Raw genomic sequence first — 144,179 nt, forward strand, 5'->3', positions numbered from 1 at the left:
GAAATTATCATAGTTGCAACTCCCATAAGCCCCACATGATCCATATGTGTCACAAACATCCGTTGGTGCATTGCGGAGTATTTTCCACTCATCTGTTTCATCTGCCCACTCATAAAGCAGTATACTCCCAGAGCTTGTGAGGACCATCCTCACCAAACCTGAGCTATTATGAACCTTAAAACTGGTAGAAACCTCATTTGTGTTAATGATTACAGACGTGTCGATAACGTAGCTCTTTTTTTCTATTCCTCGCGTTCCACCCCAACGCACACCATTCCATGATCCTGCTCGATACACTTTCTTCCCACCTTTTCTCATGATAGATTGTGGGTATCCTGTAGGATCAATGGAAAGCTCATATTCCCCCCTTTGTGGATTGTTTTCTGCTTTCCATGCTGATAGAACAATCTCAAGACCAGTAATGAAATTCTTGCCACGTTTCATGCCTGGCAATTGAGTATCTGTAGGATGATCAAAACTTTGCCACACCAAATTCTCTGGGCTATCATCATTTGCATCAGTCACCACCAGATTCCCTGAATCCAATAGTTTTGCAACCGGATTTGAGACTAGTCTGGAAGTGTTAGTATGCCATATACTAGCATTATTATTGTCACCATCAACTAGAGCTAGCCAGCCTGGATTGATGATCTTCAAGACGACTGACGATGTATTCGTTAGGGGAGTATCTCTATTGGCAACCCAAACTATAGTGGAAACGGGTATTTGCTTGTACCATATGCCAACATAGCAATTCTGTGAATTGGTTGGGCTAAAAAATCCCATCTCAAAGATTCCGCCAGAAGAAACAATGGTGTCGCCATCCTTAAGGAATTGAGTGAGGCTAATGGTATCACGAGCAAAGGAAACCTCCTGAACTGAAAATAGGAGCATTAAAGAAATGAGCAATGGAAGAGTTGCCATTGATAAAAGCTTTAGTTTCTGTAATCTGGCTTTTCTTTTGTTTCAATGTGATGGAATGTATTTCTTTAGTACAGCATAAAGACTTTTCTGTGAATAATTTTCCTAACTGGCAACTGGTATTATCACCATTTGTCTTCATAGACTAATTGCTAATCAAATCTTGGCTAAGTAGGCTCTACCTCATATCATAGACTATTCAGAGTCAATGAAATTAATGAAGAAAATTATTCCAAGAAATTAATAATTTAAAATATGGGTTCCAGTTACAGACCCACCAAACAAATTACCTTGTCCAAACACTTATCGCAAGGAATTGGCTCGCTATAGGCTCTTTCTTTGCTCATTTTCCGATCAAAGTCGGATCTTCTTAATCTGTTGATTAAATAAGTGAAACAAAAAGATTAAATTGAGGGGAAAGTAGATTGAAGTTGTGACCTCCCACTAATTGCAATCAACTACTCACTCCTTCACAATTCATAATCACCTGAATTTCTCAATTAATTGGAGGAGAAATGGAGAAGGAAGTGAAGTGACACTGACCGCGAAGGATCCCCGGCCCTCCATTGCATAGGCACCCAAACTCCCCTTTTCTCAAGTTCCGTGTTGCGTCCAAGAATGAGCTGCGCCTGCAAATTTTACCATGGGCAAGGCTCCAACATTCAGATTACGCATTTGTTATAACCCTGTAAGTTTGACAAAAGAAGAGGAGAAAGAAAGCGGATAGCTTAGCAGCTGACGACGTCGTTTTGGGGAGTAGTCTGTTGGGAATGGTTGTTGCCGTTGTTGGGAATGGTTGTTGCCGTTGTTGGGAATGTTTGTTATTTGGAGTAAATTTCAGTAGATAGGAGAGCTATAAATTAGAGTATGTTTGGTAATTAGGACATGCTTGCAATGAATAGAATTTCTCATTCTCTATCTCTCTTTTCTCTAAAATTTTTTCCCTTTCTGTCATTCCTTTCCTCTCTTTTTTGCAATTGTCATTCTTTACTCCTATCTAGCTGTTTTTTTGTCTTCTTTAGTATTGCAAATTACCAGGTTCATTACATTTGGTATCAGAGCCTTCCATGGGAACTCAATCTACTGCTTCAATGGAGGACAAGATGAGTCGATTAGAGGCTCGAGTGATGGAGCAAGGGAACCGGCATGCTACATGACTACAAACTGTGAAAGATTCTGTCCAAGAGCTTAAGAACCACATAGAAGCCTACAAAAATGAGATCATTGAGCTGTTGAGATTGAATATACCACCCCCACCTGTCATAAACCCATCTTCAATTCAGGGTCAAGCCCACATGCCACAACCAAGCCCTGGTGAAGTGGTCTCTGGACTTGGGAGGGGGCCAAGAAAAGAACCAGCTGTGGATGACAATGTTGAAGTCTAGGAAGTTTCTAAGGGTGATGAAGATCAAGCTAATAACTTGCATGCCTTCCAAGAGGATCCTAGAGGTGAAGAGAGACCTTAGGTTCCATGGAAAGCCAATCCAGATGTCAGAAACTTGCACCACAACCAAGGAGGTGATCCACTCATGAGGTATAACACAAATTTCCCCTTTTTTATTATGACCATCCCAGATTATGGGTAGTGAGGTGTGAAAGATTTTTTATGCTGACTAGAATTCCTATGGATGAGGTTATGAATATTCTGTGTGTGAACTTAACTGGTAAAGTTGGGGTTCGGTTTGAAGATTACCTTAATGGCTTAAGAGTAGGCTTCTAGGGGGTTGTGTTTGCAAGAGCTGTATGCAAAAGGTTTTGTGAAAACAATATGGATGTGATAGAGGAGTTCTCTAATTTCAAACAAATGGGAAGTGTGACTGAATTTGCTGATGAATTTGAGGAGTTTAAAGGCCTTTTGCTACAAATCTATCCTTATTTAACTTATCAATATTTCTTAGTCAGTTTCATAGTTAGATTAAAGCAGCAACTAAGGTGTTTTGTAAGGACATCAAAGCCTAGGAACCTTGAGGATGCTATGTGGACAGCCAAACAATTTGAGAAGGGACTTAGAACAAATGAGCCTCAGAAAACTTCCTATACTATCCAAAAATCCATAGATACTAGCCAAAAATTCAGCCATTATACCAACCCTTATAACCTCAGGACTCCAGAACCATACAAGCCTCAAAATACCCCTAATCCACCCAAATCTTTAGCCTCAAACACCTTAAACTCCACTGACTAGTTCCCTGAAATTAACAAGCTCAAAAATCAATTAAGAGAGCAAAATAGGCGCTTTAAGTGTTTTGAGCCCTGAAATCCTAACCATAAGTGTAGAGGTCCAACCTTTAATATTATTGAAGAAGCTGGGCCATGGGATCTTGAAGAGGAGGCCAGTAAGGATCATTAAGGAGAAGAAGAAGTTAAAGTAACCTTGTGTGCTGTTATTAATAGTGAGGGAATGAATACTATTAAATTGATTGGGTCTATTAACCAACATCCTATTGTGATTCTGGTGGATAGTGGGAGTACACACAGTTTTTTGGACCCTAGATTGCTTAACCAACTGAAAATTACCCCTGAAAAGGCAAAGCTTCTCACTGTGACAGTAGCTAATGGTGATAAAATGATGTGTGATTCTATATGTTGTGGGCTAAAGTGGCAGGTCCAGGATGAAGTCTTTGAACAAGATTTCAGGTTGCTAAGGCTGGGAGGTTGTGACACGGTTCTAGGGATGGACTGGATTGATACTTTTGCACCAATTCAGTTACACACCAGACCACCTGGGATCTCTTTCCACAAGGATGGGAAAACAATAATATTGAAAGGTTTGGCCAAGAAGGTAGTGTTACAGCAAGATCATTACAACAGGAAGGAGAAATTACTAGTGTAAGCTCTAGAGGTACAGAAGGATGAAATTGTTAAGGACCATGATGGTGACTTAAATCGTTATGATGAACACATACACGGGCTAGAAAGATGTTGATGATAAAATAGAAAAATTGCATATCCTTAAGGTGTCTTATGAACTGTCTGTGAAACAAGATGAATTGATCACACTGATTGAGTGTTATCCTACTGGATTTGGAGTTTTGAATTATCTAGGAAATTATGGTGAAACTAAGGGAGTGGATATGTGGTGTATTCTTGGAAATTAAAGCAGAATTTTCCTTGAATACTCAGACTAGTCACCTTGTGTTTCTGATGATATACAACGGTATGGTAGAATTCAGAAGACAAGCTGACGGTAATAACGTTACCGGTAAATAATAATATAACAATGCTATAAGAAAATAACGATAGTTGTATTGCCTTTTGTCTCAGTATAGAAAGTACAGTGTGTCCATTGCTAGCTGAGGGGAGCCCCATTTATACTTAGAGTCCTAACGGTAACAACATGGGATATAAATGGGGAGCCTAGCCTTTAACTCTCTCTCATCAATGGGGACTTCAATGATGGCTTCAATGGTAGTAAAGTGGCACCTGTTGGAATTCCTGACCGTTGGAGTTCTGCCCGTTGGGTTCCCATGTGATGCTGAGTCAATGCCCATTTGTGATCCGGGTCGGGTGCCAGCCCTATTATCCTGTCACAAGCAAAAATGGTGAGGGAAGCTACAAGTATAGTTGTTTTTGAACTGGAAAAGGAAGTTCAAGCAGTTTTCCTTCATGAAAGGATTATCTTTGATCCAGGGGGAATTAAAACAGAATTTTCTTTGAATGTTACAACATGCGCGAATGGCATTTTTTTGTACTAGTGGTAGATCCTAATTCATGGTATAAAAATTGCAATCGTTATATCGTGCGCCCCGCCCTGCCCACAACGACGTCGTTTTGTTAAGTTGTGTGGAGAGTTGATGCGACGGACACCGTTTTATGTGTATTACGTTAAGAGTTTATGTGTATTATGTTAAAAGTAAAGAGTTTATGTGTTCGTTTATGCTAAGAGTTTATATGTTAAGAGTTTATGTATATTATGTATTATGTTAGATTATGTGTATTATCCTTTCAAAAAATATTATGTGTATTATGTTATGAGTTTATGTGTATTCTATTATACAATTATTATGTACATTCGAAACATGAGATTTTTTTTTTAAGAGTTAAGAGTTTATGTGTATTACGTTAAGAGTTTATGTGTATTATGTATTATGTTAGATTATATGTATTATCCTTTCAAAAAAGATTATGTGTATTATGTTAGGGGTTTATGTGTATTATATTATACAATTATGTACATTCTATTATACAATTATGTACATTTAAAACATGAGAAATTTTTTTAAGAAGTTAACAATAGAAAAGAGAAACAGAATTTCCAAAAAAAAAAAAAAAATACAAAATGATGTCATTTTAGATCAGGGCGCACAATGCATTGTGCACCCTTGTGCACGATATAATTTGCCTAAAAATTGGCAAGTCTGCAACTCCTCTCTGGTGAGTAGTTATGTTGTGCATCCGTATGCACCATGCATGGTGGATACGGATGCAAAAACGACGTCGTTTTATTAAAAACGCGCGTCTCCCCTTAAAAAAAAATCAGGTTCGATTCCCAACAACAACATTATGTTGTTCATTCATTCTGGAATTTTAGTTCATAGATTATGGAATTATAGTTCATCGATTCTGGAATTGTAGTTCATCGATTATGGAATTGTAGTTCATTGATTCTAAAATTTTAGTTCATAGATTATGGAATTTTAGTTCATAGATTATGAAATTTTAGTTCATTCATTCTGGAATTTTTAGTTCATAGATTAGATTCTGGAATTATAGTTCATAGATTATGGAATTATAGTTCATCGATTATGGAATTATAGTTCATCAATTTTGAAATTTTTGTTCATATGTTATTGCTGAGAATCGAACCTGATTTTTTTTTTTTTAAGGGGAGATGCGTTTTTAATAAAACGTCATCGTTTTTGCATCCGTATGCACCACGTGGATGCACAGCATAATTTGCCCTCTCTGGTCCTCTGGGCTCTGTAGAATCGCCAGGAAATAACTTTTAAGTGGGCTTCACCTTTTCAATCTTGTACGATTTCTCACAGAAAAAGTTCAAAGTAAAGGAAGCCCATATAGTTAAGCCCGTTAAGCAAAAGGTAGGCTTAGCCGGCAAATTATGCATGGTGCATCCGGATGCAAAAACGACGTTGTTTTGCATCAAAACGCGAGTCCTACTTAAAAAAAAAAAATCAGTTTCGATTTCCTGCAACAACATTATGTTATTCATTTTTTAGTTCATTCATTCTGGATTTTTAGTTATAAAATTTTGGATGTATAGTTATGTAATTCTGGATGTATAGTTATGCAATTCTAGATGCGTAGTTATGAAGTTATGGATGTGTAGTTATGCAATTCTCGATTTATAGTTATGAAGTTATGGATGTATAGTTATGCAATTCTGGATGTATAGTTATGAAGTTATGGATGTGTAGTTATGCAATTCTGGATTTATAGTTATGAAATTATGGATGTGTAGTTATGTAATATGTATAATTATGATATTATGGATGTGATGAAATTATGGATGTGTAGTTATGCAAAATTTTTTATTTATTTTTTGTTAAGTTAGACGTCAAAACGACGTCGTTTTTGCATCCGGATGCACAACATAACGATTGGGCTTAGCCCGGGATGTATTTTTTGGCAAATTATGCTATGGACCCGTGTCTACTATGTGCATGGTGGACACGCTGTACATTCATAATTTCTATACTGTAGATTCATAATTTCTAAACTGTAGATTCATAAAATTTATAATGTAAATTCATAATTTCTATATTGTACATTCATAATTTATGTACTGTAGATTCATAATTTCTGTAAGGTAGATTCATAATTTCTAAACTGTATAGTTATCAAATTATCAACACATAATTATCAAATTATGAATCTACAGTACAAAAATTATGAATGTGCAGTATAAATATTATGAATCTAAATTATAAATTTTATGAATCTACAGTATAAAAATTATGAATCTACAGTATAGAAATTATGAATCTACAGAAATTATGAATGTACAGTATTAAAATTATGAATCTACAGTACAGAAATTATGAATGTGCAATATAGAAATTATGAATCTACATTATAAATTTTATGAATCTACAGTATAGAAATGATGACTTTACAGTATAGAAATTATGAATGTACAGCGTGTCCACCATGCACATGGTGGACACGGGTCTAGGACATAACGCTCAGTATTCTTTTCTTAAAAAGTGGTCTTGTGTGACTGTGGGGGCAAATTATGCGGTGCAACTGTGTGCATCATGCATGGTGCACACTGTTCTATGTTCATAATTACTGAACTATATGTTCATAATTATAAAGCTATATATTCATAATTATTGAACTCAATATTCACAATTACAGAACTCTATGCTCATAATTTTCGATGTTCATATTTCCAATTGTTGAAATCTATATTCACAAATCACAGAACTATATGTTCATAATTTGATAACTATACAATTTAGAAATTATGAATCTAAAGTACATAAATTATGAATCTACAGTATATATATTATGAATCTGCAGTATAGAAATTATGAGTCTACTGTATTTAAATTATGAATCTACGTTTTAGAAATTATGAATCTACGGTTTAGAAATTATGAATCTACAGTATAGATTTTATGAATCTACAGTATAAAATTATGAATCTATAGTATAAAAATTATGAATCTATAGTATAGAAATTATGGAATAGAACCGTGTGCACCTTGGATGGTGCACACGGTTGCACAATATAACGTTCCGAATGTGGGCAAATTATGGAGTGGAACCGTGTCCACCTTGCAAGATGAACACAGTTCCATAACTGTCATAATTGTGAATATAGAGTTCAAAATTTATGAACATAGAGTTTTATAATTATAAACATAGAGTTCTGTAATTGTGAATATAGAGTTCATAATTGTGAATATGAAGTTCAGAAATTATGAACATAGAGTTTTATAATTATGAACATAGAGTTTAGTAATTATGAACATAGAGTTTTGTAATTGTGAATATAGAGTTCAATAATTGTGATTATGAAGTTCAAAAATTATGGGCATTATATTTTTATAATTATAAACATAGAATTCAGTAATTATGAACATAAAACTGTGTCAACCTTGCAAAGTGGACACGGTTCCACGACATAACAATTGGTGACTGTGTGAGACCCTAACATTTGAGATGTGTAATACATGAAAAATATTAAGAGCCAATGATATTATTCGTGTTGTTTCGTTGCATTTTTTCAATTTTACCTTTCACATTTCTTCTTTTGACATTTATTTTAACATTAGTCCTTAATTGAAAAAAAAAATTTATTAGTGATATAAGTGACACTAAATGCTTTTATTTGATGCCCTTTGTGTTGTACATTTATCATTTATTACCAAGTTCACCCTTAATATTTTTTTTCTTTTGTCACCGTACTCTCACTATATAAGATACAGACACATGCATACATGTCTTTATATGTATAGTAGTTTCTAGTCTTTTTATAAATATAGTTTTTTTTTTTTTTTTGAAAGTTACTGGCTCTATTACATTGTAGTATCTGTTCATATACTTTCTCAACCTATTGAAACACAAGGAACCAATAACGCCTCCACTGAGGCTCGAACTTATAATCTTCCAAATGGAAGTCCAACCCGGATACCATTGGACCACATAGTCCTGGTAAATATAGTTTAATTTAATAATAATTTTTAATTAATGAATAATGTGTATCTATTTTCATATGATTTTCTTATTTGAAAATTTAACTTCTATTTATTTAAACTCCTTTAAAAAGAAATAAATTATCACTTTTTTGTTTTGTTTTGTTTGTTTTTAATTTGTTTTTGTTTTTGTTTTTTGTTTTTTTTCGGTTTTTTTTTTTTTTTTGTTTTTGTTTGTTTGTTTGTTGTTTGTTTGTTTGTTTAAACCAACCAATCAATGATTGTATTAATAAATCAAAGCTGCAATAGAGTCAAGGGGGAATTGAATCCCAATACATAAACTGGTCATGTGTAAAAGCTAAAGAAGCTAAAGTATGAGCATGTGAATTAAAGAACCTAGATACGTAACTTAATGAGCAATAATTAAACGAAGCCATGGCCACCCTACATTGGTCCACTACAACCCCAACATAGGATAGAATATTCGCTGATTCCTGGCGTAGAACGTTCCGTAGCTCCATACAATCCGTGAGAAGATCCACCGATGTTACATCTCTCTCCAACAACCAAGATAGGGTTTCTTTACATGCTAAGGCCTCTGCCATAAGTGGCGAAAAACAAGCCGGTAACCTTCCACTTCATGCTGCCGTAAACTCGCCGTTCGATGAGAGAAGGACAATATCGAAGGTAGCCTCCCCGGTTGCGTGTCGGAACCCTGCATCCACGAAGCATCTCCGCTTGCCGTGACCACCGCCCGGTGCTGCTGGAGCCGTCACGGGATGAGGAGGACGCTGGTTGGCCTTCTGGAATGCACTCAAAGCCACAGCCGCCTTCTTCCATGCGCCGACGGGTGGAGGGAGGGCGCCGTCCCACACTGCGGTATTGCGGCATCGCCACATATTGATAAAGGATTGCCACCATAAGAGCACTCTGATCTGTTCTTCTGTTAACATTGCATGCAAGTGCACTAGTTAGCCATGCTGGGAATAAAGGGGTAAATGAGTTTTTCGAAAGTGGGGTAAATGAGTTTAATTTTTCATTTGTATCTTATTATTTGATTTGGAATATATGCATCATTAGCTTATTGACAACAAAAAATTATGTTTCATATATTCTGATATTAATATTAAAATATAATTACAAATAGAAGAAATTATAAGAAAAACTAATTGCATTTATTAAATTTTTAATTTGTTGTTGGTTGGATATTATTCAATAATACATATATCAATTTACAACTAGTAAAATGGATAAGAATTGAAGGAATATATGAAGTTGTTGGTAGGTGAAGGTTTCACACACGGCACATTCTCTTACACCATATATGAAGTCAATCCGCGGTTCGCCAACTTCCATCATTTTCTTATTGTACTTATGGAGTGAACGATCCCAACTTGCATGAATTTTTTAGTGTACTTATGAAGTGAACGGTCCCAACTTGCATGATTTAGTTTCCATATTGTACGCCTAAAATATATCCTCCCCAACAAACAAACACTGAAACACGTACATAGTAATCCACAAACGACAGCGTAGAATTTTCAAGTTTACATGTTTGAAATAGTGACACAAGTTGTATTATTTTGATTTGCCAAAATTATTGCCACTATGACCTGCAATTCCGCGTAGTCTTAGCTCTTTGTAATCATATAAGGAATGCCAAAATCTCCATCTCAAAGTATAAACATCAAATTAAACAACAATTCTTTCAAGAAACTGCAGGTAGGGTGTCAAAATGAGAGATCTTTTCCTGCATTTTCTGTTCTCCTTCTTCTTGCTTTCCCATGCAAGGGATACACTCACTCCCACTCAATTCCTCAAAGATGGCGACACCATTGTTTCATCTGATGGGAGCTTTGAGATGGGGTTTTTCAGCAGCCCTGCTGGTTCTATAAACCGATACGTCGGTATATGGTACAAACAACTTCCTGTTCAAACAGTAGTATGGATTGCCAACAGAGAAACTGCACTAACCAACACAACATCGGCTGCCTTGAAGATGGTCGAGCCGGGGCGGTTAGTTCTTGTTGATGGCAAGAATGAGGTTATATGGTCAGCTAATACATCAACATCAGCTCAGAATCCTATTGCAGAGCTGTTGGATTCAGGGAATCTTGTGGTTAGAGATGCAAAGGATGAAAACCCGGAGAATTTCCTCTGGCAGAGCTTTGATCACCCAACAGATACCTTCCTTCCAGGCATGAAGCTTGGGAGGAATCTAGAGACAGGCAAGGAGGTATATATCACTGCAAGGAAGAGTGAAGATGACCCAGCTTCTGGGCAATTCACATTTGCTTTTGATCCATCCGGGTACCCACAAGGCGTAATCAAGAACGGCCCGGCAAAAACGTACATAACAGGGCCCTGGAATGGTCTACGGTGGAGTGGAACCCCTTCAATATCACCGGACAATACTGGTTACAAGTTCCAAGCGCACATCAATCCCAGGGACTTCTATTTCCAATACGAAATCGTCAACAACTCGTACTGGGCAAGGTTTGTTCTATCCAGTTCTGGGGATTTTGATTGCTTCGCATGGATGAACGAGACCCAAACTTGGGACACTTTCATCAAAGCCCCAATGGATATCTGCGACAGCTATGATAAATGCGGCGCAAATGCGTTCTGTAACGTGGCTAACTCCCCAGTGTGTGGGTGTCTGGAAAATTTTGTGAATAATACTAGAGGGGGGTGGGATTACTGGTCCGACGGTTGCCATAGAAGGATACCTCTGAAATGCAAGAATGGAACAGATGGGTTCAAGAAGTATTCTGGTATGAAATTGCCAGACACTACACATTCTTGGTTTAACACGACCATGAACCTTAAGCAGTGTGAGCAGACATGTTTGAAGAATTGCTCCTGCACCGCTTATTCGAGCTTAGATATAAGCAATGGAGGAAGGGGTTGTCTTCTTTGGTTTAACGACTTGATTGACATGCGATTGCTGTCTCAGAACGGGCAAGACATTTACATCAGACTCGATTCTTCTGAGATACCAGGTAACATCTATAGAATACATACAATTTTCTATGTTTTGTTGGATATAGTGACTAAAATTTTTATGATACTACAGAACCAGTTACAGAGGAATCTCATGCCAAATCGAAGGGGAAGAAAGTCAAAATCATTGTAGGTTGTTTGTCAGTGCTAACTACAATGATCTTGCTAGGTCTGTATGTTGGTTTGTACATCTACAGAAAGAATAAGAAGAAAATGATGAAGATGAAAGAATGGTTAGAATTACCGATATTTGACCTATCTATAATATCGAAGGCAACGAATAACTTTTCAGAAAATAACAAGCTTGGAGAGGGTGGATTTGGAGCTGTTTACAAGGTATGTTGAAATCTCATTATTTCCAAAACTTCTGTATGTTAAATTGATAACATAAATATAAATGTTATTTACTTCAAATTTTCAGGGTGTTTTGGATGATGAACAAAAAATTGCTGTGAAGCGGCTCTCAAAGACTTCCACGCAAGGTATAGAAGAGTTCAAGAATGAAGTCATTTGTATTGCCAAGCTTCAACATCGGAATCTAGTAAAGATTCTAGGGTGTTGTATACAAGGAGAAGAAAAGCTTTTGATCTATGAATACATGGCAAATAAGAGCCTGGATACCTTCATATTTGGTTTGCCTTTCTAATCTCCCTTATGTCAATGCACAATAATTACTTCAGTTTATATTTTGTGAAACCTTAGTTGATTAAGATCCTTTTGAATCTTTTGATAGATGAAGCAAAGAGCAAATTGCTTGATTGGCCAAAGCGCCATTTCATTATTAATGGGATTGCACGAGGACTAATGTATCTCCACCAAGATTCTCGACTAAGGGTCATTCATAGAGATCTTAAAGCTAGTAACATTTTACTAGATCACAATATGAATCCCAAAATTTCAGACTTTGGATTGGCAAGAAGTGTTGGAGGTGATGCAACAGAAGCAAATGCAAGCCGTATTATGGGGACACAGTAAGTGTATACCTTAATAATATTGTGTCATTTATGTTGGAGCATTATCCATTTTTTTTAACTCTCTTAATACAAATGTTTTCTTTTTTATGCAGTGGATACATATCACCAGAATACCTTAATAATATTGTGTCATTTATGTTGGAGCATTATCCATTTTTTTTTAACTCTCTTAATACAAATGTTTTCTTTTTTATGCAGTGGATACATATCACCAGAATATGCTGCTAAGGGAATATTTTCAATAAAATCAGATACATTTAGCTTTGGGGTTTTAGCATTGGAGATTGTGACCGGAAAAAGAAACAGAGGATTTTCTGATGATCCAGACGATTGTCTCAACCTTATCGGTCATGTAGGTCTAATAAACAACTTGTGTGTGTGAGCGCATATATATAATTTTGTTTTGGTGAATTACTTTTATTACTTCTTGTTGATCTAATAAATTAATTTTTTTAGGTATGGAGGTTGTATAAAGAAAACAGGGCGTTGGAATTAATTGATGTACATCTTCTAGATCCATCATGCGTATTATCCCAAGTTCAAAGGTGTATACATATTGCACTATTATGTGTGCAGCAACATCCAGATGATAGACCAACCATGTCTTCTGTGGTAACAATGTTGTCCAATGATAATAGCTTACCCGAAGCAAAACAGCCAGGATTTTTCATAGAACAACAAAAAGTGAACGAAAGCGATTACTCTTCAAGTACTCAAGGAACGATTTCAAGAAATGAATGCAGCATCACTATCTTGAATCCTCGGTAGAGTGCAAGCAATGATTTCCCTTTTAAGTTGCTTTTATTTCCTTAATACGTTATTGAAATGATTGATATTTTATATAAGGGAGTGTTCTACTGTTCTATAAGGTAAGTTAGGAAGCATTGGATAGTTGTCTTACTAGGTGTTTGATTTATTTCCTTTTACTTTCATCCGATCAATGTAAATCATTTTGAAAATGTATATATGATCTTTTGTACAAATATTTTTTTTTATTTGTATATATAATCTTACCTAGAAAAGAATCACAAGGAGGGTAATCAGTTTAGATTGGAATATAGTTGATTGGCTCTAACAAAAAATGTTAATAAACAAATCTCATAGGTGTAGGGGCGGATCTACAGTGGGGCTACCCCTCTCCTCCCACCCCATCCCCATATATAATATCCTTGTGTATATATAGTATGCATGTTTAGATTTAAATAAAATATACATATATATATATATATATATATATATATATATATAAATAATTAAAATATGTGCTAGGTAAGATGGTAAGTTATGCCTTTAACATAGGAAAGATCATGGATGGGGTCAAATCTCATTAGTATTTTCATTTTTATGCTATTTAGAATATAAAATGTGCAAGCCTTCTTTTATATTATGTTTCATATTTTGTTATGAATATTTTTTTAAATAAAGTTTTAGTTTTTCACTCATATCAAACAATATTTATTGCTATACTCAGCTCCTAAGACCTACTTATAGGGAGTCAAAATTTGAACTATATGACTAACAAATCAACTGTCTGACTAACTTGGTCGGAATGGTCAGAGTTGCTCCAATTGGCTTATTTCCTGATCTATAATGTGTGGGTGTGCAATTTTTGGGTTAAATTTTCTTACAAATTAAACTAAGAAAAAACTCTTTATCATATAACTGTCGGAAATTATGGAATTTCCGACCACCTGAAAGTGATATTACATCAAGTCGAAAGCAAAAAGTGGTCGGAAATAACAACAAAGGTTTTTCCAAATACCAAAAGTGGTCGGAACAAGACTTTTAACTTGATTTAATATCACTTTCAGGTGGTCGGAAATTCTATAATTTTCAGAAGTGTACAGCTGCCAACTTGGGTTGCTCTGAGCCTTTGATGGATGATGTTTTGACTCTTTAGAGACATATAGCTTGTTTTGTGAAGTATTAGAAAGGAATTGACAAGGAAGTTGGGAAAACAAATCAAAAACTATTGAGGTCAAGACTAGAGAGTCTTCTCCGTATAATCCCAGGACACATGTTAGCTAGACCACCTGAAAGAGTATAAGATGATCGGTACCTTACCCTCTAACGAGGTCGAGGTCGGGTTGATAAAGAGGCGAGTCCTCACCTACGGACCTACACGCTCCAAGGAGAAATGATATATAAAAGATCGTACAACGAAATCTTGCTACGATGCCTATATCCCGATGAGACGAGGTCGGCCATAGATGCCGATACTGAGATACACAAAGGAGTTGACTCGGCACATCAACTCATCAAGGGGCCTATAGCATGGCCCATAGGGCAATCATGCATGGTTATCTTTGGCCGAACATGGCCAAGAAGTGCGTTGATTATGCACGAGGTTGTTCGACTTGCCAAGAATTTCAGATCGGCCTGGGCCGACCAGCCACCAACTACACCCCCATTAACCGGCCATCCTATTCTCAAGATGAGGGGTTGACAATTAACATAGTTGGGGCCTTATCCATGGGGTCGAGAAAAAGAAAGTAATGTACTTGATTATAGCAATATACTACCTTACAAAGTGTGTAGAGGCGCAACCGCTAACACGTATATTATATGGGGGCCGGGCTAGAAGCAAACAATTTGTGTACAAAAATATTCTATGTCGGACTCAGCCCTCCAAGCTTGTTGCAAAGGTGAAACTTTATTATTACTATTTTTTGAAGTAACTTTATTTCTTTTTTGCTTACATAATAATCAACATCATATTTCAATGTTAAAATGTTGAGCTCAGTCCTCCAAGCTTCTGCTCAATATTTGCATTTTAGAGGTTTCCGCCTAGGGCAACCATCAAACCAGTAATCCCACCCCTCTCTAGTATTACTCACAAAAATTTCTAACCATTTCACCAATTGAACTAGTCTTTTTAAAATGAGTTCGACCTTTAGGTTAAGCATTTTGACAATTGAAGGGTGTTCTCCATTTATCTATTTCATCTACCCATATACGGAGACACGGAGTATATAATAAGTGTAAGTCTTGTGTGAGATAGATAATACTTTTCTATGAATCTATAACGCGTATTATATTTTAACTATAAATATTACCCATCAAAACTTACTCTTACAATAGTTGTACACATAGGGAGCGTTTGGTTCACAGAATGTCAAATTATCTTAAGGAATGTTATATTGTTACGAATGTTAGATTTCTGTATTTGGTGAAATATGTAAATAAAGCCACGGTAATAAGACAAATTGATTAAAATGTCAAAAGTCCAAAATTACTAATAAGATCAGAGAATGTGAGATCAGATTACCTAAGAAATTATAGGGTATCTCACATTCCCTTCCAATAGTAAAAACTTCATCCAGATATTATGTTACATCCCATGAGAAAATTACATAAACTGAACAAAACATAAAAATCTTATATTCCTAAACAAATATAATCTTAGTTATCTTATATAACTTGAACCAAACACCCCTTACAACCATCATGAATAAATTCGTTCTAAATTCTAACAATAAACCCGTAGCCTACATTCATGGATTGTGCAGGAGAGCATCGCGAGATTAATTAAATACAGACCAATCAACGGCTGTTCTTCCCCATAATTTGTAGCTGCAAATCAAAACAACAATTTAGTTACACAGCTAGATGAAATAAGTAAGCTCTAAATATTAAATACATATATATTGAATATATATATTTACCCTTACCGTTTCTTCTTAATAGGTCGAAATATATACAACAACGTGTGTATGTATTCTCTCCGAATTGATTGTTTCACCATTATTTATAACCAAAATGGCAAGAGGTTGTGATATATTTCGGCAAAATGGAAAGGGGTTATATTTATAGCCAAAATATGAAGAGGTTGCAATATTTATAGGCGAAAGATATGGGTGATGATGGATAATCACTATGACTATGAACATTAACACGCAAGTCTCACTTGCGTTCAACTTTTGGTACTTTCACGAGACCCATTGATGGGTCTAGTCAATCAGGAGACAGCCTTCTCGTCTTGCGAGCTGACAGCCCATGTGGGTTGTGTCGGCTAACATTTGTATAGTGTGTGATTTTGTTTTAAATATGAAAATTAAAATAAATAAATTGTTCAAATTGAGATGTTTTTTGGTTAATATTTAGTATTTTAGTATTAATTATTAAATAATTAAATAGTTTATAATGATTGAGTCTTAAAATTTTTTAAATAATTTATTTTAATCACGAAAAAATAAAATGTGAAAATAGCGATGGACAATTTTCGTTGCTAATTTAGCGATGAAATAGCGACAAATTAGTAACAGATTTTAATTTTCTTGTTAAATAAATATTTAGCGACGGAGTATTTTCATCGTTAATTACGTAACTAATTTTAGCGATCAATTACATTATTCTGTTTTAACTTTTAAGATCAAAATGACTTTGTTTTAGAATGTAGTTCACACAAGTGTATGGACCGTACCGTTAGTGCCTCACCATCAAGAATTTGATCCTATGACCTCTCTCAAAGAGAGAGACAAACATTAGGGTTCGAACCTAAGAGCTATGCGGCTCGAGCAAAAAGTGTTTTGCACACGTCAAAACTTATTCTTACAGTAGTTGTACACTTAGGACCATCCTGAGTAAATTCGATCTATCTACCCATATATACAATTGTGCATCTATTAAAAACCTGACAACTTGCCATTACCTCACTCGTATTTATGATGACAGAAATTTCAGCAAACAGGCCTATTTTTCCGGCAAATTATGATGTGCATCCGTATGCACCATGCATGGTGTATACGGATGCAAAAACGACGTCGTTTTATTAAAAACGCGTGTCTCACTTAAAAAAAAAAAATTCAGTTTCGATTCTCAGCAACAACATATGAACTAAAATTCCAGAATCGATGAACTAAAATTTCATAATCTATGAATTAAAATTCCAGAATCTATGAACTAAAATTCTATAATCTAATCTATGAACTAAAAATTTCAAAATGAGTGAACTAAAATTCCAAAATCGATGAACTAAAATTCCAGAATCGATGAACTAAAATTCCAGAATCAATGAACTAAAATTTCAGAATCTTTGAACTAAAATTCCAGAATGAATGAACAACATAATGCTGTTGAGGGAAATCGAACTTGATTTTTTTTTTTAAAATGGGATGCGCGTTTTTAATAAAACGACGTTGTTTTTGCATCCGTATGCACCATGCATGGTGCATACGGATGGTGCATACGGATGCACAGCATAACTATCCCATTTTTCCAATCCTCTTAAATGGACATTTTTAGAGTTGTTGTGCACTTGTGCTTGTAGAGTTGTAGTGTTGAATTTTCAAAGTAGATAAACAAATAGCTCACCCTCAAAAAAGTAAAGGGCTTGTTTGGTTAATGACGGATCCGCTAAATTTTGACGAATTTGCCATTTTCAGCGTTTTGACTAAGTCAAAACACTGAAAATATTGTTTGGCAAATGGCAGTTTGGAGCAGCGGATTTGCTCCAAACCACCAAGTTCCAATACGCTGCTATTAGCAGCGTGTTGTTATGGCGTTTTGGGGAAAGAAAAGTCTTTCCCCAAAACGCCCCCAAAGTTTTTCGCCCCTAGGACTCTATATTCGACCCAATATGATTATGGAAGATTTTTTTTTTTTTTTTTTGAAAACAAATATGATTATGGAAGATAAATTACGACAATTCAATGGTCTTTTAATTTGGAGAATTAAAGCGATAAACAAATAATTAGTGGGAAGAATTTGTCTCATTCATTCAAGGGAGGTTGGAGCAATCCCATCAAGGCTTTGTTTGAAATATTTATTCACACATGGAGGAGAGAGGGTATGAATTAGAGGAGATAGGAGGGAGGAATGATACTACATGTACTCTCACTTTCTACTCTATTTTATACTCCCTGCTGAAGTGTCGTTATTTGATTGGTTTAAATAACAAAGTGGACCATTGTTTTTCTTCATTCACTTAAATACCAAAACCGGCCTATTGCATGATGTGGCCATCACCATACAATAGTCTATACAAAGTCCACTTCCAACAATGCAAAAATCAAGTCAATACATAAAGTCACTTCCTAATTGCAATAAAAACATTCTAGCATCCTAACAAGTAAATCTAATCCTAATTCCCTAAGAATTAGCTAGACATTGTCACAATTGAATAGCTAAGATGAAGAATCAATGGAAGCATTTGAAATGAATAGTAAATTACAATTTAAATGAATACTTAGCTTTGAAAACACAATCTTCAATCTCCAAGAAAATCTTCAATCAATTGTAGTTGAAATCCCCCTAAGAATTCTTAGATCAAGGTGTCAAATTATTCTAAGAATCCTCATGAGGATTCTCTCTCTAAAATCTAAAGTACAAGATTGAAAAAACTGTAAAAAACTATCTCCTAACAAATAAGAGCAAAGCCTTATTTATAGCTGCAGATTTTCCTTCAGCCGCACTCAGCTCACCACTCAGTAGTGCCCGAGTGTCACGCAGGCCACCACATGGTAATGGCCTGCATGACGAGGCAAAACTAGCGCGTAGAAGTTCATGTCACGACCTCTTTTACTGCGTGATGTGCTGCGTGGCTAGCAGATCAAGCTCGCAGAAGTTTGTGTCACGAGGTCGGTCACGTGGTACTGGTAATGCGTCGGGTGATGATCCAATCCCACATTCTTCCTATTTTGGCTCATCCCTTGATCATTTTGTCCTTGTTTTGGTCCTTTGTACCTAACAAATACAAAAGTGTCTCAACATTAGCACTTCAACTCAATTTATAGCAATTAGGCCATTCTAAGGACAAAAATTAAAGCACAAAACTCCTCCAAAACACCCCAAAAACATAGTGTATTTGGCGATTATCAAAATATCTTTCCAATGCCATTAGAATCACTTGATTTGGACATTCCTACGATGGGATATGTTTAAAATAATGAGACATCTCCAAATAGAGAAAAATGCAGAGCAAAATGAAGTAACGCTGACACTCACGGCCCGAGTGTTAGCGTGAGCCCTGATCTTTTGTTCCTTTGGGTCTCGGGTTATGTCATGATACTTCCAACTTGGTCTTTTTCACTTTCTTGATCTCTCATGACTCCCCAGAACACGCCTTTGATGCCAAGATGACTTCAAAACACATCCAATTGAGCTCCAATTTACACGATGTTACAATAGATGCCTCCAAATCACCTAAATGACACAAAGGAATCAAATAATTAAGCATATACTTAGCTTCCAATTAACATGAAATCATATGAATTTGATTGTGTACATAAAAGTAGTAAGAGTTAATGCTTGTCAAAGAGCTTTCATTTTTCACCCTTTTTCTGGAATGAAATGTTAGCTGTTTATAGATTTTTTTTCTTTTCTTTTCTAGACAAAAATTTATTGTTTATAGATTGAGACCAAGACTCCGTGCAAAGATACAAGTTATGTCACTATCTCATTGTGGATTACCCCTTTGTTGGGGAAAGTATTATACACGTTGAACTCGAGAGCGACAGATCAGTGACGTTTATGATTTCATATGTACAATGAGAAATTGTGTATGTGTAAACATTCAACAACATTAAATATCAGTTTTCAAAAAAAAAAAAAAAAAAAACATTAAATATCACTTACTGCAACACACATGCAATGGAGTTGCCCGCCCTAGCACGCATGGCAACAATTACCTAATGATTCTGTTTAGTTGGATATGATGCATAGTAGTATTGCAAGAGAGCCTTAGTATAAATAATATGGAGTTTTTTTTTTTTTTTTTTTTTTTTTTTTTCTTTTTCTTTTGAAAGGAAAAGATTTCATTAATCAATGGAAATTAACTATTCAATACAAAAAGGAATAGAAGAAAATTAAATAGAGTAACTAGACTGGGAACTAACGGCTCTAGCAGCTAAGGCATGAGCAAGCTTATTCGCTATTCGAAATCCAAATATAAATACGGAGTAAGTTTTTATATTGTACCCAAATATAATTTCCACTATTCATATTATTATTATTATGCTATTTTAGTTATTAATAATTGTACTTGATGATCAACTAAGCACATAAGTATATAATATTTAATAGTCATATACATATGCATTATTTGAGTGATAAAAATTTATTCGACCTTTTTATGTACTTACCATAGCACATTGCGTGAACTAAATGTTGGAAAATTAGCTTAAAAATGACATAAAATGGCATTATAAGTGGCTACCTTGTGGTACAATTATCAGTGGGGTCCACTTCCGATTTGGGTCGGGTCAAAGTGGATTCGTGTTCTTCGTAGTGAGACGAAGAGATTGATATATTGTACGCTCAAAACGGATAATGGGTGAATGAGATATTGATTCTCAAAGTAGACCCATTTGAATTGGGAAATGAAGGGAAAATGTAGGACTTTGTCCCACATTGGTTTGGAAACAAGATTTGCCCCCCTTATATACATGAGCTCATTTCAAGCTTGTAGAATTGTATAGCATAGAGGCTCTCTCGCGGGTGCAAATCAAAATCCAACTAGAAGAGCTCAAAAGGCTTGAATCAAGCCTGAGCTCGCGTGCGCCGGCACCTGCGGGCACGAATGTCGTTCGGAAATTGGCTGGCCGTGCGGGTTAGGTTATGCCAAACTTCGGTATCATTTTCCATCTGTTATAGTCACTTGGTTCGGCCACAACCGAACCGAGAGCACCTACTCTCGTGTGTAGCATGAGAGGTTGTGGTGCACGGAGAGCTGTACTACTCTCGTGTGTAGCATGAGAGGTTGTGGTGCACGGAGAGTGAGAAAAACGAAGGAATTCCAGTATAGTTTTCAGCTTCAAAACTTCTTCTTCTACTCTCTTCTTTCCCTAGCTGTGTTCCAGCTTTGTTTTGTTCACCGGGCTCTTTGTTTAGGTGCTTAAACAAAGAGTCGTAGCACGTTTTATCCTGGGAAACCTAGGCTACAACGCTCCTAGCACTTGTGGGAGGTAGCAAATAAGGTTTTAAGGAAAACAACCTTGTGTTCGAACTCGTGCTAAAGCCTTCACCCAAACACTCAACTCTTTTCCTTCCCGGTTTTCTGTTTTCCCTAAGTTATAATAATTTTCTGTAGAATTATTATATTTGGGGATTTTTCACCTTTTTACCCAACAATCTTAAAACCTTATTTACGTTTCCCGTTGGTTGTGTGTCTCTAATTTCCTAAGAGAAATGGAGAATCCAGTTTTGTCAGCTCTCGGGGAGGAGAATGTTGTTGAGAACAACAATGGTGGGAATGGCAATAATGTTGCTAATTCCCAAGCTACACCAGTGAACGTTGGTTCACAAGATGGTGGGAGCACCGAGGGATATATTCCCATGACTCGGGTACCTACGGTACCGAGTGGTTCGGCCGAAAGACCGGAGAAATTCATCGGTATTGGATCGAATTTCAAGAGGTGGCAGCAAAAGATGCTGTTTTACCTGGCAACTCTCGGCTTGGCGAGATTTTTGACCGAGAAGGTTCCCGAACTAAGGGAACAGGATGCCCAATCCGTGATGGCAGTTGGCTATTGGAAGGATTCGGACTTCCTATGCCGAAACTACATCCTAAATGGATTGTGTGACGCGTTATACGATGTATATCGCAAGATTGGCACAGCGAAAGCGCTGTGGGAAGCTTTGGATCATAAATACCGAAGTGAGGATGCCGGCGCAAAGAAATTTGTGGTTGGCCGATTCCTTGACTTCAAAATGGTTGATTCCAAAACCGTGCTAAGTCAGGTTGAAGATTTACAACTAATCTTTGATGAAATCCGTGACGAAGGCATGACGTTGAGTGAAGCCTTCCTAGTGGGACCTGTTATCCACTTGCTGCCTCCATGGTGGAAGGACTTCAAGAATTACCTTAAGCATAAGCGAAAGGAAATGAACCTGGAGGACCTGATCCAGCGACTCCGAATTGAGGAGGGGAACAGGACGAATGATGGCAGAAATTCTGTCACTGTTGGCGCTAAAGCCAATGTTGTGGAGCATGCTAAAAACTCCAAAAAGAACAAGAAGGACAAGCAAAAGCTAGGACCGAAAGGAGGCATTACCAAGAAGAAATTTCATGGAAAATGCTTCAATTATGGCAAGACTGGCCACAAGTCCTCTGAGTGCAAAGTTCCAAAGAAGAAGAACAAGAGTTCTGAAGCCAACATGGTTGAGGAAAGCAATCAGAAGGAGGTTGAGATTAGCCTTTCGGCTATGGTGACCGAGGTGAACCTCGTGGACTCGAACCCACGAGAGTGGTTCATTGACACTGGTGCAACAAGGCACTTGTGTTGCAACCGAGAAATGTTCAACACCTTTGAGACCGTTGAGGGCGAGAAGGTTTGGATGGGAAACTCTGCTCAGTCTGCTGTGGAAGGCGTGGGCAAGGTGGTTCTGAAGATGACTTCCGGGAAGGAACTGACGTTGAACAACGTGCTGTATGTTCCAGAGCTGAGGAAGAATCTGGTGTCTGGCTCACTGTTGAACAAGCATGGCTTTCGCATGGTGTTCGAGTCAGACAAGGTTGTTTTGTCTAAGTTAGGAATGTTTGTAGGCAAAGGTTATGTAACTGATGGGCTTTTTAAGCTCAATGTAATGCCTATTATCATGAATAAGAGCAAAGTTAATTCCGTTTACTTGCTTGAGTCTTCCAATTTGTGGCATGGTAGACTAGGTCACGTTAATTATAATTCTATACGTAGATTAATTAACATGGACCATATTCCTAATTTTCAAATTAACACAAATAACAAATGTGAAATTTGTGTTGAGGCAAAATTAACGAAAGTACCTTTCAAATCGGTTGAAGGGGAAACTGAACCACTAGAATTAATCCATAGTGATTTGTGCGATTTTAGATCGATACAAACGAGAGGTGGTAATAAATATTTTATCACGTTTATCGACGATAGCACACGTTATTGCTATGTGTATTTGCTTAAAAGCAAAGACGAAGCCTTGGAAAAATTCATTCTTTATAAGAATGAAGTTGAAAACCAACTTAATTGTAAGATTAAGAAAGTTAAAAGTGATCGAGGTGGTGAGTACGAAGCACCTATTGGTGACTTCTGTGCGAGTGTAGGTATAATACACGAGCGTACTGCACCTTACTCACCTCAATCGAACGGTGTTGCCGAACGAATGAATCGTACATTGAAAGATATGATGAATGCGATGCTTATAAGTTCGGGCCTACCTCAAGACGCGTGGGGTGAGGCTATTTTGACAAGTAATTACCTTTTAAATAAGGTACCCCACAAGAAGCTCGATAAGACTCCTTATGAGCTGTGGAACGATAGGAAACCTTCCTACCAGTACCTGAAAGTGTGGGGGTGTCTTGCCAAAGTTTTGGTGCCAACACCTAAGAAAGTAAAGATAGGTCCTAAGACGTTGGACTGTATCTTTATTGGGTATGCACATAATAGTAGTGCTTATCGGTTCTTAGTACACGAGTCCAATAATCCGGATGTACACGAGAACACGATAATAGAATCAAGGAATGCATATTTTTTCGAAAATATATTTCCTTGTAGGTCCAACGAGGGACCAAGTACGTCAAAACGAACGTTTGACGAAACTATGGATAATGATAGTGGGGAATCCGAGAGAGAACCCAAGCTCGAGCCGAGACGCAGTAAGCGGGCGAGAGTTGGAAAATCATTCGGTCCTGATTTTCTAACTTATTTGTTAGAGTACGATTCGGGTACTCTAACTTGTTTATTAGAAAATGAACCCGATTTTCTATCTTGTTTGATAGAGAACGAGCCTCGAACGTATGTAGAAGCCGTGACTTCTACGGAAGGACCAATGTGGAAAGAGGCTATAAAAAGTGAAGTGGATTCTATTCTACAGAATCACACTTGGGAACTGGTTGATCTTCCTCCGGGTAGTAAACCCTTAGGATCCAAGTGGGTCTTTAAAAGGAAGATGAAACCGGACGGTTCCATCGAGAAGTATAAAGCTAGGCTTGTAATCAAGGGTTACAGGCAACGCGAGGGCCTCGATTACTTCGACACGTATTCTCCCGTGACGAGAATAAACTCCATAAGGATGATACTTGCCATAGCTGCACTGCGGAACTTGGAAGTCCATCAAATGAATGTGAAAACCGCTTTCCTAAATGGCGAATTAGATGAGGAAATCTATATGGAACAACCCGAAGGGTTCGTGGTTCCGGGCCAAGAGAGGAAAGTGTGTAAGTTGGTTAAATCGCTCTATGGTTTAAAACAAGCGCCTAAGCAGTGGCACGAGAAGTTTGACCATGCGATGTTAACGAACGGGTTTAAAATAAACGAAAGTGACAAATGCGTCTACGTTAAGGAAACGATAGACGGCTACGTCATCCTTTGTTTATATGTCGATGATATTCTCATCGTTGGTAGTAATGATCGAATGATCAAGTCTACCAAAAACATGTTAAATACGAGATTTGACATGAAGGATATGGGTTTGGCTGATTTAATCCTCGGGATTAGAATCATTAGAAGACCTGATGGTCTCGTGTTGAGCCAATCACATTATATTGACAAAATCCTTGAGAGATTTAACAAGGATGATAGTCAAGTGGCTAGGACACCATTTGATACAAAGCGTTCATCTAACCAAGAACCACGGGGAGTGTATTTCTCAAGTAGAATATGCTCGGGTTATTGGTAGTTTGATGTATCTAATGAGCTGTACTAGGCCGGATGTTGCCTTTGCGGTTAGTAAACTCAGTAGATATACGAGTAACCCCGGTGCCATGCACTGGACGGCAATAGTGAAGGTTCTGAAATACTTAAGGTATACTCGAGACCTTGGACTACACTATGGGAGATATCCTACTGTACTTGAAGGCTATAGCGACGCTAGCTGGATATCTGATATTAAGGACTCTAAGTCCACGAGTGGCTACGTGTTTACACTAGCTGGTGCAGCCGTTGCATGGAAATCCTCTAAACAGACCGTGATAGCTAGATCCACGATGGAATCTGAGCTGATAGCCTTGGACAAATGTTGTGAAGAGGCTGAATGGCTACGCCATTTTTTAGAGGATATTCCTAATTGGGAAAGACCTGTACCTCCAATGTGTGTGCATTGCGATAGTCAAGCTGCAATTGGACGAGTACAGAATCATATGTATAATGGTAAGTCTAGACATGTGCGTCGTAGACACAATACCATTAGACAACTTCTCACAACTGGTGTTGTCTCGATTGACTACGTAAAGTCAGAAGACAACATAGCGGATCCGCTAACCAAAGGGTTATGTAGAGTAGCTGTGGAGAAGTTGAGACGAGGAATGGGTCTAAAGCCCTTGGTATAAAGTTCTATAGTGGACACCCAACCTAGCTGGCACCTAGGTTCAATGGGACAACTAAATTATGGAACGGAGCGTGTCACTGTGGGGGTCTCGGATTCCCTACCACTCCTCGTTAGAAACAGTGGCTCCCGCACAAGGTTAGCATGTTAAATGCTTTAGTGATTCGAATGTCGGTTGACATATGTGAGTATGCGGGATACTCGGGAAAGAATCACCTATGTGAGAGAGAAGTGAGGGTCGCTTCCAAGGAGAATTGACGGGCACAATTCTTCACAAACTCTTGCAGAACCAGGAATGGTGACCCACGACCAAAATGGGCACAATCATGAGAACAAAGCATGGTTGGGAGGTTCCTGTGTGAGATATGTCATCGTCTACACAAACGGCAGTCGGTTCAAAGACATCGCGTTCTACCGTACAGCCAGTAGAGTAAATGTATCTTCACGAGGGAAGGTTCAAAGGGTGTGACCCTACCTATCCTATGCAGGGATCGATCGTTGAACACAGTTGTTTCCGATTTTAAAATACCCCGAAAATCAATTTTTCATTCATGTGGGGGATTGTTGGAAAATTAGCTTAAAAATGACATAAAATGGCATTATAAGTGGCTACCTTGTGGTACAATTATCAGTGGGGTCCACTTCCGATTTGGGTCGGGTCAAAGTGGATTCGTGTTCTTCGTAGTGAGACGAAGAGATTGATATATTGTACGCTCAAAACGGATAATGGGTGAATGAGATATTGATTCTCAAAGTAGACCCATTTGAATTGGGAAATGAAGGGAAAATGTAGGACTTTGTCCCACATTGGTTTGGAAACAAGATTTGCCCCCCTTATATACATGAGCTCATTTCAAGCTTGTAGAATTGTATAGCATAGAGGCTCTCTCGCAGGTGCAAATCAAAATCTAACTAGAAGAGCTCAAAAGGCTTGAATCAAGCTCGAGCTTGCGTGCGCCGGCACCTGCGGGCACGAATGTCGTCCGGAAATTGGTTGGTCGTGCGGGCATAAGTTATGCCAAACTTCGGTATCATTTTCCATCTGTTATAGTCACTTGGTTCGGCCAAAACCGAACCGAGAGCACCTACTCTCGTGTGTAGCATGAGAGGTTGTGGTGCACGGAGAGCAAAACTCTCGTGCAACGGTGAATACGAGAGTTGTACTTTCGTGTAGCACCACAGCACGAGAGCTGTACTTTTGTGTTGTGTCACAACACGAAAGTGGGTACTCTCGTGCACCCCAACGGTCAGAAGATTAAACTCATCTGTTACGGAATTAATACTGTTTAATTCCAATTGTTTAAACTCAGAGTTTAATCCTACTTAGTGCTGACCGTTACAGGTGTTACACAATTGGTTTTAATCCCAATTTACTGCCATGTTGAATGCTATCCCTTCCAACGAGCCCTATATAAAGAAGAGGTTGGGCAGAAGCATTTTACACACACAGTGAGAAAAACGAAGGAATTCCAGTATAGTTTTCAGCTTCAAAACTTCTTCTTCTACTCTCTTCTTTCCCCAGCTGTGTTCCAGCTTTGTTTTGTTCACCGGGCTCTTTGTTTAGGTGCTTAAACAAAGAGTCGTAGCACGTTTTATCCTGGGAAACCTAGGCTACAACGCTCCTAGCACTTGTGGGAGGTAGCAAATAAGGTTTTAAGGAAAACAACCTTGTGTTCGAACTCGTGCTAAAGCCTTCACCCAAACACTCAACTCTTTTCCTTCCCGGTTTTCTGTTTTCCCTAAGTTATAATAATTTTCTGTAGAATTATTATATTTGGGGATTTTTCACCTTTTTACCCAACACTAAACTTGTAGTTTTAGCTGTGTTTGTCCATGGAACGATATCTTAACTCTATACTATAATTTGATACTTATTATAAAATAAAATAAAAAATAAAAAATAATAATCAGATATGTAAAATATTTTTGAAATTCTCCAACAATAATCATTGCCATTTAAATTTTGTTTTCCTATTCACCCTGTTGGGGATAGAGACTAAGCTTGTCGTTGGCGTATGCAAGAAGGCATGCGCACATGCATCCTCAACTGAGAGGGGAAAGAGAGACACCATTAATGGTACAACATATTATGAAAATGAGAAAAAAAAAAGTGGTACAACAACAATACTTAATTTACCAAATTAAAAGGGAAACTACTTTGCTAGGATTTTATTGTTTGTGCCCTACCGAGGATCCAAGGCAGTGATGGTGCATTCATTTTTTGAACTAATTCCTTGAGTGCTTGAAGAGTAATCACCTTCGTTCACTCTTCGTTCTGTGAAAAATCCTGGCTCTTTTGCTTCAGGTAAGGTACTATCATTAGACAACATTGTTACTACAGAAGACATGGTTGGTCTATCATCTGAACGTTGTTGCACACATAATAGTCCTACATGGATACACCTTTGAACTTGAGATAGATCACAAGATGGAGCTAGGTGTACATCAATTAGTTCCAACGACATGTTTTCCTTATACAGCTTCCATGCCTGCAATGTTAATTTTGATCAATAATGAGTGATAGAAGTAATTCACAAAAAAAAAATAAAAAATTAGTGTGACCTACATGACCAATAAGGTTAAGACAGTGGTCTGGGTGGGAAAATCCTCTATTTCTTTTCCCAGCCACAATCTCCAACAATAACACTCCAAAGCTAAATGTATCTGATTTTATAGAAAATATTCCGTCAGCAGCATATTCTGGGGATATGTATCCACTGCATCAATTGAGAATATTTGCATTAATTAAAGTAATTAACCGAAAACAATTGGATGCTCTAACATAAATAACACAGGTTCTTACTGTGTCCCCATAATACGACTCGCATTTGCTTGTGTTGCATCCCCTCCAACACTCCTTGCTAGCCCAAAGTCTGAAATCTTTGGATTCATATTGCTATCTAACAAAACGTTACTGGCTTTGAGATCTCTATGAATGACTCTTAGTCGAGAATCTTGGTGAAGATACATCAATCCTCGTGCAATTCCGTTGATAATGGAATGGCGCTTTGGCCAATCAAGTAATTTTCCCTTTGCTTCATCTACCAAAAGGATTTGAATCAACTATGCTTTCAGAACATATAAAATTAGATATTATGATGTACAAGAGATTAGAAAACAAACCAAATATGAAGGTGTCTAGGCTTTTATTTGCCATGTATTCGTAGACTAAAAGCTTTTCTTCTCCTTGTATACAACACCCTAAAAGCTTTACTAGATTCCGGTGTTGAAGCTTGGCAATACAAATTACTTCATTCTTGAACTCTTGTACTCCTTGTGTTGAAGTCTTTGAGAGCCGCTTCACGGCAACTTCCTGTTTATCTTCCATAACACCCTGAAATTTTGAAGTAAACAACATGTATATGTTATTATGTTATGAATCGAATGTATAGACGTTTCGGAAATAGTGAGATTTCAACATTATATTCATACCTTGTAAACAGCTCCAAATCCACCCTCTCCAAGCTTGTTATTTTCTGAAAAGTTATTTGTAGCTCTTGATATAGTAGATAAATCATACATCGGCAGCTCTAACCATTCTTTTAGCTTCATCATTTTCTTCTTACTCTTTTTGTGAAAGTACAAACCAAGGCATAGACCTAGCAGGATCAGTATAGTTAGGGGTAACAAACATCCTAAGATGATTTTTACTTTCTTCCCCTTCCGGCTAACGTGAGATCCCTGTGTAATTGGCTCTGCAGTATCAAGAAAATTTTGTCACATTAACCTTTTATCTAACAAGATATAGAAAATTGTATGTATTCAATTATTCATCCTTAATATTGGCCTATTTGATAAAATAGTTAGCCTATCAACTAATTTTGTCTTATTTGACCACTATTAGTTGTTTGAATTGATTAAACTTCATTAATTAGTTTTTTGTAACAACTTATTGCTCCAAAATGCTAACATTTAAAAAGCTGTTCAAAGTAGTTTTTTGAGAAAATCATTTTGCATGTAATCATCTATTAGCTAACAGCTAATTTACCACTTTTCTACAATCAACTAATGTTTTCAACTACTCACACACACTAACACAATCAACTAGCAGCAATTTACCAAACACAGAATTGAATCAAGTATAACATAAATTAAAATTGTATGTATTCTTACTTGGCACCTCGGAAGAATCAAGTCTGATGTAAATGTCTTGCGCGTTCTGAGACAGTAATCGAATGTCAATCAAGTCATTAAACCAAAGCAAACAACCTGTTGTTTCTCCCTTGCTCAAATCTAGACTTGAATAAGCGGTGCAGGAGCAATTGTTCAAGCACTTGTGCTCACACTCTTTAAGGTTCATAGTTTTGTTAAACCAAGAATGTGTAGTGTCTGGCAATTTTATCCCAGAATACTTCTTGAATCCATCTGTTCCGTTCTTGCATTTCAGAGGTATCCTCCTATGGCAACCGTCGGACCAGTAATCCCATCCCCCTTTAGTATTGTTCACAAAATTTTCCATACATCCACAGATTGGGGAGTTTTCAACGTTACAGATTCCATTTGCGCCGCATTTATCATAGTTGTCACAAACATCCATTGGAGCTTTGATGAAACTGATCCAACTTTGAGTCTCATTTGACCATGTGAAGCACTGCAAATCACCAGAACTGGTTATCACAAACCTTCCTATAGTCGACTTGTTAATGATGTCGTATCGGGCATAAACCTCCCTGGGATTCATTTGTACTTGGTACTTGTAATGAGGATTATCTGGCCTTATTTCTGGTGTTCCACTCCACCTTAGACCATTCCAGGGCCCGGTTCCATACGTCTTTTCCAGGCCGTTCTTGATTACGCCTTGTGGGTAGCCTGTTGGATCAATATGGAATGTGAATTGCCCAGAAGCTGGGTCATCTTCATTCTTCCTTGCAGTGACATAAACCTCCTGGCCTGTCACTAAGTTCCACCCGAGCTTCATGCCTGGAAGAAAGGTATCTGTTGGGTGCTCAAAGCTCTGCCAGAGGAAATTCTCCGGGTTTTCATCTTCTGTGTCTCTCACCACAAGATTCCCTGAATCCAGCAGCTGTGCAATGGGATTCTGAGCTGATCTTGATGTGTTAGATGACCATAGAATGCCATTCTTGCCATCAGTAAGAACTAATCGGCCCGGCTTGATGATCTTCAAGACAGCTGATGTTGTGTTAGTTAGTGGAGTTTCTCTATTGGCAATCCATACTACTGTTGGAATAGGGATTTGTTTGTACCATATACCGACATATCGGTTTATGGAACCAGCAGGGCTGCTGAGAAACCCCATCTCAAAGCTCCCATCAGATGAAATGATGGTGTCTCCATCTTTGAGGGATTGGGTGGAAGTGATTGTATCTCTTGCCTGGATAATGTTGTGCATGGAATGCAAGAAGATGGAGAACAGAAAATGCAGGAAAAGTGCTTTCATTTTGACGCCCTGTTTCTTGAATGAAGTGTTTACATATTTGCTTTTTCTAATTTGTAACTTATAAATAGATTGGTTCTTTGTGTTTCAGTAGGTTGAGAAAGTATATAAACAGATACTACATTGTATTAGAGTCAATAGCATTCAAAAAAAAAAAAAAAAACTTATAGATAGATTGAGAGACACAAAGACCAAGTCTCCGTGTAATAACTGGCACTAGTCCTTATGTCACTATCTTGCATTATGGATAACGTCTTCGTTGGGGTAGGGGAACCTTGAACTACATTGACGAGAATAATTACTTATGTCCTAGGTCAACTAGTCATAGGGTTGAAATTTTGTAACACAAGGATCGAGTTTCATCAGTCACAGACTGTCGGAACAATCTCTTAAAATAAGAAATGCAACCTCCTTGTGTGCAGTAAACAAAAGTCTAGTCTACCCTCAAATTTTTTAATAAAAATGTATGTATATATTATTATATTAATATAGTACGTAGGCCCCCCTCCAAATTTTTTTTTTTAAATCTATTATGTTTATATTAAATGAACTCAAAAATATATATAGGGGTGGTTTACGTGCAAAGCTTCTTCTAGGTAAAAAATGTGGTGAGATCTGAGCGGTTAATCTAATCTAAAGTAATGGCTCAAATTGAATATATATATATTTTTTAAACGTGCTTCCTGACAACATGGATATGATATCGAACTGATGCACCTTAATCTTCGAGCTTATGCACCTTAAGCTTTCATATGTACCTTAAGAGTTAAACTGATGCACCTTAAACTAGAAAGTGACGCACCTTAAACTTTAAACATACTAAGCTATAACTTACGCACCTTAAGTTATAAACTTACGCACTTTAAACTTTAAACTTAGACACCTAAAGCTACGCACCTTAAGCTTCGAACTTATGCAGCTGAAAAATAATACACCTTAAGCTATAAACTTACGTACCATAAGCTATAAACTTACACACCTTAAATTTTAGACTTAACTCCTTAAACTTTAAACTTACACACCTAACGCTATAAACTAACGCACCTTAAGTTGTGCCCTTACACAAAATGACCATAATGTCACCGCATTTTTCTAATTGTTCTTCAATCTTCATTCTAGGCTGTTAATTTTGACAAGATCAAAGATTGTGATTAATCCGCACATTTCACCTGGGAGAAGCTTCGCACCTGATCCATTGTCTATAAATATATATATTGGGCCTAGAGCCCTACAGTAATAACAATCCTAAACTGTCTCATATTGGAAGGGCAATTTATATCGTGCACCACGGCGCACATAGCAATGTGCGCCCAGGCACAAAACGCGCGCATTTCATGCTGTTGTCATACTGACGTCACTCTGTCCATCCGAATAGACCAAACCCCATTATGTGTATTCAGTTAAAAATTTATGTGTATTGTGTTATGAGTTTGTGTATTCAGTTAAGAGTTTGTGTATTATGTTAACCAAACCTTATTATGTGTATTCAGTCAAAAGTTTATGTGTATTGTGTAATGAGTTTATGTGTATTCAGTAAGAGTTTATGTGCATTATGTTAACCAAACCACATTATGTGTATTCAGTTAAAAGTTTATGTGTATTATGTATTATGTAGATTATGTGTATTATGTTATGAGTTTATGTGTTCTGTTATGAGTTTATGTGCATTCGAAATAGGGAATTTTTTTTTAACAACTTAACAAAATGACGTCGTTTTGGGAGGCGCGAAGCGCACAGTGCTATATGCGCCCTGGTACACGATATAACGATTGTATTGGAAGTCTTAATTATATTAAGAGTGATGGGCCCAATATAAAATAGGCCCAATCCTTGATACATTAGAAATAATAATCCGGCAAATTATGCTATGCAACCGTGTGCACCATGCATGGTGCACACGGAATTGGATCCATAATTTCTATACTATAGATTCATAATTTTTATACTATAAATTCATAATTATTGAACTCTATATTCACAATTACAAAACTCTATGTTCATAATTTTCAATGTTCATATTCCCAATTGTTGAACTCTGTATTCACAAATCAGTGAACATATGTTTATAATTTGATAACTATACAGTATAGAAATTATTAATCTACAGTATAGAAATTATGGATCTACAGTATAAAAATTATGGATATATAGTATAGAAATTATGGATCCAATTCCGTGTGCACCTTGCATGGTGCACACGGTCGCAACGCTCCTAATAATCTAAATCCTATCTAAACTCCTTTCACTGTCTCGTACTGAGCCTCCATTTATTTCCTTGGACTGGTCCGTTCAGTACTTCAGTCAGGCTGGTAGACTATCCATCATATATAATTATCCAACACATACTACACCATCATAAACAAATATTTAGTTTCTTTGGTCTATTGGTCCTATAAAATTTAAAAAAGCAAATGCATACCTCAGGTAAATTAAAGGAATAATCCAATTATAAAAGTGTTGTTTTTAACGGGGATTGAGCATTGAGATGGTGACTTCATTTATGGAATACGATTTTTCTTTGTCTGAAAGAGAATTGGGCTCAATTGCTCTTCTTTCTGTGAAGAAACCTGGCTCTTTAGCAATGGGCAATTGAACATCATTAGCCAACATATGAACTATGGAACACATGCTCGGCCTATCTTCAGGACAATGTTGAACGCATAACAAGCCAATTTGGATTGATCTTAGAACTTGAGACAAATCATGTAGTTCATCCATATGCTCTTCTACAAGTTCAATTGATCTACCATCTCTATAAAGTTTCCATGCCTGTCATAAAAATGAATTAGTATAGCAAGACATCAATTCAAACATTAATACATAAATAAATATGCTTAGCTTTAAAATGAGACATACATGGGCAGGAAGGTTCTCATAGTGATCTTGATGATCAGAAAATCCCCTATTTCTTTTCCCACTAACAATTTCTAACACCAAGACACCAAAGCTAAACACGTCTGATTTAATAGAAAAGATCCCGTGTCCGGCGTACTCCGGAGACATAACCGCTGTGTTTAATATTTTAATATGTCATGTTCAATGATAAAAAATGGAAACTAATATAATGAATGCAAAATGAAAATGATATCTTACAGTGTTCCAACAACACGATTTGTATTTGCTCCAGTCTCGTTTAATCCAATGTTCCTTGCCAAGCCAAAGTCTGATATTTTTGGGTTCATGTCATTATCTAACATGAATCTAGCTTTGAGATCTCTATGAATGATTTTTAGCCGAGAATCTTGATGCAAATACAAAAGCCCTCTAGCAATTCCTTTGATAATGTTGAAGCGTTTTGGCCAATCAAGTAATGATTTTCTTCTATTATCTGTTCAAGATAAAAATCATCCAAGAAAGGTAGTTTCAATTCCAAGAACAAATTTTCTTGGTAAAAAGAATGCAATCAAGGAAAATAGTCCAAATTGACATTGATAAAGTGATCAAATGTAACAATGGATCGGAGTTGATTAAAATTTAGATAGAAATATCATACCAAATATATATGAGTCAAGACTTTTGTTTGGCATATATTCATAGATCAACATCTTTTCATCTTCTTGAATGCACCATCCTAGAAGCTTCACAAGATTTCTATGTTGAAGTTTGGCAATAGAATTGACTTCATTTTTAAATTCTACAAGCCCTTGCTTAGATGTCTTTGAAAGTCGTTTCACAGCTATTTCCTTTCCATCATCTAGAACGCCCTATAAATGAAATTTATAGATGGTAGTAGAAAATGATGAATATAATTTTGTATAATAAAATATTATTACCTTGTAAACAGGTCCATATCCTCCCTCTCCAATCTTGTTGTTGAGTGAAAAGTTATGAGTAGCTCTTGTTATTGTAGATACTTCAAATAGTGTTTGATCTTCTTCCCACTGTAACTTTAAATGAATCTCCTTCATTTTCCGTTTGTACAATATTATGACCATAGTCAGGCTCAAGCTCAGAACCAGAATTCCAGCCAATATTGATGAAGTCAATTTGATTATTTTTGATTTCTTGCCCTTTGAACTTGAAGGATAATCTAGCCCCATCCAAGAAAAAAACAAACAATAAAAGTGGATGCATTATTGTATTATTAACCTTATAGGAATTATGGTCAGGGGTGGCATACCTAAATCAGAGGAAGCCATCCTTATGTAAAGATCCTGCCCATCCACAGGTGACTCAATGGCTCAGCAGACAGGGCCAAAAGTCGGTGCATACAAGGGATCTGTTCACTTTGGACATAATCTCCACACTATCGCTACCGAAATTTGAACCTTGATTTCTTCCTCCAAATACAGTCTACTGAACCATTGAGTTAACCCCGTGCGGGCAATAATAAATTATATTCTTACCTAACTCGGAGGAAGCCATCCTTATGTAAAGATCTTGCCCATCCATAGGTAGAACTCTAATGTCAACCAAGTCTCCAAACCAAAGCAAGCACCCATTTTCTCCATTGTTTATATCTAAACTTGAATAAGCCATACAAGAACAATTGTTGAAGCAAACTTTCTCACACTCTTGAAGGTTCATAGTAGTGTTGAAGGTTGAGAACCTTGTATCTGGCAATTTAACCCCAGAGTATTTCAAGAATCCATCTGAGGAGGATCCATTTTGACAATTCTTCGTCAGAGGTGTCCTCCGAACACACCCTCCAGAAAAATCTACCCTGCCCCAAGCTCCTGGATCTTTAGGCAAAAATTTATCCAAGCATCCACAAGCAGGGCTTTTATTATAGTCACAACTCCCATATGCCCCACATAGTCTATATTCGTCGCAAACATCTGTTGGTAATCTACGGAAACTGTTCCATTCCCCTCCTCTTCCATCTGACCACATATAGATCTCTAAATTCCCAGCATTTGATAGGACCGACCTGACTATCGAGCTGTTATAATACTTATAACTGAAGGAAACCTCAGTCCTATTAAAGATTACCAAAATTTCGCCAAGCTGGGTCTTTTTAATTCCAGGTAATCCACCCCATCCCAAACCATTCCATGGCCCTGATCGAAGCACTTCCTTTCTACCTTTTGTCAAGATGAGCTGTGGATATCCTGCAGGATCAAGGGAAAGCATGTATTCCCCCATCCCTGGATTGCTTTCTGACTTCCATGCCGATAGAGTTGTGTTAAGACCGGTAACGAAATTCGTCCCGAGTTTCATGCCTTGCAATAGAGTATCTGTAGGATGATCAAAACTTTGCCACAGGAAATTCTCTGGGCTATCATCACTTGCATCCATTACCACCAGATTCCCAGAATCCAATAACTTTGCAACTGGATTTGGGACTAGTCTGGAAGTGTTAGTTTGCCAGTAGATATTAGGATTGTTGTTGCCATCATCAACTAGAGCTAGCCGGCCTGGATTATTGACAATCTTCAAGACTACTGATGAGGTATTAGTGAGAGGAGTATCTCTGTTGGCAACCCAAACTACTGTGCGATTGGGTATTTGGTTGTACCATATACCAACATAGCGATTCTGTGAATCGGTTGGGCTAAAAAAACCCATCTTAAAGATTCCACCAGAAGAAACAATGGTATCGCCATCTTTGAGGACTTGAGTGGAAGTGATTGTATCCCTTGCATAGGAAATATTATGCATGGAAAGCAAGAAGAGGGAGAACACAAAATGCAGGAGAAAAGCTCTCATCATCTTGAAACCCTGTTTTGTGAATAAAATTTTTGCTGTTTACAGATTTTGTTTTCCTTCTTTTCTTGAAGAAAATGTATTGCTTATAAATCTAGAGGCTAATTGCTCAACCACAGACATAGACTATTCAAAGGCAACGAAATTCAACATAAAATATCTTGTTGAATTGATGCAGGTTCATATCCTATTCTTTGATTTAAGGGACCGAGCCTGTCTTGTGAACCTAACTGACAAAGGATCACAAAGAAATAAACTCATAGCTAACTAGCTTAAATAAAAAAGATCAATAGACAATACAATTTCTCGGAAGTCAAACTTTGAACATTATAATTATCATGCTAAATGTCTGATCAACTTGGTTTCACAATGATTTGTAGTCAACTCTAAGAGAAGAGGCAATTCCAAACGAGTATGTAGTCCAATTAATCAACATCTTCTCTTCTTTTTAAATGCAACATCGCAGAAGCTTCACAAAATTTCCATGTTGAAGTTTAGGAATAAAATATTAAAATTGACTCATTTTTAAACTCTTCAACATAGGCGGCTTCACAAATCACAACTATTTACTTACCATCATATGACTAAGGATAGTAGGATATATACCACATAAATTAAATGGATTCTTGAGAATATTAGAAAGGAATGAAGATTCATTGCATTTGAGATGAACCTAGGATTATTTATAAAATTCAACTAGTTTAGTTTGGCCGAACAGTGTTCAGATATTTTTGTATTACAAATACACTAAGGCTTGAAATCTAGACCTCCCACATAAGGGAGTCATCCAATACCAATGAACCACAAGCCACTTGAGTGTTTGGATATTTTAAGAATTATTTAACTAAATATTATTTATTTATTAAATTGTTCACTTTGTCCCATTTTATAAGAGATTGTAGACAACAAAATTTTGAAAACGATAAATGGGCTGATATGGGTCAATTTAATTAATTGGCCTGGCTATGTAATAATTGAATTAATTTAATCCGTTCAAATAAATTGATCTTGGGTTATTGAATTAATTAATTAATTAATCAAAGCTCAATTTAAGTTTGATTTAGTCTTGTTATATTTGAATTTAATAATGGTAATTAAATTTAAATATAGTTTTATTATATTTAAATTTAATAATTATAAATTTAAATGTAGTGATAGGATCTTGAATTTAGACATGATTATGTCAAGATTAATTTTGTATTAACTCTTAGTATTTATTCTAAATAATCATTTATTTATTGGATAAATATTAAGGGAGTTTGCTATGGGGTGGTTAGTTACATTTTCTCCCCTATAAATAGAGTCATCCTCTCATTCCTTGAAACACACGAAGATCTTGAAGACACTTGAGGAAATGAAGGCACTTGAATGCACTGAAGACACTTGAAGATCCTTGAAGACATTGAAGACGGTTTGAAGCTTGCAAAGTTTTCTCTTTGACACTATCTTGACTTGTGAGGATCAAGCCGTAACCCAGAGGCTCTTCGACGAAGAACATGCCCTTCTTCGAGGATCACGCCACTTGATTTCTGAAGGCACTGCAGTAGAACGTCAGTGAAGAATCAGAAGACTACACAACAATCTCGGCACGCCTAGTGGGACAACTCTGCCTTTCATCTCTTCACTATTAACTTAATTCAATATGATGGAGTCTAGCCGCTTGTGCCAGTTCCAAGTCTTCATCCACAACTGGTTCTAACACTAGCTGGGAGACTCGTTGACTAGGAGCTGCCTAAGTAGCCTAGGGATGCAATTTTCCCGAGCTAGCCCCAATCAATTGTTCGAAGAATGATCCAAAGGCTCGAGATAGCCACAACCATCCCAAGAAAGGTCACTCACGTTGCGTGCCCACCGTCCTCAAAAAGAGCGGACGATAGCGGGAAATCAACTTCTTCGAAATGAGTGGCTGATCCTCGACATCTCCAACATCCCCATGCGAAAGAACATGCTAGAATGAATACTTTTTTATTTCTACCATTTTTCTCCAACAATGACATAGCATAACATTATGGGCTCACTTAGATTAAAATGACAAGGTACATAATTTATACTTATAAGTTACAGGTCGAATTTCATAAAACAAGACATAAAAAATCATAACACAACACATATATATGTTATATATTTACTTATTTTTTAAATTTGATTTAAGTACATAATTTGTGTTCATAGGCACAAAATTTCACAACATAAAATACAATTACTAATTTATTACATGTACATTGACGGAGTAATGGGTCAAGCACCAGACCCGGACCACCAACAAAGACCTGACCCGTAACACTCAAGAGCCCAACGGACAAAATGATTACTACAGATCATTTACTACGCTCATTCAAGACATAGAACATGCCTCACGGTAAGTAACAGCAATTATTTCTCCATCTGTTTAACGGTCCAGGTCCCCACGAAGAGAGCTCATTTACCATCTGAGCTACCACCCCGAATCAGCTCCCAGCCTCTCGAAGCGAACTGAGATTAATCATGTCGCCTTGTTATGCGTTGAACACTACCCTAAAGATAGGCCAAACATGTCTAGGCCAAACATGTCTTCCGTAGTTCATATGCTGGTTAACGATGTTGAGTTACCCATTGCCAAAGAGCCTGGTTTCTTCACAAACACAAGGGTAATTGAGTCCAAGTCTTCTTTAAGCACAGAAATATCATGTTCCATAAATGAAGTCACCAACTCATTTCTCGATCCCCGCTAAAAAGAGTACAAATATAATTGGGGTATTACTTTTTATATTTACCCCAAGTTTGTATTGTTCTTTAAAAAAAATGAATTTCATAGAGATAACTTCAAGTGTATTTGCCTAAAATTCATCTATTAGACAAGTTTAGTTCACGCAATGTACTATAGTAATTACATAAAAAGGTCAAATAAATTTTTAGGACACTACTGGAAATTATGGAATTTCCGACCACCTGAAAGTGATCTTAAATCAAGTCGAAAGTCTTGTTCCGACCACTTTTAGTATCCGGAAAAACCTTTGTTGCTATTTCCGGCCACTTTTTGGTATCAACTTGATTTAAGATCACTTTCAGGTGATCGGAAATTCCATAATTTCTAGTAGTGGGACTCAAATAATATGTAGTAGTTAATTTCACTTTTGGTTCTATTACAATTGTGGTCTTGTTAATTTCAAATTTTCAAAACTGTCAATTTAATACCTTAATTATTCATTTTTTTTAATCAATTTTGGTCACTCCGATCAAATTGCTGGTCAAATCTCACCGGAAAATATTAATAAGTTAAATAATGAGGATATTTTAGTCTTTTTACTTATATTTTCTTTTTTCTCCATTGGCTAGCACAGCTGCAGTGGCTTTCTCACCTTTTTTCTCTTTTTTTTTTTGAAGGGTGACAGTATTTAGCTGTTCCTCCAGTTCTGCAACCTTAACACGGATGGATGTTATGGTTAAAATAAAAATATTTATGAATTGAAGAAAAGATGGAAAGGATATAAAATAACTTGGTAATTCTCCCACACAGGAGTAATCCTTTTTGCAAAGGGGGGAATAAGGAATATACAAATCATGTGTGAGTTTAGAAAAATGGGAGTTACCTTCTTGGTCAGTTCATCTACTCTCCCCTGCTTTGCTGTCTCTGAGACTGATCTTTCAGACAGAAATTCAATTCTCATTTAAGGTGAATCTTCCATGACTGGAGTATTCCTGATGAAACGTTTCCATGATTTGGGTGATTTGTAGGCATCGGTTGTAATATCATGTAAATTGGAGCTCAATTGGATGTGTTTTGAAGCCATCTTGGTACAAAAGCGTGTTCCGGGAGTCATGAGAGATCAAGAAAGTGAAAAAGAGTTGTAAGTCTCATGACATGACCCGGGGACCCAAAGGAACAAAGGAGATGAAGAAATATGGATTTTGGAATGAAAATCAAGGCTCACGCTGACATAGTGTCACCGTAACTTCATTCTGCTTTGTATTTTTCTCTATCTTGAGATGTCTCAGTATTTTAAACATATCTCGTCGTAGGAATGTCCAAATCAAGTGATTCTAACGGCATTGAAAAGATATTTTAATAATTGCCAAATACACTATGTTTTTGGGGTGTTTTGGAGGAGTTTTGTGCTTTAATTGTTGTCCTTGGAATGGTCTAATTGTTATAAATTGAGTTAAAGTGCTAATGTTGAGACACTTTAACCCAACAGGGTAGCTCAAGTGGCAAATGAGCTCTCTTTGTGGGGGAATTCCGGGATAACCCGGATTCGATTCTCACAATTGACGATTTTCTTTGGGCCAGCCCCTGTGCCTCTCAGAGCGAACGGGGTGGACCTGGACCCTGGACCGTTAAACGGACAGAGAAAGACCTAGACCACATTGTTTACACAAAAAAAAAAAAATGTTGAGACACTTTTGTATTTCTTAAGTACAAAAGACCAAAACAAGGGCAAAATGATCCGGGATGCAATAGGTCTTGGAGGTGTGTAATTACCAAGAGATTAGGACTACACTATAACCTACTCCACTTGCAATTCCCACTTTGCACCAAAAGGTAGAGCTCGAAAAAATATCACACTCCATAACGTGTTATTCTTCTCAAATATAGTACTATACAAAGTTTAACACACCCTGCCCCCACGAATTGAAGACGCTATCCACAATAGACAGTGGCGGGCCAAATAATGCAAGATAGCGACATAAGGTTGACTAGCACCATGTATTACACGAAGTCTTGGTCTTTGTCATCATCCAATTAATGTATTTTTAATCAATAAAAGAACAAACATATCTACAAACATTAATCAAGAAAACAAAAGAAACATATATTTTAAACATTTCATTCCAGAAACAGGCCGGAGGTCAAAATGAGAGCTCTTTTCCTGCATTTTCTGTTCTCCTTCTTCTTGCTTTCCCATGCAAGGGATACACTCACTCCCACTCAATTCCTCAAAGATGGCGACACCATTGTTTCATCTGATGGGAGCTTTGAGATGGGGTTTCTCAGCAGCCCTGCTGGTTCCATAAACCGATACGTCGGTATATGGTACAAACAACTTCCAGTTCGAACAGTGGTATGGATTGCCAACAGAGAAACTGCCTTAACTAACACAACCTCGGCTGTCTTGATGATCGTTAAGCCAGGCCGATTAGTTCTTAGTGATGGCAACAATGACATTGTATGGTACAGTAATACATCAAGATCAGCTAAGAATCCGATTGCACAACTGTTGGATTCAGGGAATCTTGTGGTTCGAAATGCAAATGATGAAAACCCGGAGAATTTCCTCTGGCAGAGCTTTGATTACCCAACAGATACCTTCCTTCCAGGCATGAAGCTTGGGAGGAATCTAGAGACAGGCAAGGAGGTATATATCACTGCAAGGAAGAGTGAAGATGACCCAGCTTCTGGGCAATTCACATTTGCTTTTGATCCAACCGGGTACCCACAAGGCGTAATAAAGAATGGCCAGAAAAAGACGTATATAACAGGGCCCTGGAATGGTCTACGGTGGAGTGGAACCCCTTCAATATCACCGGACAATACTGGTTACAAGTTCCAAGCGCACATCAATCCCAGGGAATTCTATTTCCAATACGAAATCGTCAACAACTCCTACTGGGCAAGGTTTGTTCTATCCAGTTCTGGGGATTTTGAATGCTTCGCGTGGATGAACGAGACCCAAACTTGGGACACTTTCATTAAAGCCCCAATGGATATTTGCGACAGCTATGATAAATGCGGCGCAAATGCGTTCTGTAACGTGGCTAACTCCCCAGTGTGTGGGTGTCTGGAAAATTTTGTGAATAATACTAGAGGGGGGTGGGATTACTGGTCCGACGGTTGCCATAGAAGGATACCTCTGAAATGCAAGAATGGAACAGATGGGTTCAAGAAATATTCTGGTATGAAATTGCCAGACACTACTCATTCTTGGTTTAACACAACTATGAACCTTAAAGAGTGTGAGCACAAGTGTTTGAGCAATTGTTCATGCTCTGCTTATTCAAGTTTAGATATAAGCAATGGAGGAAGTGGTTGTTTGCTTTGGTTTAAGGACTTGATTGATATTCGGCTATTGTCTGAGAATGGACAAGACATTTACATCAGACTCGATTCTTCTGAGATACCAGGTAAGTTCTATCGAATACGTACAATTTTCTATGTTTTGTTGGATATATGAAGGTTGAATTGAAGTGACTAAAAGTTTTATGATACTACAGAACCAGTTACCGAGGAATCTCATGCCAACTCGAAGGGGAAGAAAGTAAAAATCATTGTAGGTTGTTTGTCAGTGCTAACTACAATGATCTTGCTAGGTCTGTATATTGGTTTGTACATCTACAAAAAGAATAAGAAGAAGATGATGAAGATGAAAGAGTGGTTAGAACTACCGATATTTGACCTATCTATAATATCAAGAGCTACGAATAACTTTTCAGAAAATAACAAGCTTGGAGAGGGTGGATTTGGAGCTGTTTACAAGGTATGTATGTCAAAATCTAATTATTTAGAAAACTTCTATACATTCGATTCGTAACATATACATGTTGTTTACTTCAAATTTGCAGGGCATTTTGGATGATAAACAGGAAGTTGCTGTAAAGCGGCTCTCAAAGACTTCAACACAAGGAGTCCAAGAGTTCAAGAATGAAGTAATTTGTATTGCAAAGCTTCAACATCGAAATCTAGTAAAGCTTCTAGGATGTTGTATACAAGGAGAAGAAAAGCTTTTGGTTTACGAATACATGGCAAATAAAAGCCTGGATACCTTCATATTTGGTTTTGTTTTCTAATCTCCCTTACATCACAACAATTGCTTCATTATATATATTTTGTGAAACCATAGTTGATTAAAATCCTTTTTGGTGTGTAGATGAATCAAAGGGCAAATTACTTGATTGGTCAAAGCGTTGTTCCATTATCAACGGAATTGCACGAGGATTGCTGTATCTTCACCAAGATTCTCGATTAAGGGTCATCCATAGAGATCTCAAAGCCAGTAATGTTTTGTTGGATAACAATATGAATCCTAAGATTTCAGACTTTGGGCTGGCAAGAAGTGTTGGAGGGGATGCAACAGAAGCAAATGCAAGTCGTATCATGGGGACACAGTAATAAGAACCTTGATATTGTGTTATTTATGTTGTAGCACCCAAATGTTTTTCATTGCTTTTATTAATGCAAGTATCTTCCTTGGATGCAGTGGATACATATCCCCAGAATATGCTGCTAATGGAATATTTTCCATAAAATCAGATACATATAGCTTTGGGGTGCTATTGTTGGAGATTGTAGCTGGGAAACGAAATAGAGGATTTTCTCACCCAGACCACTGTCTCAACCTTATTGGCCATGTAGGTCAAAATAAACTACTTTTTATATTTATTTGTTCTAATTACTTCTTTCACCCGATAGTGATCTAAAATAACTTTGCAGGCTTGGAAGCTGTATAAGCAAAACTTGTCGTTGGAATTAATTGATGTACATCTAGCTCCATCATGTGATCTATCTCAAGTTCAAAGATGTATCCATGTTGGACTTTTATGTGTGCAGCAACGCCCAGATGATAGACCAACCATGTCTTATGTTGTAACGATGTTGTCTAATGATAGCAACCTACCTGAAGCAAATGAGCCAGGATTTTTCACCGAATCAAAAGTGATCGAAGCAGATTACTCTTCAAGCACTCAAGGAACAGCTTCAAGAAATGAATGCACCATCACTGCTTTGGATCCTCGGTAGAGAACAGACAATAAATAAACCGTAGCAAATTAGTTTCCCTTTTAATTTGGTAATGACGTAATGTCACTGCTGAAAATTATGAAATTTTCGATCAACTGAAAGTGATCTTAAATCAATTCAAAAGTGAATGCGCTCTTCTGATTGCTTAGTCAGGCTTATGACCCCTCTCACTATTTAGTCTATATGCTCCTTAATTTTTTTTTATTTTTTTTTTGGTGTAATTTTTATAAGTTGTATTGTCTTTATGTATATTATAAAGATGTTTCAAGTTCAACTATTGACTACTTAAATTACAAGGAAATATCAGTAGAGTAAAAATAGAGACGTACTGTCGGTACGGATACATATATTTGATCTTAAAAATGAAAATTATTAGCATTAACTCCATTATTGAATGATCATGTGAACCACATATAGTTGACTAGATGATCTAAGACCACAAGACATCATAGTCTCAGCTTGCATGACTTTTGGGACATCACTTATCAGTAGTTGCTCTAGAGTTCAACTTGTATAAAACCTTATCCAACAACGAGGTAATCCACAATGGACAAATCAGAATTCTGCAGTGGCATGTCAAGTGGTGTGAGATAGTGATATTTTTTACTAAATCTTTCTCCACTATTGCCAGCAATTCCTCTCAGGCAATTTATAATATCATTGACCAGGGTCGACATAACATTATATACATGGACCCTAGATCAAAACGACGACATACAAAATTTATATTCGTGAAGTACAGAATTTCATAACACAAGACACATACACTTGTTATATATTTACTTATTTTTTAAAATCTGATTTAGGTACATAAGTTGTGTTCATAAGCACCGAATTTCACAACACAAACACAAATTCATAAGACACAATTACTAATTTATTTCAAATACAGAATTCATATTTTTTTAAGGTACCAACTTTATAATAATAATAATAATAATAATAATAATAATAGTTTACGCGGTCGCTGGGCGTAGCTGGTGTGTAAAAATGTATCAGCGAGATTGTTATTTTTTTATTTTCATGGGGCCACAAAAAAACCTTATATGTTGCAAATGCAATTTTTTCTCTTTCCTCCCTCCTATCTCCTCCAATTCATGCCCTCTCTCCTTCACATATGCATAAAAATTTCAAACAAAGTCTTGATGGGGTTACTCTAACCTCCCTTTGAATGAATGAGACAAATTCTTCCACTAATTATTTGTATATCGGATTAATTCTCCAATTTAAAAGAATCATCATAATTTATCTCTCTATAATTATATGTTGGGTTGGATGTAGAGTTTTAGGGGCGAAGAACTTTGCTTTTTTGAGGGTGAGCTATTTGTTTATCTACTTTGAAAATTCAACACTACATGCACAACAACTCTAAAAAGGTCCATTTAATGTGGTGTGCAGGATCGGATTGGAAAAATGGGCCCGTTTGCTGAAATTTCTGTAATCATAATCATAAATACGAGTGAGGTAATGACAAATTGTCAGGTTTTTAATGGATGCACAATTGTAAATATATGGGTAGATATATCGAATTTACTCAAGATGGAACTAAGAATAATTGGTGATGGGCAAATGATTCTGTGGACCAAGGTCCACACAGTGTTGTGTGGATCATAACAAAAAATACATTTTTAATATACTAAATATATATTATTTTTGTACTGTATGTACGTTATACAATATAATGTACACTCAATACAAAAATAATGTACATCCCCTGAATACAATGTACATTATTTTTGTACTGAATGTACATTATTTTTGTATACAGAATATGGTCCACATAACTTGTATGGACCATGGTCAACACAATAATGATTGGTTTTGATGTGTGCCAAGTATGACTTTGTGCTCATTTAATATTTTTGTGGCTCTTTTTTAGAGAAGGTCATAGGATCGAATCTTTAGTGGTGAGGTATTGACGGCATGGTCCACACAGCTATGTGGACTACGGTCCAAAACGACGTCATTTTGATATTAAAAAAGAATAAAGTACTGTATAGGGGCGGATCCAGAAAATTATGTGAGTGAGGCGTACTTCAAATGACTTTAGAATTGTCAATGACAAAATATCAAACACATATAATATGATTCAAATACATTATAAATTATAGGAATAAGGTTCAAATTAGCCACTGAACATAACCTGAAAATGCAATTAGGCCACTGAACGAAAAAAAGTGCAATTAAGCCATTGAACACTCCAAATATATGCAATTTCACCTAATAGCTGGTTACCATCAATTTTAGCAAGTTACTTGCTTACGTGGTAGTTGAGTTGGCATTTTAAATAATTTTTAATAAATTTTAATAATAGATTTTTTTTAAAAAAAAAATTTAAACAAAAAACAAAAACAATAACAAAAAACGACGGGGTGGCCGGCCATCCCATCATTTTTTTAATTTAATTTTTTTAAAATTTATTATTAAAATTTATTTAAAAATTATTAAAAATATCAACTCAACTGCCACGTAAGTAAGTAATCTATTAAAATTGATGATAACCTGCTATCCGGTGAAATGGTATACATTTAGAGTGTTTAGTGGCCTAATTGCACGTTTTTGGAGTGTTCAGTGGCGTAATTGCACTTTTTTTTTTTTTTTTTTTCGTTCAATGACCTAATTGCATTTTTAGTTTATGTTTAGTGGCCAATTTGATCCTTATTCCTAAATTATAATACAATGTTTATGATAGATATTTAAGGGCGAAGCCAAAACTATACTTGGGTAGGGTGAAATTTTAAAACACTTTGAAATGTTATAAAAATATTTATGACAAAATATAAAACATAATCAATTTGATAAAATAGTTTTTTTTTTTTTTTTTTTGAAAGGAAAAGCACAATTGCATTAATAATCAACATAATCAATCATTCCTTGCATTCCAAACAACCCACATGCAAACCGTCACCTTCACCGCCTCCCATACACTAGGACCACCGCGTATCATTACTCTGAAAATGATAAGAGCATCTATAGTAGTTGATCTCGGTGCGGTATTTGATGGATTTTTGTAAGTGTGATTAAGAAACAGAAAAAAATGTGGGTGAAAAAGAAAAAGTAAAAATGGAATAAATTCTTACTTAAAAAAAAAAGTAAAAATTAATCAAGTCGCTAACTTTAGCATCACATAAATTATCCACAATCAGAGTTACAAGAGTTAAGTCTTCAGGATAGACTAGCCACGCCCAGCCCCAGATTTTAGTATCAGCACCATCACCTATTCTTCTTTTAACTCCCTCACGAAGTAATGACTGTGCAGCTAACATGCTTCTCCATATATAACTCGGGTTGGGACCAAGTTGGGCATCTAAGAAATCACATGTGGGGAAGTAACGGGCCTTCATAATTCTACCCATCAGAGAATCCGGGTAGAGCAATAACCGCCAACCTTGCTTTAAACTCATGCAGGCTACTGAACCCTAAGCCACTATAACACTCCGGTCGGCACATACGGTTCCAACTTAGCCAAGAGATACCTTTACTATTAGCACTGCCAGTCTCCCACCATACATACGGCACATAATTTTAACTAGGTATAACCTATCAAGTTCTCCTGGAATGCTAGATCACATGCCACTATTAAATCCAAACTTCTTGGAACCAAGAATCCAAGATGCCACAACTTCTACCAAATTGTCCTATAATATAGGTTTAGGGACCATGACAAATGAATGACAAAAAAAAAAAAAAATTGTACAAAAGATCATATATACATTTTCAAAATGATTTACATTGATTGGAGGAAAGTAAAAAGAAAAAAAAAATCTCTAAAATCAATAATAAATCAACACCTAGTAAGACAACTATCCAATGCTTCCTAACTTACCTTATACTCCGTAGAACAGAACACTCCCTTGTATAAAATATCAATCATTTCAATAACATATTAAGGAAATAAAAAGCAACTTAAAAGGGAAATTATTGCTTGCGCTCTACCGAGGATTCAAGATAGTGATGCTGCATTCATTTCTTGAAATCGTTTCTTGAGTACTTGAAGAGTAATCGCTTTCGACTTTCACTTTTTGTTCAATAAAAAATCCTGGCTGTTTTGCTTCAGGTAAGCTATTATCATTGGACAACATTGTTACCACAGAAGGCATGGTTGGTCTATCATCTGGATGTTGCTGCACACATAGTAGTGCAACATGTATACACCTTTGAACTTGGGATAATTCGCATGATGGATCTAGTAGATGTACATCAATTAGTTCCAACGCCCTGTTTTCTTTATACAACTTCCATACCTAAAAAAAATTAATTTATTAGATCAACAAGAAGTAATAGAAGTTATTCACCAAAACAAAAATTATATATATACACACGCGCACACAAGTAGTTTATTAGACCTACATGACCGACAAGGTTGAGACAGTCGTCTGGATCATCAGAAAATCCTCTGTTTCTTTTTCCAGTCACAATCTCCAATACTAAAACCCCAAAGCTAAATGTATCTGATTTTATTGAAAATATTCCGTTAGCAGCATATTCTGGTGATATGTATCCACTGCATAAAAAAGAAGACAATTTTATTAATAAAGTTTTTAAAAAAATGGATGATCCAACATAAATGACACAATATTAAGGTACTTACTGCGTCCCCATAATACGGCTTGCATTTGCTTCTGTTGCATCACCCCCAACACTTCTTGCCAATCCAAAGTCTGAAATCTTGGGATTCATATTGTGATCTAGCAAAACATTACTAGCTTTAAGATCTCTATGAATGACCCTTAGTCGAGAATCCTGGTGGAGATACATTAGTCCTCGTGCAATCCCGTTAATAATGAAATGACGCTTTGGCCAGTCAAGCAATTTGCTCTTTGCTTCATCTATCAAAAGGTTCTTAATCAACTAAGGTTTCACAAAATACATAATGAAGTAATTATTGTGCATTGATGTAAGGGAGAGTAGAGAGGCAAACCAAATATGAAGGTATCCAGGCTCTTATTCGCCATGTATTCGTAGATCAAAAGCTTTTCTTCTCCTTGTATACAACATCCTAGAAGCTTTACTAGATTTCGATGTTGAAGCTTGGCAATACAAATGACTTCATTCTTGAACTCTTCTATACCTTGAGTGGAAGTCTTTGAGAGCCGCTTCACAGCAATTTTTTGTTCATCCTCCAAAACACCCTGAAAATTTGAAGTAAATAACATATATATTTGTGTTATGAATTGAACATACAGAAGTTTTGGAAATAATGAGATTTCAACATACATACCTTGTAAACAGCTCCAAATCCACCCTCTCCAAGCTTGTTATTTTCTGAAAAGTTATTCGTAGCCCTCGATATTATAGATAGGTCGAATATGGGTAGTTCTAACCATTCTTTCATCTTCATCATTTTCTTCTTATTCTTTCTGTAGATGTACAAACCAACATACAGACCTAGCAAGATCATTGCAGTTAGCACTGACAAACAACCTACAATGATTTTTACTTTCTTCCCCTTCGAGTTGGCATGAGATTCCTCTGTAACTGGTTCTGTAGTATCATAAAAATTTTAGTCACTATATCCAACAAAACATAGAAAAATGTTTGTATTCGATAGATGTTACCTGGTATCTCAGAAGAATCGAGTCTGATGTAAATGTCTTGCCCGTTCTGAGACAGCAATCGCATGTCAATCAAGTCGTTAAACCAAAGAAGACAACCCCTTCCTCCATTGCTTATATCTAAACTCGAATAAGCGGTGCAGGAGCAATTCTTCAAACACGTCTGCTCACACTGTTTAAGGTTCATGGTCGTGTTAAACCAAGAATGTGTAGTGTCTGGCAATTTCATATCAGAATACTTCTTGAACCCATCTGTTCCATTCTTGCATTTCAGAGGTATCCTTCTATGGCAGCCGTCGGACCAGTAATCCCACCCTCCTCTAGTATTATTCACAAAATTTTCCAGACACCCACACACTGGGGAGTTAGCCACGTTACAGAAGGCATTTGCGCCGCATTTATCATAGCTGTCGCAAATATCCATTGGGGCTTTAATGAAAATGTCCCAAGTTTGGGTCTCGTTCATCCACGCGAAGCATTCAAAATCCCCAGAACTGGATAGAACAAACCTTGCCCAGTACGAGTTGTTGACGATTTCGTATTGGAAATAGAACTCCCTGGGATTGATGTGCGCTTGGAACTTGTACCCAGTATTGTCCGGTGATATTGAAGGGGTTCCACTCCACCGTAGACCATTCCAGGGCCCTGTTATATACGTCTTTTTCTGGCCATTCTTTATTACGCCTTGTGGGTACCCGGTTGGATCAAAAGCAAATGTGAATTGCCCAGAAGCTGGGTCATCTTCACTCTTCCTTGCAGTGATATATACCTCCTTGCCTGTCTCTAGATTCCTCCCAAGCTTCATGCCTGGAAGGAAGGTATCTGTTGGGTAATCAAAGCTCTGCCAGAGGAAATTCTCCGGGTTTTCATCCTTTGCATCTCTCACCACAAGATTCCCTGAATCCAACAGCTCTGCAATAGGATTCTGAGCTGATAATCTTGATGTATTAGCTGACCATATAACCTCATTCTTGCCATCCATAACAACTAACCGCCCCGGCTCGACGATCTTCAAGGCAGCCGATGTTGTGTTAGTTAGTGCAGTTTCTCTGTTGGCAATCCACACCACTGTTTGAACAGGAAGTTGTTTGTACCATATACCGACGTATCGGTTTATGGAACCAGCAGGGCTGCTGAAAAACCCCATCTCAAAGCTCCCATCAGATGAAACAATGGTGTCGCCATCTTTGAGGAATTGAGTGGGAGTGAGTGTATCCCTTGCATGGGAAAGCAAGAAGAAGGAGAACAGAAAATGCAGGAAAAGATCTCTCATTTTGACACCCTACCTGCAGTTTCTTGAAAGAATTGTTGTTTAATTTGATGTTTATACTTTGAGATGGAGATTTTGGCATTCCTTATATGATTACAAAGAGCTAAGACTACGCGGAATTGCAGGTCATAGTGGCAATAATTTTTGGCAAATTAAAATAATACAACTTGTGTCACTATTTCAAACGCCCTGACATGTAAACTTGAAAATTCTACGCTGTCGTTTGTGGATTACTATGTACGTGTTTCAGTGTTTGTTTGTTGGAGAGGATATATTTTAGGCGTACAATATGGAAACTAAATCATGCAAGTTGGGACCGTTCACTTCATAAGTACAATAAAAAATTCATGCAAGTTGGGATCGTTCACTCCATAAGTACAATAAGAAAATGATGGAAGTTGGCGAACCGCGGATTGACTTCATATAGAGAATGTGCCGTGTGTGAAACCTTCACCTACCAACTCCTTCATATATTCCTTCAATTCTTATCCATTTTACTAGTTGTAAATTGACATATGTATTATTGAATAATATCCAATCAACAACAAATTAAAAATTTAATAAAATTAAATTATCAAAATAAATAAATAAATATTATATATATTAGAAAATAGAATTTTAATTTTTTATAATAAGAAATATTATTATCTAGTAATTTTTTTTTTAAATGTGCTTTGGACGACATAGTAGGTATTGTAGGTGTTTAAAAAATTAGCTTTTAGCAAATGCAATTAGTTTTTCTTATAATTTCTTCTATTGTAATTAGATTCTAATATCAATATCATAATAAATGAAACAGAATTGTTTGTTGTCAATAAGCTAATGATGCATATATTCCAAATCAAATAATAAGATACAAATGAAAAACTAAACTCTTTTACCAAAAAAAGTGAAAATTTATTTCTTTTTAAAGAAGTTAAAATAAATAGAAGTTAAATTTTAAAATAAAAATATCATATAAAATAGATACAAATTATTCATTAATTAAAAATTATTATTAAATTAAACTATATTTATAGAAACTACATATATATAAATACATGTATGCATGTGTCTATATTTTATATAGTGAGATAAAACTAACAAAATAAAAATATATTAAGGGTGAACTTGGTAATAAATGATAAATGTACAACACAAAGGGCATCAAATTAAATAAAAGCATTTAGTGTCACTTATATCACTAATAAATTTTTAATTTCACTTAAGGACTTTTTTTTTTTTGAATGCTACTAACTCTATTACATTGTAGTATCTGTTCATATACTTTCTCAACCTACTGAAACACAAAGAGCTAATAACGCCTCCACTAAGGCTCGAACTCACAACCTTCCAAATGGAAGTCCAACCCGGATACCATTAGACCACATAATCCTGGTAATTTCACTTAAGGACTAATGTTAAAATAAATGTCAAAAGAAAAAATATGAAGGGTAAAGTTGGAAGAAGTGCAACGAAACAACACAAATAACATCGTTGGCTCTTATTAAATAAAATACTAGTTTTACACGCGCATTGCGCGAATGAGTTAATGCCCCATGTTTATAATTAAATAAATATTTGAAAATATATCAATGCGATTATATATGAAAAGTTCATACATAAGTAATTTAATGTTGAATTTGTTTATTTAAATATGTAACTCATAGTATATGAATACAATGTAATATAGGAGATTCATTATAATTGTTACTAAACTTTTTTAAAATAGTAATCAAGTATTTTTGTTGCAAAGGGTTCTAATATATTTAATGAATGCACATATATACAAGATTAATGAATGAATCAAGCTAATGTATCAAGCTACTGATTTTAAAATTATTTTTTTAAAATAATGTTTAATAAATAAATAATTAAAATATTTAAAACAAAAAACAGAAACTGCCGCTCGGAGACGATTCGGCCGGCTTCGTCTCCATGGTTGGAGACGAACCTCCGTCTCCAGCAATGGAGACAAGGTCCCTTCGTCTCCTTGGCCATGGAGACGAAGGGACCTCGTCTCCATAGCCATGGAGACGAAGGGACTTCGTTTCCATGGCTGTGGAGACGAAGATCTTTGTCTCCATAGCTGGAGACGAAGCCGGCCGAATCGTCTCCGGGCGGTAGTTTCTGTTTTTTTTTTTTAATATTTTAATTATTTATTTATTAAAAATTATTTTAAAAAATGAATTTTAAAATCGGTAACTTGCAACATCAGGTAAACAAGTCATTTTGGGCTAAATTGTATGTTTTTGTGTTGTTTAATGGCTCGATTGCATTCTTTTTTACTTCAATGGCCTAATTGCAATGTTGTGCGCAGTTGAGTGGCCTATTTGACCCTTATTCCTATTTATAATATAATATGAAAGTGGGATCACTTTTGAAAGTAAGAGAGTATTGTAGGGATGTAGAGAAAATAGTTGAAGAATTGCAAATTTGATAATGTGGAAGTGGGACCCATTTTTAAAAGTGAGCTGAGAGAGTATTGTAGGGATAATGATAGTCTTAAAACGAAGTGTAAAATTGAAAATTTAGGTTTTGCACTCCAATTTAAAGCAATATGTGATTCCTAGCTTTCAGCAGTCTGCGCACATATTTTTTCAAATTGAGTTTTTACTCTCCTAAATCTGCAATCAAAATGTGGAATAATCAACTAGAAGGCAAAAAAAGTTCATCTTCAACTTCATCCACAAACTTCCCAAGGCAAAGATTTATGGCTTTCTAGTTGATTATCCCACATTTTGATTGCAGATTTAGGAGAACAAAAACCTAATTTGAAGAAATATGTGCGCAGACTGCAAAAAGGAATCACAAATTGCTTTAAATTAGTGTGTAAAACCTAAATTTCCAGTTTTATCCTTCATTTTAACCCCAACTTAACGTCAAAGCTAACGGAGGACCATTTTGGCTTAAAATTTAAAAGTCAGAGAACCACTTTGAGAAAATAGTAAATACCCAAAATGGTCCATCGACTATAGCTAAATTCACAAATTGGTCATCGACTTTCAATTTCAACCAATTAAGTTCTTAACTTTGTAATTTTGACACGATTTGGTCCTCCATCTATTTGATCGTTTGTTGACCGTGATCGACGATCTCCAGAAGAACCTTCAGCTCACGTCGGAGCACGTGGAGGCCTTCAGGATGACGTTGCACTGGTTCAGAAACACGTCGTCGTCTTTGCTCTGGTACGAACTTAACTACATTGAATCCAAAGGGAGGATGAAGAAAGGCGATCGGATTTGGTAGATTGCTTTCGGCAGTGTATTCAAACGTAACAGTGCGGTCTGGAAATACAACCAAAACCTTAAAAAATCGACGATGAACCATGAAATTACATATATATTTTCAAAAATCACAGTCAACAAACGGTCAAATAGACAGAGGACCAAATTGTGTTAAAATTACAAAGTTAAGGACTTAATTGGTTGAAATTAAAAGTCGATGACCAATTTGTGAATTTAGCTATAGTCGATGGACCATTTTGAATATTTACTCATGAGAAAGTTAAAAGTCAAGGGACCAATTTGAAAAAATGTCATAGTCAGAGGACCATTTTGAGAATTAACTCATATGAAAACTAAATCATGCAATTTGGGCAAATTTTATTATTGGTCCATTAAGTAATTAAGTATTATTTTAATTGCATTTTAGTTTCATTTCATAATATTGCTCTATCTTTCAGTTCCATTTTTCACATACACTAGTTTCATTATAGCAATACCAAAGTATCATTTTAATTTTACTACAATTTTATTTGATAATTACATTACTGTGTGAGCTATATTTTGTAGTTTCATTTTCCATACACACTAGTTTAATTATAATAATGTTAAAATATTATTATTTTAATTACATTCCACGTTGATTTGATAATATATTATTGTATGGCTCCGATTTTAGTTTCATTTTTGACACACTAACTTCATTTTAACAATATTAAAGTATCATTTTAATTATACTGCAGTTTCATTTGACAATATACGTTGTTGAATGAGTTCTATTTTTTAGTTTCATTTTCCACACATACTAGTTTCATTTTAGTAATACTAAATTATCATTTTAATTATGCTGCAATTTTATTTGACAATATACGTTGTTGAATGAGTTCTATTTTTTAGTTTCATTTTGAAATTGCAGTATAATTAAAATGATATTTTAGTATTACTAAAATATCATTTAATTATGCTGCAATTTCATTTGACAATATACGTTGTTGAATGAGTTCTATTTTTTAGTTTCATTTTCCACGCATATTAGTTTCATTTTAGTAATACTAAAATATTATTTTAATTCTACTACAGTTTTATTTGACAATCATGGTTCACATAGCACTATGGACCATGTATAACAACTGATGCAACTCATGAAAGTTGGGACCGTTCACTTCATAAGAAAATCATGCAAGTTGGGACCATTCACTTCATAAAGTACAGTATATAAGAAAATCATGCAAGTGGGGACTGTTCACTCCATAAGTACAATAAGAAAATCATGCAAGTTGGCGAACCGCGGATTGACTTTATATATACAATCAGAGTGTGCTGTGTGTGAAAACTTCAGGCTTCAGCTACCCACTCTTTCATATATTCTAATGAAAGGGGCTGACCATGAAGGATTCCTTCAATTCTAATCCATTTTACTAGTTGTAAATTGACACATGTGCTATTAAATAATATTCAATGAACAACAAAAATCTAATAAAATTAAATTATTAAAATAAATAAATAAATATTAGAAAATAAAATTTCAATTTTTTATAATAAGAAATATTATTATATAGTAGTTTTTTTTTTTTTTTTTTTTTTTTAAATGCATTGAATTATTGCAGATGTTTCAATAAAAAAAAAAAAGCTTTTAGCAAATGTAATTAGTTTTTCTTACTTAAATAACACTTCTAGTGTAATTAAATATTGTCACAAAAGAATATGTTAATTTAATGGGCTGAACTATGGGCTTCCTTTGATATGAACTTTTCCAGACAGAACTGATACAGGATTGAAGAAGTGAAGCCCACTAAAAAGCTAATTCCCTGGCAATTATACGGATAGTGATTCTGTGTATGGTGTATACGGATGCAAAAACGACATTATTTTGTTAAAAAAAAAAGTGTTCCCTTAAAAAAAAAAATTCAGATTCGATTCCCAGCAACAACATTATGTTGTTCATTCATTCTGGAATTTTAGTTCATAGATTATGGAATTTTAGTTCATTGATTCTGGAATTATAGTTCATCGATTCTGGAATTGTAGTTCATCGATTCTGAAATTTTAGTTCATAGATTCTGAAATTTTAGTTCATTCATTCTGGAATTTTTAGTTCATAGATTAGATTCTGGAATTTTAGTTCATAGATTATGGAATTATAGTTCATCGATTCTGGAATTTTAGTTCATATGTTGTTGTTGGGAATCGAACATGAATTTTTTTTTTTTAAGGGAAGACGAGCGTTTTTAATAAAAAGACGTCGTTTTTGCATCCGTATGCACCATGCATGGTGCATACGGATGCACAACATAATTTGCCCAATTATACAGAGCGTTGAGGATCAGAGAGGAGGGCACTTTATATCGTGCACCACGGCGGGCACACACGCGTGTTTCAATTGCTGACGTCACTCCGTCCGTCCAAACGGTCCAAACCCCATTATGTGTATTCAGTTATGAGTTTCTGTGTATTCATTTATGAGTTTCTTCATAAGAAGTTAACAAAATTAATAGTCAATTTTAACGGAATTAATGATTGTTATTAATTATAGTATATTTAAAAGTGCATGATTAAATTGCAAAAAAGTAATGTATATGGACTGAATTGTACAAAATTATATTGTAAAGAAACCCCACAGTTACTTTGACCTCTATTTGTTGATGATTCTCTAGAGAATCAATACTTATATTGTGGACTAAAGTTCACATAACACCTCTAGCTAATAGTCAACAGCATGTTCGTCGAAGGCTCAGAGGTAAGTTCTTGGATATTTACTTTGTTTGGAGGAGTAACTGGAACCCATATTATTTTAAATTAATTACTTGGAATTTTCATTAATTTGGTTGACCATGAATAGTGTGAGGTAGAGTAATTGGTCCAGGTTGCAGGTTTTTCTTGAACATCACCCATCACTCGCTCTCAAGTTCATAGGGACAACAAATATATTTTACCAAATTATTCAATTCCCCACTAATTGCACAAAGTCTTTGGTCTTTGTCATCTAGCTAAGGACTAGCAACAGGTGATTGAACGACTTACATTTTAGTCAATTACCAGTCTACCAAATGTGTTGTAAGGTTGTGGAAGAGGGATTCATCATGCAATGAGATTATAGTTTGTTGTGTATATGATTGGGATCTTAGTGTGCTATAAACTCTTTATCTTAGTGTGTTATATATAACCGCCGCTAAATATATGTCGCTAAAAATCTAATTTGTTGTAGTGCAAGGAGCCCCCACCCCAACCTTAAGGGCCCCCACACCCCGGCCTGACATAGCATTCTCAACTGAACATGAACCACATAGATCAGACTAGACCTTTGCTTACTGCGTACAAGGAGCCCCGGGCTCCTCACTTTGAGAGGTTGTTCCCACACTGCCGCTAGTGAGACTCAATCCCTGGGCATTCTTTCAAACTTTCATCTCTATGACCAGTTGACCTGCCCATGCGGGCTCATTTGATATAGTCATAGTTATACCGCTTGACTACAATTCCCTTTTTTTTTTTTTTTTTTTGACTGCATTCCCTTTTTTTTTTTTGCGTAGATTATCCTTCAAGCTCAAAGGGCAAGAAATAAAAAATAGTAAAATTGACTTCATCAGTATTGGTTGGTATTCTGGTGGTGAGCTTGACCCTGATTGTGGTCATTATATTGTACAAACGAATTGAAAAAAAGGAGGAGATCAATTTAAAGTTAAAATGGGAAGAAGAACAAATATTATTTGAAGTGTCAACAATAACAAGGGCTACAAATAACTTTTCACTCAACAACAAGGTTGGTGAGGGAGGATATGGGCATGTTTACAAGGTAAAATCTTTTGTATTTTTATTTTATTGTATTTTTGCATATGGATATGGACAATTATTTACAATCATTGAAGCCAATATATTTATTAGAAATGTGATAATTCATACTAGCTATATACTAAATATGACAGATGAAACAACATTTTTTTAAAAATATTTTATTATCCAAAATGTTAGTATCAAGCGATTACCACTTACGTCTAACAATTAGATGGGAGACCAATCAATCTTAAATGTTATTGTTGACGCTTACCACTTACACCAATAGTTATAGCTAGTAGTGAATGCACAATTTTATTTTCTTATAGACCGCCACATATTTTCGAGACATTGAGTGCTGGACTTATCTCTTTAAGCCCTTTACCGACCTCCACCCAACAATTCGCCAGCTATCTAGGTGCTAGACTTGGCGTTTATTGGCCTACGCCTAACACAAAATTATATTCATCAGTTCAATCTAAAAATTTCATTTGCAGGGTGTACTAGATGATAGAAAGGAAATAGCCGTGAAACGGCTTTCAAAGACATCTAAACAAGGGCTTGGAGAATTTAAAAATGAAGTCAATTCTATTGCCTGACTTCAACATAGGAATCTTGTAAAGCTTCTGAGATGGTGCATTCAAGAAGATGAAAAGATGTTGATCTATGAATATATGCCAAACAAAAGCCTTGACTCATATATATTTGGTACGACGTTCGTATCCTAGTTTTGATCAAACTCTATTACTACATTTGATCACTTCATCAATCCCAATTTGGATTTTAAATATTTTCCTTGATAGCATTCTTTTAACCAAGAAATGTCTTCTTGGAATTGAAAGTGCCCTTCTTGGGTGATTTTTTTTTTTTTTTAAAAAAAAAAAAAAGAAAGAAAGAAAGGAATGTAAGTAAATTGTATAAAAATATTTGGCAGATATTAAAAAAAGAGCATTACTTGATTGGTCAAAACACTTCAACATTATCACTGGAATTGCAAGAGGGCTTTTGTATTTGCACCAAGATTCTCGACTAAAAATTATTCATAGAGATCTCAAAGCTAGCAATATTTTGTTGGATATTGACATGAATCCAAAAATATCCGACTTTGGCTTGGCAAGGAGCATTGGATTAAACGAGACAGGAGCAAACACAAACCGAGTTGTTGGAACACTGTAAGGTTTCAATTTCACTTTGCATTCATTTGTTTGCTTTTTGATCATTGAACATAATAGATTAACATTTCAAAATACAGTGGTTATATGTCGCCGGAGTACGCTGGACATGGGGTCTTTTCTATTAAATCAGATATGTTCAGTTTTGGTGTTTTGGTACTAGAAATTGTGAACGGGAAAAGAAATAGAGGATTTTCTCATCATCAAGATCACTATGAGAACCTTCTTGGCCATGTATGTCTCACTTTTATGCATAATTATTTATTCATTAAGTTTGAATTCAAGTCTTGATCTACTAATTCATATTTACTATAGGCATGGAAGCTTTATAGCGATGGTAGATTGATTGAACTTGTAGACGAGCATCTAAATGCACCATCTGATTTGCCACAAGTTCTAAGATCAATCCATGTCGGCCTATTATGTGTTCAACACTACCCTGAAGATAGGCCAAGCACGTCTTCCATAGTTCATATGTTAGCTAACAATGTTGAGTTACCCATTGCTAAAGAGCCTGGTTTCTTCACAAAAACAAGGGTGAATGAGACGAAGTCTTCTTTAGGCGCTGAAGTATCATGTTCCATAAATGAAGTCACCATCTCATCATTCGGTCCCCGTTAAAAAGAGTTTGTATATAATTGAGTTACGTTATTTCTACCAGGACTATGTGGTCCAATGGTACCCGGGTTGGACTTTCATTTGGAAGGTTGTAAGTTCGAGCCTCAGTGGAGGCATTATTAGCTCTTTGTGTTTCAGTAGGTTGAGAAAGTATATGAACAGATACTACAATGTAATAGAGCTAGTAACATTCAAAAAAAGAGTTACGTTATTTCTATTTATATTTACCCTTAGTTTGTATTTGTTTTTACAAATTTCATAGGGAAAACTTCTAGCATCAAATTAAACCACTTTGACGTTACGTTCTCTGTTGTGGTAACAGAGAACTTTTATCCTGAACATTGTACTAGTTCAATGCATGAATTGAACTTTTTTTCTATACCAATTTGCTATCCTTTTCGTAGAGCCGCTCGGCTGCCTTGGTCCGACGAAAAAGACCGGCCATAGTGCAGCTCAGCTGCAGAATAACATGCAAGTTGTTAGAGTCAAAGATAAATCAAGGTAAGCAACGCGGGCTTAAAGACTCATGATCTCATGAGCCCTGGTTCGCCGACCCTATTGGTCGACCAATCCCGAGAGCCCCCGCTCAGCAGCACGTCTATTATGGGGGTGTGGTTGGGGGACTCAGCTCTTCTCCGCTTCTTGGTCCGGGTCGCCTCGTCAACCTCGGGGACTTTATCTTTACCCCACTTATTGGAGGAATCGAACCTCACATTGTGGTTGAAAACAAAACTTAAGTGAGACTTCTTATCCACTAGACCAATACACTGGTCCCTGGGAGTATCTATAACTTTTCATATGTTTGGTTCAATGTGATTCAATTTGTTTATTTGTATTCATATTATTGTATAATCAAGGGCAAATTGTAATTTATGCCCCTCCATAATATGCCAATTATCAATGTCGCACCTGAATTATTAGTGATGTAAATGTTGCCCCTTAATTTCCAAAATTGCTCCTCTCGTACCGTACAGGAGGGGCAATATATGTACCATTTTGAAAAATGAGGGGCAACATTTACACTACGAGAGAGCACTATATGTACCGTTTTAAAAATTGAGGGGCAACATTTACATCACTAATAATTCAGGGGTGACATTGATAATTGGCATATTATGAAGGGACATAAATTACCATTTTTAAAAATTAGCTACTGGTTTAGCTAGAATTTCCAACTTCTTAGACTTTTTCTGTCAGCTATGTGAGTTATATATCTTCCACAAGATGCCAATTGTTCAAACTCAATAGACTATTACTTCAAAGACAATGAAATCATATAGAAAATTCAATGGAATTACCATATCTCGAGTCTTGAAGTAAAATATAGGTTTGAAAGTTTCACACATTAGCCGGCCAATGAAAGTTTGAAGAAAATTCAATGAAATTACCAAAGAAAGTTTCACACACCCTACTCTTATCTATGTAGAAACAGAAACTGGGAACAAAAATTTCCAAAAACATAGAAAATGAAATACGGAGAAAATGTATAAATATATAAAGGGAAAAATTATAATTTATGCCGACCAATTATAAATATCACCCCTTAATTTTAAGTGGTATAAATGTTGCCTTTGAATTGTCAAGAAGTAGCCATATATTACTCATGAGTGGCATAAATTACAATATATGGTCCACATGTAATGTAGATCACGGTTGATGCAGGACAAGGGAAACCAAAAGAACAGAAATAACACAAACAATATAACTCAAACCAAAGACTTTCAATTATATTCCAACTTGAACTTCTCAATACAAAAGTCTGTTTAAATAGAGAATTAAGAAAAACTGAAGAGTTGTAAATAATAAAAGCATGCATTGGAACTATAAAATAAACATAATGAGAATTGGAAATACTAATAATATTTAAAGCTAATTCAAATTTCCCATAAAAAGTAGCCATCAATCTCCATGTCTCTTAGACTTCATGCATGTGACCATTTCTCTATTATTTCCTTAATTCCTGTTCCGCATCATTCTCCCTTAGTTGTGAAAGACTCGTCCCGAGTCGTCAAAATACAGTGGTACTTCACCGGACTTCATGCATGTAACCACAATCATTTTTTAATTTTTTTAACGAACCTTAAAATAACCATACCTCTTAGCACTCAATTTGTGAAATGTCTTCGTGAGCACAGGATCCTTATGAATAAACACCATAATCTTCTCACCATTTCTACAAGTTTTCTTACGCTGCCTTGTGTTAGCCCGGGCTTTATACCTTACTTCGGTAGCATCAAGTTTAGCCATAACTTCATCCTGAGCTTCAACAACACCCCTTGTTATATTTTCAGACCTTATATTTCCATAATACTATAAAGTTAGGTTGTTTCTGATAAGTAGTCAGATCTATGATCACTAATTTCTTAGTGTCCTCATAAATTTCATAGAATGCTTTGAAAATGTTCTTAGGTTGGAAGGAACTCTTTTCTTTGTTGGTGTACATTAAACTTTTCACGACACAACTCAAATGCCCATCATCTTCCTTAGCAATCTCAATTTCGTCTTTGCAATCACCTTCTCTCTCCTTGATATTATCATCCTCAAGATCAAAGGATCTTTGAGCCCAACCTTCATCTGAATAGTAGTCAGATTCTTCTCTCTTCAAACATTTCCCTTGTGTGAATGGTGGAGATTGAAATTGATGAAAGTGAGCAGCATTGTTTTCATGCGTAGGTTGGCTGTTAACCTCAACAAGTGCTCTTGTAGGGGGAAGGGAGTGTTTATTTGGAATAACTTCAGTCAACAGATTTTCAACTTGAAAATTCATGTTAAAAGCTTTACCTTGTGTCCATAATGGAGATGCTGACATTATTAGTTGTTCTTGAACCTTGACGACAGTCTATGGCTTGGGAGTTTCTTGAAGTTGATTGTAGCTTGTTGGAATTTCACATGCTCTAATCCATAACATGTCCTCTGCATATTTATTAACATTACAATATTTTTGAAAGAAATGCATTTGGTAATCCTGAGGCAAAAACTGTTCCATCAAAAGTTTTCTCATTTTTCTCCATGTTTTCACTGAGCATTTACCTTGTCTTGTTCTATAGTTCTGAATAGTCTCCCACCATGACAGAGCTCTTCCACGCAGCATACTGGCAATATATTTTGCTTGCTTATTTTCAGGAACTTCTAACATACTAAGGTAGCTATCAACTTCTGAACACCAATCCAAGAACGCTTTTGTGCCCAAATAGCCATTAAAAGTTGGTAACCGATGGTATTGGAGATGTTGCCAACTTCTGGCCACATTCTTTGTTGGCACATTCATGTCATTGATAACACATGGCGCTGCACCATTACCCTCTAGTCGAAGGCTTATGTTAGTGAGAATGCTACGAATTTCTTGAAACTCGCGATTCACATTCTCACCATGTACTTGAAAAGCTGCCCGAAGGCAATCCATTCCACGGTCACCGCCGAAGGATGGGTTGTTACCCTTGTTGTTGATACCGCCTTGTGACATCTTGGGTCGTGACAAGTGGAGAGGGCTATGCCGCTATCTCGGTTGTCGCCTAGGAACTTGAGGCTCTGATACCAACTGATGCAGGACAAGGGAAACCAAAAGAACAGAAATAACACAAACAATATAACTCAAACCAAAGACTTTCAATTATATTCCAACTTGAACTTCTCAATACAAAAGTCTGTTTAAATAGAGAATTAAGAAAAACTGAAGAGTTGTAAATAATAAAAGCATGCATTGTGATGAGGACGTTTTTCACGCATCCATCAAGTATCAAATTACAGTATAGAGTTTAGATATCGTTCCACTGGAGATGGCTCTTGTAATGTTAGGAATTGATTGCAAAGCAGAGTTAAGCACAAGCTAGAACTATTCTTTTAGAAGCTAGACCTATTGGTAAGGAGTTGGTTTGATATGATTATACTAATAACAAATAGAACAAGTAAAACAAAGGACTGGGATTTGGTTGATTCAAGCTAAGATGTCAAATATTGTACTAAGGATTAGGGAATTAAATCAAGGCATAGGGCAAGTGAGATGCACAAAAGTGTCCAAATACCACTCTCATAGCTATTTGGACTTGCAACCTCACCTTAAACTCCACTCTCGTGGCAATTCAACCCAAGGTTGCCCAAGCAAGAACACAAGGCATAAATTCTCCTTAATACCCGAAATACTCTCGTATTGGGCATTAAGTGTGTGAATGTGTGGCTAGTGTACAAGCTCTACTCTCGTAGCAACAAACACACTCCAAAACAAGCATATAATTGGGATCCAACAATCATACACAAATTTCTCAACAAACCCATTTCACACAACAACCCTAGATCACCCAAATAATCCCCTTTATGCAATACAACTCAAATAGGCATCAATAGCAAGAAATCAAACCAAATCCTAGTCCCAAAACACTTAGCTACTCATAATATAACAAAAGATACACAATGTTGAAAGAGTAATTGAAAGCATAGATGAAAAATAAAGAGAAGAGATAAAAAGAACACTTCTCTATTGAAGCCTTGAAATCCAAGATTTGCAATGTTCTTGAGCTTGGAAATGGAAAGAAACAACCAATCTACACCTATCTAAGCTATTCTAAAGTTAACCCTAGTTGTGAAGTGAAAGAGAAATGAAAAGTGTGTTCAAGAGTGGAAAAGTTCCCTTTAAAAAGAGTCAAATCGCGCTGCTAGAAAAAAACAGGGAGCTGGCCACGGCCGTGGCCACCAGGCAGAAACATCTGCCCAGTGGCCACGGATGTGGCCACGGCCGTGGCCACACCTGTGGCCACCAGGCAGTGAATTTTGCCTGGTACCTACGAGTGCGGGCACGTCGCGGCTAGCCGGGTACGCCTTCGATTGTGTCGGTGATCACTTTGATGCTCTCCTCAGCCTCAGGTCACGCCATGATCCATCCCAAAAACGTGTTAAACTCTAAACAACATCACTTTTGTTAACCAAATGCATCTTCGTGTTAAGGTGACACCAAAAACTTGATCAAATACTTCATAGAATGCTTCAAAACATTATTTCTTTGTCAAATCACCTAACACACGCAATAAATTCATAAGTGACCAAAATGAATCTATAATATAATGAGTAACAAGCAAAAACACTAAAATGCACAAGGAAAAAGCATTAGTTTTAGACATTCATCAACTTCTCCACACTTAGACTTTTGCTTGTCCTCGAGCAAAAACAAGAACTAAATCACCAAAATAGCACTGAAGTTGATCATACTCCCACTTTGCACAACTTAACAAACCACAATCCAACTCGACACAACACAACTTGTTTCAAGAATCATCTTAGCATTGTACACAAGTTCCATTCTCAAGCCAATAACCAAGCACCAAAATTATTATAGAACGAGAGGATCAAGTGTGCACAAAAACTAAGTTGAGATTATGCAAAACTTGGCTTTGAATGAGTTTCCATAAGCTTGCCCTTCATACTCCCACTAGTTCAACTCTAAGATTGCATGCTAAGATCAAGTAGGACTTTTATTAGGCTTGTAATGGGGCTAAGGGTGAATGGTTGACAAAGAAGGGGTAAGGAAATTGAACAAAAGAGAGAACTTCACACTTATTCACAATTGAGATTGGAAGAGATATGACATCAAAGAACTAAGGAGCAACTAACAACTAAACACAAAGCAACACTCTAAAGTAGTGGATGTTGAGAACAAATTTCAAAGCAAACTAACAAACTTTTATTGAACTACTTCTTTTTCACATCTTCATATCTTTTCAACATTTTCATGACTTTTTTTTTTTTGGGTAGTAGAACAACAAACCAACTATTTTAATGAATCAAGACCTCCACATTTAGACACAATTATAGAGAGAGTTGCTAACAAAACAAGCTCCTAAAGAAAAAGAATCTCTTCCATGAAAAAGAACAAGTGTTCTATTCTCTCAAGGGTTGGAGGAAACTTTTTTTTTTTTTTTTTTTTTAAGGAGTAAAAAAAAAAATGCTAAGCATAAAAACTAATCAAGCAATTAAAATGTAAAAACAAAAATAAAACACAAGAAAAACTAAACGAGATATGTAAAAAAAAAAAAAAAAAAAAGAGAAAATATGATATGCAAGCTTGGGGTGCCTCCCAAGTAGCGCTATTTTTAACGTCGTATGCCCGACGATACCTCAAGTGGTCAAGTCACCGATGGTCATCGAGGCTCAAATTTGCGCTAGCCTCTATCACATCACCTTCAAAGTACCTCTTTAACCTTTGACCATTAACTGTAAATTGTTTTCCATCATTTGATGTAAGAATCACCGCTCCCGATGGATAAGCTTCCACAACCTTGAATGGTCCAGACCATCTTGACTTTAATTTGCCCGGGAAGAGTTTGAGGCGTGAATTGAAAAGAAGGACATCATCTCCCGGTGCAAACTCCCTTCTTAGAATTCTCCGATCATGCCATTTTTTTGTTCTTTCTTTGTAAATCTTGGCATTCTCATATGCATCTAACCGGAACTCTTCAAGTTCATTCAATTGAAGGAGGCGCTTCTCACCCACAAGCTTTGTTCAAAATTGAGACTTTGAATGGCCCAATAAGCTTTATGTTCAATCTCTACGGGCAAATGACATGATTTCCCGTAAACAAGCTTGAACGGAGATGTACCAATTGGAGTCTTGTATGCCGTTCGGTAGGCCCACAATGCATCATCTAACTTCACTGCCCAATCTTTCCTTGACGGGTTCACCATTTTCTCCAAGATTGACTTTATTTCCCTATTTGAGAGTTCCACTTGACCACAAGTTTGAGCATGGTATGGTGTGGACACCTTAGGGTGAATCCCATATTTGAGCAAGTCCTTTTCAAGTGGTTTGTTACAAAAGTGAGTACCATTGTCGGTGATAAGTGCCCTCGGAACTCCAAACCTTGAAAAAATAAATTTCTTTACAAACTTGATCACCACTTTAGCATCATTGGTGGGGCTAGCTATTGCTTCAATCCATTTTGACACATAGTCCACCGCCAAGAGAATATAGGTATTGCTATATGAGCTTGGGAAAGGTCCCATGAAGTCCAAACCCCAAACGTCAAATAGTTCAACCTCAAGAATACCGGATTGTGGCATTTCATGTCTTTGCCCCATAGAACCCGTGCGTTGACACCTATCACACTTCTTCACAAACATTTGAGCATCCTTGAAGAGAGTAGGCCAATAAAATCCTGCTTGAAGCACCTTCCCCGCGGTCCTATTAGCTCCAAAATGGCCTCCATACGGTGAGGAATGACAATGATAAAGAACACTTTCAAACTCATCTTCCGGTATACATCTTCTCACAACACCATCAGCACATCTTTTAAACAATAAAGGCTCATCCCAAAAATATGTATTTGCATTGTGAATGAACCTTTTCTTTTGATCATATGAGAACTCTGGGGGAACATAGCCACTAACCAAGTAGTTCACCTTGTCGGCATACCATGGAGAAAATTTCTGAGCGGCATATAAATACTCCCCGATGAATGAATCATTGATCGGCAATTCCTTAACATGATGTTTCTTGTCTTGTCCCGACTCAAGTCTTGACAAGTGATCCGCAATGACATTTTGGGAACCTTTCTTATCCCGGATCTCAATATCAAACTCTTGTAAAAGCAAAATCCACCGGATCAACCTAGGTTTGGCCTCCTTCTTAGCAAATAAGAACTTCAATGCGGCATGATCCGTATGAACAATGACCTTGCTTCCAACCAAGTAGGACAGAAATTTCTCAATGGCAAAGACAACCGCAAGGAGCTCCTTCTCGGTGGTTGCATAATTTAGTTGAGCATCATCTAATGTGTGGCTTGCATAATAAATGGCATGTAACACCTTGCCTTGCTTTTGCCCGAGCATTGCCCCCACAGCATAGTCACTTGCATCACACATGAGTTCAAAGGGTAAGCTCCAATCAGGTGGTTGAATAACCGGTGCTTCACATAGAGCCTTTTTTATCCTACAAAAAGAATCAAGACAAGCATCATCGAAATAAAATTCAACATCTTTAGCAAGAAGGTGGGTGAGGGGCTTAGCAATTTTTGCAAAGTCTTGTATAAATCGGCGGTAGAAACCGGCATGCACCAAAAAACATCTAATACCCTTTACAGTGGTGGGTGGTGGCAATTTCTCAATAACCTCAATTTTGGCCGGATCAACCTCTATACCCTTGTCGGAGATTTTGTGCCCCAAGACAATTCCCTCGGTCACCATGAAGTGACATTTCTCCCAATTAAGAATAAGATTGGCCTCTTGGCATCTCTCCAATACTTTATTCAAATTAGCCAAACAACCATCAAATGTAGTGCCATAAACCGAGAAATCATCCATGAAGACTTCCATGATTTCTTCAACAAGATCCGAAAATATAGCCATCATGCACCGTTGAAAAGTGCCCGGTGCATTGCATAACCCAAAAGACATCCTTCTAAAAGCAAATGTACCATAAGGGCATGTGAAGGTAGTCTTTTCTTGATCTTCTGGGTGAATCATGATTTGAAAGTATCCCGAGAAACCATCCAAGAAGCAAAAGTAGTTATGCTTAGCCATTCTCTCCAACAATTGATCAATGAAAGGCAAGGGGAAATGATCTTTTCTCGTGGCTTTGTTGAGTTTCTTATAATCCACACACATGCGCCACCCCGTGACTAAATGTGTAGGAATGAGCTCATTGTTCTCATTTGGCACAACGGTGAAACCTCCTTTTTTAGGCACCACATGAACCGGGCTCACCCATTTACTGTCGGAGATGGGATAGATGATTCCCGAATCAAGCAACTTAATGATCTCCTTTTTCACCACATCCTTCATATTAGGATTCAACCTTCTTTGATGCTCAACCGAAGGTTTGTGCCCCTCTTCAAGATAAATCCGATGCATACAATAAGAGACATTAATCCCAATAATATCATCAATAGTATACCCGATCAGTCTTTTATGCTTTCTCAAAACAAGCAACAATTTGTCAAGTTTCTCATCATCCAAACTTGCATTGACAATTACGGGGTAAGTAGAATTTTCACCAAGGAAGGCATACTTTAAATTTGATGGTAATGCCTTGAGCTCAACCTTTGGAGCATCCTTCTCCTTAAGCAAATTTTTTTCTACTTCAATAGCAAGTTCTTCAATGATCGGGTTTTCATGTGGTGTCAAAGTAGTATCATCATCCAAGAATTTCACACTTTCATTGATCTTCTCCATCTCATGACTGTCCTCTATGGCATCACCAATGAATTTTTCAAGAGGATATTTGACATGGTTGTTTGAAAACTCTTGTACACAATCTTCAATAATATCCATTCTAAAACATTCATCGGCACAAGAAGGATTTTTAGCCATCTTGAAGATATTGAATTCCACTTTGTCATCCCCAACCTCAATAACCAAAGTGCCCCTCTTCACATCAATCACTGCACCCGCCGTAGCTAAGAAAGGTCTCCCTAGAATGATTGGAATCCTATCATCCTCCTCCATCTCCAAGACCACGAAGTCTCCCGGAATGAAATACTTGTCAATTTTTACCGGTATATCTTCTAGGATTCCAACGGGGTGCTTGACTGAACGATCCGCCAATTGTATAGTCATGGAAGTGCTCTTGGGATCGCCCAACTTTAACCTCTTGCATAGTGAATAAGGAATGAGGCTAACACTAGCCCCCAAGTCACACAATGCCCTACTCACCACCGCACCTCCAATCACACAAGGAATTGAGAAACTTCCCGGATCTTTTAACTTTGGAGGTATATTGCTTTGAATTATGGCACTTGATTCCTCACTCATGGCTATGGTGGCTTGCCCTTCAAACTTCCTTTTATTGGATAGAATCTCCTTCAAGAATTTAGCATATGAAGGGATTTGAGTCACGGCATCAAGAAGGGGGATGGAGATGTCAAGTTGCTTAATCAAATTAAAGAATTTGATTTTCCTTTCATCAAGATTGGCTCTTCTCAAGCGTTGAGGAAAAGGTAGAGGAGGAGTGTACTTCTCAAGCTCCTTATTCTTGTTTCCATTTCCCCGTTGAAGTGTTTCACCTTCTAAATCTTTAGCATCCTCTAGCACTTTTTCCCCGGGCTCTCTTTCCTCCACCACTTCTAGTTTCTTCTCAAGTACTAAGGGTGGATCTTGAAGTTGTTTTCCACTCCTAGTTGTAATGGCATTCACTTGATCCTTGGGATTTTCAGAATATGCCAGTAACTTGCCACTAGCCTTGTTGCTCGATGGTGAAGCTTGGGTTGCAATTTGGTTTTCAAGCATTTTGTTATGAGCAGCCACTTGATCAACTTTGGCATTCAAATTTTGAATAGCTTGAAACAAATCCTCCAAACTTCGCCCCTTAGGTGCCTCAATTGTTGGTCTTGGTGGATGAGATTGATTTCCATGACACCCAAATTGACTAGGCCCTCCTTGATGGCCTTGATAACTTGCTTGACCATGATATCCTTGATTCGGTCTCCACTGTTGCTGAGTCCCTTGATAATTCCCTTTGTAACCTTGTTGACCTTGAAACCCGGGAGGTGACCCTCTAGCAACGCCCGTAGGATTAGTAGCCCCTGATGGGTTGCTCCAAGAAAAACCAGGATGAGTATTGCCTTGATGTTGGAAATTCCTTTGATAGGGCCCTGAAGATCTCCCATAGCCAACATGATCAACATGCTCCATCATAGTACCATGTGAACCCTGTGAGCTCTGTGAACCGGTCTCAACAATATAGCAATCAACTGAAGCATGACCACCCCCACATATTTCACAACATATAGTAGAAGCATAAGTGGGATAAGGTGATACTGGTGATGGTGTGGAGGTAGAAACTGGCACATGAATAGGAACCGGAGGGTTGGTGACTACTGGTGGTTGAGTTTGATTCTGAGCAATCTTCTGAACCATGTGCACCATAGAATCTAACTTGGCAGCCAAAGCAGAACTTTGATCAAATTCATAAATCCCGGCTCCAAGCTTTTGATTAGACCTCTCACTATACCAATAAGCACTATTAGAGCAAATCTTGTCAAGCAAATTTTTGGCATCATCCGGCTCGAGCTCCATGAAAGCACCATTTGAAGAAGAATCGACAATGACCTTGGAGTTATCAGAAAGACCCTCATAGAAAGAAACAATCAAATCCCCAGTAGACATATTATGATGAGGGCATTGTCTTTGTAGATCTTTGTATCTCTTCCATGCTTCATACAAAGACTCAGAAGGCATTTGTCTAAACTGTTGGATTTGTTTCTTCAACCTTGAAGCTTTTGATGGTGGATAAAACTCTCTCATAAACTCATGATGAAGTTGATCCCAAGTTTGGAAATGATCGGCAGGATGGGAATCAAGCCACACTTGTGCATCATCTCTAAGTGAGAATGGGAACAACCTCAATCGGATGGCATCAACTGAAACTCCATTAATCTTCAAGGTCTTGCAAACCCTTAGAAATTGCCTCATGTGACTTGTAGGATCTTCACTCTTTGAGCCTCCAAATTGATTATTAGAAATCAAGGAAATCATTGCCGGCTTTATTTCAAAGTTGTTCGCTTCCACTCCCGGGTAGTAGATATTATCCTCCTCATCAATATCCCCCGCAACATAATCAAGCAATCTCCTCCTTTGTTGGGGACCTCTAGGTTGTGGCATTGGAGCTCGGGGCACTTGAGGTTGTGGCGTTGGTCCCGGTGGATAATAGTATCCATAGTGATAAGGAGGGGGAGGTGGATATGGATAATGGTATGGCGGTGGAGCATGAGGATGATTCCCTTGTGGTGCATCTCCAAGAGGTGGAATTTCATGAGGTTGAAAACCTTGTTGAGGCATCCCTTGATGTCGAGGACTAGGCACTTGAGGAGGGATATGAGCCTGTTCTTCAATAGGAACTTGTTGATAGTCATTTTGAACCTGAACCCTCCTAGGATCATTTTGAGGATTTGGAACATGGTGTTCCCCTTCTTGTTCCGGAGTATCACGGGTGACTCCTTGGCTTGTGCTCTCCATGGCTACTCTTTGTTGTTGAAGAATGGAACGGTGCTCTCTTTGCCTTTGCTTGACACCTCTCTCAATTTCCAAGTCAAGTGGTTGCAAACCTCCAACTCCTTTGGATCTTGTGTGCATATAAGTTCAAAGATGACCCTCAAGCAAAGAAAACTAGAGCAAAAGGTAAGAAGAGTAAAATAAAAACAAAGAAAAAAAGAAAAAAAAATGGTCTAGTCTCCTAGAATAGTCATTCACTAATGTTAACTACCACAAAATAATCAAAACCAAGTCATCCCCGGCAACGGCGCCAAATTTGATGAGGACGTTTTTCACGCATCCATCAAGTATCAAATTACAGTATAGAGTTTAGATATCGTTCCACTGGAGATGGCTCTTGTAATGTTAGGAATTGATTGCAAAGCAGAGTTAAGCACAAGCTAGAACTATTCTTTTAGAAGCTAGACCTATTGGTAAGGAGTTGGTTTGATATGATTATACTAATAACAAATAGAACAAGTAAAACAAAGGACCGGGATTTGGTTGATTCAAGCTAAGATGCCAAATATTGTACTAAGGATTAGGGAATTAAATCAAGGCATAGGGCAAGTGAGATGCACAAAAGTGTCCAAATACCACTCTCGTAGCTATTTGGACTTGCAACCTCACCTTAAACTCCACTCTCATGGCAATTCAACCCAAGGTTGCCCAAGCAAGAACACAAGGCATAAATTCTCCTTAATACCCGAAATACTCTCGTATTGGGCATTAAGTGTGTGAATGTGTGGCTAGTGTACAAGCTCTACTCTCGTAGCAACAAACACACTCCAAAACAAGCATATAATTGGGATCCAACAATCATACACAAATTTCTCAACAAACCCATTTCACACAACAACCCTAGATCACCCAAATAATCCCCTTTATGCAATACAACTCAAATAGGCATCAATAGCAAGAAATCAAACCAAATCCTAGTCCCAAAACACTTAGCTACTCATAATATAACAAAAGATACACAATGTTGAAAGAGTAATTGAAAGCATAGATGAAAAATAAAGAGAAGAGATAAAAAGAACACTTCTCTATTGAAGCCTTGAAATCCAAGATTTGCAATGTTCTTGAGCTTGGAAATGGAAAGAAACAACCAATCTACACCTATCTAAGCTATTCTAAAGTTAACCCTAGTTGTGAAGTGAAAGAGAAATGAAAAGTGTGTTCAAGAGTGGAAAAGTTCCCTTTAAAAAGAGTCAAATCGCGCTGCTAGAAAAAAACAGGGAGCTGGCTACGCCCGTGGCCACCAGGCAGAAACATCTGCCCAGTGGCCACGGATGTGGCCACGGTCGTGGCCACACCTGTGGCCAGTGTATACTGCCTGGTGACCACAGCCGTGGCTACCAGGTAGTGTATTCTGCCTGGTGGCCACGGATGTGGCCACGGCCGTGGCCACGCCTGTGGCCACCAGGCAGAATACACTGCCTGGTGACCACAGCCGTGGCCACCAGGCAGTGAATTTTGCCTGGTACCTACGGGTGCGGGCACGTCGCGGCTAGCCGGGTACGCCTTCGATTGTGTCGGTGATCACTTTGATGCTCTCCTCAGCCTCAGGTCACGCCATGATCCATCCCAAAAACGTGTTAAACTCTAAACAACATCACTTTTGTTAACCAAATGCATCTTCGTGTTAAGGTGACACCAAAAACTTGATCAAATACTTCATAGAATGCTTCAAAACATCATTTCTTTGTCAAATCACCTAACACACGCAATAAATTCATAAGTGACCAAAATGAATCTATAATATAATGAGTAACAAGCAAAAACACTAAAATGCACAAGGAAAAAGCATTAGTTTTAGACATTCATCACATTGGAACTATAAAATAAACATAATGAGAATTGGAAATACTAATAATATTTAAAGCAAATTCAAATTTCCCATAAAAAGTAGCCATCAATCTCCATGTCTCTTAGACTTCATGCATGTGACCATTTCTCTATTATTTCCTTAATTCCTGTTCCGCATCAACGGTCCACTTCTATATACTCCGTATGAAATATCAATAACTTCAACCACATATTATTAGAAGGAAAAAGAAAGTGCAGTAAAAGTTGTTTACCAAAAGGGAAACTATTTTACAAGGATTTTATTGCATATGCTCTACCTAGGATCCAAGACAGTCATGGTGCATTCGTTTGTTGAACCTGTTCCCTGTGTGCTTGAAGAGCAATCACCCTTGTTTACTCTTTGTTCTGTGAAAAATCCAGGCTCTTTTGCTTCAGGTAAGGTACTGTCATTGGACAATATTGTTACCACATAAGACATGATCGGTCTATCTTCTGGACGTTGTTGCACACATAACAATCCGACATGGATATACCTTTGAACTTGTGACAGATCACACGATGGACCAAGATGGACATCAATTAATTCCAACGCCCTGTTTTCTTTATACAGTTTCCATGCCTGCAAAGTGAATTTAGATAAATAAGAGTGATAGAAGTGATTCACCAAAAATAAATTATAAGTGTAATTTTTTATGACCTACATGACCAATAAGGTTGAGATTGTGGTCTGGATGGGAAAATCCTCTATTTCTTTTCCCACTCACAATTTCCAACAACAAAACGCCAAAACTAAATGTATCTGATTTTATTGAAAATGTTCCATCAGTAGCATATTCAGGTGATATGTATCCGCTGCATCAAAAAGAAAACATTTTTATTAATAAAATTGATAGAAAACAGTTGAATGGTCCAACATAAATAACACAATATAAAGGTTCTAACTGTGTCCCGATAATATGATTTGTATTTGCTCCTGTTGCATCTCCTCCAACACTTCTTGCCAACCCAAAGTCTGAAATCTTAGGATTCATATTGTTATCCAACAAAACATTACTTGCTTTAAGGTCTCTATGAATGATCCTTAATCGAGAATCTTGATGGAGATACATTAATCCTCGTGCAACTCCGTTAATAATGGTATGGCGTTTTGGCCAATCAAGCAATATGCTCTTTGCTTCATCTACCAAAAGGATGTTAATCAAGTTAAGGTTTCACAAAATATATAATGAAGTAATTATAGTGCATTGATGTAAGGGATCGGAGAGATTAGGAAACCAAACCAAATATAAAGGTATCCAGGCTTTTGTTTGGCATGTATTCGTAGACCAAAAGCTTTTCTTCTCTTTGTATACAACACCCAAGGAGCTTTACTAGATTGCGGTGTTGAAGTTTGGCAATACAAATTACTTCATTCTTGAACTCTTGTACTCCTTGTGTGGAAGTCTTTGAGAGTCGCTTCACAGCAATTTCTTGTTTGTTTTCTAGAACACCCTGAGTATTTGTATTAAACAACGTGTAGATGTTATGAATTGAATCTATAGAAGTTTTAAAAGTAAACTTAGTTAGTTTCATATGCATACCTTGTAAACAGCTCCAAATCCACCCTCTCCAAGTTTGTTATTTTCTAAAAAGTTATTTGTAGCTCTTGATATTGTAGACATGTCAAATAACGGTATTTCTAACCATTCTTTCAGCTTCATCATTTTCTCCTTACTCTTTTTGTAGAGGTACAAACCAAAGCACAGAACTAGCAAGATTATTATAGTTAGTGGTAACGAAGAACCTAAGACGATGATTTGTACTTTCTTCCCCTTTGAGCTAGCATGACAAGATTCGTCTGTAGTATCATGAAAGTGTTAGTTGCTTCAACCTTTTATCCAACTGATGGAGAAAATTAATTCGGGGGTTTGAATTAATTAACCCGATTAAATTATAGAAATAATAAGTATAGGATTGAATGAATGTGAATAATGTAACAAACCATAATAATGAGCGAATATGGATATGAATGTAAGTCACGGGGACAAACGTCGCATTAATTGAATATGAAATGCTATCACAAATGTAGGAATCGTGTAATAACAAAACAAAGTGTTGGATTATGACAAGTTGTGTCTCAATAGGACATGAATGAGGTTTTTATACCCAACTTCGCCATAACAACCCCGGAGAGAATGGTGGGGAGTAATCTCAACCGCCTTGGCGGACTGCAACTGACGCCGCAAGACTCGAACAACGCGAGGACCCCGTCACTTGCGCGAGCATGGAGCTCGGCCAAGTGGCTAACCTCCACGTGGCCGACCCCGGGGTGGCTGACCTCGGCTAAGGTCTGATCTGCCTTGGCCGACCTCGGCTAAGGTCTGCCTTGGCCGACCTCGGCTAAGGTCTACCTTGGCCGACCTCGGCTAAGGTTTGCCTTGGCCGACCCCGGTGTGGCCGACTTCGGCTAAGGTCTGCCTTGGTTGACCCCGTGGCCAAGCACGGAGCTTGGCTGCCCGAGTCGGCCGGGTGCAATTCCGGGTTCCCCCGGTTCTTCGAACTTGGTTCGCTCCATGTTGTCTGGCTCCGGGTTCATTCGTAATTATTCCATAACTAATGTAACTAAATAAAGACAAATGTATGTACACGGTGTCTCAAAACAAAACAAAAAAAAAAAACAAAAAAACAAAAAAAAAAACAAAAAAAAACAAAAAAAACAAAGAAACAAAAAAACAAAAAAATCAAATATAAAGTAGATGAAAAGTTTCTTATTCATATATACCTGGTATCTCAGAAGAATCGAATCTGATGTAAATGTTTTGTCCATTCTGAGACAATAACCGAATATCAAACAAGTCCTTAAACCAAAGCAAACAGCCACTTCCTCCATTGCTTATATCTAAACTCGAATAAGCAGTGCATGAACAATTGCTCAAACACTTGTGCTCACACTCTTTAAGGTTCATAGTTGTGTTAAACCAAGAATGTGTAGTGTCTGGCAATTTTATCCCAGAATACTTCTTGAACCCATCTGTTCCATTCTTGCATTTCAGAGGTATCCTCCTATGGCAACCATCGGACCAGTAATCAAAACTCTGCCACAGGAAATTCTCCGGGTTTTCATCCTCTGAATCTCTCACCACAAGATTCCCTGAATCCAACAGTTGTGCAATCGGATTCTGAGCTGATGATCTTGGTGCATTGGTGGACCATATAGTGTTTTCAGAACTTAGGAAAGCTAGATATTTTCAGCATAATGAAGAAGAAATTGCAGAGAGTTTTATTATATGAGAATGGAGAGATATTACACAGAGAGATGAAAAACACCAAACTTAAAACCTGCTCAGCTACTGCCTTTATACAGGCTACTACAAAGTAACTGCTCTCAACAAACTACAAATAATGGAAAAGACTTTTTACTCCTTGTGCTCAGTTGTATACTGCATTTTATACTTTGATACCTGCCCCTAAGCTGGAGCATACAAGTTTTGGAGGCCCAGCTTAGAAGTAAACTTGTCAAACTGAGGAAAAGGCAGTGGTTTAGTGAATCCATCAGCAATCTGATTTGAAGAAGAAACAGACAGGAGTTTAACAAGACCTTGTTGAACCTTTTGGCGAACAATATGACAATCAATTTCAATGTGTTTCGTCCTTTCATGAAACACAAAATTTTCAGCAATGGCTATAGCTGAATTATTATCACAAAAAACAGTTGCAGGTTTGTCAAGACTAACGTGCAAATCATTCAGCAAGTAGCACAACCATTGTAGTTCACACACGGTTACAGCCAAAGACCTATACTCCGCTTCAGATGAGGAACGTGAAACTGTAGGCTGCTTCTTTGCTTTCCAGGAAATAAGAGACTTCCCAAGAAAAATACAAAAGCCTGTAATGGACTTCCTGGTTTCAGAACAGGCTGCCCAATCGGAGTCAGCAAAAGCTTGCAAATGTAGTTCTGAACTTGAGGGATAAAAGATGCCTTTTCCTGGTGCACCTTTCAAATACCTCAACACTCTATGAGCCACTGCTAGATGTTTTTCAGTAGGAGCATCAATGAATTGACTCAATTGTTGCACTGCATAAGCAATATCAGGCCGGGTGGCTGTCAAATAGAGTAATCTACCAACGAGCCTTCTATACCCACCAACATCTTCAAGTAGAGGACCATCGTTGTGCATCAGTTTTTGCCCTGGGACTATTGGAGTATTCACAGGTTTGGATTCGAGAAAACCACATTCTTGTAAGATATCCAGAGTATATTTTCTTTGACAAAGGTTGAGCCCCTCAGATGATCTAGCAACTTCTATTCCCAAAAAATAGCTGAGTTTGCCAAGGTCTTTGATCTTGAAGGTGGAATCCAGAAACCTCTTCAAGTCATTTATCTGTTCCAGTTCATTGCCAGTTACAATAATATCATCTACATAGACAAGGAGGGCAAGGAAAGATTTACCATTATCCTTAGTAAATAGAGAAGGATCGGCTTTAGCCTGTGTGAAACCAATGTTTAATAAAGCAGTAGTCAATTTGGCATTCCATTGTCTACTAGCTTGCTTAAGCCCATAGAGTGATCTCATCAACCTGCATACTTGGTTTGGCTTGTCACTTTGAAACCCAGGAGGGAGGACCATGTAGACCTCCTCATCTAAATCTCCATGAAGGAAGGCATTATTGATATCCAATTGTTGAATGTGCCAATCTCTTATGGCTGCCACTGCAAGAAAAGTCCTAATAGTTGATAATCTTGCCACAGGGGAAAAAGTTTCTATATAATCAACACCCAACTGCTGAGTGTATCCTTTAGCCACTAACCTGGCTTTATACCTTTCTATTGAACCATCTGATTTATGTTTGATCTTATACACCCATTTGCAGCCTATTGGAGTTTTCCCAGGAGGTAAATCAGTGAGTGTCCAAGTATGATTGTCCTGAAGGGCTTGAATTTCAGCCTGCATTGCTTGTTTCCAACACTGAAATTTGATTGCCTCATTATATGTCTTAGGTTCATAATTTGAGGAGATAGCAGTGGTGAATACTCTGTATGTTGGAGATAAGGATTCATAGGAAAGAACATGATGTAAAGAGTGTGGAGAAGACCTACCATGTATCACTGGATCACAATGGTAATCTTGTAATCTGACAGGAATATGCCTTTGTCTTGTAGATCTTCTAGGCTGAATATTATGAGATTCATTTTGAGTTTCATCTGGCAAACCATTCTCTGCTGCTGAATTTTGGGCTACAGGCAACGAACTGTCATGACCAAGTGGAGAGGCAGATGGAACGCCTAAGATGGAATGACCATCAGTGGCTATATCACCTAGGTTATAATCATCTGAAAAAGATAGAACTGGCAGAGAAGGATTAAACAAATCGTGTGTCTCACTGGCTGAAGTATTTTTAGCATCATTTGTCTTGAAGGGAAACTCCTGCTCATAAAAATGTACATCTCTGGATATGAAAACTGAACCATTTTGTATATCATATAAAATGTATCCCTTTACATTAGCAGGATATCCAATGAAAATGCACTTCCTTCCTCTTGCTGCCATTTTATGTCTTGACTGTGATTGTGTGGAAGCATAACATAAACAACCAAACACCTTTAAATGAGCATAATCAGTAGGCTTACCATATAACTTCTCAAAAGGAGTTTGCCAGTTGATCACTTGAGAGGGTAACCTGTTTATCAAATAAGTTGCATGTAGAACACAATGCCCCCAAAACTGCAAGGGGAGAGCTGCTTGAAATCTTAAGGCCCTAGCTACATTTAGCACATGTTGATGCTTCCTCTCTGCAATTGCATTCTGTTGTGGGGTGTTAACACATGACTTTTGATGTAAAATGCCCTTTTCTGCATAAAACTCAGTCATATTAAACTCAGCCCCATTATCGCTTCTTATGACCTTGATTTTAGTAGAAAACTGAGTTACTACATAGTTGTAAAATGCTTTGATCAAAGGCCTTGCCTCTGACTTATGCCTCATCAAATGTAGCCATGTGAACCTACTGTAGTCATCCACTATTGTAAGGAAATAGTGTTGTCCCTGCAATGAACAAACTGGAAAGGGACCCCAAATATCCAAATGTATCAACTCAAAACAACCTGCAGTAGTGGAAGTGCTAATAGGAAAAGGTGATCTCTTATGCTTAGCAAAATGACACACATCACAAGCTAAATTCTTATTCCAAGAAGTTTGATGAAAACCACACAACATATGCATTTTAGTAATGGGAAAATGCCCCAGTCTCTGGTGCCAAACATCCATACTAATAGCATTACAATGTATCTTATTAGACATACTGAAAGAAGAAATTTTCTTTGCTGGAGGCTCTGTCAGAAGATACAACCCATTCTCTTCCTTAGCAAAACCAGTCATCATCCCATGAACATCCTGTATCAAACATTCATTTGCCATCACGAGTAAGCTACAATTTGAATGTTTGGCTAATTTACTGGCTGACACAATATTGAAAGTAAAACTGGGGATGCACAAAACATTCTTTAACCATAAGTTCTCAGATAGTTTAATGTTTCCAATATGTGAGACTTTAACAGTCTCCCCGTTTGGCAAGTTAACCACAGTTCCCTGAACAGCACTATATTCATCAAAAAATTCCAAAGAGCATGTAATATGATCTGTTGCACCTGTGTCTAATATCCATGTGGCAGAACATCTCAAAATAGAATTAATGTGAGCTATAGAAGTAAACTTGCCTTCGGGTGGATTCTCTGCCACAGCTTTAAAATCTGGAACCAAAGTTGGAGTAGGAATACCAAGTGAAACTGTTGCGGCAGTGGATGAACCCTGTCCAATCTGTGTCTGGATAAGTGTGATCAATTTCTGGAGTTGCTCATTTGATATTCCAATATCTCCAGTTTGATTTGCATTTGCAGAGACTGCTAACTGATTTACTTGTCCTTGAACTTGTGCTTGTTTTCCTTTGGACTTATAGCCTGCAATCCATCCCGGGGGGTATCCGTGCTTTTTGTAACATTTGTCTATGGTGTGACCGTTCATTCCACAAAATGTGCATTTTGCTGCAGACTTGTTTCCACTGTTAGTGTTGAACCTTTTTTTGTTATTGAAATTACTTGCATTATTTGAACCAGAAACAACAGCCACAACTTCTTCATTCATTTGTTCTGTGAGGCTACCTTGACTGGCATTAGCTTGCATTATATCATTCCCACTGCATCCAATATTTGTGCCACTGATTTGTCTTTCTAGTTTGAGTGCCATTCCAAACACTTTATAGACATCTGGCATAGGATCTAGAACTAAAACTCCTGATTTAATACTAGTAAAATCATCATTTAGTCCCTTCAAAAAACGGATTACCTGATCATCATCACGTTCCTTTATGATTTTCTTCACAAGCTCACATGAACATCTAGGAGTGCATTCACAAACAGGTAGCGGCCGTAATGCACTCATTTCTTCCCACAATGTTTTGCACCTTGTGTAGTAGTCAGTAACACTCAAAATTCCCTGTTTATTATTGTAGATTTCATCCTGGAGTTCTGAGATTCTGTGTGGATCTGCTTGAGAGAACCTCTTTCTTAAGTCCTCCCATATGTCCTTTGCCTTTTCAAAATAGATAACACTCTGAGCAATTGAAGGACTAACTGATTTTAATAGCCAGGAACTCACGATCATGTTGCATCTCCTCCAAGCTCCATATTCAGGGTGTCCAACATCTGGAACGGAAATGGATCCGTCAATTATTCCCCATTTGTTCTTAACTTCTAGGGCTATTCTCATCGATCGACTCCATGAGCTGTAATTAGACGCGGTCAATGAAGGAGATACAAGCACTTTATTCGGATTCTCACTCACATGCAGAAACAACGGATTTTCATAGTCTTCCGAACTTGCACTCGCACTTCGCTGCGGAAGCGACATTGATGGAGGACGCTCTATTGACGGAGCTCCGTTGGATTCTGCATCCGCCGAGAGGACCGCCGCATAGCTCATATTGCGGGGCTCTGATACCATTTCAGAACTTAGGAAAGCTAGATATTTTCAGCATAATGAAGAAGAAATTGCAGAGAGTTTTATTATATGAGAATGGAGAGATATTACACAGAGAGATGAAAAACACCAAACTTAAAACCTGCTCAGCTACTGCCTTTATACAGGCTACTACAAAGTAACTGCTCTCAACAAACTACAAATAATGGAAAAGACTTTTTACTCCTTGTGCTCAGTTGTATACTGCATTTTATACTTTGATAAGTGTCATTCTTGCCGTCAATAAGAAGTAGCCGGCCAGGCTTAACGATCTTCAAGACAGCAGATGTTGAGTTAGTTAGGGCAGTTTCTCTGTTGGCAATCCATATTACTGTTGGAACAGGAATTTGGTTGTACCATATACCGACATATCGGTTTATGGAACCAGCAGGGATGCTGAGAAACCCCATCTCAAAGCTCCCACCAGATGAAATGATGGTGTTTCCATCTTTGAGGAACTGAGTGGAAGTGAGTGTATCCCTTGCATGGGAAATTTTGTGCATGGAAAGCAATAAAAGGGAGAACAAAAAATGCAGGAAAAGAGTTCTCATTTTGATATCTGTTTCTAAAGTGAAATGTTTGCTGTATATATAGATTTTCTGTTTTGCTTTTCTTGATGGAAATTTATTGTTTATAGATTGGGAGACTTTAATTCGCTAGACCTTAGAAGATTGCAAAGACCAAAGACTCCGTGCAATTGCTGGCATTGAAATGCGGATAAATTTCAGACATTAATTAATTCAAGTCAATTGCTCTTTAAAAAAATTTCGACACCTACGATATTAAAAAATGTGCACTGACATGCACAAGATTGTGCACTAGAATGCACAAAAATGTGAAACTAAATTCGATACAGGATCTACCATGTAATGCGAAGTACCTTGTGTTCAGATGGCATGTAGTGACCTCTCTTATGTGGGAGGTCATGAAGTCGAGGCGTTGTTGACTCTGTGTACTTCAGGTTGAGAAAGTATATTTGAACAGATACTAACGAGACACCTGCAATCAACAATGTGCACTACAAGGCACAACAATATGCACTTGAAGGTATAAATTGTGTGCTCCAAAAGAGACAACAATGTGCACGGGAAAAAGAAAAAAATGCAGCGAAAGACAAAAAAAAAAAAAAAAAAAACCACTTACCACGGTTCGGTTCAAACTGAACTAGACACTATAGCAATCGAGTTGAAAGTTTTCGGTTATGAATCAGATCCAGAACCCAATATTTGGATTTCAATTTATTAAAATCATGAATCGGAAAAACTGGATCCTGAACCGTGAACCAGCGGTTCGAATTGGAACAACTACTAGTGTTAGCTTAAAATTAGAATTATAATATTTACAAATAATGTATGTTCCTTTTTACATTTATTCTGCTTCTCACATATAAGTATATATATGACCGCGATTTGATTTTGATTTTGAACCGTCAGTTCACAGTTCCAGATCCAGTTTGAACTGCTGGTTCAAATTTATTTTAAAATTTTATTTTTTATTTTTAAAATAGTTTAAATTCAACAATAAATGTATTTTATTTTTTCAGTTGAGAACATGAATCGACCGTTCCGGTTCGCGATTTTAATAAACTCTAAATATTGGGTTTCGATTCTAAATTGTAATCGGAATATTTCGGTTTGGTTGTTATAGTGTCTGTTCGGTTTGAACCAAATCGTGGTCAATAATTTGTTGGAGAAGAAAAATAAATGAAATATTTATTTTAAGGGTAAATAGGTCTATTTAACATTTTAGGGGGAAAAACTGCCACTTAATAATTCAGGGGGAAAAATGCTATTTTTTCATATAATATATATATATATATATATATATATATATATATATATATATATATATATATATATACACACACACATACATATATATTTAAGATCATATGAGAACACCTATTTAGGTGAGAACGTGAGAACAAATCGTGTGCATTCATTTAATATTTTTTAATGGTCTAGATTAGATTAAGTGTGTGCGAACGTGCATTAAATGTGTGCAAACACACTCGTATGCACATGTTCTCACTGAAACCCTATCATATATATATATATATATATATATATATATATATATATATATATATATATATATTACATGACCGGATTTTGGGCCGTGCAAGATGGGCAACAACACAGGGCCTCAATTTTTAGAGGGCCTAATATTTATCGTTGACTTAGCTACTTAAGAAATAAAAAATAAAATAAATCTACACCAACTCATCTCACATTTTACAAACTCATTATTGTCGTCATATTTAATCTCCACAAATTACAACGCCAATAATCACCGTCAATGCATCAAACGCAATAATAGATATAGATTATTGGCATTAAGAATCTACCCCGTGACCGACATGATTTCTGATGCAGCCGTTACATCGGACGCCGCCGCCGCCGCTCTGCTGGAGATCACCTGGCAAATCATCGACGGGGCTCGGGGCTATTGGTAAATATGATACTTTTAGTTGCCCTAGCTTTAATTTAAATTGAAGTAGGAACTGTGATTTTTGCATTTAGCTGGCATTACACCATTCATACTAATTTGAAGTAAAAATCATATATTTTATGACATTGATTTTAAAGATTGCACACTTATACTTTTGTTAGGGGCATGACCTCATTTATTTATAAGAATGTGGACACAAAAATCCAAAAACCGGCCATGTATATATTCTACTTTTACTTCTGTCATAGATGCCAGTCTACTTACGTTGGGAATTGGGACATAAGTCATTGCTACATTAATTATTGGAAATTTGACCTTATCTAAGCTAATGCTTAGATTACGTTGGGCGGAGGTCGGTAAAAGTCAAGTCTATCACCCGGTAATGGAGGATTGTTGAGTGGAGATTGATAAATGGCTTAAAGAGTCAAGTTTAACACTCAACATCTCGAAAATGTGTGGCGGTATAAGGAAATAAAGTTACGCCTTTGTTACAAACTATAACTTTTGACTTAGTGGTAAGTGTTTGATCTTAACAAGTGATATCAAAGGTAAGTCACGAGTTATCCTATCAATAAATGCAAGTTTAGAATAAGTTTAAGACAAGACACCCGTTGAACAGATCAACTATACATCTAAGTTTTCCAGATTAGCTATTGGTTTAGAATTTTCTACTTCTTAGACTTTGTTTCAGCTATGTGAATTATCCTCCACAAGAGGCACTATCACCATAACTCTTAACCGATCAGAGCTTGACCTTGACCTTGACCCTAATTAGGCCAATTGTTCAACCTCACTAGACTTACTTCTAATTAAGACAACGAGATTACCATATATCTCGAGTCTTGAAGTGAAATATGGGTTTCAAAGTTCTCATGGCACTTTGTGAAAACTGGCTTGCCACCATTCAAACGGCAAATTATACCGTGGACCATCGTCGACAAAGCATTATGGACCATGGTCCAGAACGGTGTCGTTTCTTTTAATGAAAAGAAACGGCACCTGTTCCGGGCTTTTTCGCATAAAGTAGTTTTGTTTGTATAACATATTCAGTTTCTTTCAACACAACTACAATTTCGTTTCATTTCAGAAAATGAAATATTCCCGCCCTGCTTAAAGAATGCATCAAGAGCATGAGCGAGTAGCCACACTGTGTCATAAGCATAGAGACCCAGAGTGGACAACTCAAAAGTGCCATTATTTGCCAACCGTTTGGTCAAATTACTCCACCTAGAGAAAAATTTCCTCTTCAATGTAGCCAATGTAGAAAGCCGAGCATTAGTGTCAAGGATGGTTGAGAGCCAATGTGTAGCCAATGTTTTATTTCCAGAAATTATATATGTTTTGTTTATGTTTATCAGTTTATTTGTTTGTTAGAAAATTCTATGTTTACTTGTTTAGATTATATTTTTTTTAGTTCAGTTATGAAAAAATTCTTTAGAAGAAAATCAACTTTTGTATTTGAACCTTGTATTTGAACATTTTTGAATTCATTTTACCTTTGCTTCTTTGCACCACTCAAAGGAAATTCTGGCTCCGTCTCTATCTATAACTTTTCTTATGTTTGGTTCAATGTGATTGAATTTGTTTATTTGTATTCATATTATTGTGGGTAGAGATGGATATCACAAAACCTTTGAAAAAAGGAATGAGAATGAAAAAGGATGATGGTGAATGGATACGGGTTGACTTTCGTTATGAACGACTCCCTACTTTCTGCTTTATCTGTGGAATCTTGGGGCATGGAGATCGCTTTTGTCCGAAGGTGAAACGAGGAGACGATGCTACGCGGATGAAGGCTTTTGGACCGGAGTTGAGAGCCGGTAGTCGGAGAAGCACTCCGGTAGCAGGGCAGCAGTGGATTGCGCCGGAAGTAACTGTTGAGCGCGATCAGTGGATTTCCCCGGGAATTGCGGCTAATCAATCTTCGGAAGGAAAGAAAGTTATTAATAATAATTCTCTTTCCATTCTTGTGCATACAAAATCAGGCCAAAATATCCCCGTTCTTTCTGCTGCAAATTATGGCAAAAATAGCGTGACAGCTAATGCAAGCAGTACCACGTGCATGGAGTCTGAGATAGGTGAACTTACCTTTGTGGATCCAAAACGTCGTCGCCAGTCCGAAGCTACACCAAGCAGTCTGCAGGTACAGGCCATGGAATGCGATGATGTCTCAAAAAACTTGCAATTGGCGGGAGTTGGCTTGGGCCATTCCCGCCCGTCCCAATGAGTACCCTATGCTGGAACTGTCGTGGTCTGGGCAACCCACGTACAGTTCATGAATTATTGGCACTAGAGGCCAAAACCAAGCCTATGTTTATTTTTATTATGGAAACGAAGGTACGTCAAGTACATGCAGAAAACTTAAAAATAAAGTTGAACTTTGAAGGTCTGTTCTATGTGGATGGTGGGGGACGTAAGGGTGGTTTAGCACTGCTTTGGAGGGATAAAAATGTGGCAAGTCTTATTAGCTACTCGAAGAATCATATCGATGTTCAAGTACGGCTGCCTGGCAGCAATGCTTGGAGGTTGACAGGTTTTTACGGGTTCTCGGAAAGCACTAATCGTCAACGTTCGTGGGACTTGCTACGCTCTCTTCGTCATAAGTCGGATCTTCCGTGGTTAGTAGCTGGGGACTTTAATGATATTATGTCTCCGAACGAGAAGCGTGGGCGGCATCCGCATCCCACTTCATCAATTGAGGGATTCACGCGTGCTTTGGATGAGTGTCACCTGTTTGATCTGGGATTGAAAGGTAGGCAGTTCACCTGGGAACGAGGAATGGGCACTGATCATTGGGTAGAGGAGAAGCTTGATAGGGCTGTGGCGGGTGCAGACTGGAGAGTGATGTTTGAACGTGCGGAGGTTCGTAATTATGATGTAGTTATGAGTGATCATACTGCAATCTTTGTGGAGTTGGAGGGTCCCTCTGTGGGGCGTCAAAGAAGACGGTTTATGTTTGAAAATGCCTGGTTAAAAGAATCTGGTTGCAAAGACGTTGTGCTGAAAGCATGGGATGAGACAAGAGGTGATATTTTACCGGAAAGGCTGGATCACTGTGGAGTAACGCTTAATCACTGGGGTGGTAGTTTGATTCAGCGTATTACTAAGGATATTAGTTATCTTCAGCATAGCATTAATCAGTTACGCGATAGAAGGGACAATGAGGGGCTTTCTCGGATTAGGGAACTAAATACCAGATTGAATTCCCTTTACGATCAACAAAATATTATATGGCGACAGAGGGCAAAGCAGTTTTGGTTAACAAGCGTAGACAGAAATATAAAATTCTTTCATCTTTATGCGACGGCTAGGAGGAGGAAGAATACCATCACTAAGTTGAAAAATTTTGAGGATGAATGGGTGGAAGGTGCGGGTCTAATTGGGCTTGTAGAGCACTATTACACAAATATTTTCACCTCAGGTGGTGCTACGGATTGTACGGCACTTAATGGTCTTCTGCCTAGGGTATCGGATGAGGACAATATTAAATTGCTCCGTCCCTTCTCTATGGAAGATGTCAAAGAGGCGCTATTTTCTATGGCACCTGATAAGTCCCCGGGACCTGATGGTTTCAGTCCTGCTTTTTTCCAGCATTTTTGGAGTGAGATTGGTGGGGATGTGAGTCGTTTCATTATGAATTGCTTAAATTGTCAGAGTTGGCCAGAAGGGATGAACGATGCTCATGTAACTTTGATCCCAAAGAAGTCAGCGCCGATAGTAATGGGGGACCTTCGGCCAATTGCTCTCTGTAACGTGACTTATAAGATACTGTCTAAAATGTTGGCCAATAGACTCAAAGAGGTTCTTGAAGGTGTAATATCGGACCAGCAAAGCGCCTTTCTACCGGGTCGTCTCATTACAGATAATGTACTGATTGCTTCAGAAGTTGTACATTATTTAAATCGTAAAAGGCAAGGAACCACTGGATGGTGTGCGCTTAAACTTGACATGGCCAAGGCCTATGACAAGATGGAATGGGGTTTCCTTGAGCAGGTTATGATCCGTATGGGCTTCGACAGTCGTTGGGTGGATATTATTATGAGATGTGTTACAACTGTGCGGTACAAGGTGGGTTTGAATGGTTACCTGACCAATATCATTATGCCATCACGGGGCTTACGCCAAGGGGATCCTCTATCACCCTACTTGTTTATCCTTTGTGCGGAAGGACTCGGGTATTTACTATCGCGAGCGGCAGATAACCATCGTATATCCCCGTGTATTGTGGCACGTGGTGCACCAGGCGTCTCACATTTGTTTTTCGCGGATGACAGCCTCCTTTTTTTCAAGGCGACTATTTCCGAGGCTACTACGGTGAAGGAGTGTCTCACTACTTATGAGGCTATGTCTGGTCAATCAGTGAACTTCAGTAAGTCCTGTATTTTATTCAGTCCCAATACTCTCCCTACTGTGAGGCTTGAAGTTGCATCAATTCTAAATGTTTTGGTGGTGGAAAATCTGGGAAAATATTTGGGCCTGCCGATGGGTATTGGTCGTAATAAGAAGGAGGTGTTTGCATATCTAGAAACTAAATTGAGACATCGATTAGCCGGATGGAATAAAAAAGTGTTGTCTCGTGCCGGGAAGGAAGTCCTAATCAAAAGTGTTGCTCAAGCTCTGCCGACTTATACCATGAGCATATATTATCTACCGCTTACCTTTTGCGAGCATATTGAACGTATAATGAACCGGTACTGGTGGAGTTCGCGTAGTAACGATGGGGGTGGAATACGGTGGATGGCTTGGCGACGTATGTGCTCTTCGAAGGGTGATGGAGGATTAGGCTTTAAACAACTAAACAAGTTCAACCTTGCTCTATTGGCCAAGCAGGGATGGCGTCTTGTTACAAATCAAACTTCTTTAGCAGCACGTATTCTCAAAGCACGTTATTATCCCCAAAGTGAGTTCTTTGATGCTAAAATCGGCGCTAATCCCAGTTTCGTGTGGCGTTCAATTTTAGCGGGTAAGGACATTCTGTCCACTGGATGTGTGAAACGTATTGGTAACGGAGAAGGCACACTGGTTTGGAAACATCCTTGGTTGCCCGGATTCTCGGGATCCTTATATACGCACTCCCTGCTTAACCTAGAATCATAATATGACAGTTAGTGAATTACTCAGCCCGGTGACTAACGACTGGGATGTGGGGAAGCTGGAGGAGTTTTTTGAGAATCGCGACATTGAGCTGATTCGGAAAATACCAGTGGCTATGGGTTATAATGACTGTTGGTACAGGCGTGGTGACATTAGAGGTCAGTACCTTGTGAAACATGGGTATAAACTTATTTCTTCTCTCCAGGATGATGGGCAGCACTTGAACTTTGCATGGAAGGAGCTATGGAGGCTTAAGATACCTCCCAACATCTCTAATTTTATTTGGAGGTGTATCCATGGCGTCTTACCCACGATGACAGCGTTAAAAATGAAAAGAGTGGATGTTGACGAGGCCTGTCATCTTTGCAAGCAACACCCTGAAACTTTAAAGCACTTGTTTGTGGATTGTATTCAAGTTCGCCCCCTTTGGATTGATGCTCATCTTCGGCTGCTAAACGTAGATGATGACTTTGCGGGTTGTCTCTCTAAATGGCTAGCGCAGGCTGATAAGAGGATTGTGGTTCGATGTGTGGCAATTTGTTGGTCTATCTGGAAACATCGGAACGCTTTAGTCTGGAATAATGAACATGTTGAGTTTGAGACAAACACTTATAGGCATCCAATCCCTATACAATAGGTCTACCCGTTTCACTCCTACTCCTAGTATGAGACAAACACTTATTCCTAATCCATATATGAGACAAACTCAACAATCTCCACCTTGGCGAATATGTTCTTTAGGAGAAAAGATAACTCAACAAATCTCCACCTTGACGAATATGCTCTTTAGGAGAAAAGACTTATCTCACCATCTCCACCTTCACATATATGCCCTTTAGGAGAAAAGACTTCTCCACCTTCGCAAATATGTCCTTTAGGAGAAAAAGATAACTCAACAAATCTCCACCTTAGCAAATATGTCCCTTAGGAGAAAAGACTTATCTCACCATCTCCACCTTCACAATTATGCCCTTAGGAGAAAAATATTTATCTCACATATACACATAGGTAGGAACAACCATGTTTATCCTAACTAGCCAGCCATATGCATACGCAGCATCAAACGTTACCCAGTGCATGTACACGAACTGCTTTGTTCCAAGCCATTCGCCCCTCAGCCGTCGACCTGTTATACCGCCGCGACTCATGCTAACTGTCTCGTTTAGCTGACCTCCTGCATCCGGCTCATACCAGGTCCATGTCCCCTCCGGGTATCCACGTTGCCCCAACACAACAGCGCCCCTGCAAAGTCACACTAAACCCGTGTGCCTTGCCCAATGTTCCACTAACCAGTAATTGCCACTGGTTAGTAACACGCACCACGCAGCATCAAACGTTTCCCCGTGCATGTTCACGAACTGCTTTGTCCCAAGCAATCCGTCACACCAAGCCATATTAGCCCAACGCATACCAGCCTTGACTCACGCCAAGCCGGGCCCATACCAGATCCATATCCCCTCCTGGTATCCACGCTGCCCCTAACACAACAGCGCCCCTGCAAAGTCACACTAAACCCGTGTGCCTTGCCCAATGCTCCACTAACCAGTAATTGCCACTGGTTAGTAACACGCACCACGCAGCATCAAACGTTCCCAGTGCATGTTCACGAATCGCTTCATCCCGAAGCGTCTGCCCATACCAACCGTGACTCATGCCAAGCCCGGCCCATACCAGTCGTAACTCATGACAAGCTCGACTCATACCAGCCGTGACTCTTGACAAGCCCGACCCATACCAGTGCTATACTGGCCCATACCGAGCCAATATTGACCCATAGCGATACCAGTGCCATACTGGCCCATACCGATACCAGGTCCACGACCCCTCCTGGTATCCGCGCTGCCAACACTACAGCGCCCCTCACCACTTTCTCATCTAGACTCTAGAAACGCCCAACAAGTCCAAACAATGTTCGAACTTGTTACTAGTTACTGCTAGAACATCACCTTCACTATAATAAGAGTCATCGGCTTGAACCACGTTCATAGCTTCCTGCTTCTTCAACTCCTCCCAATCAGCCTCTTTCAGATTAGTTGGCTTTTCCGCCCTCAAGGTTTTCAGAAGGACCTAATATGCCAACAAATCCTCTACCCCAATCTGCCATAACCTAAAATTCCCTATTCCATCAAACTTTGATACCTCGAATTTTGTACTTGAACTACCCATCTCAACTATGCTCTGATACCAATTTGTTGAAATTAACAAGAACAAGAAACAATAATAATGGCAGAAAGGGTAAAGAAGGCAAGATTTACGTGGTTCGGCAAAGTGCCTACATCCACGGGAGTGAAACAATTCTCTTATTCATAATGATGGTGATAGTGGTGACACAACCCTTTAGGGATACAACCAATATATTTATAGGGATCCAATCCCTATACAATAGGTCTACCCGTTTCACTCCTACTCTTAGTATGAGACAAACACTTATTCCTAATCCATATATGAGACAAACTCAACAGAACAATGGTTTTTACCTCCTATTCTGGTGGAAGTATCGAATATGCTGAATGATTGGGAGGAGGATGTTATGCAGAGTGCCAGCACACCACAAATTTCAGTAGGTGTTAACCAGCCGCATGCAATTTCAGGAACGACTTGTATTTACGTGGATGCAGCGGTGTTTCCGGATATAGATACCGCGTTTTTTGGCATTTATTTGACGAATAATGCTGGTGTGTATATAGCGGCTAAAAATGGTTCACTTCGTTGCATGCATGATGTTTTTTTGGCCGAAGCTATTGCAGTGAAAGAAGCCTTGTCCTGGGCTAAGGATCGTGGAGACATGAAGGTTGCCATCTTCTCAGATTGTCAGATGGTATGTAAGTGGTTTGATGATGAGGCACATGATCTCTCTTATGCTGGATGTATTTTACGCGAGTGCAGAAAATTACAACGACACTTTGAATCAGTGTCTATTTCTTTTATTCCGAGATCAGCGAATAAGTTTGCTCATGCAATCGCTAGAGCTGCTCATTCTCAGTCTGGTCCTTTTACTTGGCTATCTTTGATTCCTTCTTGTATTGAACATTTAGTTTAATAAAGCTGGTTTGTTACCTTTCAAAAAAAAAATATAAAGGGAAAATTATAATTTATGCCCCTCAAGAATATGCCAATTATAAATGTCACATCTCAATTCTAAGTGGTATAAATGTTGCTCATGAATTGTCAAGATGTGGCCATATATTCAATCGTTATATCCTACACCACGGCGCACATAGCATTGTGCGCCGCGCGCCTCCCAAAACGACGTCGTTTTGGGGTCGTGTTGGGAGGCGCGGTAGGAAGTTGCTGAGATTATGTGTATTCGTTCACAACGTTATGTGTATTCGTTCACAACGTTATGTGTATTGGTTCATAGAGTTATGTGTATTTTTTATACAATTATGTACATTGTTTTTATACAATTATGTACATCCGAATCAGAAAATTTGTGTGTATTATGTTAAGAGTTGATGTGTATTATGTTAAAAGTTTATGTTTATTATGTATTATGTTAGATTATGTGTATTATCTTTTAAAAAGAGTATGTATATTTTTTTATAACATTATGTGTATTCATGTATAACATTATGTGTATTCAAGTATAACATTATGTACATTCTTGAACAGCGGGTTTTTTTTTTAAAGAAAAGCCTACTGCCATTCACTGGGGCGGGAAATTTCAAAAAAAAAAATAATTAAAACGACGTCGTTTTGCATCTGGGCGCATAGTGCAATGTACGCCGTGGTGTAGGATATAAATTGCCCCATATATTGCCCCTCCTGAGTGGCATAAATTACAATATATGGTCCACATGTAATGTAGACCATGGTCTATAGTATAATTTTTCGAAAACAATCCTTATACCATGGACCACGGACACAGTGCACTGTGGACCCTGGTATATGTGTATGTGTCTTATTTTGTGAATTTTTGTGTCTTGTGTTATGAAATCATATACCTTAAGGGGGCGTTTAGTTCACGGAATGTTAGATTACCTTAGGAAATGTAAGATTGTTGGGAATGTTAGATTACTTGGAATGTTAGATCCATGTGTTTGGTTTAAAACTAAGATATGTAAATAAGACAACGGTAATAAGACAAATTGATTAAAACGTCCAAAGCCCAACATTAGTAATAAGACAAGGGAATGTGAGATTACCTAAGAAATTGGAGGGTATCTCACATTCCCTTCCAATAGCTAAAAACTTAATGTGGAGGTTATCTGACATTCCTTGAAAAAGTTACATAACCTGAACCAAAATGGGAATCTTATATTACCAAGCAAATATAACCTTGGTTATCTTATATAACCTGAACCAAACGCCCCCTAAGAGTATGAATTCTGTGTTTGAGACAAATTAGTTATTGTGTCTTATGTTATGAATTTTTTGTCTTGTGTTGTGAAATTCTGTGCCTATGAACACAAATTATGTACTTAAATCATATCTGAAAAATAAGTAAATATATAACATGTGTATGTGTCTTGTGTTGTGATTTTCTATGTCTTGTATTGTGAAATTCTATACATTACAAGTATTAATTATGTACCTAGTCGTTTTGATTCCGGGTGCATAATGTTATGTGGACCCTGATCCATGATATAAATTACCAATCAAGTCATGTTATCAAGAAAATTTTATGTGTTCATATTATATTATATTTCATTTCACACTACAACTAACTTGCGTTCAAATTCATAACCAAAATCAGAAGAAGCCATCCACGTTCAACTAACTATTTTACAAGGATTTTGTTGTATATGCTCTACCTAGGATCCAAAACAGTCGTGGTGCATTCGTTTCTAGAACCTGTTCCCTGTGTGCTTGAAGAGCAACCACCCATGTTTACTCTTTGTTCTGTGAAAAATCCAGGCTCTTTTGCTTCAGGTAAGGTATTGTCATTGGACAATATTGTTACCACATAAGACATGATCGGTCTATCTTCTGGACGTTGTTGCACACATAGCAATCCAACATGAATACACCTTTGAACTTGAGACAGATCACACGATGGAGCAAGATGGACATCAATTAGTTCCAACGCCCTGTTTTCTTTATACAATTTCCATGCCTGCAAAGTGAATTTAGATAAATAAGTGTGATAGAAGTGATATACACACACACACATATAAGTGTAATTTTTTATGACCTACATGACCAATAAGGTTAAGATTGTGGCCTGGGTGGGAGAATCCCCTATTTCTTTTCCCACTCACAATTTCCATCAACAAAACTCCAAAACTAAATGTATCTGATTTTATTGAAAATCTTCCGTCAGTTGCATATTCAGGTGATATGTATTCGCTGTATCAAAGAAAACATCTGTATTAATAAAATTAGTAGAAAACAGTTGGATGTTGCAACATAAATAACACAATATAAAGGTTCTAACTGTGTCCCAATAATATGGTTTGTATTTGCTTCTGTTGCATCCCTCCAACACTTCTTGCCAACCCAAAGTCTGAAATCTTAGGATTCATATTGTTATCCAACAAAACATTACTTGCTTTAAGATATCTATGAATGATTCTTAGTCGAGAATCTTGATGGAGATACATTAATCCTCGTGCAACTCCGTTGATAATGGAATGACGTTTTGGCCAATCAAGCAATATGCTCTTTGCTTCATCTACCAAAAGATGTTAATTAATCAACTTAAGGTTTCACAATATATATATAATTAAGTAATTATAGTGCATTAGAGGTAAGGGAGAGATTAGAAAACAAACCAAATATAAAGGAATCCAGGCTTTTATTTGGCATGTATTCATAGACCAAAATCTTTTCTTCTCCTTGTATGCAACACCCAAGGAGCTTTACTAGATTGCGGTGTTGAAGCTTGGCAATACAAATTACTTCATTCTTGAACTCTTGTACTCCTTGAGTGGAAGTCTTTGAGAGTCGCTTCACAGCAATTTCTTGTTTGTCTTCTAGAACACCCTAAACATTTGTAGTAAATAACGTGTAGATGTTATGAATTGAATGTATAGAAGTTTCAAAAGTAAATTTAGTTTCATATACATACCTTGTAAACAGCTCCAAATCCACCCTGCCCAAGTTTGTTGTTTTCTGAAAAGTTATTTGTAGCTCTTGATATTGTAGACATGTCAAATAACGGTATTTCTAACCATTCTTTCAGCTTCATCATTTTCTCCTTACTCTTTTTGTAGAGGTACAAACCAAAGCACAGAACTAGCAAGATTATTATAGTTAGCGGTAACAAAGAACCTAAGACAATGATTTGTACTTTCTTCCCCTTTGAGCTAGCATGACCTGATTCCTCTGTAGTATCATTTTTTTTTTTGAAATAATTCCTCTGTAGTATCATGAAAGTGTTAGTTGCTTCAATCTTTTATCCAACGTAACTAAATAAAGACAATTGTCTCAGAGAAAAAATAATCAAATGTAAAGTAGATGAAAATTTTCTGTATTTGTACCTGGTATCTCAGAAGAATCGAGTCTGATGTAAAGGTCTTGTCCATTCTGAGACAATAACCGAATATCTGTTGGAAAACTTCAAAGCTTAGAAGAGAAATTGGAAATGTGCCATTGAACTCACAGAAAAACTTGAAGCTCGAAGCTGCTGTTTACATATGAAGAAGAAGAAGGGAAAAGAAAGCTGTGGACCACCAAGCTACATGAACCGGCAGTTATAACTGCCATGAAGGTGAAAAGACTAACATGCCCTTAATGACTATGACTAAAAACAAACAAAGCAAGCAGAGTAGAAGCAGATGAACTGGATGAGCTGAGACACTTGGAGATGAATGAATTATGCCTTATTTCATCACCCCCCCCCCCCCCCCGTAAGCTGGAGCATGAAGATCTTGAAGGCCCAGCTTATCATGAAACTTATCAAACAAGGGCTTAGCCAATGCTTTTGTGAAGCCATCTGCAGTCTGGTTTTGTGAAGAAACAGCAAGAAGTTTGATGATTCCTTCATTAATCTTTTGCCTAACCACATGACAATCAATCTCAATATGTTTAGTACGTTCATGGAAGACAAAATTCTCACCAATAGCAATAGCAGAATTATTGTCACAATACAAAGTTACTGGGGTAGTGGTTTCTGCCTTCAGGTCTGCTAACAGGAACAATAACCATTGTATTTCACATGTTGTAGAAGCCAAAGCTCTGTATTCTGCCTCAGAAGATGATCTAGAGACTGTGGCTTGCTTCTTAGTTTTCCAAGAAATCAAAGAACTCCCAAGATATATACAATATCCAGTCACAGATCTTCTGCTATCCACACAGGTTGCCCAGTCTGAGTCTGAAAATCCTTGCAGCTTCATAGGTGTTTTAGATGAATAGAATAAGCCTTTTCCAGGTGCCCCTTTTAAATATCTCAATACCCTATGAGCTGCTCTCATATGAACATCTCTAGGCTTCTCCACAAACTGACTCAATTGTTGAACTGCATATGAAATATCAGGTCTAGTATTTGTTAAATACAAGAGCTTCCCAACCAATCTTCTAAAAACTTCAGGTTGAGCAAGGGGAACTCCATCACAATTAGTCAGTTTTAGACCTGTGACAGCAGGGGTTTTAGCTGGTTTGGCTTCCAGAAAGCCATATTCTTTCAAGATCTCCATAGCATACTTCCTCTGGCAAATGTTGATTCCAGCATCAGTTCTGAAAGCCTCAATGCCTAGGAAGTAGTTCAAATGCCCCAAATCTTTGATCTTGAATTCTTTATCCAAGGACTGCTTTAATTCATCAATTTGAGTGGAATCTGTTCCTGTTAGCAGGATATCATCAACATACACCAATAGGGCAGTGAAAGAGGTTCCTTTTTGTCTAGTAAACAAAGAAGGATCAGCAGCTGATTGTTGAAAGCCATGCACCTGTAAGGCTTTAGTTAACTTGGCATTCCACTGTCTACTTGCCTGTTTAAGACCATATAAAGATCTCATTAACTTGCAAACCTGATTTGGCTTACCATTCTTAAAGCCAGGAGGCAACAACATATACACTTCCTCTTCTAAGTCTCCATGTAGAAAGGCATTGTTAATATCAAGTTGCTGAATGTTCCAAGCTTTAATGGCAGCCACAACTAGAAAGGCTTTGATTGTTGTCATTCTAGCCACAGGAGAAAAGGTCTCAATGTAGTCAACACCTAGTTGTTGAGTATAGCCCTTAGCAACTAGCCTTGCCTTGTACCTTTCTATGGAACCATCTGCCCTATGCTTTACTTTATATACCCACCTACAACCAATGGGAGATTTACCAGCTGGTAAATCTGTTAATATCCAAGTTTTATTCTGATTCAGAGCTTGTATCTCAGCTTCCATGGCTTGTCTCCATTCCAAGTGCATTACTGCTTCCTGATAGGACTGTGGCTCTTCAGAGGAGGAAATAGCAGCTGCACATATTCTATGAGCCAAGGGTAAATTTTGATCAGAAATAAACTTCCCTATAGAATGAGGGGATGTTTTGAGAGATCTGGTATTAAAGTTCTCAGATGTGGCAGTCTGGCACACATAGTCCTGTAGTTTTGAGGGAAGATTTCTTGATCTCACAGACCTCCTAAGTTGCTGCTGAGTAACTTGATCATCAGTGTCTCTGAGATCATCCTCAGAATGTGGCTGTGTGACATGGACATGACCATGATCAATGGAGTAATCCCTAGACTGGGAGAGTTCAACATGGATGTCTGGAGTGGATTGTTGCTCAGGCTGTATTTCTATAGGGTGATCATTCAACAAGGTATCTTTGATCATCTTTCTATTATTATGTTTCCCAACTTGATCTGACACATTATAATCTGCTTCAATATATGTTGGAATCAAAGGAAGTGAAGGACCAGGGATATCTGAAGTGGCATTATCAATACCAGTCCCTGAGTGTTGTCCCTTGTAGGGAAAAATATGCTCATGGAAAACCACATTCCTGGAGACAAAAACAGTTCTATCAGTTATATCAAAAACCATATATCCCTTTATATTAGCAGGAAACCCCAAGAAAATGCATTTCTTGGCTCTTGTCTGCATTTTGTTCCTTCCTTGTGAAATAGTGGCTGCAAAGCATAGGCACCCAAAGGATCTCAAAAGACTATAATCAACATTTCTTTTGTGCAACATCTGGAAGGGAGACTGTCCATCCAAGACTTCAGTGGGCAACCTGTTTATGAGAAAAGAGGCATGCAAAACACAGTGTGCCCAAAAACTGTCATCAAGACCAGACTGAAACTTTAAGGCCCTAGCTACATTCAAAACATGTTGGTGCTTCCTTTCCACTACCCCATTCTGCTGAGGAGTGTGTACACATGACCTTTGATGGACCACCCCTTTCTCATTAAAGAAAGCTTGCATCAGAAACTCATTCCCATTGTCAGTTCTAACAGTTTTAATCTTGTCACCAAAATGAGTTAGAACATAGTTATAGAAGTTGTGGAATATGGTTCTGGTTTCTGATTTCTGTCTCATTAAATGCAACCAAGTATATCTACTATAATCATCAACAATGGTTAAAAAATAGTGCTCTCCATTAAGAGAGGCCACAGAGAAGGGGCCCCAAATATCCATATGAATTAGATCAAAACACTTCTTTGATTTGCTACTACTAAGAGGAAAGGAAGCCTTCTTATGTTTGGCAAAATAACATGTATCACAAGGAGTTTCAGGAATAGTACAAGGTGAAACTTTCACTCCTTTTAGCATTTGCATCTTATTCATTGGGTAGTGACCCAACCTATTATGCCATATCTCAGCAGAAGAACTACTACAAGTCATCTCAATGGAGCTGCTATCAGAATGAATTGGATGAGCTCTCTTCCTGATTGGGGGATTGGAGACCAGGTACAATCCTCCCTTCTCTTTAGCAAAACCATCCACCATCCCAAGATGGCCCTGAATATTACAATAATCAGCCCCAATGACAATCTCATAGCCTGACTCTCTTGCCAGTTTGCTAGCAGAGACAATATTGAAAGAAAAGGATGGAATAAACAACACATTTTTCAACATTATATCCATGTGAAGTCTAATATCTCCCATGTGTGTAACATTAACTGTTTCCCCATTAGGTAGCTTCACCAATACCCCATGAACATCATAATAAGACTCAAAGTAATCCAGGGAACAGGTAATGTGGTCAGTTGCACCAGAATCTAGGATCCAAATATCAACAGAATTCAAGACAGTATTAACATGGGGATTAAGAATGAACTTGCCTTCAATATGTCTCTCTGCATTTTTTCTGGAATTTGGATTAGTTCCAATGTTGGACAAAGTCACAGCAGCATTATTGGATGAATAGCTTCCTTGGCCTTGGTTCTGCAATAAGGTCACAAGCCTCTGAAATTGGTCAGCAGTGAGGCCTACATCTCCAACTTGGTTCACAGAAGCAGGCTGAGAGTCCTGAGATTGTTTGTCTCTGGACTTATAACCTGGAATCCATCCTGGGGGAAAACCATGTTTCTTGTAACATTTTTCAATGGTGTGCCCTAGCTTTCCACAGAATGTACACTTAGGAACATTCTTCCCAGAATTACTGTTGAATTTCTTTTGCTTAAAGGAAGTTGCAGCAGCCACAACTGATTGATCATCTGTATTCTGTGTTGTTGTGGTCTGAATAGAATTAGATTGAACCAAATCAACATTTTTCATGCCAGAGTTTCTAAGCTTCCTCTCCATCTTAAGTGCCATATTGAGGACCTTTTCCATACTAGGAATAGGATCCATAACCAAAATTCCAGACTTAATATTTTCATATTCTTCATTCAGTCCTTCCAGGAATCGAATGATCTGATCCTCCTGTTTCTCCTTCTGAATTCTGCTGATAAGTGCACAGGAACACCTCGGTACACACTCACATTTAGGGATAGGCCTCATGGCATTCATTTGGACCCATAGAGCATTAGACTTAGTGAAATACTCGTTAATTGAAAGGTTACCTTGAGTAGATCTGTAAATCTCGTTCTGCAGTTCTGCAATTCTGTGAGCATCAACTTGAGAGTATCTGCTCTTAAGAACGCTCCAGATTTCAGCTGCAACTTCAAAGTACAACACTCCCTTTGCAATCGTAGGACTGAGCGATTTGAACAGCCAGGAGCACACGATATTATTACACCTTCTCCAGGTCGGATACCTCGGATCAGACTCTCCAGGACTTGTTATGCTTCCATCAACAAATCCGTATTTGTTTTTAACCTCAAGTGCAATTCTCATTGACCTGCTCCATGTTGCATAATTGATTTCTGACAATGGAGGAGATACAAGCACGAGGTTAGGATTCTCCGTTACGTGTAGGTACATAGGATCGTGGAGCTCTTCCACATGCTGAACAGGACTAGGGTTGATCGGAACATTCTCGGACGAAGCAGCTTGATCGCCGTCATTCTCATCACCGGTTTCAGTCTCCGCCGTGACTGCTGCGGCGTAACTCCGGTGGCGCTCTGATACCATGTTGGAAAACTTCAAAGCTTAGAAGAGAAATTGGAAATGTGCCATTGAACTCACAGAAAAACTTGAAGCTCGAAGCTGCTGTTTACATATGAAGAAGAAGAAGGGAAAAGAAAGCTGTGGACCACCAAGCTACATGAACCGGCAGTTATAACTGCCATGAAGGTGAAAAGACTAACATGCCCTTAATGACTATGACTAAAAACAAACAAAGCAAGCAGAGTAGAAGCAGATGAACTGGATGAGCTGAGACACTTGGAGATGAATGAATTATGCCTTATTTCATCAATATCAAACAAGTCCTTAAACCAAAGCAAACAACCACTTCCTCCATTGCTTATATTTAAACTTGAATAAGCAGAGCATGAACAATTGCTCAAACACTTGTGCTCACACTCTTTAAGGTTCATAGTTGTGTTAAACCAAGAATGTGTAGTGTCTGGCAATTTTATCCCAGAATACTTCTTGAACCCATCTGTTCCATTCTTGCATTTCAGAGGTATCCTCCTATGGCAACCATCGGACGAGTAATCCCATCCCCCTCTGGTATTATTCACAAAATTTTCCAAACATCCACACATTGGGGAGTCTGCTATGTTACAGATTCCATTTGCACCACATTTTGCATAGTCGTCACAAATATCAATTGGAGCTTTGATGAAACTGACCCAACTTTGACTCTCATTCATCATCCATGTCCAGGATTGGAAATCACCAGAACTAGTCAAAACTAGCCTTAGTAAAACCGAGTTGTTAATGATATCATATCTGCCATAAGCCTCCCTCGGATTCATGTACACCTGGTACTTGTAATGAGGATGATCAGGTTTTAATCCAGGTGTTCCACTCCATCGCAGACCATTCCAGGGTCCTGTTGTGTAAACCTTTTCTGGACCCTTCTTGATTACACATTGTGGGTACCCGGCTCGATCAAAATGAGCTGTGAATTGCCTTGAAGCTGGATCATTATCATTGTTCCGTGCCCTCACATATTGTTATAATAATATTATTATTATAATTTAATTAAACCAAGTATGTGGGAGTTGTGGCAATGCATGCAGATTGAGGATGCAGTAAGTGGGTCATGACTTTACAATACATGGAGCATGCATCTCCTAAATTTATGCTTTACTAGTTTTGTATTCACTATAAATAGGCTTGTTATTAACCATTTTAAATTATCAATAAAATTATCTATTCCTCTCTCTCTCTTCTCAATATATATAAATATAATATATAGATATATTATATTTAATATATATTATAGATATATTATATTATATTTAATATATATTATATTAAATATATTATATTTAATATATCTAACATTTGGTATCAGAGCCAGTCAACCTTTCAACCCCGAGGTATTTTTCATAGTGAATTATGGTCACAAATTTCAATATTGTATGGTCGGGTCCCAAATTGGACGGGAACCTCGATTACAATTATTGGCAAATTATGATGTCCACACATTTGCAAGCTCAAAATCTTTGGAGCTTTGTTGATCCCGGTCTACCCGAAGGAGCTGATGCAGACGCTATACGGCGAGATAAATTGGCCTTGGGTCAGATTCACCAAGGTGTTCATTATTCCATTTTTGGGCAATTAGCTCGTGCTCAAACAAGGAGGAGGGCGTGGTAACTCCAACCAAGGAAGAGGTGGAGGTAATACCAAACAAGGTAAATGGAGATATATTAAATATAATATATTTAATATAATATATATTAAATATAATATAATATATCTATAATATATATTAAATATAATATATCTATATATTATATTTATATATATTGAGAAGAGAGAGAGAGAGGAATAGATAATTTTATTGATGATTTAAAATGGTTAATAACAAGCCTATTTATAGTGAATACAAAACTAGTAAAGCATAAATTTAGGAGATGCATGCTCCATGTATTGTAAAGTCATGACCCACTTACTGCATCCTCAATCTGCATGCATTGCCACAACTCCCACATACTTGGTTTAATTAAATTATAATAATAATAATATTATTATAACATTGCCTCCTTTAAACCAAGTTGGATATATTGGTCATCCCAATATCTTTCTTCAATTTAAGAAATGTCTCTGTCTTCAACGGCTTCGTAAAGATATCTGCAACTTGACATTCACTTGAACAATACTCAATGTTGATTTGTTTTTCAACAACTAACTCTCTGATTTTGTGATACTTGATATCAATGTGTTTGCTGCGACAATGAAAGACTGGATTTTTGGACAACGATATTGCTGACTTGTTGTCACAAAAAATAGTTGTAGGTGCTTCCTGCTCGTGTTGTAAGAACTCCAAAATTCTCCTCAGCCAAACTGCTTGAGTAGCACAGTTTGCTGCTGCAATATATTCTGCTTCTGCTGTTGAAAGTGCTACAATCTGCTGCTTCTTTGACGACCAAGAAAATATGGCTGAACCAAGATAGAAGGCATATCCTGATGTGCTTTTTCTGGTCTCCATATCTCCAGCCCAATCACTGTCTGTGTACCCAACAAGTTCCACAGCTTCATTAGTAGAGTAAAAAAGTCCATCATTACTCGTACCTTTCACATATCTCAGAATTCGCTTTGCTGCAGCCCAATGTGATTCTTTTGGCTCCTCCATGAATCTGCTAAGTATTCCAACTCCAAAAGAAATATCTGGCCTTGTTGCCACCAGATACCTCAGACTTCCAATTAAACTTTTATAAGCTGTAACATTCACATTCTTACCACACTCATCTTTGGACACCTTTAACTTTTCAGCTAACGGAGTCGAAACTGGTTTGGAGTTTTCCATTTTGAACTTTTTCAAAATATCAGCAGCATACTTCTTCTGTGAAATAAAGATTCCACCATCCATCTGAATAACCTCAAGGCCAAGAAAGTAAGACATAAGGCCCATATCGGTCATTTCAAACCTCTTAATGAGTGCCTCCCTGAATTCTGAGATTAGCTTCAAGTTGTTTCCAGTAAAAACCAGATCATCAACATACAGACAGATTAAAACAATATCACCAGAATCAGTGCATTTGACATACAAAGTGTGTTCATGAGGACATCTCATAAAACCACTTTCAACAAAATATGAGTCAATACATGTAAGTGGTTATTTACATGTAAGTGGCTATCTTTAAGGCACTCAACTTGAGGATGCAGTAAGTGGGTCATGACTTTACAATACATGGAGCATGCATCTCCTAAATTTATGCTTTACTAGTTTTGTATTCACTATAAATAGGCTTGTTATTAACCATTTTAAATCATCAATAAAATTATCTATTCCTCTCTCTCTCTTCTCAATATATATAAATATAATATATAGATATATTATATTTAATATATATTATAGATATATTATATTATATTTAATATATATTATATTAAATATATTATATTTAATATATCTAACATTTGGTATCAAAGCCAGTCAACCTTTCAACCCCGAGGTATTTTTCATAGTGAATTATGGCTACAAATTTCAATATTGTATGGTCGGGTCCCAAATTGGACGGGAACCTCGATTACAATTATTGGCAAATTATGATGTCCACACATTTGCAAGCTCAAAATCTTTGGAGCTTTGTTGATCCCGGTCTACCCGAAGGAGCTGATGCAGGCGCTATACGGCGAGATAAATTGGCCTTGGGTCAGATTCACCAAGGTGTTCATTATTCCATTTTTGGGCAATTAGCTCGTGCTCAAACAGCAAAACAAGCTTGGGACATCTTAAAGGTGTCACACAAAGGAGTTGATCGGGCACAGAAGTCTAAGTTGCAGTCGTTGAGAAGGTTGTATGATAATTGTGAGATGACCTCTACAGAAACAGTAGATGCGTATTTCACTCGTCTTATTGATATGGTGAATAAGATGAGGCTATATGGAGATACGATTGAAGATGGTGCAGTGGTTGAAAAAGTTCTTCGAACTATGCCGATGAAGTATGACCATGTGGTGGCTTCAATAACAGAGTCACACAAAACCGAGCTCTTATCAATTGCAGAGCTGAAAGGTATGGTAGAAAGTCATATTGACAGGATTGCGTCAAAATCGAAACCACTAGCAGAAGAAGCTTTGAAGAGTCAAGTCACCCTTAATGTGACTGGCACTAATCAAAGAGGTGGAGGATCTGGTAGAGGTCATGGAAGAGGAAGAGGAGGTCCTGGTGGAAGAGGTCGTGGTAACTTCAACCAAGGAGGAGGACGTGGTAACTCCAACCAAGGAAGAGGTGGAGGTAATACCAAACAAGGTAAATTTCCATTTCATTGCTACAATTGTGGCAAGTATGGGCACAAGATTGCAGATTGTTGGTATAATGAGGACAACAATCGTGGAAATCAAGCAAACATTGCTGAAAACACTGCTGAAAAGTCTGGTGAGAGTTCTGAAACTTTACTTTTAGCCAGCGATAGTTTTTCTGCAGATAAGAACATATGGTTCTTGGATACTGGGTGTAGTAACCATATGTGTGGGAAGAAAGAATTATTTTCTGAATTGGATGAATCAGTCCGGTCTGAAGTAACGTTTGGCAATAAGTCAAAGGTGCCAATTTTGGGAAAAGGTAAAATCTCTATTCAGTTGAAAGATGGTACTCAAAATTTTATATCCGATGTGTTCTATGTTCCTGAACTACACCAAAATTTGTTGAGTATGGGTCAGTTGTCAGAAAAAGGATATAAGATACATATTGCTCAGGGGTGTTGTACCATTGCAGATGCTAAAGGAGTTTTGATTGCAAAGGTAAATATGTCCCAAAATCGACTATTTCCTTTGAAAATTAAGCATACTCTCCTTGCTTGCTTTAATTCTGAAGTTTGTGATGATAATTGGTTATGGCATATGCGGTTTGGGCATTTTCATTTTTCTGGGTTAAACTATCTTGCGAGAAAGGAACTTGTTTCTGATTTACCTGTTGTGAATGTCCCTAATCGTATCTGTGAGATTTGTGTGATTGGGAAGAAGCATAGAGATCCCTTTCCCGTGGGCAAGTCAAGGAGAGCCACAAAACAGTTGGAGATTATTCACTCAGACCTATGTTCGTTGGAGGTTCCCTCACATGGAGGTTGTAAGTACTTTATTACTTTCATTGATGATTTCAGTAGAAAAACATGGGTTTACTTTCTGAAGCAAAAGTCTGAAGCATGTGATGTTTTCAAACAATTTAAGGCTTTTGTTGAAAAGCAAAGTGGTTATGAAATTAAAATCTTGAGAACTGATAGAGGTACAGAATATATTGCCTGTGATGATTTTCTGAAGAAGAAGGGTATTCAACACCAGATGACAGCTAGATACACTCCACAACAAAATGGAGTGGCTGAGAGGAAGAATAGGTCTATCATGGATATGGTAAGGTGCATGTTGAAATCCAAGAATCTGCCTAAACCTTTTTGGGCAGAAGCTGTTGCTTGTGCTGTCTATGTGTTGAATAGGTGTCCAACTAAGAGTGTCCGTGATATGACACCTGAGGAAGCTTGGAGTGGGAAGAAACCCTCTATAAGAAATCTTAAGGTTTTTGGATGTTTCGCATATGCACATGTGCCAGATCCATTGAGAAAGAAATTGGATGATAAAGGTGAGAAGTGCATATTCATTGGTTATAGTGACGCTTCAAAGGCTTATAAACTATACAATCCTGAAACTAAAAAGGTTGTTATAAGTCGTGATGTCACTTTTGATGAATATGGTGCTTGGGATTGGTTAGCTAAAGATGAAAGTTCAGTTGTTATTCCTGCTGTTGAAAATATTGTTGAAGAGCAACCGATTCCAGATAATGTCCAGTCTCCTTCACAGCCAGAGTCGTCAGTTCGACGATCTCAGCGCGAGCGCCACTTACCAGCTCGCTTGCAAGATTATGTTTTGGGTCATGATAATGACCTGTCTGATGAAGAGATTGTTCAATTTGCTCTCTTTGCAGATTGTGATCCTTTAACTTTTGAGGAGGCTGCTACAGAAACTCATTGGCTTAAGGCGATGGATGAGGAGATACGTGCCATTGAAAAGAATGGTACCTGGGAGTTAACAGATTTACCTCCTGGAAAGAAGCCGATTGGAGTAAAGTGGGTTTACAGAACGAAGTACAAATCAAATGGAGAAGTTGACCGTTTTAAGGCACGGTTGGTAGCAAAGGGTTACAAGCAGAAACCAGGTATTGATTATTTTGAGGTTTTTGCTCCTGTAAGTAGACTTGATACAGTTCGAATGGTTATTTCTCTTGCTGCTCAAAATGATTAGAAATTGCATCAAATGGATGTCAAGTCTGCTTTTCTGAATGGTTTTCTTGAAGAAGAAATATATGTTGAGCAACCTGCAGGATTTCTAAAGAAAGGGGAGGAAAATAAAGTGTACAGGTTGAGAAAAGCCTTGTATGGCTTAAAGCAAGCGCCTAGGGCGTGGTATGGTTGCATTGACTCATATTTTGTTGAAAGTGATTTTATGAGATGTCCTCATGAACACACTTTGTATGTCAAATGCACTGATTCTGGTGATATTGTTTTAATCTGTCTGTATGTTGATGATCTGGTTTTTACTGGAAACAACTTGAAGCTAATCTCAGAATTCAGGGAGGCACTCATTAAGAGGTTTGAAATAAGGCTTTACAAGTGGGTCATGACTTTACAATACATGGAGCATGCATCTCCTAAATTTATGCTTTACTAGTTTTGTATTCACTATAAATAGGCTTGTTATTAACCATTTTAAATCATCAATAAAATTATCTATTCCTCTCTCTCTCTTCTCAATATATATAAATATAATATATAGATATATTATATTTAATATATATTATAGATATATTATATTATATTTAATATATATTATATTAAATATATTATATTTAATATATCTAACATTTATAATACATGGGGGGAGTGTCCGTGGCCTGTCACAAAATTTAATATATCTAACATTTATATATCTAACATTTAATATATCTAACACATATACCTCGTGGCCTGTCACAAAATTCCACCCAAGCTTCATTCCTGGAAGAAGAGTATCAGTTGGGTAATCAAAACTCTGCCACAGGAAATTCTCCGGGTTTTCATCCTCTGAATCTCTCACCACAAGATTCCCTGAATCCAACAGTTGTACCATCGGATTCTGAGCTGTTCTTGACGCATTGGTAGACCATATAGTGTCATTCTTGCCGTCAATAAGAAGTAACCGGCCAGGCTTAACGATCTTCAAGACAGCAGATGTTGTATTAGTTATGGCAGTTTCTCTGTTGGCAATCCATATTACTGTTGGAACAGGAATTTGGTTGTACCATATACCGACATATCGGTTTATGGAACCAGCAGGGATGCTGAGAAACCCCATCTTAAAGCTCCCACCAGATGAAATAATGGTGTCTCCATCTTTGAGGAGCTGAGTGGAAGTGAGTGTATCCCTTGCATGGGAAATTTTGTGCATGGAAAGCAAGAAAAGGGAGAACAAAAAATGCAGGAAAAGACTTCTCATTTTGACAACCTATCTGTTTTGCTTTTCTTGATGAAAATTTATTGTTTATAGATTGGGAGACTTTAATTCGCTAGACCTTAGAGCATCCATTCACAAACAAAGAACTTTAAAAATACAAATCACAACCTAAAATTTTAAAATTGTGCACTTAAGTTTCAACAACTGACGCACTTTAAACATACAAATCACACACTTTAAAAAGGAAAACAAAACACCTTAAGTTTCAACAACTGACACATCTTAAGCACACAAACCATGCACCTTAAAAAGAAAAAACCACGCACCTTAAGAAGGAAAACCATGCATTTAAAGCTTTAGATCGACACACTTAAGTTTAAACACCTGACGCACCTTAAGCCACACAGTACAAAAACCACTCACCTTAAGCACAAAAATCACCCACCTTAAGAAGAAAAATTACGCACTTAAAGAAGGAAAACCATGCACCTTAAATTTGACCTAGATGCAAAAAGATCGAATTGCCACCGTGCGTTTTTTTAATCACTGTTAATCCTGGACGTTGATTTAGGCAATATCAATGGCTCAAATTTAACCGCACAACTACACCTGGGAAGGCCTACTACACATGATTTAAAAAAACGCGTGGTGGCAATTCGATCTTTTTGCATTTAGGTCAAATTTAAGGTGCATGGTTTTTTTCTCTTAAGATAAGGTACGAAGGAGTTTCCAAGTGAAAAATACTGATAAATCTCAACCATTAATTCATTCAAGTCAACCGCTCTTAAAAAAAATTTGGCACCTACAATCTTCAAACGTGTACACTAGAATGTACAACAATGTGCACTGAAAGGCACCACAATGTGCACTAAAAAGGCACAAAGATGTGAAGCAATTAATAAAAACAACGTCGTTTTGATGCGCAGTGCATAATCGATTATGTACCGCGGTACACGATATAATTTGCCCTCGCTGGACAGATCAATTATACATCTAAGTTTTCCACATTAGCGGTTGGTTTAGAATTTTCAACTTCTATGGTAAGAGACCAAAGGTTCGAACCTCGGCGGCGGCAGTGTGGGAATTATGTCCAAAGTGGGCAGATTTCTTGTGCCCGGCATTTAGTTCTGTCTACTAACCCATTGAGTCACCGTGATTTACATCCTCCCACATACTCTGTCCGATCAGAGTTTGGGACCCTTAGGGTTGAGAATTTCAGCCTTTTGGGGTAAGAATTTTCAACTTCTTAGACTGTGTCAGCTATGTGAATTATCCTCCGCAAGATGCACTATCACCGTAACTCAAGTTTTCCGGATTAGCTAATGGTTTAGAATTTTCAACTTAGACTTTGTGTCAGCTATGTGAATTATCCTCCACAAGAGGCACTATCACCGTAACTCTTAACCGATCAGAGCTTGACCTTGACCCTGACCCTAACTAGGGGCAAATTATTCTGTTGACCTGGGCCCACATTGACACAATTTATTTATATATTTAATGCTCACAATACATATTGAATATTCACAATTTTTATATCCTGAATGTTCACAATTTACATATTAAATGTTCACAGTTTTACATACTGAATGTTCACAATTTGAATTGTGAACATTCAGTATGTAAATTGTGAACATTCATCAGTATATAAATTGTGTATTTTGACTCAGGTCCACCTTGTAATGTGGACCAGAGTCCATAGCATAACTGTTGGAATTGTTATGCCGTGGAACTGTGTCCACATTGCAATGTGGACACGGTTCTATGTTGATAATTACTGAACTCTATGTTTATAATTATAAAACTTTATGTTCATAATTTTTGAACTTCATATTCACAATAATTGAACTCTATATTCACAATTACAGAACACTATGTTCATAATTACTGAACTCTATGTTCACAATTATAAAATTCTATGTTCATAATCTTTGAACTTCATATTCACAATTATTGAACTCTATATTCACAATTACAGAACTCTATATTCATAATTATAGAACTCTATGTTCATAACTCTATATTCATAATTATAAAACTCAATATTCATAATTTTTGAACTCTATATTCACAATTATGATAGTTTTAGAATCGTGTCCACCTTACAAGGTGGACACGACTCCACGGCATAATTCCAAAAATTATGTTGTGCATCCGTATGCACCATGCATGGTGCATACGGATGCAAAAACGACGTCGTTTTAATAAAACGCGCATCTCCCCTTAAAAAAAAAAATCAGGTTCGATTCCCAGCAACAACATATGAACTAAAATTCCATAATCGATGAACTATAATTCCATAATCTAATCTATGAACTAAAAATTCTAGAATGAATGAACTAAAATTCCATAATCTATAAACTAAAATTTCAGAATCGATGAACTACAATTCCATAATCGATGAACTATAATTCCATAATCAATGAACTATAATTCCATAATCTATGAACTAAAATTCCAGAATGAATGAACAATATAATGTTGTTACTGAGAATCGAATCTGAATTTTTTTTAAAGGGGAGACGCGCGTTTTTTATAAAACGACGTCGTTTTGGCATCCGTATGCACCATGCATGGTGCATACGGATGCATAGCATAACGATTGGCATAATTCGCCCATCTGTTGCTAATTAGGCCAATTGTTCAACCTCACTAGGCTTACTTCTAATTAAGACAATGAGATTACCATATATCTCGAGTCTTGGAGTGAAATATGGGTTTCAAAGTTCTCATGGCACCTTGTGAAAACTGGCTTGCCACCATTCTATCCCTGGCCAGCCGACTAAGCAAATTATTGTGTGGATCACGATTCAAAATATCGTCGTGAATATTATGATTAAAAATAATGTACATTATATATTAGAATAATGTACATTATGTTTTAGAATAATGTATATTACGTAGTAGAATAATGTACATTATGTGTTAAAATAATGTACATTACGTGTTAGCATAATGAAACATTTGGGATAATATATAATGTACATTATTTTTTAAAATAATATACATTATGAGTTATAAAAATGTATATTACAACTAGACGAGCAAAAAAATAAAATTAAGCAAAACAATATCATTTTTGGACCGTGGTTCACACAACTGTGTGGACTGTCTATTGCCCTGACCATGCGCAATCAATGCCACTGCACAAGCCCAACAAAAATAGGTGTCTAATTTTTTTTTTAAATATTTATTTAATAAATATGTACGGTGAACAGTTTGGTGAACGATTTAAATCTAAATATGTACAATGAAATTTACTTTTAAGAAAAATTTTGAATTGTATTTTTTTGTTGTTGAACATTTTATATACTATCTTTTGACGTAAATCTTTTAATAAGTATTATGTTTTTAATTATAGTGTTTCAACAACTCAGTTTGTATTTGGTCTTGTCTCGTTTAGTCCAATGTTCATTGCCAAGCTTAAAGTCTAAAATTTTTAGTTCATTTCAATGTCCAACAAAAATAATATAGTTAGCCTCCAATGGGCCACCATGTTCTACCACTAGCCGAACAAGATCGAGTTCCTTCCCATTCTTGGGCTACCATGTCCCCTATCGCAAATTATGCTGTGCAACCGTGTGCACCATGCAAAACGATAATGTTTTATTATGATAAAGTAACGGTGCCATTAGTGAGAGGGAGGTTATGGACTTGTTTATAAGGTAGCAATACTACTCGTATTTTTATCCAAAATTATACTTATCACCTTAATTTCTGCAATCTAAAAATACTTTTTCAAGGGTGTTCTGGATGATGAAAGGAAATAGCTGTGAAACGGTTTTCAAAAACATCTAAGCAAGGGCTTGGAGAATTTAAAAATTAAGTCAATTCCATTGCAAGGCTTCAACATAGGAATCTAGTGAAGCTTCTAGGATGGTGAATTCAAGGAGATGAAAAGATGTTGATCTATGAATATATATGCCAAACAAAAGTCTTGACTCATATATATTTGGTATGATATTCCCATCTAAATTTTAATAAACTCTATAATTATGTTTGATCACTTAATCAATGTCAATTTGGATTTTAAAATTTTGCTTGAGAGCATTCTTTTAAGCAAGAAAATGTGTGCTTGGAATTGAAAGTTTCCTTCTTGGATTTTTTTTTTGTAGAAGAATATACCTAACTAAATTGTATTAATATCTTGGGCAGATAATAGAAGAAGTGAATTACTTGATTGGCCACAACGTTTCAACATTATCAATGGCCTTGCAAGAGGGCTTATGTATTTGCACCAAGATTCTCGATTAAAAATTATTCATAGAGATCTCAAAACTAGCAACATTTTGTTAGATATTGATATGAATCCAAAAATATCAGACTTTGACTTGGCGAGGAGCATTGAATTAAACGAGATAGGAGCAAATACAAACCGAGTTGCTGGAACACTGTAAGGTTTCAATTTCATTTTGCATTCATTTGTTTGCATTTTTATCATTGAACCTAACAAATTAAATTTTCAAATCCAGTGGTTATATGTATCCTGAGTATGCAGGACACGGAATTTTCTCTATTAAGTCAGATGTGTTTAGCTTTGGTGTCTTGGTATTAGAAATTGTGAGTGGGAAAAGAAATAGGGGATTTTCTCGTCATCAAGATCACTATGAGAACCTTCTTGGCCATGTATGTCTATTTTGTAAACATATTTATTTATTCATTAAGGTTTGAATTGAAGTCTTGATGTACTAATTCATCTTTATGACAGGCATGGAAGTTTTATAGAGATGGTAGACCAATTGAACTTGTAGAAGATCATCTGGCTGAACCACAAGATTTGCCTCAACTTCTAAGATCAATCCAAGTTGGCTTGCTATGCGTTCAACACTGCCCTGAAGATAGGCCAAACATGTCTTCCATTGTTCATATGTTGGCTAATGATGTTCAATTACCCATTCCTAAAGAGCCAGGTTTCTTCACAGAGAAAAGGGCAATTGAGCGCAATTCTTCAGACACAGAAAAATCATGTTCCATAAATGAACTCACCATCTCAGTGCTCAATCCTCGTTAAAAACGATGGCTTTATAATTGTCACTACTGGAAATTATGAAATTTCTGACCACCTGAAAGTGATCTTAAATCAAGTCATAAGCAAAAAATGGTCGGAAATAGCAATAAAGGTTTTTTCAGATACCAAAAGTGTTCGGAACAAGGCTTTTGACTTGATTTAAGATCACTTTCAGGTGGTCGAAAATTCCATAATTTCCAGCCGTGTGTATTTTTACTTTAATTTGCCTTGGGTTTGTATTTCTTTTTCCAAGTTTTATAGGATTAAAGTCTGAATTGCAAAGTACCAAGTGGCTTGTAGTCCACTGGTATCGGGTTGCTCCCCTAAGTGAGAGGTGTAAGGTTTGAACCTCAATTGAGGCAAATAGTGTGTATATAATATTATTCCCCTTATAATAAAAGAAAAGTCTGAATTGCAAAGTGTCGAAATTCTGTTGCAAATCATGATTTGTAATGGGATGCATACTTTTGATAAAATACTCGTTGTAACTCAATTACAACGGAATTCTAGTTTTGTTTTCAAACTTTGCAATGGATTTTTCAGTTGCAAATTTTGCAACGGATTGAGTTAGCCTTTGATGGTGTGATATATAGGAAACCCCATATTAAGGCTAATTGAGGCTAAATTTTCCTTAAGCACAGAAATATCATATTCTATAAATGAAGTCACCATCTTATTACTCGATCCTCGTTAAAATGAGTACATATATAATTGGATTGTTATTTTTTATTTACCTCAAATTCGTATTTTTTTTAATGAACTTCATAGGGAAAACTTGTGATCGACATTATGTATATATGAAGTTTAACAAAATTTTTATAGTAAAATAACTTCATTGAATATTTATGTTGATTTTCACTATGTAAGACAGATAAGTCAGAGTTTTCAGTAGTTGAGACAAACTAGCTGAAGGTGATGAATCTTTGTCTTGAACAAGCAGCTTGAAGAGAAAAATAGAAAAGCCATAGAGGCCCCCTTGTGCAGCTCGGTTGGTCCGTGGTAAATTATGGGCAAGGATACAAATCGAGCCCTGACGCTATAGTGTTGGAGTTACACCCAATGTGTGATGGGTTCCTTGTGGGCACCAGACACTGAATCCCCACTTAATAGGCTTATGAGTCACCATGAAAGCCCATATTTCCTGGGGATTCTCTAGAGCATCAGCAAACAGGATTAAAAAAGTATACAAACCATTAATTAAATAATCATAGTGTCAACTAATCTGCACAATATTGACTTCTCTCTATAGTTAGAAGGTTTTAAGCACATTTTCTTCAAGGAAAAAGAAAATCTATAAACAGCAAACATTTCATTTAATGTGGTTGGTGCCACTAGCTATTTGTTGACCTACTTTGAAAAGTCTACCAAAACTACAAGCACCACAACTGTGTAAAAATTCCATTTAATGTGGTACGGTGCGCAGGAGTGGCCTGTTTGCTGAAATTTCTGTACTCAGAAATACAAGTGAGGTTATGACAAATTGTCAGGGTTTTTTAATAGATACCTCAAATTTACTCAAGTTTTACTACATGGACTCCCAAAATTCTACTCCCTCATTTATACTCCCTGAGGTGGCAAATCAGGATTGGTTATTTTCATCATGTGGGTCCACAGAAAAATATCTACATCAAGAACATGTGAGAGGGAGTACAAGTTGGGAGTTTAAAATGAGAATACACCAAGTATTTTCCAATTTACTCACCAAGCTCTGGATGGGAGTGTATAATTATTGTATATATGGGCAGATGGAATAGTTTCCTTAACAATTTTGCTTAGAGATTAGGAGCATGGGGAAAGGTGTCTTTGAGTTTTGCAGGACGCCCATGAATTGTCAAAATGCTTAACCCAAGAGTAGAGCTCATCCTGCATGCCAAACAATTAGTCCAATAGGTGGGAAGAGTGGCAATATTTAGGGAAATAAATCAATGTTTGAAACTCCGTGGTGGCAGTAGTGATTAGGTCTTAAGTGCGCTAATCTCTTGTACGCACCAGCATTTAGTCATGACTGCTAAGTTACTGAGTTACCATGATTTACATCTTGACTTTATTGATTGGTTCTAATTAATGCCCCTCTATAATATGTCAATTATCAATATCACCCCTGAATTATGAGTGGTGTAAATGTTGCCCCTCAATTATCAAAACGGTGCACATATAGCCCCTTCCGTAACGGACATGTGGTTCCCTGTTAGTGTACGACACCGTTAAGTCGGAGTAAATATGTAATTTAGTTGTTTTTTCCCTCCCTCGATTCGAAGTACCAATGATGAACAACGGTGGGGAACCACAGGTCCGTTACGGGAGGGGCTATATATGCATGATAATTGAGGGGCAATATTTACATCACTTATAATTCAGGGGTGACATTGATAATTGACATATTATAGAGGGGCATTTTTTACAATTTTCCCTAAATTTAATAATAGTAAGCTTCCACATATATATCAACAAGTACGATAGGGGAACCGATTAACATGACTAAGTCTACAAAACAAAGGGACCAACACTCCCATCCAACAACACCAAGACTAAACGACTCACCATGATAACAACAAGACAACGCCAAACCATCAAAATCATGAGCAAAAAGCCACAATCCCCTACCCAACTGAGTCTACTTTAATTTGACCGGTCCCAGGACATAAAAGTTTAAAGTTGTTTGATTAAGCTTGCTTTCTTGTACTATTGCCTATTCCTTTGAAAAGTCAAAACTAAAAGCACCACGACTCTAAAAAATGAAAAATCCAATTTAATGTGGTGCTCTGGAGTGGATTATTGGTCTGAGGATAGGATGACAAGTTGTCAGGGTTTTAATAGCTCAATGGTCCTGACGCTGTTGGACTGTACAATTGTATATATGGGTAGATGGAACAGTACAATTTCCCTTTACAATGGCATGTCAAGTAAGTAGCACTAACTTTCCCACTTGCCGGCAATTGCACGGACTCATTGCACTACTACAAAAATGAGATTTCACGTCGAAGATATTAGGTCTGTAAAAAAACCTTTTAATTTATTTCTCCATTCTCAGCATCTTCCAGCACCTGTCAGCTTTAACTGTCCATCAAAAAGTTATAGCTAATAACGAATAGGGGAAATCGCACTTTTGGTCCCTCAATTATTCTACCGTTAGTCAATTTAGTCCTTATGTGAATGATGTTAAAAGGATTAACTCACAGAAGGACTAAATTGACTAACAGTGGAATAATTGAGGGACTAATACAGTCCAAATTGGAAAGTGAGGATCACATTGCATATGAGCACCAATTGAGGGACCAAAAGTGTAATTTCTCCAAATTATATATATAACTAATGTAAATTTTATTTAGGGAAAATCGCACTTTTGGTCCCTCAATTAGTGCTCCGTATGCAATGTGATCCTCACTTTCCAATTTGGATAGAATTGGCCCCTCAATTATTCCACCGTTAGTCAATTTAGTCCTTCTGTGAACGGTGTTAGACGGATTAACTCACAGAAGGACTAAATTGACTAACAGTGGAATAATTGAGGGACCAATTCTGTCCAAATTGAGCGTGAGGGTCACATTGCATTTTGGGCACTAATTGGGGAACCAAAAGTGCGATTTCCCCTAGCGAATAAATAACTTTATTTCTTTATAAATTGGCCATCACATTTTCCAAGGACAGAGTGCTGAACTTTGCCCTTCATCATCAGCCTCCGCCCAATAATCCTTAACTAGGACTTAGCCCTTTACTGTCCTCCACACACCAATCCATAGCTAACTAATGGACTTAACCCTTTACTGTCCTCCGCCCAACATAGTACGGACTAGGCCACAGGTGATCCAATTAACTTCTCTCAATCTATAAAAAATAAATTTTCCTCTATAAACAGCAAACATTTCATTCAAGAAACAGATAGTCCGGGTGTCAAAATGACAACTCTTTTCCTGCATTTTCTGTTCTCCCTCTTCTTGCTTTCCATGCACAGAATTGCCCATGCAAGGGATACACTCGCTTCCACTGAATTCCTCAAGGATGGCGACACCATCATTTCATCCGGTGGGAGCTTTGCTATGGGGTTTCTCAGCGTCCCTACTGGTTCCATAAACCGATACGTCGGTATATGGTACAACAAAATTCCTGTTCAAACAGTGATATGGATTGCCAACAGAGAAACTGCCCTCACTAACACAACATCCACTGTATTGAAGCTCGTTCGGCCTGGGCGATTAGTTCTCACTGATGCCAAGAATGATATTATATGGTCCACTAATGCTTCAAGATCAGCCAAGAACCCGATCATGCAACTGTTGGATTCAGGGAATCTTGTGGTGAGAGATAGAGAAGACGAAAACCCGGAGAATTTCCTGTGGCAAAGTTTTGATTACCCAACTGATACTTTTTCTCCAGGAGTGAAGCTTGGGTGGAATTTAGTGACAGGCCACGAGGTATATGTCACGGCAAGGAAGAGTGAAAACGATCCAGCTTCAGGGCCATTCACATTTCGTTTTGATCCAACTGGTTACCCACAAATACTAATCAAGAATGGTTCGAAAACAACGTACACTACAGGATGCTGGAATGGTGTGCGGTTTAGTGGAACCTCTGAGAAATCCCCAGATTATTCTCATTACAACTACCAAGTGCACATTAATCCCAGGGAAATCTCTGGCAAATATGAAATCACTAACCACTCGGTTTTGGCCAAGGCAGTTTTGACTAGCTCGGGTGATCTCCAATTCTCCGCATGGATGAATGAGGCCCAAAGCTGGGTCAATATCATTAAAGTTCCTAGGGATGTCTGCGACAGATATGCGATATGTGGGGCAAATGGAATCTGTAACGCCACAGATTCCCCAGTTTGTGGATGCTTTGAAAAGTTTACGAAGAATAATAGAGGGGGATTGGAGTACTGGTCCAATGGTTGTGGTAGGAGGAAACCTCTGAAATGCAAGAATGGAACAGAAGGGTTCAAGAAGTATTCGGGTATAAAATGGCCGGACACGAAACATTCTTGGTTTAACACGACCATGAACCTTACACAGTGTGAGCTCAAGTGTTTGAAGAATTGCTCGTGCACGGCTTATTCAAATTTGGATATAAGCAATGGAGGAAGTGGTTGTTTGCTTTGGTTTAACGACTTGATTGATATTAGAGTAATGCCTCAGAACGGACAAGACATTTACATCAAACTTGATTCTTCTGAGTTACCAGGTACAAATGCATAGCATACAATTTTGATTTACATTTGATTTGATTCTAGCTTCCAATACATTAGGTAAGACTACTGATGGATATATTACAACCGAAGCAAACCGACCCGGAGAGGTGGAGCAAGATTCTGGGCCCCTGAGGTTGAGTCCCGTGCTCGGCCCAAGGCCTCGGCCCTTGAGACCTCGGCCCACAAGGCCTCGACCGGGGTACGTACCAACCCCAAAGAGGTCGGCCATAAACGGGCTTCGCCAGAAATAGGGCCGACTGGGGAACCAATCAAACGAGAGACCCAGGGCTCATGCCCCAGGCACGGTCAAACACTCAGATCCAACCACCCCCTGGTTAAGGGGGTGGCGGTTAGGGGTTTGGTTCGTATAAAAACCCCCAATTTGTCTCATTAAGACAGGTTCGATCACTATTTTACACATACTGTTATCCTAATCAAGTATTGTAATAGCTTATTACCGATACTTAATTAATACAATATTTGGTCCCGCGACCTTGCAACGACATCGTTCTATCATTTTATTATTTACGTTCTTAATTGGGTTTAGTGATTCGGGTCCATTCCGGATAATTAATTAAATCCATCAACTACATACAATTTTCTATATTTTGTTGGATATATAAAATGTTGTGATGTCTAAAACTTTCTTGATACTACAGAGCCAATTACAAAGGAAACTCGTGCTAGCTTGAAAGGGAAGAAAGCAAAAATAGTCTTAGGCTGTTTGTTACCTCTAACTATAATGGTCCTACTAGGTTTGTGCTTTGGTTTGTATCTCTACAAAAAGAATGAGAAGAAAATGATGGAGTTGAAAGAATGGTTAGAATTACCGTTATTTGACCTGTCTGCAATATCAAGAGCTACAAATAACTTTTCAGAAAACAACAAGCTTGGTGAGGGTGGATTTGGAGCGGTTTATAAGGTATGTATGTTAAAATCTCACTATTACACTAATAATAACTCATAACATATAGATGTTGTTTACTTCAAAAATTTCAGGGTATTCTAGATAATAAAGAGGAAATTGCCGTAAAGCGACTCTCGAAGACTTCCAAGCAAGGAGTATTAGAGTTTAAGAATGAAGTAATTTGTATTGCCAAGCTTCAACATCGAAATCTAGTAAAGCTTTTAGGGTGTTGTATACAAGGAGAAGAACGCTTTTGGTCTATGAATACATGCCAAACAAAAGCCTGGATACCTTTATATTTGGTTAGTCTTTCAAATAACCCATAAAGCAATGTACAATAGTTACTTCAGTATATATATATTTTGCATGCGAAACATTAGTTGATTAATATCCTTTTGATAGATGATGCAAAGAACAAATTGCTTGATTGGCCAAAGCGTCACTCCATTATTAACGGAATTGCACGAGGACTAATGTATCTCCATCAAGATTCTCGACTAAGAGTCATTCATAGAGATCTTAAAGCCAGTAATGTTTTATTGGATAACAATATGAATTCCAAGATTTCAGACTTTGGACTTGCAAGAAGTGTTGGAGGGGATGAAACAGAAGCTAATGCAAGTCGTATTATGGGGACACAGTAAGAACCTTGATATTGTGTTATTTATGTCGTTAGAGCATCCATATTTTTTTCATTACTTTTATTAATATATACTAATGTCCTCCTTTGATTCAAAAATAAAAAATAAAATACTCTCCATTGAATCTTTGATGCAGTGGATACATATCGCCAGAATATGCTGCTAATGGAATATTTTCAATAAAATCAGACACATTTAGCTTTGGCGTTTTGCTTTTGGAGATTGTGACTGGTAAAAGAAATAGAGGTTTTTCTCACCCAGATCATTGTCTCAACCTTATCGGTCATGTAGGTCATAATATATAAATTAACTACTCTTTTTATTTTTTATTTTCTTGTGAATCACTGGTATCACTCATTATTGAGCTAAATTAACTTTGTAGGCATGGAAGTTGTATAAAGAAAACAGGGCATTGGAACTAATTGATGTGCATCTAGTTCTATCATGTCATCTATCTCAAGTTCAACGGTGTATCCACGTTGGATTGCTATGTGTTCAACAATGTCCCAGTGATAGACCAACTATGTCTTCTGTGGTAACAATGTTGACTAATGACTACTCTCTACCCGAAGCAAAAGAGCCAGGATTTTTCACAGAACGAAGAGTAAACACAAGCGATTACTCTTCAAGCACTCATGGAACAAGTTCAAGAAATGAATGCACCATCACTGCCTTGGATCCTCGGTAGAGAGTTGACATAAAAAAATCGTAGGAGAGTAATATTTCCCTTTTAATTTGGTAAATAAGTATTATTGTACCTTAGCTTGTGGTGTTCTCATAATGCGTGGTTCGCTGAAATGATCGATATTTTATATAAAGAAGTGTGAGCTGGATTGGTCGAACAATTGCTCTTGTATGGCTTAGTCTAGTTTTCCTTCTTTTCCTAAATACTGCCTACTGAATTAATGAGCTAAGCCCGTGCGAATTGTCTTAGTCTAATCTAGATATATGGGATGTCTTCTGATTTAGGTTTAGTTATTTGAATTTAATGAAGTTATATAATTAATGTAAACTCAGAGCTTGCAAGTTTTGCTTCTTTCCTTCAAGCAGCTTCAAGCCAATCGTTATACCGTGGATCAGGGTTCACATTGCACTATGAACCCTGGTTCATGTGTTTGTGTTTTGTGTTATGACTTTTTGTGTTTTGTATTATGAATTCTATACCTTATGAGTATGAATTTTGTACCTATAATAAATTAGTAATTGTCTTGTGTTGTAAAATTTTGTACCTATGAACACAAATCGTGTACTTAAATCATATTTGAAAAATAAGTAAATTATTATATACAGGGACGGAGGGAGAGGGGGGGGGGGGGCTGACCCCCCCCTCACCCCACCCCCACCCCCACCCCATATATAGTAGTTGTATGTATATATGTATATATAGTACATGTTTTAGTATTAGTATAAAAAAAAACTATAAAATGTTAACAAGAATTTAGTTAGAGTAGGTGGTAAAGCACGTTTTTGGTAATAATGAGGTTAAGGGTTCCAATCTTAGCATCAATTTCTATTCAAATTATTTTATTAATTATGTTTCATATTTTGTTATGAATATTTTTATAAAGTTTCGATGTGTTTTATTTTTCGTCCATATCCAACAATATTTACAATTATATTTCTTAGGTAGTTTATTTATTTATTTTGAAATTATCTCTTTTGTTTTAATGTTTCGCCTTTTCTGGAAAAAATTTCTGAATCCGTATGTACTATTTCGCCCCCCCTCAACCGAATTTCTGGTTCCGTCCCTGATTATATAACATGTATATGTGTCTTGTGTTACGATTTTTTGTCAATTGTGTTATAAAATTCTGTATCTTATAAATATAAATTATGTACCTCGACATTTCAATCCAAATATCCAATTGAGTCCATAATGTTATGCTATGTCACTGTTGTACCACCCAGAAAAATGGCCAAAAAAAGTGTCTATTATGGCATGTTCATCCGCATGGGAGATGTTGGAGATGTAAGGATGAGCCTCCACTACTAGAGTTTCCTATCTCGGAAGTCAATCTCTCATCATCAGCCGCTCTTTTCAAAGAAGTCAATTTCCCGGTATCAGCGGCTCCTTTCGAGGACGGTGAACGCGCAATGTGAGTGACATTTCTTAGGACGGTTGGGACTGTCAATGGCCGCTCCTTTCGAGGACGGTGAACGCGTAACGTGAGTGACATTTCTTGGGACGGTTGGGACTGTCTCGAGCCTTTGGATCATTCTTCGAACCATTATATTGACTTGGGCTCAGACGATTTTATCCATAGGCTCCTTGCGTGGCCCTCGGGTCTCCCGGATAGCGTCAGAACCAACTGTGGATGAAGACTTGGAACTGGTGGCCTTGGCATAGGACTTCTTGGACACCGAGCTGCTCATCAGATTGAATTAAGTTGATAGTGAAGAAATGAGAGACAGAGTTGTCCCACTGGGCGTGCCAAAATCTGTAAACACAACAAATGGAAATAATCAAGTTACAGTATGTATAATTTAAAATACGGGTACAAGTGATGCAGGACGAGGAAACGAGACTCCAAATGTTAACAGAAAAGAGCACTTGCATTAAGCAATAAAATTCTGGGTACAAGTTGATCCTTTAACTTGGCCAACAAAAGACTTTAAATAGAGATTACATAGAAGATTAATTAATGAGCAGAACATAGGAAATGAAATAATAGCAGATTTCAAAAAGAACCATTAATGTATTCAAGGTGCATGAGTGCCTGTTGAGCTCTTCCTTCCTGTTCATTCATTTACTCATGTCTGGTTGGCAGAATACCAAGAGTCCCTCCGCTATCAGTCTCTCCCACTTGAGAAGAACTCGACCTCGAGTTCGAACGATCTGGATATAGCGGTTCAGAATCGGGATGGTATTTGAATATATCCGCAACATTAACTGTTTTGGAGATTTTCCATTCATCTGGGATATCAACTATATACGCATTGTCATTGATTTTCCGAAGGATTTTGTAGGGGCCATGCTTCTTTGGAGTAAGCTTATTGAAATTTCCCATTGGCATACGTACCTTTCGGAGAAATATCATAACTTCTTCACCAACCTGGAAAAGTTGTTGTCTTCTTTTTTTATCAGCAGCAGCTTTGTATTTGGCATTGGAAGTTTCAAGTCGGGCCCTAACCTCTTGCTGCACATTCTGCACATGTTCCACCATGGAATCTGCCACCTTGTGTTGTTTAGCCGTAGGTGGGAGACGAAGGAGATCAACAGCATGTCTTGGTGTTTTTCTATACACAATAGAAAATGGTGATCGTCCAATAGAAACATGAAGAGAGCTGTTATATGCAAACTCAGCCTGTGACAAGGCAAAGTCCCACTGTTTAATACTCCCATTACAAATGCAACGGACTAAATTCCCAAGTGTGCGATTGGTAACTTCGGTCTGACCATCTGTTTATGGGTGGCCAGAGCTGCTGTATTTTAAGCTAGCATCAAGTCGTTTCCATAGAGCAGTCCAGAAATGGGATAAGAACTTGGAGTCTCGATCGGATGTGATAGAGCGTGGAACGCCATGCAGTCTTACTACCTCTTGAAAAAATAGGCGAGCAATATGGATGGCATCAGAAGTCTTTCGACAGGGAATAAAATGTGCCATTTTCGAGAATCGGTCAACCACCACGAACACTGAATCCACACCTCGTTGTGTTCTAGGTAATCCGATGACAAAATCCATTGATAAATCCTCCCAAATATCTTCAGGAGTTGGCAATGGCATGTACAATCCTGTATTCTGTGTATGACCTTTTGAAGATTGACAAACAGAGCACCTTTTCACAATGGTCCCTACATCTCTTTTCAGTTGAGGCCAGTAATATCGTTCTTCAACGGAGGCAATGGTTTTATCCCTTCCAAAATGTCCTCCTAATCCCTCAGCATGAAGATCTCGGATTAGTTTCTCGCGCAGAGATGTTCTTGGAATACAAAGTCGATTACCCTTAAAAAGGTATCCATCTGCCATATAAAAATCTTGTGATGGCTCATGTAGTTTGACCTTCCTCCAAATAAGACCGAAATCCTCGTCATCTTCATATTGCTCTTTTAACACCTCGAATCCAATTACCTCTCCTTGCATAGTGATTAGTAGACTCCTCCTCTGACTAAGGGCATCTGCTACACGATTAGTGGAGCCTGACTTGTGTTTCAGGAGGAAAGAAAATTGCTCCAGATAAGATGCCCAACGAGCATGCAATTTATTCAAATGCTTTTGATTCCTAAAATATTTCAAAGCTTCATGATCGGTATAAATAATAAAATCTCCACCCATCAAATAGTGTGACCAAGTTTGTAGAGCTCGAATTACAGCGTATAGCTCTTGCTCGTATGTAGACCATTTTTCTCGTGCTACACTCAATCGCTCACTGAAAAATGCAATGGGTCTTTGTTCTTGTGACAACACAGCCCCAATGCCTGCCCCACTGGCATCACATTCTACTTCAAAAAGTTTTGAAAAATCTGGCAAGGCTAAAATTGGTGCGGTTGTGAGCTTATCCTTGAGTTCATTGAAACTCTTCTCAGCCACTTCTCCTCAATGAAATCCTCCTTTCCTTAGGCAATCGGTGAGCAGAGCGGCAATAGTGCTATAATTTCTTATGAATCGCCTATAAAAGGATGCTAGGCCAAGGAAGCTTCGGACCTCTCCCACTGTTCGCGGGCTCGGCCATTCTCGTATAGCTCGAACTTTCTCGTCATCCACATGAACTCCTTTGGCACTAATCACAAACCCAAGGAAAACCAATTTTGGCTTCATGAAAGAACATTTCTTCATATTAATGTACAGTTTTTGTTCTCGCAAGGTTAGTAGAACTGCCCTTAAGTGGTCTTCATGTTCTTCACGCCCTTGACTATAGATTAAAATATCGTCGAAATAAACGACGACAAATTTTCCAATGAAAGGTCTAAGGACTTGATTCATAACTCGCATGAACGTGCTTGGTGCATTGGACAATCCAAACGGCATGACTAGCCATTCGTAAAGACCATCACGGGTTTTGAACGCCGTTTTCCGCTCATCTCTAGGCTTGATGCGCACTTGGTGATAACCGCTTCTTAAATCAATTTTTGAGAACACTGTAGCACCATGAAGTTGGTCTAACATATCTTCAAGTCGTGGGATTGGAAATCTGTACCTCACTGTGATTTTATTGATAGCCCGACTATCAACACACATCCTCAAACTACCATCCTTCTTAGGTGTGAGCAATGCAGGCACGGCACATGGACTTGTACTTTCCTGGATGAGTCCTTTCTTTAACAGCCCTGCAACTATTTCATTCAATGCTTCATTTTCTGTGGGGTTCATTCGGTAATGTGGGAGGTTCGGCAGGCTAGCTCCTGGGATTAGATCTATTTGGTGTTGAATGTCTCGCAAAGGTGGTAAGCCATCAGGGAGGTCTTCGAGAGCAACATCTGAAAATTCTTCTAACAAAACCTGAAGCTCTTTCGGTATAAGTTCAGAATTTAAGCTTACCTCCTTTGTCAAAAGCAGGAATATGGTTCTGTAGTCTTGAGAATCTATTATGAACTCTTTCCAGCTATTACTGATAGTAACGGCACATGTATGTTGTTTCTTCAGTTCAGCCCAAGGTGTAAGAGGTATAATAATTTTCTTACTATTCCAAACGAATGAGTAAGTATTATCCCTCCCATGATGGGTAGCATCAACATCAAATTGCCAAGGTCTCCCAAGAAGGATGTGACATGCATCCATCTCAATCACCTCGCAAGCTACTACGTATTCATAACTCTTACCAATAGATACTGGGACAAGGCAAACTTCTGAAACTGTTACTGAAGGACTATCTTTGATCCAACCCAATTTATATGGTTTCGGATGTGGCTTGGTGGGGATGTTGAGGTGTTGCACCAAAGCTTTAGAGACAATATTGTCACAGCTACCATTGTCAATAATGAGCTTGCATACCTTGCCAAGTATGCTACAGTAAGCCCGAAAAATGTGATTACGCTGAACATGGTTCTTATCTTCTGCAGTATATAGGAGTCGTTGTACTACAAAACTCAAATGCTCACCAACCTCTTCTGCTACCTCAATATCTTCTTCATGGAATTCTTCACTCTCCTCCCCTGTATTTTCGTCTATCAAGTTAACAGACCTCCGAGCCCTACACTCATTTGATCGATGACCATTTTCACCACACTTAAAACACTTTCCAACGAAGGGCTTAGCATATGGATTTGATGTTGTGTTTTGTGGTTGGGAGTTTCCTTCCTGCCTTTGACGTTGTGTTTTCGAATGGCCAGACTCATTTGTTTGTGTGTGTTGGGTAATAGGTTGGTGGGTAGTGGAGTTTTGGGGTGGAATTGTTGATGTGGTCTTAGGAAGAGTTGGAGTATATTGTCTGCGTTGGCTTGATTGTGCGAGAAGTGCTTCTGCTTTAATGGCCATGTTGTACGCGTCTCATCAACTGACCAAATAGGTGAAAGCGCCATCCTTTCCCGAATGTTAAATCTCAGCCCTTCAATATAACGTGCCGTTTGCTGTTCCGGAGTTTCAGATAAATTACAACGAGCACCCAATCTGTAAAATTCCTCAGTATACTCATTCACTCTACGAGCGCCCTGTGAACACCTTTGATACTTTTGGAATAGTTGTTGCTGGTAATCAGGGGGCAAGAACCTTGCCATCATAAGTTTCTTCATCTTTCTCCAGGAACTGATAACCATTTTACCCTGCCTTCGTCTGTTATTTTGGGTCATCTCCCACCAAGCAGCAGCTCCACCTTTCAACTTATGAGCCACATATTTAGCTTGACGATCTTCAGGAACTTCTAGCATCTCAAAACATTTTTCAACTTCATAAATCCAATCGAGGAAAGCTTCAACATCAAGATTTCCATCGAAACGGGGTAAATCCACTTTTGGTCGATACTGTTGTTGGCCATAAGCAAGGGGTGTTTCTTCTTCTTCAGAATCACTACTGCTCATATTCCCATGAGGTGGATTGACTTGCGGCATCATTCTAGCATGTTGTTGTCTTCTATGGTTGATGGCAGGAAGTGCTCCGCGTCCGTCAAGTCGAAGGCTAATGTTGGCAAGGATGTTTCGAATTTCTTGAAAATCCCTGTTATGGTTGTCAGTCTGCATTTGCAACGTTGCCCAAAGGGCGTCTACACCACGGTCACCGCCGGTGGGTGGATTGTTTCCATCGTTGTTGATACCGCCGTGTGCCATATTGGGTCGTGACAAGTGGAGAGGGTCGTGCCGCTATCTCGGTTGTCGCCTAGGAACTTGGCTCTGAATACCAACTGATGCAGGACGAGGAAACGAGACTCCAAATGTTAACAGAAAAGAGCACTTGCATTAAGCAATAAAATTCTGGGTACAAGTTGATCCTTTAACTTGGCCAGCAAAAGACTTTAAATAGAGATTACATAGAAGATTAATTAATGAGCAGAACATAGGAAATGAAATAACAGCAGATTTCAAAAAAGAACCATTAATGTATTCAAGGTGCATGAGTGCCTGTTGAGCTCTTCCTTCCTGTTCATTCATTTACTCATGTCTGGTTGGCAGAATACCAAGAGTCCCTCCGCTATCAACAAGATCTCTATGTAATCCCCTAATTCTTCACTAACGTTCTACTGAAGTGCCTTGAAATTCAAGTAGCGTGATTGGCACTTCAGTAGAGCGTGATTCTCGAGGAAGAACTTGTTCTTCACCGAAGCAGCTCAAACGGCTTTATCCTTAACAAAAAATGTCAACTTCAAGGTAGTGTAAAAGAGAGAACTTTGTAGAACTTCAAATCGTCTTCAATGTCTTCAAGTATATATCTTCAATGTTTTCAAGTGCCTTTAATTCCTCAAGTGTCTTCAAGATATTCAAGTGTTTCAAGGAATGAAAGGAGGGTCCTATTTATAGGAGAGAAAATGTAACTTCCACCCCATAACAAACTCACTTAATATTTATGCAATAAATTAATAATTATTTAGAATAAATACTAAGAGTTTATACAAAATTAATCTTGTCATAATCATGAGATCCAATCACTACATTTGAATTTATAAGTATTAATTTCAAATATAATAAAACTATATTTAAATTTAATTACAATTATTAAATTCAAATATAAGAAAACTAAATCAAACTTAAATTGCTTTGATTAATTAATTAATTAATTAATTCAATAACCCAATATCAAATTTATTTGGACGGATTAAATTAATTCAATTATTATCATAGCCCGGCCAATTATTTAAATTGATCCATATCGATCCATTTATCGTTTTCAAACTTTTGTTGTCTACAATCTCTTATAAAAGGGGACAAAGTGGAGAATTTAATAAATAAATAATATTTAGTTAAATAATTCTTAAAATATCATGTTCGGCCAATAAACTAGTTGAATTTTATAAATAATCCTAGGTTCATCACAATTGCAACGAATCTTCATTCCTTTCTAATATTCTCAAGAATCCATTTAATTTATGCGGTATCCTACTATCCTTGGTCATATGATGGTAAGTAAATAATTGTGAAGCCGCCCATGTTGTTGAGTTTAAAAATGAGTCAATTTTATTGCTAAACATCAGCATATAAATTTTGTGAAGCTTCTGGAATGTTGCATTCAAGAAGAAGAGAAGATGTTGATTAATTGGACTACATACTCGTTTGGAATTGCCTCTTCTCTTAGAGTTGACTACAAATCATAGTGAAATCAAGTTGACCGGGCTTCAGACATTTGGCATAATAATCATAATGTTCTAAGTTCGACTTCTAAGAAATTGTATTGTCTATTGGTTGTCTTGGTTTGATCCAGACGGCTATGAATTTATTTTTTTGTAATCCTTTGTCGGTTAAGGTCACAAGACATGTTTCATCCAGATCCCTTAAATCAAAGAATAGGCAACACAGATATTTTATGTTAAATTTCATTGTCTTTGAATAGTCTATGTCTGTGGTTGAGAAATTAGCCTCTCGACTTATAAGCAATACATTTTGTTCCAGAAAAGAAGAAAAGAAAATCTGTAAACAGCAAAAAATTTATTCACAAAACAGGGTTTCAAGATGATGAGAGCTTTTCTCCTGCATTTTGTGTTCTCCCTCTTCTTACTTTCCATGCATAATATTTCCTATGCAAGGGATACAATCACTTCCACTCAAGTCCTCAAAGATGGCGATACCATTGTTTCTTCTGGTGGTATCTTTAAGATGGGTTTTTTTAGCCCAACCGATTCACAGAATCGCTATGTTGGTATATGGTACAACCAAATACCCAATCGCACTGTAGTTTGGGTTGCCAACAGAGATACTCCTCTCACTAATACCTCATCAGTAGTCTTGAAGATTGTCAATAATCCAGGCCGGCTAGCTCTAGTTGATGATGGCAACAACGATGCTAATATCTACTGGCAAACTAACACTTCCAGACTAATCTCAAATCCGGTTGCAAAGTTATTGGATTCTGGGAATCTGGTGGTGATGGATGCAAATGATGATAGCCCAGAGAATCTCCTGTGGCAAAGTTTTGATCATCCTACAGATACTCTATTGCCAGGCATGAAACTCGGGACGAATTTCGTTACTGGTCTTAACACAACTCTATCGGCATGGAAGTCAGAAAGCAATCCAGGGATGGGAGAATATAAGCTTTACATTGATCCTGCAGGAAATCCACAACTCATCTTAAGAAAAGGTAGAAAGGAAGTGCTTCGATCAGGGCCATGGAATGGTTTGGAATGGGGTGGATTTCCTGGAATGAAAAAGGGGATTGGCGAAATGTTGGTAATCTTTAATAGGAGTGAGGTTTCCTACAGTTATCAGATTTATAACAGCTCGATAATCAGGGCAGTCCTGTCAAATGCTGGGAATTTAGAAATCAAGGTGTGGTTAGAATATGGAAGAGGGGAATGGAACAATGTCCATAGTGTACCAATAGATGTTTGTGACGAATATAAACACTGTGGGGCATATGGGAGTTGTGACTATAATAAAAGCCCTGTTTGTGGATGCTTGGATAAATTTTTGCCTAAAGATCCAGGAGCATGGGGAAGGGTAGATTTTTCTGGAGGGTGTGTTAGGAAGACACCTCTGAAGAAGAATTGTCAAAATGGATCCTCAGATGTATTCTTGAAATATTCTGGTGTTAAATTGCCAGATACAAGGTTTTCAACCTTCAATACTAGTATGAACCTTCAAGAATGCAGGCAAGTTTGTTTGAAGAATTGCTCTTGTATGGCTTATTCAAGTATTGATATAAGCAATGGAGAAAATGGGTGCTTGCTTTGGTTTGGAGATTTGGCTGACATTAAAGTTCTACGTGTGGATGGGCAAGATCTTTACATAAGGATGGCTTCCTCTGATTTAGGTATGCATGCCACTCATTCCAAGTCACCATAATTTCTGTTAATTAGGATTAAGCGCTTATCACTCACGCCAAAAGCTATAGCTGCTAGTAGCGAAGGCGCAACTTATTTCCTTATTTATATAGACCGTCATCACATTGTTCAAAACAAGTTGGGTGCTGGACTTGGCCCTTAGGGGCTTAACCGGTCTCTGCACAACAATCTCTCAGTCACTGGGTACTAGAAATGGCCCCTTTACCGGCCCTGACCTACAATTTCAATAATGTTAATAATACAACAATGCATCCACTTTTTTTATTCTTGGGTGGGGATAGATTATCCTTCAAGTTCAAAGGGCAAGAAACCAAAACTAATCAAATTGACTTCATCAATATTGGGTGGAATTCTGGTGCTGAGCTTGAGCTTGACTCTGGTCATAATATTGTACAAACGGAAAATGAAGGAGATTCAGTTAAAGTTAAAATGGGAAGAAGAGCAAACACTATTTGAAGTATCTACAATAACAAGAGTTACTCATAACTTTTCACTCAACAACAAAATTGGAGAGGGAGGATATGGACCTGTTTACAAGGTAATAATATTTTATTAAACAAAATTATATTCATTATTTTCTACTACCATCTATAAATTTCATTTAATTTATAGGGCGTTCTAGATGATGGAAAGGAAATAGCTGTGAAACGACTTTCAAAGACATCTAAGCAAGGGCTTGTAGAATTTAAAAATGAAGTCAATTCTATTGCCAAACTTCAACATAGGAATCTTGTGAACCTTCTAGGATGGTGCATTCAAGGAGAAGAAAAGATGTTGATCTATGAATATATGCCGAACAAAAGTCTTGACTCATATATATTTGGTATGATATTCAATCACTATCCATTTAAATTTTAATCAACTTTCTCAAAATACTACTGACTGGACTAGTAAGCTAAACCCGTGCGAGCAACTCTATAATTATGTTTGATCACCTCATCAATGCCAATTATGATTTTTAAAGTTTTCCTTATAGCATTCTTTTAAGCAAGAAAATGTGTGCTTGGAATTGAAAGTTTCCTTCTTGGTTTATTTATTTATTTTTTGTATAGAAGAATATACATAACTAATCTGTATTAATATCTTGGGCAGATAATAGAAGAAGTGCATTACTTGATTGGCCAAAACGCTTCAACATTATTAATGGCATTGCAAGAGAACTTTTGTATCTGCACCAAGATTCTCGATTAAAAATTATTCATAGAGATCTCAAAGCAAGCAACATTTTGTTAGATATTAATATGGACCCAAAAATATCAGACTTTGGCTTGGCAAGAAGCATTGAATTTAACGAGACAGGAGCAAATACAAATCGAGTTGCTGGTACAATGTAAGATTTCAATTTCATTTTGCATTCATTTGTTTGCTTTTTGATCATTGAACATAACAAATTAAATTTTCAAGCCCAGTGGTTATATGTCTCCAGAGTACGCCGGGCACGGGATCTTTTCTATTAAATCAGATGTGTTTAGCTTTGGTGTCCTGGTACTGGAAATTGTGGGTGGGAAAAGAAATAGGGGATTTTCTCATCATCAAGATCACTATGAGAACCTTCTTGGCCATGTATGCAATGTCTCATTCTAAAGCATATTTAATGTTTATTCATTAATGATTAGATTAAAGTCTTGATCAAGTAATTCATCTATACTACAGGCATGGAAGCTATATAGAGATAGTAGATTGGTTGAACTTATAGATGAGCATCTGGATGAACCATGTGATTTTCCTCAAATTCAAAGATCAATCCATGTTGGCCTGTTATGTGTTCAACATTGCCCGGAAGATAGGCCAACCATGCCTTCCATAGTACAAATGTTGGCAAACAATGTTGAGTTGCCTATTGCTAAAGAGCCTGGGTTTTTTACAGAAAGCGTGGTACAAATTAAAGCCAATTCATCTCCAAATAAAGAAATATCGTGTCCCATAAATGAAGTCACTATTTCATTGCCCCGTTAAAATTTGAACTTTTCTTAAAATTGTATTCTTACTTAATAAAATTTTCCTGATTGTTTTCTCACAACCTCACTTGATTCACAATTACTCAAGGAGAGTAAGCTCTCTAGTATATGAACCTTCAAGAGTGCAGACAAGTTTGCTTCAAAAATTGCTCTTGTATGGCTTATTCAAGTCTTGATATAAACAATGGAGAAAATGGCTGTTTGAATTGCTTAATCTTTCTACATGTAGAGCCTTGTGTATGGATTTACCTTTCTTTCACCAGCATACATATAGAATATGCATTTCTACATTTAATTATAGTAATACTAAAGTATTTTTTAATTACACTTCAGGTTCATTTGACAATATATGTTATTTTGTATAATGTACATTTAGTACACAAACAATGTACTTTTAGTATATTAAAAATGTACATTGTATTCAGGAAAAGTACATTATTTGAGTACAGAAAATACATTATTTTGTATAATGTACATTTAGTACACAAACAATATACTTTTAATATATTAAAAATGTAATTTTTTATAGTCCACATCAAAATTTGCCAACTTAGGTGATTCCAGATTTTCAACTTAGGTCCATATTGTATCATCTGCAACAGCACGGATTCCATGGAAAATCAAGGAAGCAATTTCTTTTATCCGTTCTTGCCTCGCGTCTTGGGGTTCCACTTTATCGCATGTCTACCGGGAAGCCAATCCGGTAGCCGATATCTTAGCGGCGGAGGGGTCCTCTGGTCCTTCTGCTTTTTGTTCTCTAAGCTCTGTACCTTTAAAGGCCAAATTGGTTATTTTGTATGACCTTAATGGCTTTGCCTCTTCTCGAACTATTCGTCATCAATAAAAGTTAATCTTTTTGCCTAAAAAAAAAAGAAAAGAAACATCCACATAAACATCTGCCAAAAGAAAGTCAAAGGCCAATACACATATCAGCAAGCGGTTAGAGTGTCGTAGTTGGCTGACATAAGCTCATATAAGTCTTTCCCCTCTCTCTACCTCCGAGGAAATGGTCCAACGTCAACACTATGGTACGTAACATTTTAATTGTTCAAATTTGAAAGATAGTATAAATAATAGATATAATTGACAAAAAATGAAAGTTCACTTTCCGATTCATTACATCAGTTACAAAAAAATCGAAGGTCATTACCCAAATAAAATGTTTCATTGGGTTGGGCAAGGCATTGAATTTAGTAATGGATTAAACTCTAAATAACATAGGTATCTACCATTCACCCAATAAAGTTAGGCCCTCAACGAAAACAAAAAATGTCGGTGTAATTGTTTAGTGAAATGGATGATTCATATTATTTTGATTTTAGTATTTTTTTTTTTTACTTTATCCCCATTATAGCATTTACTTTTCTTAAATAGCCATGCATTCCGTCAGTATCAACTTTAGTAACAGAATATTTCGTTAACTATTTATTATTCTTAACTTACTCATTGATTTTCATAAGGAAGGTCTTAGGTTCGAGTCTCATCCCAATCAAAATTAAGTACACACCTATTTACAATATATATTCATCACAGATGAGAAACTATGCATATTATCATTGTCTTTTTGGAAAATTGGAAGGAGAATTTGGTTATGTTTTCGAAGGTGCATTGCACCAAGGCACTAAAATTGCAGCGAAGCATACTAGGGTACTATTAAATCAAGAATTCATTTCTGTCTTAAGTGGCAATCAGATGAAGCATTGATCACGCCAATTAATAAGATTATGTGATGCAAAAATTATGTTTAGTAAAAAAAAAAGCATCAAACTGAAACAAAGATACGGAATAAAAAAGCATTATTAGAATACGTTAATTTCTGTGAGGTTCTTTGATTATACAATAAAATGAATATACAATGAAATAAATTCCATCACATTGAACCAACATAAGAAGAAGAAAATCAAAATTAGGGAAGTTTTGCTCAATGGGAACTCTTCTACTTTTAGTAGCGCTCTTATTTTCAGTTGAGAAGATGTCATTTGCAAGGGATACCATTAGCTCCACTCAATCTCTCAAATATGGTGACACCATTGTTTCTTCAGGTGGAATCTTTGAGATGGGCTTTTTTAGCCCTACCAATTCATCTCAGAACATCTATGTTGGCATATGGTACAACCAAATACCTATTCGCACAGTAGTTTGGGTTGCCAATAGAGACACATCCCTCACTAACTGATGGAGAATGTCAAATAAACTAGCTAAGGCCGAAGATGGAACAAGGCTAAGCTGAGGAAGAAATAACAGAAATAACTGCCAAGGGCTTTTTTGTCTTTTCGCTTCTTTTCATTCTGTTATAACTGTCTCCTCCTTCTCTTATAAAAGGAGTGTTGCTTCCTTTCTTTCTGGTGAAACATGAACATACATTCACAGCTCACCTTCTTATTTCCATGAACTCAATGCTTAATCACACGCTTCTCTATTCTATCTCTTGATTTCGACATGGTATCAGAGCGGCCTCATAGCTACGCCGCCGCTGTGATCATGGATCGAGATGCGAATGCAGCAAACCCTGCCGGAAACACAGCAGGGAGTTCAACTCCGGTCAATCAAGCTCCAGTGAACCAAAGTCTGGTGCACAGAGTAGACGAGCTTGATGATCCGATGTACCTCCATGCGACTGAGAGTCCTAATACGATTCTCGTCTCCCCTCCCTTATCTGAACAGAACTATGCGACTTGGAGTAGATCTATGAAGATCGCTTTAAGCGTGAAAAATAAGTTTGGCTTTGTAGATGGATCGATTATTTGTCCAGCTCACATGGATCCGAGGTATAGCACTCGGAAAAGATGCAATGACATCGTGTGTGCGTGGATCCTTCGATCTCTCAATCCGTCCATTGCTGAAAGCGTGTTGTATTTCGAAATAGCAGAAGAAATCTGGAACGCCTTGAAGAAGAGATACAGCCAGGCAGATCCTCAGAAAATTGCTGAGATCCAGAATGAAATATACAAGAATGTGCAAGGTAATTCTTCAGTTAATGAGTACTTTACAAAATGTAATGCACTTTGGGAACAACTGAAAGCTGTGAGACCTCTGCCTGTCTGTGAGTGCTTACCTAGATGCAAATGTACTATTATCAACAAAATTAAGAAGGACAGGGAAGATGATCAAGTGATCAGATTCTTAGAAGGCTTAAGTGATGAATTTGAAGCCATAAAAGCTGGTGTTCTGGTGATGGAACCTCTTCCAAGTATGGAAAAGGTCCTTAATATGGCTCTGAAATTAGAAAGGAAAATCAACAGTTCAAGTAGCTATAAAACTTCAGAGATTGTCCAATCTAATGCTATTCAGAATCAGACAGCAGATGAGCAAAATGTTGTGGCTATGGTTAATGGAAACAACAAGAAGAAGTTCAGTGGTATTGGAGGAAAAAGTGTGGCAAAGTGTACATATTGTGGAATGAATGGGCACACTATGGATAAATGCTTTAAAAAGCATGGATATCCACCTGGATGGATACCTGGCTTTAAATCAAGGGGTAAACAGAGTCATGATAACCAGAACAATCAAAACTTCTCTGTCAACCAAGTCAGTGATATTGGGATGACACCTGATCAGTTTCAGAGGTTGATCTCCCTTTTGCAAGGGCAAACTCAAGGGTTCAGGCCAATCCAGCCTCTACCAGTGCAGCTATCACAGTGAGCAAGGCTGGAATGAAGCCAGATTTCATCACCATGCCTAATAATTCTGAGGAAGGCAGGTTTATTTCTAAATCCCATATTAATGCTGTTTTGAATTGTTCAGATATGTGGATCTTGGATTCAGGAGCAACTGATCACATCACATGCTCTCTGGAATACTTTGAGAACTGCCATAAAACTCTTGACATATTTGTCAAGTTACCAAATGGAGAAGATGTACAGGTTTCACATGTGGGGGAAGTCAAGTTGTTCCCTAACTTGATGCTGAAAAATGTCCTCTACATTCCCTCTTTTACTTTCAACATAATCTCTGCCACCAAGTTGACAAAACAAAATGAATGCACTCTTGTCATGAATGCTAACACTTGTGATATTCAGGGAATACATGGAATAATGGATGGTTTTGCTAGGACCAGGGGAGGACTTTACTTGCTTGAACACCCTCCTGCCAAGATAAAACAACATGATAGCTCTGGAAAACACTGTAATAGTTTTACCTTGCAAATGTGGCATAAAAGATTGGGGCATTACCCCATCAATAAGATTCAGAACCTTAGTGGTGTTAAACTTGTACAATCTCATAAATACACTGATTTTGTTTGTGATATATGTCATCTTGCCAAGCAAAAGAGATCAGTTTTTCCTGTTAGCAATACAAGAGCTGAAAGATGCTTTGATCTGATTCATTTAGATGTATGGGGCCCTTTTGCTGCTGCATCTTTCAAAAGAGAGCATTATTTCCTAACCATTATTGATGACCATAGTAGATTCACTTGGATACATTTGATGAAAAATAAGTCAGAGGTCAAAGGCCTATTCCAGAATTTCTGCTCCTATGTTGATACTCAATTCTCAGCAAAGGTCAAAACAGTAAGATCTGATAATGGGACTGAATTTTCCATGGATTCTTTTTTTAGTGAGAAAGGAATAGTGCACCAGAAATCATGTGTGTACACACCGCAGCAAAATGGCACTGCAGAAAGAAAACATCAACACATCTTGAATGTTGCAAGAGCCCTCAAGTTTCAGTCAGGTGTTCCTTTGGGTTTTTGGGGGCATTGTGTTCTCCATGCATCTTACCTGATTAACAGATTACCCACACAAGAGAATGGTGGGAAAACTCCCTATGAACTTCTATATAATAAAGCTGTGGATTACAATCTTTTAAGGAGCTTTGGCTGCTTGTGTTTTGGTAGCACCATTCCCCAAGGAATGCATAAGATGATGCCAAGGGCAAGGAAGTGTATATTTCTGGGATTCCCAGCTAATGTAAAAGGCTATGTTCTATATGATGTTTCTGACAAATGTACATTCATTTCCAGGGATGTTGTTTTTTATGAGAATGTGTATCCCTTCAAAGATGGGATATCAGATAGCCTCCATAATCAAGGGATAGATCCAGTCTTACCCTTGATCCCTGTTGATGCAGATGTTGCCATACATAGCCCCCATCTCACACATCCAACAGATGTGGAGGAGGATTTCATGAATGTAGAAGGTCTACAACATACTGGATCCAGAACTAGTCATGAGCCACCTAATGCAGACAGGCCCACAACAGATCTAGTTGATGGTTTTGGGGATGATACAGAAGTATACCCTCAAAGGGAAAGTCTTAATCAGCTAGAGCCTAGGAGATCAGGAAGGGTAAGGAACATCCCTGCAAGGCTTAATGACTACTACTGTCAGTCCCTGACTCAAGTCAGTTCACAGAAGAGAACCTCTCCACACACTCTCAACAATGTCATCTCATTTGACGACTTACCTCTAAGCCACAGATTATGTGCATCATCCATCCTAACTGCCCATGAGCCACACTCTTATAATGAAGCTGTTAGAGATGAATCATGGAGGAAAGCTATGCAGACTGAGATAGAGGCCTTAGTTGCCAATAAAACCTGGATATTGATAGATTTACCTGCTGGAAAAATTCCTATTGGATGCAAGTGGGTTTTTAAGATAAAGCATAAAGCAGATGGCTCAATAGAAAGGTACAAAGCCTGACTTGTGGCCAAGGGATACACTCAACAAATGGGGATAGATTACACTGAGACTTTCTCACCTGTTGCAAGAATGACTACAATTAGAACCTTCCTAGCTGTAGCCATTGCAAGGGGATGAGATATTCAACAATTGGATATAAATAATGCTTTTCTTCATGGTGATCTAGATGAAGAAGTATATATGGTGTTACCTCCTGGTTTTCACAGTGATAAGCCAAAAGAAGTATGCAAGCTGCTAAGGTCATTGTATGGGTTGAAGCAGACCAGTAGACAGTGGAATGCTAAGTTGACAAAGGCCTTGGTTGACAATGGTTATTCTCAGTCCACTTCTGATCCTTCCTTATTTACAAAATCCTCAGGCAGCTCTTACACTGCTCTCCTCATTTATGTTGATGACATTTTGGTAGCTGGGAATGACCCTTCTCAGATCAATGCTCTAAAACAATTCTTGGATACATCCTTCAAAATCGAGGACCTTGGATGTCTGAACTACTTCTTGGGCATTGAGGCTTGCAGAACTGCTAATGGAGTCAGTTTGTTTCAAATGAAATATACTATGGACATTCTAAGGGAGAATGGTTTCCTGGATGATAAACCAGCAAGGAGTCCAGCTACCACAGGGATTAAACTCACCAGCACGGAAGGTGATCCTCTTGATAGCCCTGAGATTTACAGAAGGTTGATTGGTGATGTTATCACATCTTTGCTTGTTATTATAGTTATTTTGAATCATCTCAGTATTTAAGTTCTTTAATTTTGCTTATTTAATACATATTTTCCTTGCTATTATCATTTAATTATGGTTCACACTTGTTTTGAATGTTTTACGGTGTTTGTTAGTGTTTTTGAACCATTTTAGGTCAAAGATATGAGCAAGGGAAGTTCAAGGATGAGTTTTGAGCAATTTTGGACAAGTTCGGGGCCCAGAGGACTCGACGCGTCGAAAATTTCCAGTAGCATCAGAAGTCGAGACCATCAGGTCTCGACGCGTCGAGCCATAGCTCGACGCGTCGAGCGAGGCATGAAGTAGCAGGCCTAATTACGACAAAAAGGGAGTTGGCAGCAATTCAACTTTAATCCCATTCAATTCCAAGTTCCAATCAACTTCAATAGCAAATTCCAAATTCCAACTTCCAATTTCAATTTTAAATTAAGTCGGCAATTTCTTTATATATAGGAATTATAATTTGAGTCCAATTTTGTACAAGATTCCTATTTCATCTCAACTTTGTACCCACTATAAAATCCCTCCTTCCTCAACCCTAAAAGACACCGAGAGATTTTGAGAGTTCTTTGTAGACAAGAAAGAGAGAAATCGAGAGGCTCAAGTCGTCTTTGGAAGCAAGGAGGAAGCCAGGGAGATTTGGGAGAATCGCTTGGTTAATTCTTGTACTCTTCTGATGATTTGTAATCCTTTATTCATATTTGCTATGTATAATTTAGCCATGCTCGGCTAAATTCCTTAGGGATTTTTGGGTGAATTTGTTTATGAACCTATGTGCCTAGTTCGTTAATTTCTTAATATATTTATGTTTGGTTTTATGATTTGTGTTGCAATCTTGTTTTAATCTGTTGTTGTTGGTGGTTAAAGGCCTAAATTACTAGCTTCACAGCCATGTGTGTGTCACCAATGGGAATTGGGGCATAAATTAGGGCACACACGATTGCACCTAATGGTTGGTCCTTGGGAAAGGGGAACTTATTAGGGGAAGTTTATTCTAGATTATTGCTCATCGGGAGATGGTAGTAATTAGGAATAATTGAATGCTGATCTTTGATCTTATTGGGTGTTTAAGCCATGGGAGTGGAAATTCACTAGGAATAGAGATTACGGGAGTAATTCGATTCCACTTTGCATTCCCATACAAATCTTAATTCCAAACCAAATATTACAAACGTTAATTGGCACTAGGTGATTAAACATTGTGATCCCAAGAATCCTATTTTGCTCTATTGTCTACAAAACCTTGCTACTTATTTTATTCTGCTTGTTATTTTATGCAATCAATCAACCTTCAAGTTTTGTTCGGACTAGTTTCATATGAGTAACCTAGTAGCTAGTGATTAGTACACCACCTCTCTGTGGTTCGACAACCCGAATACTCCAGGTATTATTTGTTTGCCCCAAATTACAGCAATCAAATTGGCGCCGTTGCCGGGGAGGTGGCGTTACGTACTGACATTAGTGAAAGCCTTACTTTAGGAGTCTAGTCCAATTTTTTTTTTATTTTATTTATTTATTGATTTATTTTATCTGCTAATCCATAACAAGTTCCTTGTTCTTGAGTGTGATTTTGCTTTGAATCTAAGAACTTGGCTTTTTATGCATACACGATCTCGTGGGAAAGAATGATTATTACCTTTGAATCTTGAGATTGAGAAAAGAGCCAAGTTTCTTTGGAAACAAACTAGGATGGCACAGGTACAAGAAAACCAAGCTGGAGGGAGATCAATGTCTGACTACCTTGCTCCGGATGTTGAGGAGCATGGTAGCATCAATATTCCAAATGTGGAGGCCAATAACTTTGCGATCAATCCGGCCATACTTAGCATGGCTGCGGCAGATCGATTTGGAGGGATGCCCACGGAAGATCCCAATGCTCACGCCACCAAGTTCCTACGACTTTGTGGCACTTTCAAGATAAATGGAGTCACTCAAGATGTCGTCAGACTTAGGCTTTTTCCCTTTACACTGAAGGACAGGGCTGAAGATTGGTTATCCTCACATCCAGATAACCATTTTGACACTTGGGACAAATTACATGGAGAATTTTTGAAGAAGTTCTATCCTATCTCCAAAACTCAAAGGATGAGAAGGGCAATTCAAAACTTTAAGCAACTGGCAACTGAGTCCCTCACTGAGTCTTGGGAGAGATTTAAGGAATTGAAGAGGCAATGTCCACACCATGGATTTCAGAGTTGGGATTTGATGATGTCTTTCTATGAAGGATTGCTGGATAATTCTAGGATTTTGGTGGATGCTTCTTCAGGTGGTTCGTTCACGATTCTAGAGCCAACACAAGCCGAGGAACTATTGGAGAAAATTGCTATGAATGGATCTACTTGGTACACGGAGAGGTCTCTACAAAAGCTTGTAGGAGGAATTCATGATGCGGGGCAGTTAGCCGATTTGTCAACAAAGTTGGATAATGTGGTCTCCTTGGTTCAAAAACTTGCCCAAATCACCAGCCAAAATCACAATTCAGGGGATTGTATCGACGAGTTCAATTCCCAAACCTCTATGGAGCAAGTTAATATGTTGGGATATAATAGGCCTCATCAACAGTCTTACCAACCTCAAGGGACCTACCATCCTAATAATTCAAGGAACCATCCCGGTTTTTCATGGAGCAACCCAGTGGGAGCTGCCAACCCTCAACACTTTGTTAATAGAGGTCCTCTGGGTTATCAAGGTACTCAAGTTCAATCTAAATTTCCCGTTTCAGAGGCCCCACCACAATCGAATACGGAAGTTTTGTTGGAAAAATTGATTAAAGGTCAGTTAGAGATTACAGAAAGGATGGATAAAATGGAAGCTCGCCAAAATATGGTTGAAAGGCAACTAGCAAATCAACCTTCTATATCAAGTACTAAAGTCACAAGGAAGTTGCCAGCTATGCCTGAAAATCCAAGGGAGCATGTAAATGCAATTGTCACAAGGAGTGGCAAAATACTTGAAGAGCCACCCCTTCCAATCAAAGCATCAATTCCTAAAAAGACAGTTGAGGAGAAGATTGAAGAGATACTTGGTGGTATAGAAGATGAGCCAATTGCTGTGCAAAATAATCCACAAGTTCAAAAGGAAGTAGAGAAACCTGTGAGAAGGTATGTACCCCCATTGCCTTTTCCTCAAAATCTTGAAACAACAAAAGAAAGTAGGTGGAAAAAGTTTTTGGAGATTGTTGAGAGTTTGAAAGTTTCAGTTCCCTTACTTGATTTGCTTTCACAAGTTCCCTCTTATGGAAAATTTTTGAAAGAGATTCTAGCTAAGAAAAAGAAATATAGGGAACGAGAGATGGTAGCTGTGGCACAAGAGTACCAAGCGTTGACCCCGGGAATTGGGAGGAATATACCTAAGCATAGAGATCCGGGGAAGTTCACAATTCCTTGTGTGATTGGAGGCCGACCTTTAAAGGGATCCCTTTGTGATTTAGGAGCCAGTGTGAGTGTTATGCCTCTTACTCTTTGTCAAGGGTTAGGGTTGGGAGAACCAAAACCAATCCAATTCACCTTAGAAATGGCGGATAGATCCATCGTAAAGCCTATTGGAATTCTTGAAGATGTCCCAGTTCGTGTGGACAAGTATTTTGTGCCTTGTGATTTTATTGTGATAGATGTCCAAAGGAACTTAGACGTTCCACTCATTTTGGGGAGACCCTTCCTAGCCACTATTGGAGCAATGATTGATGCAAGGAAAGGGTCCATGATTTTTGACTTTGGGGAGGAAAAGGTGGAATTTAATGTTCTTGATGAGCCAAAAATCATTGAGTGCAAGTCAATTTTGCACATCGACCCTACTCTCAAGGTGACCCATGATGAGTATTTGCATTTGAAGAGTCTATGGGGTGATGAGATCAAACTCGCGGATCAACCAGGATGAGCACTCCATAACCAGGTTAGGTCGAGGTAGCGACGTTAAACTTAGCGCTTCATGGGAGGCACCCCATGTTATCTTTTATTTCTTTCATATTTATTGCTTTCTAGTTTAATTTTATTGCTTTCTAGATTCATTTTATTTAGTTTTATTGCTTTCTAGTTCGTGATTATTTTATTGCTTTTTAGTTTTCTCTTTTCTCTTGTTCTACTTTTCTTTTGCATCAGGGACGATGCAAAGTTTTAAGTGTGAGGGGGAGGAATCATTAATTTGGGGATATTTCTGGGGATATTTCTAAATTTTTAAAATTTTTTGCTTCTGCTTGGATGACTCATATGCTATTTTTGGTGAATAAGTTACTTGTCTTAGCATGCAGTTACAATTATTCTCTCTTGTTGGTTTGTGGTTTGTTTTAGTGGTGCTTGCTGCATCTCAATTTGTGATGGATGATTTGAGGTGTAACACATATTTGATCTATTCCCTTGCCAATAGCTTTGTTAACCACTTAATAATTGGATTAATTTGATCTTGTGTTTTGCATTGCTAGTAAAGGCTTATGTGAGATTCCGGTCATGGGTGTTTTGCTAGAACTTGCCTCATTACTCCCTAAGTGATGTCTAAGATTTGCATGTTTTGAAGTGATTTAGGCCATTATTGTTTAGCCATAGCCTTTAAACCTGTCCCTATATATATATATTTTTATCCTTCGTTTCCCCATTGTGCCTTTTGTTTGTTCAAATAAGTGCTAAGCACTTATCCCCTCTTTGTGATTGTTTTTCTTTGATTTACCCCATTATTATAACCCTTAGCCCTTGGCCAAATATTTCCCATCCACCCTTGAGAGAATGAAACTTTTATCTTTATCTTTTCTGTAAGAAGAGTTTTTATGGAGTTGTGCTACAAAAAAGAAGCAGCTAGTGTTACAAATGTTCAAGTGTGGAGGTCATGAAAGTTTGGATTAAAATTATCTTGCTATATCCAAAAGAAGTCCAAAGGCAAAGAAAAGAATGAAAAAAAAAAAAAAAAATTGAAAGTTTTTGAGTTTGGATCCCCACTTTACCAAAGAGTTGCTAAGTTCTTAAAAGAAATTTGCTCCTTGGAATTATGATTATCTCATCTCTTCCAAATTTTGAAAAGTTTAGATAAATTGTGACATTCTCTCTTTTTGATTAATTTTTCCATACCACTTCTTTGTTAGCCATCACCCGTAGCCCCATTACAAGCTAAATAAAGTCCTATTTGATCTTAGCATGCATTCTTAGATTTGATCTAGGGGAGTATGAAAGGCAAGCCTAAGGGATCTCATTCATGAACCGTATCTTGCATAATCTCAACTGAGTATTTGTGCACATTTGATCCTCACATGCATTAAATTCTTGGTGCTTGGTTATTGGCTTGGAAATGGGTCTCTTATGTGCCAAACTAATTTGATTCTTGAAGCTTGTTGTTTTGTAGCAAGTGGGTTGGTGGTTTGAAAGGTTGTGCAAGAGAGAGCATGAGTAATTTGTATGTTTTGACTTGTGATTTTATTCCTTAGTTTTGCTTGGGGACAAGCAAAAGCTTAAGTGTGAGGGGGTGATGTTATCACATCTTTGCTTGTTATTATAGTTATTTTGAATCATCTCAGTATTTAAGTTCTTTAATTTTGCTTATTTAATACATATTTTCCTTGCTATTATCATTTAATTATGGTTCACACTTGTTTTGAATGTTTTACGG

The 144,179-nt window shown here is 37.5% G+C and overlaps 7 protein-coding genes, 1 long non-coding RNA gene and 4 pseudogenes across 11 annotated transcripts in view; 6 read left to right on the forward strand and 6 right to left on the reverse strand.

Moving 5' to 3' along the window:
- Window positions 1–1,582, reverse strand: part of LOC109152929 (G-type lectin S-receptor-like serine/threonine-protein kinase At4g27290) — a 4,194-nt gene extending 2,612 nt beyond the window's left edge. For 2 of the 3 annotated variants that reach the window (XM_019300620.1, XM_019300622.1), the window contains exons 1-3: window positions 1,409–1,582; window positions 1,212–1,296; window positions 1–873 (exon numbers count right to left, since the gene is read on the reverse strand). The exon at window positions 1–873 is cut by the window's left edge and continues 373 nt beyond it. In XM_019300620.1, the coding sequence (XP_019156165.1) occupies window positions 1–873; window positions 1,212–1,296; window positions 1,409–1,488 (1,038 nt within the window). In that variant the 5' untranslated portion in view covers window positions 1,489–1,582. The remainder of the gene's footprint in view (window positions 874–1,211; window positions 1,297–1,408) is intronic. The other variant, XM_019300621.1, reaches the window with a different exon arrangement.
- Window positions 1,583–10,228: 8,646 nt separating this feature from the next.
- LOC109152935 (G-type lectin S-receptor-like serine/threonine-protein kinase At4g27290) lies at window positions 10,229–13,361 on the forward strand. The gene is made up of 6 exons (XM_019300638.1): window positions 10,229–11,524; window positions 11,599–11,861; window positions 11,947–12,157; window positions 12,259–12,496; window positions 12,698–12,851; window positions 12,956–13,361. Exons 1-6 carry the CDS (start codon window positions 10,258–10,260, stop codon window positions 13,265–13,267), a joined length of 2,445 nt encoding a protein of 814 aa, XP_019156183.1. The 5' UTR covers window positions 10,229–10,257; the 3' UTR covers window positions 13,268–13,361.
- Window positions 13,362–18,676: 5,315 nt separating this feature from the next.
- On the reverse strand, window positions 18,677–19,780 carry LOC109152942. Its single transcript, XR_002049437.1, has 3 exons — window positions 19,725–19,780; window positions 19,445–19,642; window positions 18,677–19,183 (listed from the first exon to the last, which is right to left on the reverse strand). It is a non-coding gene; the product is annotated as an uncharacterized LOC109152942 (long non-coding RNA).
- An 8,024-nt stretch (window positions 19,781–27,804) lies between these two features.
- Window positions 27,805–51,337, reverse strand: LOC109152934 (G-type lectin S-receptor-like serine/threonine-protein kinase At4g27290). Its single transcript, XM_019300637.1, has 7 exons — window positions 50,040–51,337; window positions 49,703–49,965; window positions 49,403–49,613; window positions 49,073–49,310; window positions 48,832–48,985; window positions 48,400–48,725; window positions 27,805–27,898 (listed from the first exon to the last, which is right to left on the reverse strand). The coding sequence occupies exons 1-6, from the start codon at window positions 51,307–51,309 to the stop codon at window positions 48,414–48,416; spliced, it is 2,448 nt and encodes an 815-aa protein (XP_019156182.1). The 5' UTR covers window positions 51,310–51,337; the 3' UTR covers window positions 27,805–27,898; window positions 48,400–48,413.
- On the reverse strand, window positions 27,913–36,871 carry LOC109152938 (annotated as a pseudogene).
- Window positions 41,603–44,718, forward strand: LOC109152763 (annotated as a pseudogene).
- A 6,887-nt stretch (window positions 51,338–58,224) lies between the features above and the next one.
- LOC109152936 (G-type lectin S-receptor-like serine/threonine-protein kinase SD1-1) lies at window positions 58,225–60,367 on the forward strand. 2 transcript variants are annotated; one of them, XM_019300639.1, is made up of 6 exons: window positions 58,225–58,299; window positions 58,775–58,985; window positions 59,212–59,449; window positions 59,530–59,683; window positions 59,765–60,101; window positions 60,280–60,367. In XM_019300639.1, the coding sequence occupies exons 2-5, from the start codon at window positions 58,934–58,936 to the stop codon at window positions 60,068–60,070; spliced, it is 750 nt and encodes a 249-aa protein (XP_019156184.1). In that variant the 5' UTR covers window positions 58,225–58,299; window positions 58,775–58,933; the 3' UTR covers window positions 60,071–60,101; window positions 60,280–60,367. The 2 variants fall into 2 exon arrangements, with proteins under 2 accessions (XP_019156184.1, XP_019156185.1); XM_019300640.1 differs by having other exon boundaries at window positions 59,765–60,092; window positions 60,271–60,367.
- A 13,653-nt stretch (window positions 60,368–74,020) lies between these two features.
- LOC109152764 lies at window positions 74,021–82,370 on the reverse strand. The gene is made up of 10 exons (XM_019300411.1): window positions 82,037–82,370; window positions 78,585–81,821; window positions 77,291–77,834; window positions 77,116–77,186; window positions 76,590–77,045; window positions 75,409–75,665; window positions 75,109–75,319; window positions 74,771–75,008; window positions 74,530–74,680; window positions 74,021–74,447 (listed from the first exon to the last, which is right to left on the reverse strand). Exons 1-10 carry the CDS (start codon window positions 82,368–82,370, stop codon window positions 74,142–74,144), a joined length of 5,805 nt encoding a protein of 1,934 aa, XP_019155956.1. The 3' UTR covers window positions 74,021–74,141.
- Window positions 82,371–94,114: 11,744 nt separating this feature from the next.
- Window positions 94,115–108,219, reverse strand: LOC109152941 (annotated as a pseudogene).
- A 4,406-nt stretch (window positions 108,220–112,625) lies between these two features.
- Window positions 112,626–113,184, forward strand: LOC109152937 (G-type lectin S-receptor-like serine/threonine-protein kinase SD1-1). The gene is made up of 2 exons (XM_019300641.1): window positions 112,626–112,787; window positions 112,870–113,184. The coding sequence occupies exons 1-2, from the start codon at window positions 112,641–112,643 to the stop codon at window positions 113,170–113,172; spliced, it is 450 nt and encodes a 149-aa protein (XP_019156186.1). The 5' UTR covers window positions 112,626–112,640; the 3' UTR covers window positions 113,173–113,184.
- A 3,881-nt stretch (window positions 113,185–117,065) lies between these two features.
- LOC109152765 lies at window positions 117,066–120,760 on the forward strand (annotated as a pseudogene).
- An 8,146-nt stretch (window positions 120,761–128,906) lies between these two features.
- LOC109152766 (G-type lectin S-receptor-like serine/threonine-protein kinase At4g27290) lies at window positions 128,907–132,220 on the forward strand. Its single transcript, XM_019300412.1, has 6 exons — window positions 128,907–130,233; window positions 130,546–130,802; window positions 130,877–131,087; window positions 131,357–131,594; window positions 131,674–131,827; window positions 131,918–132,220. The coding sequence occupies exons 1-6, from the start codon at window positions 128,934–128,936 to the stop codon at window positions 132,218–132,220; spliced, it is 2,463 nt and encodes an 820-aa protein (XP_019155957.1). The 5' UTR covers window positions 128,907–128,933.
- Window positions 132,221–144,179: the final 11,959 nt, after the last annotated feature.

The sequence above is a fragment of the Ipomoea nil genome, unplaced genomic scaffold (genome assembly GCF_001879475.1).
Source record: "Ipomoea nil cultivar Tokyo-kokei standard unplaced genomic scaffold, Asagao_1.1 scaffold2480, whole genome shotgun sequence".
Taxonomy (NCBI): domain Eukaryota; kingdom Viridiplantae; phylum Streptophyta; class Magnoliopsida; order Solanales; family Convolvulaceae; genus Ipomoea; species Ipomoea nil.

Coding starts and splice junctions, on each gene's coding strand:
- LOC109152935 (XM_019300638.1), top strand. CDS start 10,258: ATGAGAGATCTTTTCCTGCATTTTCTGTTCTCCTTCTTCTTGCTTTCC. Junction 12,158..12,258: donor CCTGGATACCTTCATATTTG/GTTTGCCTTTCT, acceptor ATCTTTTGATAG/ATGAAGCAAAGAGCAAATTG. Junction 12,852..12,955: donor GTCTCAACCTTATCGGTCAT/GTAGGTCTAATA, acceptor TAATTTTTTTAG/GTATGGAGGTTGTATAAAGA.
- LOC109152766 (XM_019300412.1), top strand. CDS start 128,934: ATGATGAGAGCTTTTCTCCTGCATTTTGTGTTCTCCCTCTTCTTACTT. Junction 130,803..130,876: donor GATATGGACCTGTTTACAAG/GTAATAATATTT, acceptor TTTAATTTATAG/GGCGTTCTAGATGATGGAAA. Junction 131,088..131,356: donor TCTTGACTCATATATATTTG/GTATGATATTCA, acceptor TATCTTGGGCAG/ATAATAGAAGAAGTGCATTA.
- LOC109152934 (XM_019300637.1), bottom strand. CDS start 51,309: ATGAGAGATCTTTTCCTGCATTTTCTGTTCTCCTTCTTCTTGCTTTCC. Junction 49,614..49,702: donor GATTTGGAGCTGTTTACAAG/GTATGTATGTTG, acceptor TCAAATTTTCAG/GGTGTTTTGGAGGATGAACA. Junction 49,311..49,402: donor CCTGGATACCTTCATATTTG/GTTTGCCTCTCT, acceptor ACCTTTTGATAG/ATGAAGCAAAGAGCAAATTG.
- LOC109152937 (XM_019300641.1), top strand. CDS start 112,641: ATGTATCCTGAGTATGCAGGACACGGAATTTTCTCTATTAAGTCAGAT. Junction 112,788..112,869: donor ATGAGAACCTTCTTGGCCAT/GTATGTCTATTT, acceptor TCTTTATGACAG/GCATGGAAGTTTTATAGAGA.
- LOC109152936 (XM_019300639.1), top strand. CDS start 58,934: ATGTTGATCTATGAATATATGCCAAACAAAAGCCTTGACTCATATATA. Junction 58,986..59,211: donor CCTTGACTCATATATATTTG/GTACGACGTTCG, acceptor AATATTTGGCAG/ATATTAAAAAAAGAGCATTA. Junction 59,450..59,529: donor AACCGAGTTGTTGGAACACT/GTAAGGTTTCAA, acceptor TTCAAAATACAG/TGGTTATATGTCGCCGGAGT.
- LOC109152764 (XM_019300411.1), bottom strand. CDS start 82,370: ATGAGAACTCTTTTCCTGCATTTTTTGTTCTCCCTTTTATTGCTTTCC. Junction 77,187..77,290: donor AAGCTGGGCCTCCAAAACTT/GTATGCTCCAGC, acceptor TGTTGAGAGCAG/TTACTTTGTAGTAGCCTGTA. Junction 74,448..74,529: donor ATCTCAACCTTATTGGTCAT/GTAGGTCATAAA, acceptor TTCACTTTGCAG/GCATGGAAACTGTATAAAGA.